Here is a 144,179-nt window from a genome sequence, read left to right as displayed (position 1 = left end):
GCCCCCCCATCATACTGTAAATTCAGGGAAGGGAATAACCTTGTCTGCCATTGTATCTTCAGGCCTAGCAATGCCTGGCACATAGTAGCCACTCAACAAAATTTGTTGAATAAGCAAATAAATAAAGTGTTTTAGATTAAAAAAAAAAAAGATGAGAAACAACTCAATGTTCAGCATTACAGGACTGGCTGAATTAATGATTTACTGTGTGTTAAAAATCACTAAAAAAATTTTTTTTAATGTTATGTATATCTTCATAATAAAACATTTTTCTGCATGGTTTTATTATCAGTTTTATATCCATTTATGTTGCTGTATTTCCTTTGCTTTCCATTTTGAGGTTTGCTATTTTTATTTTTGTTTATTTATTTACTTATTTATTTATTTTGCTTTTCATTTATTTTTGAACACATAAAACACATGAAACAAGGGCTGGCCTGTGGCTCACTCGGGAGAGTGCGGTGCTGATAACACCAAGGCCGCGGGTTCGGATCCCATATAGGGATGGCTGGTTTGCTCACTGGGTGAGCATGGTGCTGACAACACCAAGTCAAGGGTTAAGATCCCCTTACTGGTCATCTTTAAAAAAATTAAAAATAAAAATAAATAAATAAAACACATGAAACAAAATCCAAACTACAATCCTGTACCATTTTGAAATGACATTTTGAAATGACATTTCGGTCAAAATGGGCCACATATACGATGGTAGCCCCATAAGAAGGACATTACTTGGTAATCCATATAATTCTACATTTTTTCACTTTTAGTATGTTTCTTCTACCATGGCTCAGTATCTGGACTGAGGAACACATGATTACAAACTTATCTATTACTTTAGGTATCCTTGCAGACAGATTCTACTGCAAAGGCTATTGCTATTCAGTTGTACTCATTAGATTCCCATGCTGGAGTAGTTTTAGATAACGGAATTGCTCTTAATTATTTGCTGGCTGAACAAGGAGGTGTCTGTGTGCCACACATCCACACTGTCTTGCCCCATGAGGTCAGAAATATTTGCTTTCTCCATTATTTTATCTCAAGTGCCTAATGCTACATTCTATACCTAAATAAATTCTTCTGGAGAAGTTGAGACCTAATTACATAAAATAAGAGAACAGGCCACATGGTGTGAAAGTTGTCAGAATCAAAATGGAGTCACTTGTGTTAAACAAACAAACAAACAAACAAAAAACCCTGACAAATAGAAAATAGAACCAGGAACAGCCATGAAGAGAGGATTTTCATGCATGTATGCCTGAAAACAAAGGACTCTGCAAAACCACAACCTTGCACAGAAACCACTGCAACCTTAACAAAAAGTACTTCTGCAAGGATATCTGCCCAACAATTATTGGTCCAACCTCGAACTGATGTCACCCTTGTTATTGATCTTTGTTACCAAGGATAACTATCCCAGAACAATGTTTAATAAACTTCTCATTTTGAAATAAATTTAGGCATCAAGAAATGTTATAAAAATAGCAAAGTGTGTTCTGTATATCCTTCACCCAACTTCCCCTAAAGCTAACATCTTAGGCAACCATGCTATAATTATTAAAACCTTGATATTAACATTGATCAAATGCTATCATCTACAGACCTTATTCAAATTCCACATTTTCTTTCTTTTTTTTAATTCCACATTTTCGTATTGTCCTTTATCTCAGTCAGGATACAATTCAGAATCCTACATTGCATTAATCTTCATATTTTAAAAGTCTAAACTAACAATACTCATTTAATGAAAGCAATTAGCCCATTTATGTAATTATTGATTCATTTAGATTTAATTCAGTCCTCTTATTTTTGTTTTTTTGGCAGCTGGCTGGTAAGGGGATCTGAACACTTGACCCTGGTGTTCTCAGCACCACACTCTCCCAAGCTAGCTAACTGGCCAGCCCTTGTCATTTTATGCTTCCCATTTGTCTAATATTTTTCATTCTTTGAGTTGATAATATTTCCTCATTACCTTAATTTTCCTCATGATGCCTGAAATTTACTTACTCCATTACATAAAACATGTCGTTTTAAAAGTTTTAATTAATATCTTCCATATAAAGCATCCAAAGAATTTTGAACATAGTCATTCCCGCCACCCAGTTCCTGACCAGCACACTGGCTAAGAGACTTATAAATTGATCCAGAATCACACAAGGTGAAACAGTCCTAAGCCCACAAACCTGTGGACACAGCCACTAGCATGCAGGCTGATACATAGGCACATAAGATGAACAGGACCAGCCCCGAAAAACAACATTAAAACTCAAAGAATATTGTGATAGGTGAGGAATGGCTATAAATTCTTTTTAGTTCTTCTTATTGAGGTAAAGACGCTTCTTTCTTCTTCTATTGCCATCTGGTCTTGTGATTTTTTTTTTTTTTTTGAGAATGTATTTTGAAAAAATCGAAACAGACCAAATGGAATGAATAATAAAATGGCAGAATGGTAAAACTTAATGCAAATATATAAAAAAATTAAATGTAAATGATCTAAATATACCAATTAATTAATAGGATGGGTAATAAGCATGACCCACTTACATACTGCCTACAAGAATGCATGTAAAAGGATGCAAAAGTACATACCATGGACACATTAATGAATAAAAAACTGGAGAGGCTCTATTGAACCTCATTCAAAATAGACTTCAGAATAAAAATCACCACAGGAAAAAAAAAATGGCATAACAGAGTGCCAATAATATAGCATAATTCACTGAGAAGACATAAGTATCTAAATTGTGCATGCAACAAACCTTCAAAATACATGAGGGAAAAAGTGACATAACTGAAAGAAAATGGACATAGCTCAATTGGTTAGAGCATGGTGCTGATAACACCAAGGTCAAGGCCTGTACTGGCCAGCTGCCAATACGAATATGCAAAAAGTTCTTTGAAAAATTCGTGTTATCTTTTAATTTTATTTTTCCACAAACTTTTTGAAGTACCTCCTATTGTGTTTATGGTTCAAAGGATTTGGCATGGTAAAGCTATTAATTCTCATCAAATTGATCTATAAGTTAAAAGCATTCCAATGAAAACTGAGCAGGATTTCATGAAAACACAGAAGGATCAAGAAACTAAGTAGATATAAATGAGCTGATTCTAAAATTTACATTAAAAGGTAAAAGATGTAGAATAGTCAAAATAATTTTGAAAAGAAGAATGCAGTTGGAAGAATCACATATCCTGATTCAAGATTTTCCATGGGAAAGAACACAGAGTCCACAGATAGACCCACACAAATAGGACTAATTGATTTTTTAAACAAAGTTGCAAATGCAACACAATGGAGAAAGGACAGTATTTTCAACAAATTGTGTTGGAATCAGTAGATATTGATATGTAAAAAGTGAATCTACACTAAACCCTTGCATGTTGTATAAAAATTAACTCAAAATAGATTGTAGGTCTACATTAGTAGATAACATGACCTTGTATGTAGAAAATCCTAAAGAGACTACTAAAATACTACAAAAACTAATGAATGAGTTTAGCAAGGTTCCAGGATTACAAGACCAATATAGGAAAACCAATTGTATTTCTATATACTAGCGTTGCAGTTTCCAAAAATATAATTAACAATTCCATTTATAATAGCATTTAAAAGAGTAAAATACTTAAAAGTATATTTAACAAAAGATGTGTAAAATTTGCTTACTAAAACCACAAAACATTATTGATAAAGAAGATCTGGAGAAAAAACGGAAAGACCCCATGTTCTAGATTATAAAACTTAATATTGTTGAGATGGCAATACTTTGCAAATTGCTCTGTAGTATAAATACAGTGCCTATCAAAATCCCAGCTGGCTTGTTGGCGGAAATGGCCAAGCTACTTCTAACAATCATAGAAAATGGAGGAACAGGAAATAACGAAAACAATCTTGAGAAGGAGGTATATAGTTGAAGGACTCACACTTGAGGATTTTGAAACTTATCGTTACAGCAAACAAAACCACGTACTACTGGCTAAGGATAGACACACTGATTAATGAAATAGAATTGAGAGTCCAGAAAGAAGGCCTCATACATACATGGCCAATTGATTTCCATCAAGGGTACCAAGTAGAATTCAATGGGGAAAAGAAAAGAATATTTTCAACAAATGGTGCTGGGACAACTGGATATCCACATGCAAAAAAATGAATTTGGATTGTTACCTTATACCATATATAAAAATTACTCAAAATGGATCAAAGATGTACACATAAGTCCTAAAACTAAAATTCTAAGATGAAAAATAGCGGAAATACTTCATAACATTGGATTTGGCCATGGTTTCTTAGATGTGATACCAAAAGCACTTTGCAACCAAAGAAAAAATACATAAATTGGACTTAATGAAAATTAAAACCTTTTGTACTTCAAAGGACACTCATGAACATTAAGTACTTTTATAGGCCAAAGGATACTATCAAAAGTGAATGAACACATGGAATGGAGAAATTATTTACAAGTCATATTTGTGATAAGGCACTTGCATACACAGTATATGAAGAACACTTAAAACTCAACAGTAAAGAGAAACAATCCAATACTAAAAAAAGACAAAGAATTTGAACAGACATTTCCCAAAAGAATGCATCAATTGGCTAACAAGCACATGAAAAGAGGCTCAATATCACTAGTTATTAGGAAATACAAATGTAAATAACATCACTTCATAGCATTAGGATGGCGAAAATGAAAAAGACAGGAAATAAGTGTTAGCCAGGACATGGAGAAATTGGAACCTTCAAATATTTCTGATGGTAATGTGCCATGGTACAGCCCCTGGATAAAACAGTCTGATAGTTCTTCAAAGTGTAGTTACTCATTGCCCAACAATTCATCTCCTCAGTACACATCCAAGAGAAACAAAAACCTGTATACACAAAAAGATATGTGAATAATCACAGCAGTATTACCTATAATAACTCAAAAGTGGAGGCAACCCAATGTCCTTCACCTGATGAACAGATACATATAATGTAGTACATCCTTACAAGGGAGTATAATTCAGCAATGAAATGGAGTATGTGCCACAACACAGATGAACCTTGAAGAAACATGCCATGTGAAAGAAGCTGTTCTCAAAAGACTGCATGATTTCATTTATAGGAAATGTCTACAAAAGGCAAATATATAAAGACCAAAAGATTTCTAGTTGCCTGGAGGTTAAGGAAGGAGGGAAATGGGAGCTATGATAGAAAAAAGTTCTTATAGAATGATGAAAAGTTTCTAAAATTTTGAAGATTTTAGAAAAGATTAAATTGTATAGTTTCAAATGGATTAACTGTATGATATGCCAATTATACCTCAATAAAGCTGTTCCAAAGAGCAAACAAAAGAGAAAATTATGACAATACCAACATCATCTAGACAGCGAAAAATGTCATGTCTACAAAGCATGTAGAGTAGTAAGAGGCAAGAACATATTAGCTACCATTCTATTTTTACTACTAAATATTAAAACTTGAACAATAAAGAGAAACAATCCAATACTAAAAAAGACGAAGAATTTGAACTAGATATAAAATCATTGCACTCAAAGGAGTATGATACTGATATTGGCATAAATAAATATATTATGGCACAGAAGGATCGAGAAACTAAGTGAATAATGCTTGGTATCAGTGCTATTTTACAACGTAGTATGGGAGGCCCTAGATCATCTGGTAAGACGTCAAAGATAAAAACAGAAATATGTATTTGAAAAAGAAAAATTAAACATTTCTAAAAAACATGACACTGAAAACTCAAAGAAATCGACCTGTAGAGTTTAGCATGGTGTCCCCAAAATAAAAAGAGGAAAGAGGAAATAAACAGCTAAAGATTGGACTGATTGAGTGGAGGAGATAGGCCATTTCATGGCAGGTTATTCAACAGGTGAGAATCACTACAAGGGCTCTAGGAATGTGGGTGGAAGCTGCCAGAAACGCTTTCGGGGTTCATCCGAGGGGGTGAGCTTGCACCCCGAGTCTTGCCCTTCTGGTCTATCCCACCGCAAGCTGCTCCTGGCCCCGTCTCCGTCCCCGCCCCCGCACGTAGCCCCGCCCCCAATATGTCTCTAACCTCTATCCTGTCTCTCGGCCTACTTTTGCCTCCAGCCCCCACCCTGAGCCTAGCCGGAGCCCATCAGCACCCACCCTGGAGGAAAACTAGAATTTGTCTGCCTGAAAGGGTCTGTCGTGCCTGAGGCCCCAGCCCCGGAGCCCCGCCCGGCCTGCGGCTGGAAGCGGAAGTGGACGTCAGCTGTGCGCCGCCGTCTCCGAGGACGCTAACTCGGCGCGTCCCGGGTCCTCATCACCCTCCGGCTGTGGCGAGCCCTTTGTGAAGGGGGCACCCGGAGACGGAGGGGGCTCGTTAAAGGACGGGCGTGACCCAGGTCGCGAGGGCCTGGCCCGCTCCGCTCGCGTCCGCCTGGGCTGCGGGTCCTCCTAGGGCCGAAAGGCCGCTCGGGCCGTCAGTCTCCCGCCTGGAGACGGTCGAGAAGTGCCTTAAGGGCGCGTCCGCGGGGTCTTTACATATTGTGTGCCCTCCTCTTCAAAAGCCTCCGTAGCAGCCTTCGTGAATTACTTTTCCAGAAGGAAGAGAATTTCCTCCGTTTGAGTCAGGTTGACTCCGGCCCCGAGCAGCTCACAGATCCGGAGAAACCGGCGCTTTTTGGTGAGCACTGGGTGGAAGTTGGCTCGAGGGGCCTCTTCCTCCTTTTCTTATGCAGAAGAATGTTTCATCTGAGAATGTGGCTGTTTCTTTGCGCATCATGTAATTATTGATAGATGACTTTCAGGCAGAAAGATAAAGGTATTTCTTAGGTGTGTAGGGTGTGCGTGTTTCTGTATGTGAATATAAATATTTGTAGACTCCAAGTCTTTTTTTTTTTTTTTTTTTTCTGTACAAACCTAAGAATACTCAGATGTTCTCTTTATATGAACTTCCCAGGGCCGTACAACACCACAGAGCTTCACAACCGGGGCCTCCAGGAAGAAAGGATGGAGGCTTTCTTACATTGGTACTAGAATAATTTAATTCACAGTTAACAGGATGGTTGGATTAAGTATAATTTTCCCCACATGTTTCTCTCCAAAAGTCTTAAACATACCTACTGGTCATTTGAACATCCAATACAATGAATACCCATCGTAGTAGATTCACATACTTTTAGTGTTTTTCTTGTTTCGTCTGTCCTCATATAGATAAGTACATTTTGTGGTGAACTATTTGAGATTAAGTTGAACATAAATTGTAGACGCGGTACTTTACCTTTAAATACGTGGTAATGCGTCTTCTAAAGATAAGCACATTGACCCACTAAAACCACGACAGTATTATTTTAATCAAGAAAATGAGAAACAATATCCTCTGATATCTATTCTGTGTAAAAAGCTAAAATTCTCCACATTGTTCCAAAATAAGTATTTTATGTTTTTGGATCTAGGATCCTTTAAAGGTTTCTGTATTGCCTTTGCCTACGTCTTTTGGTCTCTCTGGACCTAGATTAGTCCCTGTTGGAGACATCATATTGACTTTTTGAAGAGAGCCATACACTCTTTTAGACAGTCATTTGGATAGTTATGATTGTCTTCCCATGGAAATGAGAAGTATGTAAATTAGCCCATTTTTTTTTGTATTTCCTGTAACTGATAATTGGGTTCATAGCTGAGATTGGCAAGCTTTTTGTCTTTTTATAAAGGGCGAGATTGTAAGTACTTGATGCTTTGGTGGCCATAATGCTTCCAGCTAATGAGGTGTGTCTTTGTGGTGGTCATGCAGCCACTTAGTGTAGTAAATAGGTAGGCATGGCTTTGTTCCAGTAAAACCAAATGAACGAAAACAGACCAATGAGCCGTAGTTTGCCAACTCCGTGTTTAGAGAATTCAAGAGATAATTTGCAAAATGTTTTGCAGGTGATGTTATATACTTCCAATTGTATTTTATCAGGTAGACATACATATATATTGTCCCACTGTTAGTGATGCTAAGTTTGATACTTGCTTAAGGTAGTGATCATCACAACCCTTTTTTTCTTTCTCTTTTCAGCAATTTTTTTTAAAGATAGACTTTCCCTTTTGAATAAGAAAGTAATTTGTGGGTTGATATTTTGACACTCAGTATATCTTGTTCCCCAGCAACCTTTGTTCCCAATTCTTTAAGCATCCGTGACCATCTATGAGTAACTTGTACTGAGTAAATTCTAAATGTTTTTTTCCATATGTGGAGGTACATTGCCAGTGTAAGCTTTTAAGGCTGGATGTGTAGGTCAAAGGGAAAATGTACATTTAATTTTGCTGTACGTTATATTTTTTCTCTTCTGCAGATTTTGTACCATTTGGCAGTTTCTGAGTCAACTTTTTAAAAACTTGTTTAAAAATTATTCTGGGGAAAAATGAGAAACAGATTTTAGTTTTAACTGCCAGGCACTTGTTTTGAAAAAGTCAGTCAACATCCTGCTTATTTTCATCATGAGTAAGAATACTCAAATGTATTTTTGGAAGTATTGTGTTTTGGTTTATTTAGTATTGCAGACAGACATTTTATATGAGTCTTATTTAATTTTTGCATTGTAATTCGATTTTTGTATGCCTTCTGTTTGTGCTTAGCTATACTTTAACTTTTTTAAAAAATTAAATCATAGTTGATTATACATATTTTTGGGATTCAACGTTGACATATGTTGATCAAATCAATATTACTAGTATATATATTGTTACAAATTACACTTATTCTTTATGCTTCTTGTCAAATCTCTCCCTATCCCCCTCACCCTCCCACCGCCCACCACTGATAACCCTAGATTTCTTCTCTCCCTCTGAAAGAGTAATGGTTACTCTGTTGATTTGTTGCCTAGATGATCTGTCCAATGCTGAGAGGTGTGTTTGGGTCCCCCAATATTATCATAGAGCAGATGCTTCTTCTGTCACTTTGGAATGGGCTTTGTGGAGAAAGATATCCTCTTCTTTTCTTTGGTCTCTGCTGGTGACTCTCTTTGTGTCAATGCACTCCAGTGGCTGCTGGACCATCTGTGTGATGGTTGTGACATCTAACCACTTTTGGGGCAGCTGTGGTTACTGTGGTGTCTGTGGTGGGCCACACACATGGACTTGATGTTTTTCTCATGCTCCTTGGTGCTGGCTGGCGGTGTGCCTGGTTGTGGATGGGGCTCTGGTCCCGGATCCATGCACAGGCCCCCAGGTGGGCCCCAAGGCCCTGGTGGTGTGCCTGGTAGGGGGGTGGTTCTGGTCCCCTGGCGGCCTCAGGCGCTGGTGGTGTGCCTGCGCTGGAACTAATTTTTTCTTCTTTGCTTACTTCTGAAACAAGGGAACTTCCTGTGGGAACCGGTACTTGAGCTATGTTGTTGAGCTAAATTGCTGCTTTGCTGCTGTTTCCTTAGGGAATGATTTTTGTGCAGCCCAGGGTTTAATGGCTGACCTTATAGGTACTTCCAGCTCTCCAGAGACCCGGTTCACCTGGGTCGTATAGAATCTCTGATCTGGGCCTGAGTCTTTTCATCAAACTGCACCCCATGCAATTCTGTCCCAGTGTTCTCCCAGTGGGCCTGTCTCCCCCACTGCCCGTGTTCCAAACGCTTCCCATGGGATGGGCCCTGCGCTGGTCCCTTGTGATGACTCACTGGCCTCTAAATGGCTCCTTTTTTCAGTTGTTGTGTCTCCTCGCTACTTTGTGTGTCCACGGGAACCCTTGCTGTCCTGGGGGCCGCCAAGGCCCTCTTCTCCCCTGCCGCCTCCAAGCAACTCCATCCGAAGGGCACAGCTGCAGCTTCTGCTGGCTCCTGCTCCATGCGCTCAGCAGCTCCAGCCTTAAAGTGGTCGCGGCCCAAAATGCTCCAAGCAGTTTTTTCTTTCTCTCATTGTGGTTTCTCCCGCCTCCATGAACTCTGTAGGTCTCTCCTCCTCTTCCCCTGAGCTCTTGGCTGTTGTTACATTTTTATAGTTGTAAATTGGTTGATTTGTGGGGGAGAGTGACGCTGGGGACTGTCTATTCCACCATCTTGACCGGAACTCCTACTTTAACATTTTTTGTGTGGGGAATGGCAGTTGTCTGGCAACCACAAGTGATCATTGAATTTTTTTTAACAAACTAGGCTCTCTGCCAGCAACAGGGAAACAATGACCATCAAGTCAGATATCGTACTGATACCATGGAACTTACAATATACTAGGGAAGACATTTAAATGAATACTGGCAAGTATGTTCTATGGACTTAATGCACTGATAAGAGGAGGGAGGACATAGTGGGGAGGATTGATATTTAAGTTGAGAACAAAGCATGATTTAGCTAGTCAAGTCTTTAAGCTAGGATGAGGAGGTGTGGAGTAAGTGAGAATATTTCAGAAGTAGGAAATGTAGTGAGCAAAATTCCAGAGCAGTTGAGAACCTCGTATATTTGTTGTACTAAGGAGAGGGGGTTGGTTGAAGCAAAGGAGAGGAATGGGAGGTAGAAGGCAGAGCAGGGTTAGGACCAGAGGAATGTCAGTCTGAATTATATTCTAAGACCATGGGAGCTTGTGAAATCTTTTAAGCAGGAGAGTGATTTAAATCTAATTTGAATCTAAATTTCACATGTTTAGTGTAGAAGATGAATGCTTAAGGAATCTAGTCCATTGTTCCACAGGACATGTTGAAGCTGAAATCAATAAATTGATAACAGTCATAGTCAAGAGTTTGGGTCCTCAACATCCCTATGCACCCTTGTACACACATTTGAATTCTCTTACACGAATGAAACAACTGTATATTTTTACCTAACAGTATACAAAGGAAGAAGTTCTCACCCTTGCCCACAGTGACAAAGTGCACTGTTTCCCATCAGAGGCCTATTAATTTATCCTGAAATTTAGTGACACTCTCACTGAATATTCTGTTACTTAAACACTACATTGTAAATTTAACCTCTAATAAGTTGTATATGAAATAAGAATGTGAAGGAGATAGAAGTTAATGTTTAGTTTATATCAATGAACACTTGCATATAAACAGACACACAAAGATTTATATGAACAGGGTTTGATTTGACTGTTTTGAACCAAGACCCTGTTGCGGCTGCCCGTTACTTGCAGTGTATTCTGAGTTTCTTGTGCAAACCTTATCAATTCTTTTTGTGATTTTTTTTTTGGCTATATGTGATATAGCCAGTGGTTATTTCCCTTTTCTGCCATCATCTTGCCCCAGAATCAATTCAGGCTATTTGTGTTTCCAGGGGTGTGTGTGTGTGTGTGAGTGTGTGTGTGTGTGTGTGTGTGTGTCTGTGTGTGTGTGTGTGTGTGTGAGTGTGTGTGTGTGTGTGTGTGTGTGTGTGTGTGTGTGTAGGACACTCTGTATTTTTCACTTGCTTGATTTTTTTCCAGAGCACTTATTAACTGATATTTGAAATTTATTGCTTATCTTCTCCCATAGGATCTTGGGTCTTTAAGGCATGTGACATTTTCTCTGTAATTCTCTGCTCTCTGGTTAGTGCTTAGGACAGGGAGAAAACTTTCTCTTTTTTTTTTTTGGATAAGAAGGTGACATTTAATTTCTTTTTGTTGTTTGTTTGTTTTTCAACCCTCTCACTTTTTTAATAGATCTGGTATTTCCTTTGTGGGTAGCATAAAGAAATAATGCCCTGAGTCTAGCAGATAATAACAAAGTGCAGTTTAGGAAAACAAACCTTAAAAGAGTAAATTTCTACTACATGACCTTAACTTTTCTTTTTCCCTAATTTTATTTTGTCGATATACAATGTGGTTGATTATTGTGGCCCATTACCGAAACCCCCCTCCCCCCTCCCTCTCCCCCCTCCCATCCAACAATGTCCTTTCTGTTTGCTTGTTGTATCAACTTCAAGGAATTGTAGTTGTTATGTCTTCTCCCCCCCCCCCCCCCCCGCTGGCTTTTTTTGTGTGTGTGTGAATTTATTTATTTATTTTTAGCTCCCACCAATAAGTGAGAACGTGGTATTTCTCTTTCTGTGCCTGACTTGTTTCACTTAATATAATTCTCTCAAGGTCCATCCATGTTGTCGCAAATGGCAGTATTTCATTTGTTTTTATAGCTGAGTAGTATTCCATTGTGTAGATATACCACATTTTCCGTATCCACTCATCTGATGATGGACATTTGGGCTGGTTCCAACTCTTGGCTATTATAAAGAGTGCTGCGATGAACATTGGGGAACAGGTATACCTTCGACTTGATGATTTCCATTCCTCTGGGTATATTCCCAGCAGTGGGATAGCTGGGTCATATGGCAGTTCTATCTGCAATTGTTTGAGGAACCTCCATACCATTTTCCATAGAGGCTGCACCATTTTGCAGTCCCACCAACAATGTATGAGAGTTCCTTTTTCTCTGCAACCTCGCCAGCATTTATTGTTCAGAGTCTTTTGGATTTTAGCCATCCTAACTGGGGTGAGATGGTATCTCAGTGTAGTTTCGATTTGCATTTCCCGGATGCTGAGTGATGTTGAGCATTTTTTCATTTTTTCAATGTCTGTTGGCCATTTGTATATCTTCCTTAGAGAAATGCCTACTTAGCTCTTTTGCCCATTTTTTAATTGGGTTGCTTGTTTTTGTCTTGTAAAGTTGTTTGAGTTCCTTGTATATTCTGGATATTAATCCTTTGTCAGACATATATTTTGCAAATATTTTCAGAGAGAAAACTTTCTAATTGTCTGAAAGAGTCAAGTAATAAGCCAAAGCTGAAAAATCCAAAGGAGGTACAGAGCTCCAAGTTACTCCAGGCTCTAACAAGGGAAGCTCAAGTGTGTTAAGCCAATGAAAGTTCGTTAATCCGCTCTTCCTAATGCCCAGCTGCAATCTAGACCAGTGCTGTCCAGTAGAAATACAATGTGCTGGTCATATATATAAATTAAAAAGTTTCAGTATCCACAGTAACCTAAAAACAGGGCTGACTGGGCACCTCAGTTGGTTAGACCATGGTGCTGGTAACACCAAGGTCAAGGGTTTGGAGCCGTGCACCAGCCAACCACCAAAAAAGAGAAAGAAAAAGGAAAAGAAACGAGTATTTGTAGCAATTTATTTTACCCCATATAGCAAAACTATTAGTATGGAGACGTTTACATTCTTTTTGTTCATACTAAGTCTTTGAAATTCACTGGACACTAAATTTTAGTCAGATGTCCTTGATTTTTCTGTATATCTCATAAAATTAGCAGTTGAAAAAAGTATCTAAGTTGTTGCAAACATTTAAGGAATTTTCAAATAACAAAATCAAATATTTTTAATTTGAAGTTAATTTATTAAAATTAAGTAAAACAAAAAGTTCTGTACTTCAGCCATACTTAATTTTTATGAAATGATAACACCTATGGCTAGTGACTGTCATACAGCGCAGGTCTATACCGGCTTCTGGTTATGTGGTGTATAACAACACTGCACAAGATCAAACATTAGGGATCAACTTACCTGCATTGAAGTCCTGGCTTATCACTTCCTAACTAGATGACATTTGAATAATTACTTGTGTCGTCTGAATCTAGTTTTTTTTTTTCAGCACTAAATAGGGGTAATATTGTTTACTGTGAAGAGTTGGTAGGGTAATTAAGCGAGCTTATAAATATAATTCTGCTACTGCGAATTCAGATGTATTAGTCCTCAGTAAATGGCAATTGGTGTTAGGAATACTCATGTTAGAGACTACACCATTTCCCATATATCATCTGCAGAGTGAGCTAATGTATGATGACTGATGATGAAGTAATGGTTGTTGATTAATGACTGATAACAACTGGACTCTAAATAACCCTGAATATGGAGGAATGGAGATCACTATCTATTTAGAATCTAAAGCTATCCTGGAGTGTTCTTGGCATCTAGAAAAAGAGCATGAGGGCACATTTTACCCTACAGGCTTACAAAATGGCAGCCATTGATTTGGCCCATGGCCAGTCTTTGTTGATGCTTACTCTTAGAGAATCTGCTTTAGGCCTCCCCTATATAATATGAAGTCCTGTGGTCTGGGCCTAAGCATTTATTCTACCCTGCTGCTTCATCTTGGAGGCACTAAAGTGGGCTGGCTAGAGAATGATGTTTTGTAAGTCATTTCCCTAGTATGCATGCTTTGAAGAGACGTGCTGCTTAATCTTCTTAATGAGATTTGTCACCATGGGCAAATAGAGAGTTACTTTTCTCTGGGCTTAAGTTTCCTTACCTGTAAAATGAGACTATTACAGTTTGATGGGCAGCATGGCTCACCATCCCTTTTTCTGGCTTTAGGTGAGACAGAACTGCTGTGGCACTGTATGGCTTAGTGTGTATGTGTATGAGTTTTCTTGAGTGTGCAGCATTATATGGGAATTTCCTACTACGATGGAATAACATCTGCTCAACATGCCATTCCAAAGATTCCTCATCAGGGATGTTAGGCAACTTTTGAGTTCTATACCCAAGTCCTGGGAGAGTTTGTCCGTCATAAGTTGTCTCATCTTACTGGGTATTGTCTTGGCCAAGGGTTCAGGTCTGATAGGGGTGGTATTGTCCCTCATTGTCTTCAGCAGAGGTGATGTTGTCTGAGGGGTTATCATTTCCCACGATCACTTCTAGGGGTGGGTGATGTTGTCTGAGGCATTGTCATCTCTGGTGGGGTGACTGGGTGGCCTTCCCAGGTAGCAACCAAATATGGGAAGGTAGGGTCTTAAAGGTGTAGTGTGGCCTGAGATATTTGTGAGGCCCTGAGCAGAGTTTGTTTACATCGTTAAGGCTGATCACTAGAATCACAGATTATAAGAAATTGCTGGGGGTCCTGGGGCGCACTGTGCAAAGATTTGGGTGGCACTTTTTTCTGGAGTAGGATGTTACTATCCATAGATAGTATAAATTGGAAGCACGTGCATGATCTTGGGCCAGACAGAGCTTAGTGACTTGTTCTCAGCAATCTTACCTCGGGTGATGATGAATGGGTCAGAGGTGCACAGCATGAGCAGTTGGGTTAAAATTTGAGTAGTTAGCTGGCCATCGTCCTGAAGTTAGAATCTCTGGGACGGTTTGTTGAGGTTGGGTCAGTGTTAAACATTAGTGCCTTTGGTTCCATTTAACGTAAAGGACTGTAATTGGGTTGTCTGTATCCACACCAGATGGCACTTTGGGTGCAGTCCCTCCGGGACTGCCTTCCAACAAGAACACTTTCCCCATCCTGGGGTACAGTTGTGCACCAGGGATGTTTGGTTCCAACAGCTCTCCAATGTGGCCTGACTGGGGTCTAAAAGGAGCCCCAAAACTCAAACGGCCCAACAGGTGTACAGTAATGCCAGCAACAGTGAATATCCACATTTTAGTATTCTGTGCTTACCTGTGAGCTGCCCCACGTGAACACTTACCATAGGGCCATTTTAGAGCTTTTCTTTCATTGGTGATCCACCTGAGGTCAGAATGCGGATATGCTTATCATGTTGGGGATCTGTTCCTGGGATCATGATGGGGGCCATGACCAGGTTGTCATCTCCTGATGTTGCTGATATTTACCAATTTTAGTGCTTGCTCCCCTCTTTTGGAAATCCATAACATGCCTTCCGTGTGCCCTGATGCAATTATTTCTACCTCTTGTGGGGAGTTTTGATTAGGAGAAATAAGCCATCCTTTGAAGCTAGTATACATACCTAGGAATTGCAGCAGATATTAGTAACTCAAGCGGATAGGTGTGATTCCAGAGCAACATTGTGGATTTGTTCTCAGGAAAGTCTTGGGCTCTCTGTTACCAGGGGATCATACCTTACCACCTATCCCTAAGCAGGTCTCCAATGGGTATTAGAAGGGGAGATGATTGATATTTTAAATCTATAGGAGTCGTTGGGGGATTATATATATTGTTATATCTCAACAAGAAGGAATCCAATTCCACTAAACTTACCAGTACTGACTATGTGGCCATATGTACCCAATTATGTTCAGGGGAATGATAACCATAAGGCCTGAAATTTAGTATGGTTAACACCTGAGGTAAAAGGGCTGTCCACTTGGGTTTCCATTTGCCTTGCTGTAATTTAAGCAGCAAGAATTTTAGCACCACTTGCTTGATAAGGCCAGAAGCTTGTGGATGGTAGGCCAATTGGAAGTTCCATTGTATGTGCTGTTTGAGGGCCCACTGTTGGGGTGTGTGGGCTGTGAAGTGGGATCTTTGATGCAACTCTGCCACCTCAGGGTGTCCAAACAGGAAGGGTACATTTGGTAAAATAATTTTTCCATCACAGTGTTTCTCGTTGGGGACACAGACCAAGACTGGTATGTGTATCAATGGCAGTTATAGGGAAAGGGGAAGTGCCCGCCTAAGGAGGAAGCGGGCCAATGAAATCAACCTGCCATCTGGTAAAGGGGTATTCCTCTCAAGAAACCGAGGCATAACAAAGCAATTTCCAATGTTTGGTCAGGGAGCACAACTTACAATTGAGGACAGTTCACTTGGCCAGGGTTGTTGTGAAGGGAATGCTTGGGCGGTGGGCCCACATTATTGTATTGTGTCTGTGGTGCCTCCATGGGCCACCAACATATGGGCCCACTTGGCCATGGAGAAGGGTGTATGAAATTGGTGACCGAGGAAGGCTGGAACAGAGAGATTCTAGACTGAGATACAAGGGGAAAGTTGTGGGGAGGGCTTAGGTGGTCATAAGGGGAATCTTGGCAGAGCGGTAGATGTGGTTAGACCAGAGCAGGTGGTGACTGGTATACACGGGAAGGAATCAGCCTTGAGGTTAAGCGTTGCTCCAGGAGTGGTGGCACTGGTGTGGGCCAAAATATATGTGACCTTCATGTGGCTTAGAGCCTTGGCTGTTTCTTTCTAAATGGAGGCAGCCCACAGGGGGTGGCCTTGAATAGGGAACATTGGCCTGACCAAAGAGCTATCCCATTTGCAACCACCCAGGAGTCAGCAAAAATGTGGACCTGCCTTCAGTCCCCTGAGGAGCTGGGTCAGGAAGTGCCCTAAGGGCTGGTCCTTGGGGTGCCACTTTGGAGCCCCTTCCAAAGCCTCCAAAGCAACCCTTCTGAATTATTTCACAGAAGGAAAAGAATTTCTGCCAATCGTGGCACATTGACTTCAGCCTTCTTTCCTTATGCCTCTGGACCTGGCGATTATGGCGTGTTCAGGTGAGCACTGGGAGAAAGTTGGTTCAGGAGGGCCTCTACTTCCATTTCTTTAAAAAAAAATGATGTCTCTGAGAATTTGCCTTTGTCTTTCATGTCCTTTATTTATTTTTGACACATTACATTTGCCTAGAAAGATAAGATAGGTTTTCAGGTGTCTGCAGTGTGCATATTTCTATGTATGAACATATGTAGACTACCAGTTTTTCTACTAAAGAAAAATAAGAATTCTCAGCTATTCTCTTCATCTGAAATTCTGAGGCTTGTACATTCCCACAGCGCTTCAAAACAGGGGCTTCCAGGAAGAAAGGATGGAGTCTTTATCACACTGGTACTAGAATAATTGAATTTATTATTAACAGCATGTTTGGACTAAGTGTATTTTTTCCCACATTTTTCTTTTGAAAAATCTGAATCTAATAAATTTGAATATCTAGTACAAGGAGGTACCCATTATAGTAGATTTACTCATTTTCAGCATTGTTAATGTTTGCTCTCTTCTCAGATAATAAACACATTTTATGGGGAATTATTATTTGAATGTAAGTTGAGAATAAAATTGCATACATGATACTTGACCCTTAAATGCTTGGTAATTCATCTCCCAAAGATACAGACATTGCCGTACTATTATTTCACCTACGAAATTTTAAAAAATTTGTCATCTAATGTCTCCTTCATATAATAACTAGGATTTTCCACAGCGTTTCAACATATAATGTTGGGTGTTTGGGGATCTAAGATCCATTCAAGGTTTATAAATTTCAATTGTTTGTCTTTTCATTTAGAGCTGTCACTATTGTTTCTCTGTTATATTGATTTTTGAAAGTCACACTTTCTCTTAGAGAGTCACAGAATTAGATATTTCTGATTGTATTCTCATGGTGTGTTTAAATATTCCTCCATTACTTGCTATTTCCTATAAACCTGAAACTGGGTCCAGAGGATAAGTTGACAAATTTTGTTTGATAAGGGCTGACAGTAACTACAGTTTTGTGCTGCATAATAACGTTTCTGGCAGTGAGGGACCACATATATGACAGTGGTCCCATAATATTATACTGAAGCTGAAAAATTGCTATTGCCTATTGACTTTGTAGCCATTGTAACTTTTTAGCGCAACATATTACCTTTTCTGTTTAGATATTTACCATGGTGTCTTCATTATTCAGTACAGTAACATGCTGTAGAGCTTTGTAGCCTAGGAGTAACAGGCTATATCATATAGCATAGGTGTATAGTAGGGTATACTATCTAGGTTTGTGCAAGTATACTCTGATGTTTAAACAATGATGAAATTGCATAATGATGCATTTCTCAGAATGTTTCACCACCCTTAAGTGACACATGACTGTACTTTATGCTTTATGCCATATTTAAAAGATTCTGTCTGTCGCCCCACCATACGCTTTTAGTCATCATTACTGCTGTATTCACAAAGAGCATCCTTCACGTGGGCCCTCACTGCAAAGACTTCAGTTGTCACTTCATCAGAATCAGCCATACGTAATAGGATGATTAATGTAATGCGATGAATGTCTTTCCCATTGTCAAGAACCTTAACTCTTTGATCAGCCACAAAGGCTTGACCAACCCAATCCCTATATCTCTTCATTACAGATTCATTTTGTAGGATCATTGTCTGTCTCAATTACATATAAGCCTGGGTCCAGTGAAGAGACAGAAATCACTCGATTGCTTGTTTTAAACAGGAAAAGTATAATATAAAGATGAAAAGAAAACTAAACAGAGTACCTGAGGAAGGTCAAACTCTGTTGGGGGGCATCTTTCCAAGACTTGGCTTCAGACCTTGTTGGAGAAAGTCATTGCAGCCTATTGGCTAGTGAAGAAATTTACTGAGTTGCCTGCGCTGGAAGTGGTCAACAGTCATTTGGGAAGCATTGTACAACCCTCTGGAACGCGAACTAGTTGTCTTGGTAGGCAGATGTGCAGAAGGATAAATACTATGAAAAGGGTGGTTTTCTGAAAAGACCCATAAAATTGACAAGTATTGGGCACAGTTTAATTTTGTGCCATCATCTTGCCCAAGAACCAATTCACAATATTTGGGCTTTCAGAGTGGGGAGAGGATTGACAGTATTTTCTCACCTGCTTGATTTTTTTTTTAAAGATGGCCGGTAAGGGGATCTTAACCCAAGTGAGCTAACCGGCCATCCCTATATAGGGATCCGAACCCACGGTCTTGGTGTTATCAGCACCACACTCTCCAAAGTGAGCTACGGGCTGACCCACCTGCTTGATTTTTTTTTTTCCCATAGTACCAATGAATTGACGCATCAATTGCTAGGTCATTGCTTATCGATTTGCATGGGAATGTTGGATCTGTGAGGCCTGGGACATTTTTGTATATATCACGGCTTTGTACTCAGTGCCTTGTACAGGAGCAGAACTTCTTAATTATTTGTTGAAAGTATAAAGCAATAAGCCAGAGCTGAAACCTTCAAAGGAGACACAGAGCTCTACACTGCTCCAAGCTCCATCATGGGACACTCAAGGGAGTCAACCGATAAAATATTTCAATTTTCTCTTCTTCATCCTGCCCAACAGCTCTCTAGACCATTGCTGCCTAATAGAAACATAATGTGTAGGTCATATATTTAACTTAAAATTTTTCAATACCCACAAGAAACAAAGCAAAACCAAGTGAAATATATTTCTAATAATATTCCGTATATCCAAAATATTATTTCTGTATGTAGTCAGTATAAAAAATTGCAGTTTTTTATTCTTCATGCTAAGTTTTCAGAATTCATTAAAGACTAAGTTTTAATCAGATGTACATGATTTATACTTAGACCTGATCAAAATAACAGTTAAAAAGGTGGATTCTAGTGACCAAGTTTCCAAACATAAATTTAAGTTCTTCAATAAGTGAATCAAGTATCAATTTTTAAATTTTAACTAACTTAAATAGTAAAGTCTGCTTTTCAGTTATACTAGCTCATAATAGCACACGTGCTAGTGCTTACTGTATTGTGCAGTGCAATTCTGTATATGCTTTTGATCATATTGGGGAGTCACAAGAAACTCAAAAGTTCAGGCTTGAGACAAGGTAACCTGCATTCAGGTCCTGGTTCATCACTTCTAAAGTGTGTGAAATTGGACCAGTTAGCATTTTCTGAATGTAGAGGGTTTTTTTAGCTATTAAATTGGGGTAATATCTATTGTGAAGGGTTGATATGAAGAGTGGTATCTTGTGAAGAACTGAAGTGAGCTTATATATGTAAGGCTCCTGCTGAGACTTCTGACACATACTGCTTCTGATAAATGACAATCAATGTTACTAATATTCAGGGAGTATACCAGTTTTAGTGGTTTTCACATATATCCTCTGTAGAGAGAAATCTAATGTATAGTCTTAAAGACTGACAAGTAATGTTTGTTGATTAACAATTGATATGAAATAGGTCTCCAGATATCTCTGTAGCAGGACAGATGGAGATCGTGCTATCCATTTAGATTCACAAGTTGCCTTGAAATTGTCTTGGCATCATGGAAAGGACTGTTCAGGCACATTTCATTGTCATCCTCACAGGATGGCAGCCATTGGTTTGTCCTGTAGTAAACCCTGTTGATGCTCTTTTTCTGAGACTGCTTTTAGGTGTTCCTACACAGTAAAGAGTTCTGTGGTCTGGGCCTGAATGGTTATACTTTCGGTTTATTTCGGAGATGCTGAAGTGGGCCACAGTATGATGTTTTGTAATTCAGTCCCTGGTACATGTGCTTTGGGAGGGGGCTGTCATCACCATAGGCAAATAAAGAAATGTGTCTCAGGGCTTATGTTTCCTGATCCATAAAATGAGTCTATTACCCTTTATCCAATGTGTGGCGTGGGCCACTTTCCCTTTTCTGACTCTAGGTGAGACACACTGCTCTGGTAGTATGTGGCAGTCTAGTGTGTATGTGTGTGTTGTCTTGAGTGTGCAGGATTTTATGGGAATTTCATACTAGGATGTAATGACTTTTAGGCATATGAATGTGGGAATTATGGTCACCTCTGGGTTCTCTTGTTTCCTTTTCTTGCAGGAGGTCTTCTTTCTAAGAACCCGATCTGCCTTCATAAAGAAAAGATATAGGCAGCAAGGATGGTGGCTGACTATCTGATAAATTGTAATCAGGTATGCTACAAGTATATTTTTCTAAAAAATTACGTACAGTCAGCCAGCCCTCTGTATCTGTGTATTTCATATCTGCAGAGTCAACCAACCTTGAAAATATTCAGTCAATTGAAAATGTTTAAAAAAAAAACAACCCAATAAAAATAATACCAATAAAAACCCAATACAGTATAACAACTATTTACATTGTACTGAGTAGTATAAGTAATTCAGAGAAGATTTTAAGTATACGGTGTGATGTTTGTAGGTTATATGCAGATACTATGTCATTTTATATAAGGGACTTGAGCATCTGCAGATTTTGGTATCTTCAGGGGGTTCCTGAAACTAATCCCCAGTGGATAATGAGGGATGACTGTACTTGCATCCATAAGGTTGACACATTTTCCTCTAGGTGGACATATCTTCAGTTCCTGAAAGCAAATAAAGCCACACTCGTGGACAGAGTTTCTAGTTGAATGTTTTCAGGGAGTGGACCCTCTACATTGGTTAGGTACTGTTTTGAGAATCATCACAGTATTTCAGTAATTACATTATTTTGACCCTCATGGTGCCAAGTGCATGTTTCTTATTTAGCTTAGTTCTCTAACACATGATCAGGAAGATGAAAGTGCTTCTTTCCTCAAGGAGTTTATTCATACATTACAGTTTATGAAATATTTTAATGTGCTCAAGAATGTGCTGTCATAAAGGAAAATAAGACGAGAAGAGCTCCCAGTCCAGTTGTGGTGAGATAAGTTCATGTGTAAGAAGTACCATTAAAGCCATATGACTGAAAAAAAAAAAAAAGCCGTATACACTGGAGGAGATCGACAGTGAGTGAGTGTTGATAGGGAAGAATGCCTAAGAACATTGAACTTTTGGGGTAGACAATGGCTCAACCCAGCATGTGTATGATGATTTAGGACCCAGTGACCTTTGATGATGTGGCTGTGGACTTCAGTCGAGAAGAGTGGGTTTTATTGGATCAAACTCAGAGAAACCTATACAGAGATGTGATGCTGGAGAATTACAAGAACCTGGCCTTAGTTGGTAAGACTGCCACCAATTGTAGCCTCCTATGAAACAGGTACATATTATGTACTTATTGTGTCACAGGATTGATGATGTCAAATCTGAATAGATGGGAAATAACAGAGACATAGTTACTGCACTAGTGGGTTTTAATCTAGTGTAATAGTTTGCAAATGTGGTCCCAGGATCAGTAGCATCACTGTCACTCTATTTGAAGTGCACATTCTCACATTCCTATATTGACATACTGAGTTAAAAAGTCTGCTCTTGAGGCCTTGTCATTTGTGCTTTAACAAGCCCTGCAGATGAATCTGATTCACTCTAAAGTTGAGAATTACTGGGTAGTAGTTTCCCATGAGAATGAAGATTTGTTATTATACTTCAATTATTTCCTATTTGAATAAAACTCTTAGTGGTTTTTAAATGTGTAGTTAAGCCTAGATATACATACCAGGGTCAGAGATAACTCATCTTTCTGCCCCCAAAAGACATTGGTTATTTACATTTTGAAATTTTTTGAAATAATTTCACAGTTTTTTTCAGAAATGTAATTCCTGTTTCCAGGGTACATTTGTCTTGTCGTCCATAAGCCTCTTCCACTGATGTGTCTTTCCCTATGTACAGGATACCAGCTGTTCAAACCCAGCCTGATCTCTTGGCTGGAGGAAGAAAAAGAGTTGAGGACAGTGCAGAAGAGAGTTCTCCAAGGTCAGTGTTGGTGAAGACCATTTCTGGTCAGTTATAAGTTTAGTATGTTTGGAAGTATCTTAGTGCGTTTTGTGTTGCTATAACGATATACCTGAAACCGGAAACTACCCAATTTATAAACAATAGAAGTTTACTTGGCTTATAGTTCTGGAGGCCAGAAAGCCCAAGAGCTTTGCTGCCAGCATGTGATGTAGGCCTTTGTGCTGCATCATCCCATGGTGGAAGGGGGAAGGGCCAGACAGTTAGTGAGCAAGAGAGGGCAGAAATTGCTTTTATAACAACCAGCTCCCTTGATAAACACATTCCTCTGTTTATGATAGTGGAGTTCTTACAGCTTAATCACCACTTGATGGTCCCACCTCTTAATACTATGATAATGGCAATTAACTTTCAATGTGAATTTTAGAGTGGACATTTAAACCATGAGAGGAAGTATAATGAGGAAACTTTTTAATATGTACTTTGTCACAGAAGATGACACCCTTAGACTCAGAAGTTTTAGAATATCTTCAACTTTCCATATTTCATCTACCGAGACTTTTTTCTGTGATTGCATTAAACTGTAATGCCCTTTGTGCAGAATATTCCTACTTCCCTTTCCTAAGAATAGTGATTTTTTTGTTCATCATCACATTTAATTTGTATAGAATAAACTGTTAAAAAAAAATTAGAAAATTTAGAACCAATGTTGTTGTGATTCCCAAATTCTAGACATAGCCAAAGTGCCCAAAATTATCTTTGATTTATTTTTTAACATATTTAATATGAAAACAAACACAAATGAACTTTATCATTTTTAAGTTACTTAACCTTTTGTTGTGCAAACCTTTATTTTTTTTCTGTTTTACTTCAGAATGGCAACTTAAAAACAAAGGGTCAGCACTTCGGCAGGATATTATTCGGTTAAAAACAACAAATGGGATACAATTGGTAAGCTTAACAAGGGAGATTTCTTATTGACCACACTCAGAAAATACTGGGGAATTCCATTATGGAAAATCAGCACCTATGAGATTTGAGAGTAGTGTTTACCCAAGAAGGAGGAATGTCTCCAGAGGGATATTCTGAATATGATGAATTTAGGGATAAACTAACCTATGTAACTAGGTATTAAGGTCTTTTTAAACTGTTGAAAATATGGAAGAAACTTAAAGTTAGAGCAGATGGCACAGGATTCTTACTGTAGGGTTTCTTTATTCATCTTAAAAAGAAATCCACAGAGCAGGAACTGTATGCATACAATGACAATGGAAAAAGTCATAAACATTGTAATAATGTTTCTGTCTTCAAATGGGGGAATCTATTAAAAACTCTAAAAAATGCTGTAATCATCATCTATGCCTTCGTCAACAGGCAGGAAGCCACCATGGAGGGGAACTCTATGACTGTAAGCAATGTGGAGAAACCGCCAGTGAACACTCATGCCTTAAGACACACACGAGAACTCAAAATACAAGGAATACTTGTGACTGTAACCAGTATGGAAAAGACTTTCCTAATCTGCACAAGAAAACCTCTGTGGGAGAAAAACTTTCCATGTTGAATCACTGTGAAAAAACCTTTAGCCTTACTCCAGATGTTGTTTCCCAGAGCACGTACATGCCTGACAAATCCTTTGAATGCAGTGACTTTGGGAAAGCGTTCCTTAACAAGTCACACCTTCAGGCACATAGGACAACTCAAAGTGGGGAAAAACTATACAAATGGAAGCAATGTGGGAGGGCTTTTTCACACACCACAAGCCATTCTGTGCCTGCTCTAATAAGTACTGTAAAAAAGCCCTATGAATGTAAGGAATGTGGGAAAGTCTTTAGATATTCCTCACACCTAAATAATCACGTGCGAACCCACACTGGGGAGAAACCCTATGAATGTCAGGAATGTGGGAAGTCCTTCACTATTTCTTCAAGCCTAACTGAACATATAAGAATCCATACTGGAGAGAAACCCTATGAATGTAAGGAATGTGGAAGAGCATTCACTCGGTGCTCAGGCCTTTCTAAACATGTACGAACACACACTGGAGATAAACCCTTTGAGTGTAAGAAATGTGGAAAAGCCTTTATTGACCACTCAAATCTTACTAAACATGTACAAACACACATGGGAGAGAAGCCCTATGAATATAAGGAACGTGGGAATGCTTTCACTGAGCACTCAAATCTTACTAAACGTGTGCAAACATATGCTAGAGAGAAGCCCTATGAATGTAAGGAATGCGGGAAAGCCTGCACTACGTTTTATCTACTAACTGTACATCTAAAAACTCACACATGGGAGCCTTTTGAATGTAAGGTGTGCAGAAAATCTTTTAAATATTCATCGTACCTTAATAATCACTTTCTAATTCACACTGGAATAAAACCATATAAATGTAAGGACTGTGGGAAAGCCTTCCTTTTTTCCTCAACTCTACGTACTCATGTAAGGATTCACACTGGAGAGAAACCCTATGAATGTAAGGAATGTGGGAAAGCCTTCTCATTTTCTTCAAACCTAACTATACACGTAAGAACTCACACTGGAGAGAAACCCTATGCGTGTGAGGAATGTGGGAAGTCCTTCACTCAGTCCTCAGGTCTTGCTAAACATGCACGAACTCACAGTGGTGAGAAGCCCTATGAATGTAAAGAATGTGGAAAAACCTTTACTACAAACTTTGGTCTTATTGAGCATATAAGAACTCACACTGGAGAGAAGCCCTTTGAGTGTAAGATGTGTGGGAAAGCATTTACATATTTTTCAAACCTTTCTGTACATCAGAGAACTCACACTGGACAGAAGCCCTTAGAGTGTGAGATATGTGGGAAAGTATTTACACAGTTCTCAAGTCTTAATAATCACATACAAACTCACAGTATTCAAAAACCATAGGTATGTAAAGAATGTGGGACGTCCTTTATAACACATTCCTTAATATTCCCATGTGGTCCTGCACTGGAGAAAAACTATATGAGTGGAAACAATGTGCCTAAGCCTTCACTTATTCCAGTTCACTTCAAGTACAGGAAAGAAGTTACACTGGAGAGAAACCACACCTGTGTTACAAACATGCAGCCTCCAGGTATTCCTATGAAGTCCTATGAACATAGAAAATGTAGAAAATCCCTTAGTTGTCCCAGTTCACTTCAAATACATCAATGAACTCATACTAGAGAGAAATCCTATGAAAGTCAGGAATGTGGGAACACCCTCGCTAAATATTTCAGGTGTTTATGGACAAGTAAGTTATTTACAATGGTGAAATCCCTGTTAGTAAGGAATGTGGAGAAGACTACTGGATCCTCAAGACTTCCTTTATTCATCATAACTCACTAGAGTGAATGTAAAGAAAATGAGAAGACCTTCCTTCATTCCACAAACATTATATGTCTCTGTGAACTCACAGTCAAGAGAGACCTCTGACTTAAATGGCATTGCCTGGATGATGTCCCCCCTGAATTTTCACTTTGAACACCTAACCCCTAGTACCACAAAATGTAACCCTGTTTGTACAGAAGGTTTTTAAAGGGGCAGTTGAATTATGCATGGAAAGCTGTTATTATTTCAGGTGTTGCTAAATAAGTAACATCTTGCAGTACAGAGAAACCCTATTAATGAAAGTTACATCGGAAAATTGTAGTTCTGCTCAATAAAGTTCATTTGCAAACTAAGAGTGAAGAAATCTTTATGAACGTAAGTAAATGTTGACAATCATTTTTTCCATTTGATTGTCCTTTATCTGTAATCAATATAGCTTAACTCAAGTATGAATGTAGAGAATATGGGAAGTGCGTCCCTGAGTTCTGAAATCCTATGATGTTCTTTCGGAGACATGGTTGTATAGATCTTTTTTGAATATTTTGGAGTTTGCTCTGGCCATTCCTGGTTACATTGTGTCTTTCCCATAATAGCCAAGCCAGTTCACTCAAGTTGCTATACCTTTTAAGTTGCAACCTAGCCAAACATTAGCCTAATAGATTCAGATTTTGTTTTACTTTAGCCACCTGGATTCTCCAGTTGCATTGACCTGGTCGTTGTGAAGACCATAACCTGTTGACTGCATATACTGCTCACCAAGTCTACCTATGGTGGGTCAACAACAGGTTAGGGGAGTGGATATAATACATTTCTTTAAATATTTTTGAAGGATTTGTTTAATTGGAGCAGTTTTAGCTTTGTAGCCAAATAGAGAAGGAAGATGCAGAGATATATAATCTCTGCCCCACATATACTATTTAGCCTTCCCCATTATCAACACCACCCACCGATTTATACATCTGTTGTAATTGATGAATCAATATCAATACATCATTGTCACCCAAAGTCCATCGTTTATGTTAAGGTTCACTCGTAGTGTTGTTCATTCTGTTGTTTTGGAGAAATGTATACTGGCCTGTACTCACCAATATAGTATCATGCATCGTGTTTTCATTGATCTAAAAATTCATCCCTCTCTGTATCGTAACTCTGGGCAACCACTGACCTTTACTGTCTCCATGCTTTTACCTTTTCCAGAATGCCATGTACTTGGAATTACACAATATTTTGCCTTTTTAGATTGACTTCTTTCCTTCAGTAATATGCATTTAACTTCCCTCCATATCTTTCCATGGCATGATAGCCTATTTTCTTTTTAGAGCTGTTTTAATGTTTTATTGTCTGGATATATCACACTTTATAGCCATTCATTTATTAAAGCACATCTTGATTTCTTCCAAGTTTTGGCAGTTGTGAGTAATTCTGATAAAAATACCTGTGTACAGGTTTTTGTGGGCACTTTACTTCTTTGGGTAAATAACATGGAGTGATGTATTAGTTCATTTCTGTTGCTTATAACACAATACCTGGAACTGGGTGATTTATGAGCAAATGAAATTGACTGCTTACAGTTTCTGAGACTGGGAAGTCCAAAGTCCAGGGAACACATCTGGTGAGAGTTTACTTTGGTGGTAGCTTTACATCAATGCAGAGGTCTCACATGGCAGAAAATGGCAGATCAGAGAGAGAGACTCGTGCTCTCCTTTTAAAGTCCTCAGAACCATGCCCATGACCACCTTTATTAACCGATTCACTATGGCATTGCTGTACACTCCAATCACCTCTTCAAGGCCCCACCTTTCAATTACCATAATAGAATTTCCCACCCTCAACAGTTAACAGTTGGAATAAGCTTCTAATTTATGGACTTTGGAGGATACAATTCAGTCAATCCACAGCAAATGCAATCTCTAGAGACTGGTAATACATTTGCTTATGTAAGAAATTGCCAAACTGTCTTCCAGAGAAGTAAGCTTTACCATTTTGCATTCCCACCAGCAGTAAGTGAGAGTTTCTCTTATTCCAAATCTTCAACAGCGTTTGGTGTTATCAGTTTTCTGGATTTGGCCATTGCAATAGGTGAGAAGTGGTATATCACTGTTGTTTTGATTTCTGTTTTCTGGATGATATATGATGTGGGTCATGTTTTCATGTGCTTATTTGCCATCTATATGTCCTTCATAGTAAGATGCCTGTCTTTTACCCTTTTTAATCATGTTGTACATTTTCTTATTATTGAATTTTTAAGAGTTCTTTGTGTGTTTTGGCTGACAGGCCATCATCAAATATCTTTTGCAAATATTTTCTCCTAGTGCGTGGCAAGTCTTTTCATTCTCTTGATGGTATCTTTCACAGAGCAGAAATTTTTAATTTTAATGACTTTCAGTTCATGTTGTATCTAAAAAGTTATCACCATATCCAAAGTCTTCCAGGTTTTCTTTTATGTTCTTGGGTTTTTATATTGTTCATTACATGTAGGTCTGTGAAGCAGTTTGAATTAATTTTTGGGATCAGTGTAAGGCATTTGTCAATATTTATTATTTTGCATTTGTTTATCCAGTTGTTCCAGTACCATTTGTTAAAAGAGCCATATTTGTTTATTGTATTGGCTTACTCCTTTCTCAAAGATAAGTTGATTAAAAAAAAAAAAAAGGTTGATTTCATTTGTGTAAATCTATTTCTGGCCTCTCTATTCTGTTCCATTTATCTATTTGTTCTTTTGCCAATGTCACACTGTCTCCATTACTGTAGCTTTATAATAAGTCATGGAGTCAGGAGCTGTCAGTCCTCCAAGTGTGTTGTTCTCCTTTAACATTATGTTTACTGTTCTGGGTGTTTTGCTTCTCCACCTGAACTTTAAAATCAAGTTGTTGGTATCCAAAAAATAACTTGTTGGGGTTTTGATGGGGATTGCATGAATGTAGAGACCCAGTTGGAAGAACTGACATCCTTCTATACATGAACATGGAATATCTCTTCATTTATTTACTTCTATCCTTGATTTCTTGATTTTGTTAATCAGATTTGCAGTTATTCTCTTATAGTTCTTTTATATATTGTTGGATTTATACCTAAATATTTCATTTTGAGTGATGTCAGTATAACTGTTATTGTATTCTTTTTTTCAAATTTCACTTTTTCATTTCTGGTATATATGAAAGCTGTTAACTTTTGTATTATAATCTCGAATTCTCTAACCTTGCTGTAATCACTTGTTAGTTTCAAGATTTTTTTGATGGTTCTTTTGAATTTTCTGCATAGACAATCATGTAATCTGCACACAAACACAGTTCTTCTTTCCCATTCCACATACCACTTCTTTTCATTTTTTTTTTTTTTGTCTTATTGTATTTGCTAAGATTCCAGTAGGATGCTGAGAAGCTGTGGTGAGAGGGGACATCCTTGCTTTGTTCTTGATGTTAATGGGGAAGCTTGGAGTTTGTCGCTGTTAAGTATAGTTTTTTTGTAGATATTCTTTCTGAAGTTGAAGTATACTTCAGTTCCTAATTTCCTGAAAGTTTTCATCATTAATGAGTTTCTGTTTTATCAAATGCTTTTTCTCCATCTATTGATATGATCATGTGATTTTTCTTCTTTAGTATGTTATGTGATGGATTACATTATTGATTTTCAAATATTAAGCCAGCTTTTATACCTTGGATAAAACCCATTTGGTGGTGGTGTACAATTCTCTTTATACATTGTTCATTTTGATTAGCTTATTTTGTTGAGAATGATTGCATCTTAAGTTCATGAGAGACATTGTTCTGTACTTTTCCTTTCTGGCATTGTGATTTGAACCTGTTTCCAACTTAAATTGAACCCACCAACTCCTAGTTTGAGAATGGAGTTCAGGGAAGTTGAGAGTGATGGCATGGGGCCAAGATAGAAGCTTACAGTGATTAAGCTTTTTTGTGTGTGTGTGACCAGCAAGGGGATCGCAACCCTTGGCTTGGTGTTGCCCACACTGTGCTCAGCCAGTGAGCACACCGGCCATCCCTATATAGGATCCGAACCTGCGGCGGTGGTGCCACTGCACTCCCAGCGCCGCACTCTCCCGAGTGAGCCACGGGGTCGACCCTACAGTGATTAAGTTTTTAAGGAGATTAGGTAACCTAGACTTAGATCAGTATCATAGAATAGAAGATGAATGAAGCAATTCAAGAGTTCTGAAGATGGTAAAATGGAGAGAATAAAGTAATTCCCTCATGTCTTCATTTACTAGAGGATATAGTGCACTTAGTGCTTGAGTGGTTGATTAAGGCATAGTGAAAAAATTTAAACAAAGGGTATTCTTAGGGAACTTATAAGGTAATGGAGCAGACTGTCATCTAGCCAACTGATAAGGGATTGAATTGTGTCCCCAAGTTTTATGTATTAGAAGCTTGATCCCCACTGTGACTGTTAAGAGACTGGGAAATCCTATTGTGGTAATTGAATGGTGGGGCCTTGAAGAGGTGTTAAGATTCTGAGGATCATGCCCTAATGAATGGATTGATAATGGTGGTCATGGGCATGCCTCTGAGGGCTTTAAAAGGAGAGCACATGAGAGTTTCTCTCTCTCTCTCTCTCTGCTTCTACCATCTTACAATGTGATACCCTGTGTCGCTAAAGCCACCGCCAGGGAAGGCCTTCACCAGATGTGTTCCCTGAACTTTGGACTTGCCAGCCTCAGAAACTGTAAGCAATAAATTTTGTTTTATTTATAAATCACCCCAATTTCAGGAATTTATGTTATAAGCAACAGAAACAGACTAATACACCAACCAAATAAGTGTATTATTATGAATTGATGAGGGTCTGGAAGTCAAGTAGAGGACAGTTTTCTCTTATCTTTATATGGCAGTAATGAAAGGTAAGAAAAAAGCTGATTTTTCAAGCTGAGACCAAAAAGAGAAGATGTAAGAGTTAGCCACGTTGAAAGGGAAGGGGGTGGAAGGTGGGGAAAGGGATTTATGAATTGGCTGAGTACATTTCTAGGGGAGGTGGGAGTGCTTCAAGAGCTTCCCCTAGGTTTCACACTGGACTTATTTTCTATGGCTGGGAAAAAAGCTGAAGGAAGAATCTATTCTTCAGTATGAAGCTGTCAGGAAACATAAGTGATAATGTCCTCAATTGATGTAAATCAAGGGAAAATAGGAAGAGGCATGTATGTTTTTTAACTTCATGAATAATGAATTCAAGGAATTAATCACAACCAGTGGCTAAGCATTGGGAAATAAGTTTTTTATAAATGTTCTCTCTCTCCACGGGCCGGCCCGTAGCTCACTCGAGAGAGTGCGGTGCTGATAACACCAAGGCCACGGGTTTGGATCTCATATAGGGATGGCCAGTTAGCTCACTTGGTGCTGACAACACCGAGTCAAGGGTTAAGATCCCCTTACCAGTCATCTTTATTAAAAAAATAAAAAATAAATAAATGTTCTCTTATGTTAATTATCAATCTTAGCAAATTTGGTTTTTTTTGTTTGTTTGTTTGTTTTTGGCAGCAGTCGAGTACAGGGATCTGAATCCTTGACCCTGGTGTTACAACACCATGGTCTAACCACCTGAGCTAACCAGCCAGCCCTTAGCAAATGTTTGTGCCCCTAACAGAGAGTCAGAACCACTTTGATTGGTTTTGTGGTCAACTGGGGTTCTTTCTCCCACCCAAACTCTGCCTCCCTGAGGGAATGTTCAGAGTAGCCATTCCTGTGAGACTTTTTTTAGACACACAGCTAAGGGGTTGGACTCTTCTATAGGTAAATGACTAGAAAACTCCTTTCAATGTGGGCTGCCAGAAAGCTCTGAAGTGGCCAGGTTTCTTGGACATATCCAAGTAATCTTTATTTGCCACTTAGGGGTCCTAATGAAAGAGCTGGAGATAGTAAAATAATTGATGAGATTTCTGAAGATAAATTTGGTAAGGATGTGTACATACTGTTGGTTGGGGAATTTGTTGGGATAATTGTCTTTAAAACCATTGGCAGTATCTACTAAATATATGCATATGTAGGCTCTATAACACATTTGCATGCACATGCCTATCAAGATGAAAGTAAATACGTTTTATACCAGTATTGTTTGAAAAATCCCTAAATTAGAAACAACCCAAATCTGCATCATCAGAAGAATAGATAAATTACGGTGTACTTATGCTACTGGAATAGTCTGTACCAAATAGAAGGAATAAATCAAATGAACGTGCAGCAGTGTTGATTAACTTCACAAAATTTCAAGTGAAAGCAGCCAGACAGAAAAGAAAGCCTACCCCTTCCCAGGAAGGAATTCAGACATCATTAGAGAGTATGTGTGTATTTGTTATCTACTCCTGCCTAAAAGATTATGACAAGTGTGGCTTAAAACAATACACTTATCTCACAGGGTCAGGAGCCCAGATACGGCTTATGTATAGGCTCTCTGCTCAGGGTTTCACCAAGTGCAGTCATGGTGTTTGTATTCTCATCTTGCTTTACTAGGCACGCATAAGGAGGGAAGAATCTGTTTCCACACTTACATAATTGCTAAAATTTAATTATAGGACTTAAACTGCTCTCTGTCAGCTGTAACTCACAGCTCCTAGAGGTTACCTGCAGTTCTTGCCCCATCGCCACGTTCTTCATTCATCCAGCTGTCAGTGTCTGAACCTCAGGGAAGGCCTAGTGCTCTTAAAACACTTTCACCTGATTAAGTCAAGATCACTAAAATATTTTCCCCATTGATGAATTCAGAACCAAGTGATTTGGGGCCTAAATTACATTTGCAAAATCCCTTCATATTTGCCATATTCTGTTGTCTAGAAACAAAGCAGAGGTCTTGCATACATTCGGGGGGAGGTCATTATTCAGGAGCATGAATACCAGAAGGTGGAGATCACTGGAGTCATGTTAGGGTCTGTCGGCCACAGTTTTAGCCCACTGGAAGGTGGTGAAGTTTGCAGGGTTACTCTGGGCCTGACCTGGTCTACAGCCAGCAGTCAAGCACAAAGCAATGCTCAGAGATACGGGGGAGTGCAGTTGGTGGGCAGCATGCAGAAGCTGGGGCAGCGCTGAAAACTGGAAGCCTTGAATTCATAGTGTCTGCTTTGGGAGAGTTGTGACAAAAACACCTCCAAGGCACAAGGGAACTGAAGATGGTGGGTAGATACACAATGGCATTTTGGGTACCACTGCAGTTGCATGGCCTGGTACTCACTATCTACATCTGGAGGGCTGTGGGGAAGAAACCTCTGAGGCACAGGCTTATTGTAGGTGGGTGCACGGAGGGAGTTGGGCCAACATGCAGCAAATGTCCTAGAGTGCACAGTGTCTGTGTCATGAGGGACGCAGGAAACAAAGTGTCAAGCTGGTTGGTACATGTGCTGAAGGTCCCTCTCCTAATGGGAGTCCTTTGAGCACTAGATGTGTATGTCATGGATGCCTGGGCCAGAGCTTCAAGATCACCTAAGGACTCGGTGTTCTGGGTCCATGGTATGGGCAAAACACCACAAGATGTCCTTACCCCCATCACTCATACACCAGCTGGATCCAGCAAGAGAAGTTGCCTTCCTTTTGCAGTGTCCCTCCAGTGCCCCTTTTACTGACTAAGCTTAACATGTTTAGTGTGAAAGATAAATGCTTAAAGAATCCAATTCATTATTTAATGCAGGTGTTGAAGGTGAATTTGAAGCTGAGATGAATAAATTGATAACTGGCACAGTCCACAGTTTGGTTATTCAATATCCATATGCACCTGTGCACACATTTGCAATCCCTTATGCTAATAAAACAACTATATATTTCTACCTAAGAGAAAAAAAAAAAAAGATACAAGGGAGGAAGGTGTCACCCTTCCCCAAAGTGAGAAGAGGCACAGTCCCTCATTGCAGGCCATATTAATATCTGCTCATTTAATCACATCCTCACTTAATATTCTGTTACTTAAAACCTACATTATAAATTTAACTGCTAAGAATTCGTATATAAAATACGAATGGGAAGCAGATGGAAGTGAGTGTGGGTTCATATAAATGAACACATGCATGTAAGCAAACACAAAAAGCAATGAGAAAATATGTGAAGCAGCAATCGTTCCTGTTTCTTAATGGGTCTCAAGGTTGTACTTGGTATCTACAGTAGACTACTTTCATGACTAATTCCATATTTCCCTTGCCCTCAGCCAGAACCTCAGCAGCTCTGGGTTTGTACCCAGTGGAGTGTCCGTTTTCTGTTGCTTATAACTGAATACCCAAGACTAAATAATTTGTAAAGAAAAGAAATTTTCTTACACTTCTAGACGCTGGGAAATCAAAGGTCAAGGGGCCACATCTGGTGAGGGCCTTCTTGCTGGTGAGAACTCTGCAGAGTCCAGAGGCGGCACAGAGGATCACATGGCAAGGGGGCTCATGAGAGACACCTAAAGAGGCTTTTATAGCAGACCCGCTCATGATAACTAACCCACTCCCTCAAGAACCCATTAGCCCATAATCTATAATTGATCCATTCAGGAGGGCAGGGCCCTCATGATCCAATCAACTCTTAATGGTCCTACCTCTTAATACTGTTGCTTTGGGGATTACGTTTCAATATGAATTTCTGAAGGGACAAACTTTGAAACCATGGCATGGAGTGACTCAAACCTTAATTCCCAAAGGTTCCAGGTCTTCCTTTGGCCTGCCTTTTTCAATTGTAATTTTCATTAACCCTTTTTGTGGAGCATGGAAGTACTAGTAAGTTCTAAACTTTGTCCTTGTTGCCTCAACTGTATAGCAGTACTCCAGATTCCCTTTGGTAATTGGGATTTATCAGTCTGGCTAATAGATTAACTCCCTGCTCCCCTTTTTTTGCCTCTAGTTTTGTGGTGTAAGAAGTCCAATTGGACAGGTGGCTATTTCATCTTCTAATATATTAGAATCATAATTGTACCCCCTCGGAGAAGCATTTCCCATTTATGGCCTAAGATCTCCAAACCTGCAGTGCTCTAAATTGTTGGGATTGGAAGCAAAAATTCTATCAGTGGAGCAATATCCATCTTCATCCATCAGTATCTGGGCCCCTGTGTTCTGGCTGTGGAGACACAGTAAACATGTGAGACCTTCTGAATCAAACCACTATGTTCTATGTGAGAGGACTCCATCCTGTCCTAGCGTCTCCCAACTGGCTGTGTAACTGAGTTTTCAGGAAGGCATTCCACTTTTCATGTAGATAGCTACTTCTGAGTTACAAGGGGGTGTATGATAAGACCAGTTGGTTGCGGGGATGTGCTTCTATTAAGATTCTTTGCACTGAAATGGGTTCCTTGATGAAACACTGGTGATGCCATTACTGGGGATAAAGCATTTTGTGAGTGCATGGATGGTGTAGCCAGCAGGAGCATAACTCGCAGAAAGGCAACTCCACATCCAGAATGAGTCTATTCCAGGTGGCTGGCTGGTCCATCTAGGGAATGGTGCCATTTGGAGACTTAGTGTTGGTTTCTGCTTTTAGTGGATTAGGCATACAGCAGGAGTGTTAGCTGGGCCAGCCTTTGGTAAGGGTAAGTTTATATCGTTGAACCCATGTAAAGCCTTTATCCCTGCCACTGTGGCCTTTCTTTTTTTTTTTTTTTTTTTATTGTGGCTGGCCAGTGTGGGGATCTGAACTCTTGACCTTGGTGTTATCAACACTGCACTCCAACCAGCTGAGCTAACTGGCCAGCCCTTAGTGTGGCCTTTTTATTCATGGACCCATTCAGCAAGCACTGGGGTGGCTGGGGAAAGTAAAGGACATCTACACAAGTGTGTTACTTTGTCCATGTTAAAAACAGTCTAATTTCTAGTGGTTCACCTTTGGTGGTCATTCATCAGAGACACAAGTACCTTCACAGCCTGTGGCCTTTCAGATAGGTCCAACCACATGCTTGACCATTCAGTAAAACCACTGGCAACTGTGTATGCATACTTACAGCCATCTGTCACCACAGATGTAGTAGACAGCCAAATATACTGCTTAAAGTTCTCCCACCAGGAAGATTTTCTTTATACTATAGTCTTTCATGGTCACCCTTCAGTGGGACTATAGTGCTTCAGCTCTCCACTTGCAGGTTGTACTAGCATCATGCAGACGTCTGTACACTAGGCTTTGTCTCAGTCAGGTGGGCATAAAGAGTTCCCCAGGAAGCCATAGACATGGATGAAGGGAGAGGAGGTAGTGCCACTGGTGTTTGTTGAAAGTGTCTTGGCCACCTGCTCATTCAGTTTCCTAGTTCTCTCTGACACTGTCTGAGCTCGGTATCACTTATGCCATTTCCATTTGATGATAGATTGCTGCTGCATGTGCCCAAACTTATTGCTGGTGGGCAGACAATATCCAGTTTATAATGGGAAGCTCAGACCATTTGGCCACTTTATGTCCCATTATTAGTTGTTCAGTCTCTGTTGTGTACTGATTTTAAGCTGCTTCTCAAAAGTGGAATAGTTTACTGCAGAAGAGGGCATATATTTGCTGAAAAGTACTAGAGGTCTGAGCTGAGTCTCCTACTGGTGCTTGTTAGAGATTCCAATAACATCCTATTTACCATGGACATTTTCAGTATCACTGTGTCTGATGGATCATTCGGACTAAGCCTGAGAAGCTTGTATTGCAGCCTGAACTCGGTGCACAGCACTCTTGCTGTTGTCCCAACTGAAACTAGAAGCCTTAAAGGAGCCTCTGTAGATAGGTTAAAGCACATTCAAATGTGGTATATGCTCTCTACAAAATCGAAAAGGTCTCTACAAAATCTAAAAGGTCCCCATACCAGCCTGTTGCCAAAAACAACAATGTAACAAAAAAAACTAAAAGCTCTACAAAAAAGGTGCATCATTTTTTGCAACAAGTGGCATGAGGTACGGTAACTAGGAGTGACACCTTGGAGGGGATATCTCATGATTTAGACCACCGAACCCCCAGAAACTTTGTTGAATTAGCTGGCCCCTGAATCTCCATCCTCTGTTTTGTGTATGTCTTATAAAAGTATTTGGTACTTCCTGCTCATGGGATCCTTTCCACATTATATTATCGATATAGTAGACCAGTGCGATGATTTGTCTGATGTGAAGACCACTGAAGACCATATTTTAGCAGTGAACAAGAGAATTTGTACATGATAGTCTATAGTAATTCTCCATGTTCCATTTTTCTTTTGCACAAGCCCAAGTGGTGAGTTACCTCGGTCTGAAAATTGGGTGAGAGGCCGTGATTCTCCACTGTGGCGATTCACATCAGGTTTTTGTCCACCAGACTTGAGACTTTTTATTACATAGATCAAGCAATATTCTAGTACACAGTTTGGCAAACTGATCTGTGGTACACATCAGGGCCTAAACCTGTTCTTGTAAATAAAGTTTTACTGGAACACAACCATGTTTCTTTCTTTATCCATTGTCTATGTCTTCTTTCATACTACAAGGGCAGAATCGAGCCTTTGCAGAGACCATATGGCCCTCAAAGCCTGACATTTACTATATGTCCATTTAGAGCAAGGTTTGTTGGTGCCTGTTCTAGGTGGCTGCTTATCTATTTCATCCCTAGGGGCACTGTGATCATTTTGCCACCACCAATCATCTCTGCAGGCCAAACCATTCTGATTACTGGTAAGTACCATGTTTCTTTGATAGTTGATGTGGCCTCATTGTCTTTGATGGTTGAATGATGCCCACCTGATTTTTGAAACTGGGTTCTTGGGCTGAGCCCGTGGCGCACTCAGGAGAGTGCGGCACTGGGAGCGCAGCGACGCTCCCGTCGCGCGGGTTCGGATCCTATATAGGAGTGGCCGGTGTGCTCACTGGCTAAGTACCGGTCACAAAAAAGACAAAAAAAATAAAAATAAAATAAATAAAATTAAAAAATGAAACTGGGTTCTTGCCATCCCCGTTGAAATCGAGGAACTCATGTCAATGATGGTATCCACAATACTCATACCTGTCATATAATGGAGAATAATTGTAGAGTTTTCATGGAGGGATGTACTCCTTTCACTCTTCTATTTTTGAATATCTTTGTAAAGAGAGTGTCTTCTCAGTCATCAGTATAGGTTAGGGAAGGGGGACTGTATAGATCACATTGGAATTTCTGTGCAACATTCCTATGTCTTTAAGATTCCTTCCTTTACATTATGCTAGGAGCTCTGGCATATCTACCTCATTAACATCATCATCATCAACCTCATTATCATCATTGAGTCCAAGTTCTAGTCATCCAACAAATTTAGCTGTTAGTGTCATATGCAGTTCCATGATCTAATACTGTGCATGAAATCTGGAATGTCTAGTAAGTGCCCCCATACCAATTAATTTGGCCCTATCTAGTGTTACATTCCACCCTCCTTAGTCTTGGCATCCTTAGAATCCATTCCCACATGTTCCTTGGTTTTGATAGATACTACAAGAATAGAAGTTATTTTGTTGCAAGAGTTTTTTTCTCTTGCACTATGTTGTATACCTGGGCCCCTGGATTTTGCACTAGTGAAGACTCTTAGTGGTAACAGCAGGTGCTTGTAGTGGGTCTTGAGAAGAATGTGCATTCCCTTCCAAGATATCTGCCCCATGTGAGATTGTCATAGGGTTTTCAAGCAGAGGAAGTCTTTTCTTAAAAAGCAAAGGACAATACCTCCCAGGTAAGGAAGGCTCAGAGTGTCTTGGCAGTTTAATATTGTGAGTTTCAACTGGGTCCAACTATATGTCCCCATTCCAAGTTTCATGCTTTCATTCTTCCATGGCTGTGTTGTAAATTTTAAAAATTTTGAATTTTCTTGATTTTACAACATCCCTACAAGCAGTCTATGAGCACCCTGCTCAGGCGACCAGATGCACCAGTACGATAAGGTTGGCTCCTGCTACAAGTTCTCTTTCTTGCCCTCCTCGACTATGACCTGGTCATGTTCAAATGAATCACCAATGAATTCTTATGCTTTTTGCTTTTGTACTCCACACAGATCCCCAATAAGAGCACTTGCTGTGTTAGTCCATTTTCTGTTACTGTAACAATACGACAAATTAGGTAATTTATAAACAAAAGACATTTAGCTTATGGTTCTGGAGGGTGGGAAGTCCCAGTGCCTTGTGTCAGCTTCTGGCAAGGGCTTTTGTACTGGGTCATAAATGGCAGAAAAACTGAAGGCCAAGCAAGTGTGTGTGAAAGAGACCGAAAGAGCCAGTCGAGCTCAATGTTCTCATGAGAACTAACTCCCTACTCCTAACTAATTTACTCCAAAGAGAGGCAACTTCATTCCTGGATGATGGCATTAATTCAATCATGTGGTCTCTGTCTTTATGTCCCAATCACCTCTTAAATGCCGCACCTCACAGTGCTGTTACATTGGCAATTAAATTTCCAACACATGAACTTTTGGGGGATACACTGAAACCATACACTTGCCCATGGGTCCTCACTCTCCGCTCCCTATGTACTTGGTGGCGTATTTAGCCTTGGTCTGCTTCCACTGCAGTGGCCCTGCACTTCATGGTGTGCTTCTCTCTCTAGAACTTATAAGTATAATCAATCCTTTAATTTCATTTTAATTCTTTAATTTCTGAGTGTAATTTCTTTGACCATGTTGGAGTGACCCTGAAAGATCCCACAAGGGGGACTTACTGCCCCATTTACAACACGATTGGCAACCACATGCCATTTGATTGCCATGGCTTAACAATGGGCTAATCCCACTTAAGTCATTTGGGAAGGTTCCCTATTGTGCTGTTCATGCTTGCTGCCATGCCCCACTTTGTCTTGACCATTCTGAGTGCAGCCAAGACTCTTCAGCCTAAGGTTCCTATCCTGTGCCAATCCCAATAATGCACTGCAGGATACTGCTTACCAGTCATGATGCTGGTGAGTGGTTGATAATGATTCTATCATTCCTCAGGCTCCGGAGCCTCTTGGGAGGACAAAATCATTCATGCTTCCCCCTCTTTGCATCAGGGGTCCCCCTTTCTTGGAGAGTCCCCCATGGTGCCTGTTATGGGTTGATGCTGCCACAGTAGTGGCCCCTTCTCTGCTACATCCTGGCCTCATAAAATGAACTAATAAGTTTACCCTCCTCTTCAAGCTTTTGGAAGAGTTTGAGAAGGACTGATATTAACTCTTGAAATGTTTGGTAGCATTTACCATTGAAGCAATCTGGACCTATACTTTTCTTGGTTTGGAAATTTAATCTCCTTACCATTATTGATTGGTTCAGATTTTCTGTCTCTTCATGATTCAGTCTTGATAGGTTGTATATTTCCAGGAATTTATCCAATTTTTCAAGGTTACCCACTGATGGAGTTTGGATGTGTTGTCCCCTCCAAAAGCCATGTGGAAATTTGATCCCCAGTGTGGCAGTGTTGGAAACTGATTGAGTCATGAGGGCAGATCCCTCATGAATGGATTAATGCTCGCCCTGGCGGAGGAGGGGTAGTGAGTGAGTTCTCACTCTATTAGTTCCCACGAGAGCTGGTTGTTTAAAAGACCCTGGCACCTCCTCTCTCTCTCTTGCTTCCTCTTGCCATGTGATCTGCTTGTACCTGCTGGCTGCCTGCTGCTTTCTGCCATGAACAGAAGCAGCCTGAGGCCCATGCCAGATGCAGCTGTCGCAGAATCGTAAGCCAAATAAACCTCCGTTTTTTATAAAATTACCTAGTCTTCACAAAATGGACTAATAAACCCACAGACCTGTGGACAAAGCCACTAGCACATAAGCTGATTAAAAGGCACAGATGAGGAATAGGATCAGCCCCTAGATACAGACATTGAAACTCAGGGACATATTGTGGTAGATGAAGAATGGCTCTGAATTGTTTCCCATTGAGGAGATGTCTGTTTCCTCTCCCTTTGTTTCTTGCTGGTCTTGTGATTTTCTTAAACAAAATATTTTGGAAAACCATTTGGCATTTTCCACTGAATTTAAACATAGATATGGCCTATACAACAAAATGCATGCCCATCAAGACAAATATAAAAGATTATTCATAGGAACTTGATTTAAAATACCCTCTACTGAGGAAAAAAAAAAAAAAACCCAGACTGATTGAAGGAAAAGATATTTTAAAGTAACACCAAGGAAGCAGTAAATATACCAATTTTTTCCCTTCCAGTATCACTTGGCCTCAATTCAGTGCAGCTAAAACCCCAGGCCCAGTACAGGAAGGGGGCAACTGTGCTTGCTATCAGTCTCCTGAAGGACAACTACTGGTCAGAGTCAAAATGGCTAAGCTAGTCAAGGTCCCAATTTGTGTTCTAAAGTTCTGGGACAGGAAAGGAGCAATCCCACCTTGAAGCTGAGACTATTGGGCATTGGCCAGGTGTTTGGTGACACTGGCACATGAGAGTTTGGAGACTGTTAGACCACTGTGCCGGGGTATTGTTATGTAGGTGTATATAGAATATACTGTATAACTAAATTAAAACAAATTTCTGTAATTTAATCCCTTTGGAGATCCAAAATTTACATGCTAAATTTAGGTATAATACGAAAGAATGTACCCTCTCCAACAAGGTCTAGATTTCAGCCTTGGGGAAAGGAAAGTATGTGCTGGGGGAGGCTTTTCCTTGGGCTCTCTGTCTCAGCCCTAGGGGTTTTGATTTCCTCTTATATCTGTTACTCCTGTATTCTTTAGAATTTCTCTTTACTTCCTACTAGCCAATCCTTCATTACCACAATCCTCTGTTACAGTTAATTCTTTTTTTTTCCCCAGTGACTGGCTGAGAGGGGATCCGAATGTTATAATTCTTTATATTAAACTTTCCTGTTCAATTTTTTTCCCCCCAGCTGTCAGGTATGTTGATCTGAACCCTTGACCTTGGTATTATAACGCCACGCTATAACCAACTGACGTATCTGGCCAGCCCCCTCCTGTTCAAATTTCCTTAAAAAAGAATGTATATAACAAGACTTTAAAAAAGGGCACTTATTGGCTTTTATGCCTCTACAGCATCGGTTCTAACTTAACTGTAACAATTGGAAAATGCACCAACTGACAAAAAAATTCACTTACTCAATTAATACTTGGCTCAAATTATAGTTATACCTTCATATCCCACTAAATTCAAACATCATATCCTGTCATCTTAAGAGGGTAGCTAAATATAAAACAGACAAGCAATGGGTATGCCTCACTTAGTTGATCCTTGCCTAAATTTCCCACAGTAATAGTACGCATTGCCCTAAAACATTCCATATTGGGCACAGATGCTCCAACATAATGAATAATAAATTAAAAGTACAAATTGACTTACAAATTGCCTTGATTTAATGAAATACCACAATCGCCCCTTTAAAACCATTAATATGACCCAATGTAATTTAAAGCAAGGCCTTCAAGGATTGAAACTTATTATAGACATGCAACTTAATTGATAACAGGTTGATTATCCCCACTATTCTCCATTTGACAGCACCATTTTGCTTGTTCTTAAATCTAAAAAAGAAAGTGATAAATGACCCCTCACGATGGGTTAGTACAACCTTCGCTCTGTGGTCCCATCCATCAAGGCCCCCACACCTAATACCCAATATTGTTAAAATTACTGATTCTATTCAATCAACAACGGTTAAATAATTTGCTCTTATAGATTAGCCAACATGTTCTGTTTAGTGCCTGTTTCAACAGCTTCTTGGCCATTGTTTGGTTCCAGTTCTGAAGGGACATAATAAGCTTTTCCAGGCTATCCATGGGGTGCCTCAATAGCTTTGTCATCACACAATCTTTATAGACAAGATCTTTTTCTTTTTTGGTGGCTAGCCAGTAAGGAATCCAGACTCTTGACCCTGGTGTTATCAGTACCACACACTCTAGCCAAACGAGCTAAATGGCCAGCCCACAGGCAAGATCTTGACAACATGTACTTTTCTCTAGGAATACAGGTATGACATTACATGAATAACATCTTCCTCCAAGGAGATTCATTTTACACACTCATTAAGGACAATATCTTTTTGTATTTTTTGGATTCTGGTAGGTAGCAACAAATTCCTCATTTACAAATTTTACTTGTAAATTAAACTCAACAGTCAACTCCTCTTAGTGCATTCAAAAGAACTCCTTCATGGTAAAGACTTTGGCAACCTTTTCATGCCTCCTGGAGTCTCTGGACCACTTATGGTAGCCATTAGTTACCCCAGGGCTTCTAATGCAAAAGACTGCACATCTTGGCTTGGTATTATACACCATTCAAACAATGAATGACTGGCTTCCTACTAGACTCTCCTGAACACAGAGGCTCTCACAGACTCTGAGCTGGTAACATTCTATACCCAGCTGACCATTATGCTTTGGGTCACGGAAGCAACATGCCACAAGCTTTGCACAGCTACTGACTTCTCCTTAAGACAGGATGAAGCCAAACCTGGGCCCTCTGATAAATTCCACCTACAAGAGGGGGTGGCTTCCCCTTTCCTCAGTCCCTTGCCAGATGCTGCAGTGCTGGAGGAGGTCATGTCTCCCCCAGACTTTAGACTACCTGGAAAGCCCCTTGGGACTTGCGGAGTGAACAGTCATGGGAGTTTGTAGACTATGCGAATGGCACTGCTAATCATCCCATGTGATGGAGCTTAGGGTTGCTGCTTTCCATCCCTTAGTAAGGATGTCCCTAATAAAGGACAAGACCCAGGAAATAACACACTTAATAAAACTTCAGGCAGTTGTCTTAGCACTCTGCCCTGGTCAACAAATGGCCCCATCTACATGTTTACTGAAAACCACTGAGCCCATTAAGTAAAAATTGTCCCTTTGAGGTTAAAAATTCTGGGAATCTCTTGCCTCACAGGCACCCAAAAGTATAAATCAAAATAACACATTGCTACATAAGCTAAGGTCACAATATCAGGCCTTGCCAGAACACTCCTTACTCCCTCCAGAGCATCAGGCATTACTGGTAGTAACCAACACACATCACTTCTTAAAATGCAAAATGCTAGGCTCTTGGAAAAGGTATTCAATATAACACTCATGTCCCTGTCAGGTCCTAAACAGCCAGTTTAAGTGAGAGACATAATGCAGTCCTAAAACAACTCCTTTTCAAATTCCAGTCCAACAAATAAACCCTAAGTAAATTTCTATTTTTGGAGAAGGGAACCGGACTCCCCTCCCACAACCAGGTACACTGCCAGCATCTCAGGGCTCCACCCAGGGGCCTGGGGCATGGAGCTAGGGACCAGACCCCCCTCTCACAACCAGGCACACCATGCCAGCACAAAGGAGCATGCCAAAAACATCACCTCCATGTGGGTGGCCCACCACTACCGTGAAAACAGCTAGACACCACAACCACCACGCAGATGGTCCACCAGCCACTGGAGTACATTGACACAAGGAGAGTCACCAGCACAGATAAAGAAAAGAAGAGGATGTCTCTCTCCACAAAGCCCATTTCAGAGTGACAGAAGAAGAATTGCTCTATGATAATATTGGGGACCTGATCACACCTCTCAGCATTGGACAGATCATCTAGGCAACAAATCAACAGAGTAACCATTATTCTTTCAGGAGAGAAGAAATCTAGGGTCATTAGAAACGGGGGGACTGAGAGGGTGATGGGGAGAGAATGGACAAGGGGCACAAAGAATAATTATGATTCGTAACAATACATATGCTAGTAATGATTTGATCAACATATCTCAATGTTGAACCCCCAAAATACGTATAATCAATTTTGATTCAATAAAAATTTTTTTAAAAAAAGAAAAAAAAATTTCTATTTTGCCCCAGCTCTTAACTAGTCTTTACAAAATTTCAATTTTGCCCCCATCTCACAAGAGCTGAAGGCAGATCGAGGGCATATACTCTCCTGGGACTCATTAGCTACAGACTGAACCATAGGCCAGGCAGCAGCTCATCTGATAGAGGACCCATTTAAAACTAAACTTTCACCCAAAGATAAAAACCCTGTGAGGTCCAGCTGCAGAACATTCTGTTGACTATTGGTCTTATTACTATCAGTTTGGATACTTCAATTGGTTTACAACCCAGAGGCCCACATCAGCTCAAGTGGGTACTCACTTGAAAGGATATCCCAGTTCCACATCCCAGATGACATTATCCTGGGCCAAAATTTCACCTGCCAAGATGACACTGCTTCAGAATACATTGCGCCAACCCAAGAATTTGCCATTAGAGATGAATTTGCCCCACATGCTAGATACTACCTCACCCCTTACACTAAAACCTCCACCCAGAGATGTGCAGGAGCTGCCTTCCCTTGTGTCAGAGGTGAGAGCTGGGTACCTCCAGTCAGCCAACTTAAACTACTTCCCCCACCACTGACTTCTTTTCTAAGGCACAATATGAACGCAGAACATTTTTTCTTTTAGTCCTGAACTCACTGTCTGCTTAGCCCATGATCCTGGATATTCCAAACTCCATGCTAAATATATACTAAAACTACTTACATGCCTAGAGAAAAATCTGGTAGAAGCTACTAAAATTAATAAAGATCATGCTTTCCCCAGTGTTTTTTAGCACTGGCTTCTTGGCAGGCATTGACAAACTAATCCTAAAGTTCATAAAAAAATGGAAAGAACACCAAATGGTCATATCAATCTTGAAAAAGAGGAACAGAGTTGAAGGAGTCACACTTCTGGATTTCAAAACTTACTACAGGGCTGGCCCGTGGCTCACTTGGGAGAGCGTGGTGCTGACAACACCAAGTCAAGGGTTAAGATCCCCTTACTGGTCATCTTTAAAAAAAAATATACTACAAATTGCAGAAATAAAAACAACGTCATACTGGCTTAAGGACAGAAATGTAGATGAATGGAATGGAATTGAGAGTCCAGAAATGACTCTCACATATGTGGTCAGTTGATTTCCTAAAAGGGTGCCAGGGTAATTCAATGGGGAATGAAAAAAGTTTTCCACAAATGGTGCTAGGAGAAATGGATACCTCATGCAAAAGAATAGGCTTGTGCCCTTACCTTACACCATATACAAAAATTCATTCAAAATGTATCAAAGACCTGAATGTAAGACCTAAATCAATAAAATTCCTACAAGAAAATATAGAGGAAAGCTACGTGACATTGGATTTAACAATGGCTTCTTAGATGTGATACCAAAAGCACATAGCAACCAGGAAAAACTAAATTAGTTGGTCTTTATCAGTATCAAAAACGTTTGTACTTCAAAAGACACCCATCGGGCCGGCCCGTGGCTCACTCGGGAGAGTGTGGTGCTGATAACACCAAGGCCACGGGTTCGGATCCTATATAGGGATGGCTGGTTTGCTTACTGGCTGAGGGTGGTGCTGACAAGACCAAGTCAAGGGTTAAGATCCCCTTACCGGTCATCTTTTTTTAAAAAAGCAAAAAAAACAAAAGACACCCATCAATGTTAAATATTTTTGTACTCTGAAGAACACCATCAAGAAAATGAAAAAACCTACGGAATGAGAGAAAATATTTGCAGATATCATGTAAATGATAAGGGATTGGTATACAGAATATATAAAGAACTCTTACAACTCAACAATGAAAATATAAACAATTCAATTTTAAAATGAACAAAGAATTTGAATAGACATTTCTCCAAAGAAGACATAGAGATGGGCAACAAGCACATGAAAAGATGCCCAACATCACTGATCAGTAAAGAAATGCAAATCAAAATCACAATGATCACAAAAAAATCAAATCACAAAATCACAAACACTTCACACTATTAGGATGACTAAAATAAAAAAGAAACTATAGCAATTATTAACAAAGATGTGGAGATAATGGAACCCTCATACATTTCTGGTAGAAATGTAAAATGATGCAGTCACTTTGGAAAACAGTCTGCTAGTTCTTCATATTTTAAAACATATTTTAGAGTGCAGTGCTGATAACACCAAGATCCGGGGTTCGATCCCTGTACCGACCAGCCACCAAAAAAAAAAAAAAAAAACCCCACAAAAAACCAAAAAAGATTTTTTAAAAAACCCCAAAAAACTCAAAAGATATAGTTACAATATGACCCAGCAATTTCACTTCTAGGTATATACCTAAGAGAAATGAAAACCTATACCCGACAAAAACATATACGTGAATTTTCATAGCAGCATTACTCCTGATGCCCCCAAAGTAGAAACTTGTCAATGAACTGCTGAATAGATTAAAAAAAAAAAAAATGTGGTATATCCCTACAGTAGGATATCATTCGATGGATTCTACCACATGTGAGTTTATTAGGTATTAATTAAAAAAAAAAAAAAAAGGATGCCACAGCACAGATCCACCTTGAAAAACATCCTAGTCAAAGAAACTATTCATAAAACATTATATGATTTCATTCACATGAAACGTATATGAAAGGTAAATATAAAGAGATAGGAAGTCAATTTGTGGTTGCCTAGAGGATAAGCAAGAAAGGAAATACAGGGCGTGAAAGCCAAAGTTTCTTTCGGGGTGATATAATGGTTCTAAAATTGTGATTTTGTTGCTCAATGCTATGAGTGTACTAAAAAACACTGCATTATACAGTTTTCGATAGGTGAATTCTGTGGTATGTGAATTATATCTCAATAAAACTGTTCCAAAATACAAACAAAAGAGAAAATTATGATTGTCGTACGTCACTGGGAGTATTAAAAACAATGCCTGTGAAGCAGCTAGAGCTGTAAGATATTAGTATATTTTTATCGCTGTGTATTAAAATCTGTCTTAAAAGTACTTAAATCAAAAAAGTATAATACTGATAACAGTATCGACATAAGAGAGTCCAGAAGAAAATGCAGGTATATTAGGAATGTATTCTTTAATCAATATGGAATTTCAAATTTGTAGGTCAGGACAGTTTACAAATAAGCTGTACTGCAATAATTGGCCATCTTTCTGGAGGAAAATAAAATTAGATCCACTACCCCACACTACGTGCCAAAATACAACTCATGAGGATCAAGGATTTGAATATTTTTAAAAGTAATACATTTCAGAAGAAAATTAAGAAATCTGGATGTAATCTAAAGTTTAAGAAGACTTTTTAAAGCAAGGCAGGAAACCCAGATGTTATTTTAAAAAACAAACTCCCTTGAGTCTGCTACATAAGAATGAAATATTTTGTACAGCAAAAGATGAAAATTCAACCATAACAAATTAATTATCTTTTTCTCTTTTTTTTCTGGTGGCTGACGAGTTCGGGATCCGAACTTTGATCTTGGTGTAACAACACCGCGCTCTAACCAAGTGAACAACCGGCCAGCTCCGCAAAATAGTTATCAATTCAGTAGATTCATAAAACAAGTTGGATAATAATGTACGTGAACAACTCTTGGTAAAATGTGTTAGTAAATCAGTGATCAAAATAACTTTATTGGCTCCACAAAGGCCACCCAGTGAAAACCACAGCAAACATGATTATCAGAGAAACTTTAGAACCCAAACTGCACACATGAAGAATGGCTATTATCAGTGCTATTTTGCAACATGGTATGGAAGGCTCTGGGTCACAGAGTAAGCTCCAAGAAATAAAAAGTAAAAGACACATTCGTAGAAAAAAAAAAAAAAGAAAAATTCAAGATTTACAAAAAATATCCGTACATCGAAAACATAACAGATTCAATCATTAGAGTTTAGCACGGTGTCCATGCACATAAAAAGTTGAAATAATGGCCTAAAGACGGTAGTGACTGAATGCAGGAGAGAGGCCATTTCAGATTTATCAACGTGGGCTCCAGGAACGTGGGGAGAGGTAGGCAGAAACGCTTTCGCTGACCGCCCTGTAGGATCATCCTGTGTGGGGCGAATCCCACTTCCGCTGTATTCCGCCCTCTACACGGCCCCGCCCCCGCCTATAGCCCCGCCCACAGGCTGGGTTCCACCCTCGACCTCTTCTCTGGGCGCGTTTCTGCCTCCATTCCCCGCGAGTCGACCCCGGGGCCCATCCGCACCGACCCGAGAGGAGACTAGACTTTCCCGGCCGAAGTGTACAACGTGGCTGAGGTCCGAGTGCCGGAGCCAACTCAAACCAGACACCGGAAGCAGAAGTGACGTCAGCGGCGCGCCGCCATCTTCCCAGGCTTTGCTTGCGCGAGCACTCGGGAGACGTTCCTGTTTGGTTGTCGTTGTCAACTCGGCTCTGGCGAGTCCGGGTGAAGGGGATAGGCAGGAGGTGAAGGTTCAAGCTTGGCCTGGGCCACCGAGGGGCCTCCCGAGAGAGGCCCGGCCCGCTCTGCTCGCGTCCGCCGGGGCCGCGGGTCTTTCCGGCGCTGTCAGGGCCGAGACGCCGCTCGGGCTGTCGGTCCCCGCCGGGTGCCGGGTCGGGAAGCGTCTGAAGGGCGCGTCCCTGGAGTGTTGTCATCCACCGTGCGCCTCCCTTCAAAAACCTCCAAAGCAACCTCTGTGGATTTTTTTCCAGTAGGAAAATAATTTCCCGCGTTGGAGAGATTCCGGAGCGTTCCGGTGAGCACTGGGAGAAAGTTGGCTCAAGGAGCCGCCGCCTCCTTTTTTTTTCTTACAGAAAAGAATGTTTCATCTGAGAATTTCGATGTTTTTGCGCGTCGTAGATTTGCTTTTCCCCCCCCCCCCTCTCTTTTTCCGGAAGAGACCAGCAGTTGACATGATTGCTGGTCTTTATATATTATATTCAGGTAGAAAGAGAAAAATAGTTTCTTGGGTGGCTGGGGTAGGGGGGTACATATTTCTGTATGTAAATATAAACGTATGTAGACTGCAAACAGGTCTTTTTGTTGAAGAAAAACAGTAATTTAGTTGCAAGTTCTAAGGCAAAGAAAGAAAAAAAAAAAAACCCCAAGAATACTGTGCTTGAACTGTAGGCCTGTACCTCCGCACAGACCTTAAAAACGGGGCCCTCCATGAGGGTAGGATGGAGGCTTTGTTACAATACTACTACTAATTGAATTTACCATTTGTTTTCTCCCCACAAAAAGAAAACATATTTTATAGTGAACTATGTGGAAGTAAGTACGTTGAAAATTGCAGGCGTGATACATGGCTTTTAAAGAGTTGGTAATACATCTCCTAAAGTTAAGGACATTGTTCTAGTAAAACCACAATACTATTATTGGAACCAAGACAATTAAAAATAAAGTCATCTAATATGTACTTGGTGTAAAAAACAAAAATGTTCGCATAGCAGTTGGATGTTTTTGGATCGTCGATCCATTCAGTGTTTCTGTATTTAAATTGTTTATGTCTTTTAGTATCTTTGAACCTAGAGTCATCACTGTGTTTCTCTGTTATATTAACTTTTTGGAGGATCACACATTCTTTCAGAAAGTCACACATTTTGATATTTCTGATTGTATTCTGATGGTGTGTTGAAATGTTTCAGTATTTCCTCTAAACTGGTGAATGCTTTAATGGTTGATTAAGGCATAATGAAAACATTCAACCTATGTCTTTTGTTAGGGAACTTGTAAACTAGTGGAGGGTCAAACAGCTAACCAGGCAAATAAAGAAAGGTGTTATAAACTGATGAGAGTTTTGGAAGTAAAGTAGAGGATAGTGTTTTCTTTATGCATGTATGGGAACAGGTGAAAGTAAGGATAGTGAGTTCTGTTTAAGCTGAGACCAAAAAAGACAGGCTATAGGAGTTAACCATGTTGAAAGGGAGGGGAGTTGGGGGTAAGGAAATCATTGATGAACTGACTGATTACACTTCTGTGGTGAGAGGCAGATGCATCAAGGGTTACTCCTAGCTTTGACAATGGTATTGTGAAATACTTATTTGGTCTTCATCCCTATTTCCTGGCATACAATTCCTAAAATCCTTGGGCTCCAAAGTAGTGAGTGTCTTTCTGTACACTAATGAGTTGACTGATGGCTGGTAGCCCCTATGTAGCTTCAGGAAGGGGGCTGGTCAGCAGAAAGACCAGTGCAGCATTAGGGGGTCTGGTCTTTCAGCTCCATCTGCAAACCTCCAGGGAGGGGAGAAAGGCTGAAGGTTAAGTTGATTACCCATGGTCAATGATTTAATCAATCAAGCATATGTAATGAAGCTTCCATAAAAAATCCAAAAGGACTGGGTTCAGAGAGCCTCTGATAACTGAGTAGGTGGACGTTCCTAGAGGGTGGCACACCTGGGGAGGACATGGAAAAAGCTCCTGGCTTCCCCCATACCTCCCCCATCTCTCTTCATATCCTTTGTAATATCCTTTACAATAAACCAGTAAATGTGTTTCCCTGAGTTCTGTGAGCTACCCTAGCAAATTAGTCAATCCCAAAGAGGGGTTGTAGGAACCCCAGTTTATAGCCAGTTCAGAAGCATAGGCAGAATAACCTGGAGCTTGTGAAAGGCATCTGAAGAGGGGCTCAGTCTTGTGGGACTGAGTCCTCAACCTGTGAGATCTGATGCTATCTCCAGGAAAATAGTGCCAGAATTGGATTGGAGGACACCCAACTGTTATCTGCTGCAGCACTGCTTTCTTGGTGTGTGTGGTGAAAACCCCCACACATTGGGTCCCAGAAGTCTTCTGTGCTGATTGTAGTGTGAGAATACGGGAGAAACAGTGTCTTTTTTCTACTTAGGCTGTTATTTTCATTGGTTGGGGAAAAAAGTGAGGGACAAATCTAATCTTCAACGTGTAACTGACAGGAAACCTAAGTGATATTTGATCAAATGATGTAAACGTAGAGAAAGTAGGAGAAAACATAAATATGTCTTATTTTCATGAGTAGGAAATTATTTTTTTGTTGTTTGGCTGGCCAGCAACCCTGGACCGATGGCACCCTGGACCTTGGGTTTATTAGCACCATGCTCAAACTGACCTAAAGGGCCAGCCCAAGGAAATTCTTTAAAAATTTTTTTAATTTAAAAGATTTTTTTTTTTTTAAAATAATGATGACCCGTAAGGGGATCTTGATCCTTGACTTGGTGTTGTCAGCACCATGCTCTCCTAAGTGAGCTAACGGGCTATCCCTATATAGGGATCCGAACCCAAGGCCTTGGTGTTATAAGCACCACACTCCCCCAAGTGAGCCATGGGCCGGCTCTTAATTTAAAAGATTTTTAATGACTCATAATAAGTGTACATATTTATTAAATTTTTAATTTTTTTCCTTTTTAAAAATCGTATGTATTTATAAGGTACTGTGTAATATTTTGATACATATATACAATGCGTAATGATCAAATAAGATTAATTAACATGTCCATCACCAGAAACATTTGTCCTTTCTTTGTGTTGGGAATATTCAAAATCTTCTCCTCTAGAAAGTTGAAACTATACCATAAATTATTAAATGTAGTCAACCTACAGTGCTGTGGAACACTAGATCTTTTTTTTTTTTTAAATTTTTATTGGATCATAATTGATTATACATATTTTTGGGGTTCAATGTTGACATACGCTGAACAAATCAATATTACTAGTATATATATTGTTACAAATTGTACTTATTCTTTATGCCCCTTGTCCAATCTCTCCCTATCCCTCTCTTCCCCCCCCCCACTAATAACCCTAGATTTCTTCTCACCCTCTCAAAGAGTAATGGTTACTCTGTTGATTTGTCACCTAGATGATCTGTCCAATGCTGAGAGGTGGGTTCAGGTCCCCCAATATTATCATAGAGCAGATGCTTCTGTCACTCTGGAATGGGCTTTGTGGAGAGAGACATCCTCTTCTTTTCTTGGTCTCTGCTGGTGACTCTCCTTGTGTTAATGTACTCCAGTGGCTGGTAGACCATCTGTGTGGTGGTTGTAACATCTAGCCACTTTCGTGGCAGCTTTGGTGGCTGTGGTAGGCCACCCATATGGAGGTGATGTTTTTGGCATTCTCCTTGGTGCTGGTGGTGTGCCTGGTTGTGCGAGGGGGAGTAGAACCCTAGATCTTATTCCTCCTATTGAGATGTGATTTTTTTTTTTTTTTTTTTTTTTAAAGATGACCGGTAAGGGGATCTTAACCCTTGACTTGGTGTGGTCAGCACCACGCTCACCCAGTGAGCGAACCGGCCATCCGTATATGGGATCCGAACCCGGGGCCTTGGTGTTATCAGCACCGCACTCTCCCGAGTGAGCCACGGGCCGGCCCCGAGATGTGATTTTTTGTTCCTTAATTGATCTCTCACTATTCCTCTCCCTTTCATTTACAGCCTCTGGTAACCACTATTCTACACTCTACTTCCCCCCCCCCCCACTACTATGCAATCAACTTTCTTAGCTTCCATATATGAGTGAGAGCATGTGGTATTTTTCTTTCTGTTTCTGACTTATTTAAGTTAACATAATGTCCTCCAAACTCATCCATGTTGCTGCAAATGACAGGATTTCATGCTTTTTAATGGATGAGTAGTATTCCATTGTGTACATATATTACATTTTCCCTGCTCATTTATCTGTGGCTTAGCTTAATTCCATATCTTGGCTATTGTGAATTGTTCTGCAGTAAACATGGGAGTGTGAATATCTCTTTGACATAGCAATTCCTTACCTTTGGATATATACCCAGTATTGAGATTCCTGGGTGCTGTGGGTTGATTGAATTCTGTCCCCCAAAGTCCATATATTAGAAGCTTAATTCCACTGTAACTGTTGAGAGTGGGAAATCCTATTATGGTATTTGAAAGGTGGGGCCTTGAAGAGGTGATTAGATTGTAGGACCATGCCATAGTGAACGGACTAATAATGGTGGTTGGGGCTTGGTTCTGAGGGTTTTTAAGGGAGAGTGAATGAGGAGGTAGGTTGGTTTCTCACTGTCTGCTCTGCCATTTTATGCCAAATGAGACCCCTGGGTTACTGTTGCCACTACCAAGGCCTTTACCAGCCATGTTCCCTGGACTTTGGACTTCCCATCTTCTGAAACTGTAAGCAATGTTTCATTTTCTTTATAAATCACCCAGTCTCAGGTATTTTGTTATAAGCAACAGAAACAAATTAATATACTGGGTCATATGGTAGTCCTGTTTTTCGTTTTTTAATGTACCTCCATATGGGTTTCCATTATGGCTTTACTAATTTACAAAGAGTTCCCCTTTCTCTGTATCCTTGCCAGCATTTGGGTTTTTTTGTTTTTGTTTGTTTTGTCTTTTTGATCACAGCCATTGGAACTGGAGTGTGATAATATCTCATTGTGGTTTTGATTTGCATTTCGCTGATGATTAGTGATATTGAGTATTTTTTCATATGCCTGTTGAACAGTTGTATTTCTTTTTTTGAGAAATGTCTATTCAACTCGTTTGCCCATTTTTCCATCTGATTATTTGTGGGTTTTGTTGTTGAGTTGGTTCAGTTCCTTGTATATTTGGGTTATTAATCCCTTGTCAGGTGAATAGTTTGCAAGTATTGTCTCCTGTTCTGCAGGTTGTGTCTTCACTCTGTTGACCGTTTTCTTTGCTGTGCAAAAGCTTTTTTAGTTTGATGTAATCCCATTTGTCTATTTATGCTTTTGTTGCCTGTGCTTTTGAGGTCTTCTCCATAAAGTCTTTGCCCAGACCAATGTCCTGAAAGGTTTCCCTTATATTTTCTTCTAGTAGTTTTGTAATTTCAGATCTTCTATGTTTTTAATCCATTTTGAGTTGATTTTTGTATATGATGAGGGATGGCCTAATTTCTTACTTCTGCACGTGAATATCCAGTTTTCCCAGCACTGCTTATTGGAGAGGCTGACCTTTCCTCAGTGTATGTTCTTGGCACCTTGTCAGAAATCAGTTGGCTTTAAATAAGCGGCTGGGTTCTCTCTTCTATTCCATTTGGTCTATGTATCTGTTTTTATATGAGTACCATGCTGTTTGGGTTACTATAGCTTTGTAGTATATTTTATTTTTTATTTTTTTTCTGATTGTCAAATGACCCTTTATTAAAATATTTTCTTTTGTACTTACTAACTAGCTGGGGATTCCACTGCACCACTGTTGATGTCATCTATGATGTCATGAGGGTGGTGACCATCAACACTGCCACCCACCAACCAGGCAGTTACCAGGATCTCTTTAATGGTTCCAGAGTTCTCTGGCTAAAGATCTGTGCCATATCTGTTTGGCAATGTTAACAAACTCATCAAAAGTGATGTTTCCACTGTGTTTAATGTTTTTCTGTTTTTTTCTGTCTTTTGGTGGTTCTTTGAGGTCTTTCATGATCAAGGCAGAGGCAGAAGGTACTGCTTCAATCTGGACCTGTCTGTTCCGAATTGTCGGTTTTATTATAATCTTCAGACCCTTCCAGTCACAAAATCTCAATTTTACTAACATTAAACAAATAGATTCTATTCTTTGGTCATACTAGGTACATATGAAGTGATCAATAACTCTTGTGGCTAGTGACTAATGAATTTTACACCGTGGGTCTAGACTGTATGGTCATGTTAGTAAGTAACAACCACCACAGGAGCTCAGGCCTTAGGGGCAAACTTAACTGTGTCCATGTCCTGATTTACCAATTCCAAACTGGATGATATTGGACCAATTACTAGTGTTGTCTGAATGTAGTTTTCTTTCCCCCCAGTATAAATAGGGGTAATTATATCTACTGTGAAGGATGATTATGATAATTAAGTGAGCTTATATATATAAAGATACTACAGCTACTTCTGACAAATACTGGTCTTCAGTATATGTTAGTTGGTTTTTGTAATACTATTGTTATTGAGTAGACAGTTTTCAATGGCTTTCAAATATATCAGTTGCAGAGAGAGCAAATGTGTGATATGTGATGACTGATATTTGATGCTTGTTGATTAATGATTGATAAGAACAGGACTCCAAAAAGCCCTGTATAAAGAGGAATGGAGATTAGCTCTATCCACTTAGATTCATAAGCTGCCCCGAAATGATCTTGGCATTCAGGAAGGGAGTGTTCAGGCACATTTTTCCATTAGCCTCACAGTATGGCGGCCATTGATTTGTCCCATGGTAAGTCTTTCTTGATGCTCTTTTTCAGATACTCTGCTTTAGGTCCTCTCTACACAATACAGTCCTGGGGGCTGTCCTTGAGCAGTTATGCTGCTGTTTCATTTAGTAGGAGCTGAAGTGGGACACAGAATGCTGTTTTATAATTCAGTCCCCTGATTTATTTGCTTTGGGAGGTGGTGCTTCTTAATCTTTGATTCTATCACTGTGGGCAAATAAAGAGTCAAGATTTTCAGTGCTTAAGTTTTCTTACATGTAAAATGAGACTATATTACCCTTTTCACTACAGGCAGCATGGCTAATAGTCTGCTTTTCTGGCCCTAGGTGAGATAGGACTACAGTTGCATTTTTGACAGTACTGTGTATTTGTTTTAGTTTTCTTGAGTATGCAGGATTATAAAGGAATTTCAAACTAGGGTGGAAGGACTTCCAGATATGTGAATGTGGGAATTATGGGCAGCTCTGAATTGTAATACCTCTTTCTTTTTCAGGAGGTCGTCATTCCAAGGAAACCAATCTGCTTTCCTGAAGAAGAGACAAAGGTAGAAAAGATGGTGGCTGACCGCTTGATAAATTCTCAGGTAAAAAGAAAGTGTATTCTTCTACAAAATGATAACCTTGCATCCACCAGGTACTCGCATTTCCTTCTAGATAGGCTTGTCTCCAGAGGTTCTTAAAGCAAATAAAGCCTTACTCAAGAACTGAGTCCCTACTTGAACTTCCACCAGGGAGTGGAGCCTCTCACATAGGTGAGGTGTTCACTTGAAAATCATCCCGGTACTTCTGTAATTACTAATTAATCTTGACCCTCAATGGTGCCAACTGCATGGTTCTTATTTTGCTGGGTGCTCTGGCAGATGGTAAGGGAGTTGAGAGTGTCCTTTTCTCATAGTATTTATTCATTTGTCAGCATTTATCACATGGCTGCATTGTGCTGGGAGTGTCCTGCAATAGGAAAGGAAGAGCTCCTAAGTAGGTCATGCTGAGATAAACTCATGTTTAAGAAGTGCTGTTAATGGCATAATATTGTGGGCCAGCCCCGTGGCTCACTTGGGAGAGTGTGGCGCTGGGAGCGCCAAGGCCGCGGGTTCAGATCCTATATAGGGATGGCCGGTGCACTCACTGGCTGAGCGTGGTGCGGACGACACCGAGCCAAGGGTTACAATCCTTACCGGTCAAAAAAAAAAAAAAAAGGCATAATATTGTAGGAGAGCAACGGTAAGTAAGTTTAGAGAGAAGAGTTCTAGGGCCAATGAATTCTGGGTGTGGATCATGGGAGATTTCAGAATCATGTATAAGTATTAGGTCTCCCTTCCTGATTCTCCAGTGGACATTAATGGAAATGTTAATTGGCTCAAACCAGCATGTGTGTGACGGTTTAGCATTCAGTGACCTTTTATGATGTGGCTGTGGAATTCACCCCAGAAGAGTGGAATTTACTGGACACAACTCAGAGATACCTTTACAAAGATGTGATGCTGGAGAACTACAAGAACTTGGCCTTTGTAGGTAAGACTAGCATCATTACTTTTAATGTCTTAGGAAACAACTGTGCCACATGTTTACTGTGTTGCAGAAGTGGTCATGTCGATTGTGAACACAGTAGGAAATAACAGAGGCATAGTTCCTGCTGTAATACGTTTTGTTCTACTGTGGTGGTTCTCAAAATGTTGCAGCGACAGTAGCCTCAGTCTGTTAGAAATGGGTATTTTTCTTGTTCACCTTTAGCATGCTAAATTGTAAACTCTGATTGGGACTCAGTCATCTGTTTTAAGAAACCCTCAGGATGAATCTAATGTACTATAATATTTGAGAACCAATGGGAATGTTAAAAGTCTTTGTGCTTTGTAAATGTGTACATCAGCCTGAATTTGGATTTCAGGGATTAGAGATAACCAATCTTTTGGGGGCATAGAAACAGGGATATTTGCATTTTTTAGCCCTTTTGAAATAATTACATTGTTTTCATTAGAATTACGGTTCCTGAATCATAGGAAGTTTTGTCATCTCTTCTTGAGTGTCTTTTATTAATGTATCTTTCTATCTGCCCAGGATGTCAGCTCTTCATACCCAGACTGATATCTTGGTTAAAACAAGAAGAGCTGAGGACAGTGGAGAGTGGAGTTTTCAAACGTGAGTGTTTGTGAAGAACTCTGTTTTTGCAACATAGTGAGAAAATTTTTAAAGATGCGCTTAGCCTCCGAAGGTTGAAGCAGTTTTTCTCAGAATTTCAGACATCTTTATCTTCTCATATCTGCTCACTTTCCATCTACTCAAACATTCCTATGATCTTGCAAAACTACCTATTCTGTTTTTTCTTCAAGTTTATTGTTTTATTGTATGCCTTTTTGCCACATCTTTTCTACTTTCCTTTCCAGATCATCTTCTTTTCTGTTCATCATCAGTTTTAATTTTCATATAGTCATTTTGTAACAAACTTTCTAAAATGTTGACCCCATACCCTTATTGCCAAATTTTTGACATACCAAAATTCTCTAATTTCTCTGTGCTTTTATTTTCTTACCATGTTTATTTTGAAAACAAGTACAAATGACTCATCATTTTATTTTATTTATTTATTTATTTTAAAAGATGACCAGTAAGGGGATCTTAACCCTTGACTTGGTGTTGTCAGCACCACGCTCTCCCAAGTGAGCTAACCGGCCATCCCTATATAGGGATCTGAACCCACAGCCTTGGTGTTATCAGCACCACTCTCTCCCATGTGAGCCACAGCTGGCCCTATGACTCATCATTTTAAACAACTTCTGTATACCGTTTCTGTCTCCAAACCCTTATACTTCTTTTTCTGTTTAACTTTAGAGTGTGAAATACGACATAGAAGCAAACAGTCAGCACTTCAGCAGGAATTTTTTAGGAAACAGACATCCGATGGGATACCAACGGTAAGATTCACAAGGTATATTTTTTATTTTCCACTCTCAGAAAAGATTGGGAGTGATGAATTTTGTGATGCTCCAAACCCATTGTGAACTTTGTTGCTTCATTATTCCCATTTAGAACACACATTTAGGTACACATTTACCGCGTGTGTGTAGACATTGAGGTTTCATGAAAATCTACAAAATCTTATAATATATAAAATATTAGGGCTGGCCCGTGGCTCACTCGGGAGAGTGCGGTGCTGATAACACCAAGGCCGCGGGTTCGGATCCTATATAGGGATGGCCGGTTAGCTCACTGGCTGAGCGTGGTGCTGACAACACCAAGTCAAGGGTTAAGATCCCCTTACCGGTCATCTTTTAAAAAATAAATAAATAAATAAATAAAATATTTATTTTATACTTAGAGTAGATGGCACAGGATTTTGTCAAAAGATTCCATCATTCCATTTGAAGAAAATCAAGAGGTTGGGAAATGAATACATGTAATAAATTGTAAAAATCGTAATTATCAACATAATATTCCTATCTTCAGATGGGTGAAATATATTAATATGTCTGAAAAATCCTTTAATCATTTATCTCTTCCTCCGCAGGCAAGTAGCTGCGGTGGAGGAGAACTCTGTGACTGTAAGCAATGTGGAGAAGTCTTCCGTGAACACTCACCCTTTAAGACACACGTGAAGACTCAAAATCAAGGGAACACTTCTGAGTGTAATCACAATGGAAAAGACATCATTACTCTCCACAAGAAAACCTCTATTGGACAGAGACTTTCTGAGTTTGATCAGTCTAGAAAAGTCCTCAGTCCAACTCCAAGCCTTGCTGTGCTTCTTCAAATTCTCAATGCAAGAAAACCCTACAAATGTAAGGAATGTGGAAAAGGCTTTAAATACCTTGCATGCCTCGAAAATCACTTGCAAACCCACAGTGGACAGAAACCTTATGAATGTAAGGAGTGTGGGAAAGCCTTCACTAGATTCTCCGGCCTTATTCGACATATAAGAACTCACACAGGAGAGAAGTCTTTTGAATGTACTGAGTGTGGGAAAGCCTTCCTCTCTTCCTCTCATTGTGCTAAACATCTGAAAACTCACAGTGGAGAAAAGCTCTTCGTGTGTGAGATATGTGGGAAAGCATTTATATGTTCCTCATCCCTTAACATTCACATTCGAGCTCATACTGGGGAGAAACCCTTTGTGTGTGAGCACTGTGGGAAAGCATTTGCTGTTTCCTCAAGCCTAAGTAAACATACAAGAATTCACACTGGGGAATAACCCTGTGCATATAAGGGTATGAGTATTATTTAGCCCATCTGTTGCTGCCTTTTAATTATTGGCATGGATGTCAAAGATCACCAGATTAGTCTTAATTGCCTTGTGTGGGTTATAACAGTCATAGACTTTACTTAGATCTCATCCTGATTCTGTGAAATAAGACCCACAGTTCCCGCCTGGAAATTGCTTACAGTTGCCTGAGTCTGGAGCACTTCTGTCCTCTGTATGGGCAGGTTGGCCTCAGCCTGGTGCTTGGACTCCTAGTGATGGTACATGAGATAAATCAAACAGGTTTGGTCCTAACTTCTGTTAGTGGCTGCCAGTGTGGCATACTCATGTGAAAATTCATCAGAAATCGACATGATGTAGGACCTGAAATGGATTGTTGGGAGATGCTTCTCCAAGCTTATCTTCTGTTCCCACTGATCCTGTTGAGCATGCCAAGAATGAAAACATCTTTTTTTTCAGCTGGCTAGTTTGGAGATCTAGACTCTTAACCTTGGTGTTATTAGCACCATGCTCTACTGATTGAGCTAACTGGCCAGCCCCTGAAACCGTGTTTCTTACCTGTTCTATACTGCTAGTGCATTTTCTTTTTTTTAAAATTATGAATATTCATGAGATACAAAGCTAATCATCACCCCTTGTGCCCATGATGTGAGGGTCAGATTCATACTGGGAGCATACCCATTACCAGAAATTACTTTTGTACCCCGTGTCCCCCACCAATTATGCCCCAACCTCCCTCCCCCTCACCTGTTCCCCCCCCACTCCACTTTGTAGCCCTAGGAATGTTCCCTCACTCTGTAAGACCAATGCACTGCTATGGTCTTTCTTTCCTTCTTTCTTAGCTCCTACATATGAGTGAGCACATGCTATATTTATCCTTCTGTGCTTTGCTTATTTCACTCAACATAAGTTTATCCAGGATCATCCATGTTGCAAATGGAAGTATTTCATTCTTTTTTATGGCAGAGTAGTATTCCATGGTGTATATATAGCACAGTTTCCTTATCCAGTCATCAGTCAATGGACATTTAGGTTGGTTCCATATCTTGGTTATTGTAAACAGATCTGCAATGAACATGGGAGTGCAGGTATCCCTTTGACATGATGATTTCCATTTCCTCTGGGTATATACCCAGAAGAGGGATTGCTGGCTTGTATGGAAGATCTATCTGTAGTTGTTTGAGAAACCTCCATACTGTTTCCCATAGTGGTTGTACTAATTTACAGTCCCACCAACAGTGTAGGAGTGTTCCCTTCTTGCCACATCCTCGTCAGCATTTGTTATTCACCATCTTTTTGATTATAGCCAGTCTAACAGGGGTAAGAGGGTATCTCAATGTAGTTTTTTTTTTTTTAAAGACGACCAGTAAGGGTATCTTAACACTTGACTTGGTGGTGTCAGCACCATGCTCTCCCAAGTGTGCCATGGGCTGGCCCCTTCAATGTAGTTTTAATTTGCATTTCCCTGATGACTAGTGACGTTGAGCATTTTTTCATGTACGTGTTGTCCATTTGTATGTCTTCCTTTGAAAAATGTCTATTCAGCTCCTTTGCCCATTTTTTAATTGGGTTGTTTGGTTTTTTACTGTATAATTGCTTGAGTTCTATGCATATTCTGGATATTAATCCCTTGTCGGAGCATAGTTAGCAAAAATTTTCTACCACTCTGTAGATTGTTGTTTCACTCTTGATTTTTTCCTTTGCTGTGCAGAAGCTTTTTAGTTTGATATAGTCCCATTTATTTATTTTTTCTTTTGCTGCTTGTGCTTTCAGGCTCATGTTCATAAAGCCTTTGCCCAGATCTAGTTGCTGAAGTGTTTAACCTATATTTTCCCTTAATAATGTTATAGTTTCAGGTCTTTAATCCATTTTGAGTTGATTTTAGTGTGTGGTGAGAGATGCATATCTAGCTTCATTCTTCTGCATGTGGATATCCGGTTTTCCCGGCACCACTTGTTGAAGAGGCAATCTGATGGAGTTTGGATGTGTTGTCCCCTCCAAAACTCATGTGGAAATTTGATCTCCAATGTGGCAGTGTTGGAAACTGAGTTATGGGGGTGGATCCCTCATGAATGGATTAATGCCCTCCCTGGGGGAGGGGGTATTAATGAGTGAGTTCTCACTCCAGTAGTTCCCGCGAGAGCTTGTTGCTTAAAAAGACCCTGGCGCCTTCTCTCTCTCTCTCTTGCTTCCTCTTGCCATGTGATCTGCTTGTACGCGCCGGCTGCCTGCCACTTTCTGCCATGAGTAGAAGCAGTCTGAGGCCCATGCCAGATGCAGCTGTCCCAGAATCGTAAGCCAAATAAACCTCTTTTCTTTATAAATTACCCAGTCTCAGGTAGTTCTGTTATAGCAACACAGAAAGGACTAAAACACAATCTTTTCCCCAGTGTAGATATTTGTTGCCTATATCCAATATCAGATGGCTGTAAGCCTGAGGGGTGATTTCTGTGTTCTCGATTCTACTCCACTGGTCTGAATGTCTATTTTTATACCAGTATCATGCTGTTTTGGTTACAATAGCTTTGTAATATAATTTGAAGTCGGCTAGTATTATGCCTCTGGCTTTATTTGCCCAGGATTGCTTTGGCTATTCAGGGTCTTTTGTTGTGCCATATGGAAAGTAAGATTGTTTTTTCCATTTCTGTGAAGAATGTCATTGGTGTTTTGATGGGGATTGCATTTAATCTGTAGATCGCTTTGGGTAGTATAGACAATGTTAATTCTCCCAATCCAAGAGTATGGAATATCTTTCCATGGTCTTTTTGTCTTCTTATTTCTTTCAAAAGTCGTTTGTAGTTCCCATTGTAGAGGTCTCTCACCTCCTTGGTTAAATTGATCCACAGGTATTTTATTTTTTTCATGACAATTGTAAATGGGCTTACTTTTTAAATTTCTCTTTCTGTTAGTTTCACAGCTGATTCTCTCTGTGTTCCCTTCTTGTAAAATCCAAGGTGTCCAACAGGCTTACCCATTCTTTCCTACCTTCTGTGTCTATTTTAAATCTCAGTGGCAGCAACCAGGCACACCATCACCCTGAGGCATGGACCCAGGAACTGGACCCTCCTCCCATAACCAGGCACACTGCCAGCACCACGGGGCCTGCCTGGCGCCCTGAGGCATGGACCCAGGGACTGAACCCTCCTCCCACAACCAGGCACACTGCCATTTCCACAGGGCCTGCCTGGGATCCTGAAGTTTGGAACTGGGAGCCACCAGCAACTAGGTAAGGAGCATGCCAGAAACATTACCTCCATGTCCACGGTCCACGACAGCCAGCACAGTAACCATGGCTGCCACAAAAGTGGTCATGCCACAACCACTGTGCTGATGGTCCATCAGCCACTAGAATGCATTGACATAAAGAGTCACCAGCAGACACCAAAGAAAGGAAGAGGATGTTTCCACAAAGCCCATTCCAGAGAAACAGAAGAAGCATCTGCCTTATGATGATATTGGCGGACCTGAACACACCTCTCAGCATTTCACAGGTCATCTAGGCAACAAATCAACAGAGTAACCATTACTCGTTCAGAAGGAGAGAAGAAGTCTAGGGTTATCAGAGGTGGGAGGGGAGAAGGTGAGGAGAATGGGAAGAGACTGGACAAGGGGCATAAAGAATAAGTACAATTTGTAACAATATATATGTAAGTAATAGTGATTTGATCAACATATGTCAACATTGAACCCCCAAAATATGTAAATATGTGTAATCAATTATGATTCAATAAAAATTTTAAAAATCTCAGTGGCAGTGTCTCTGCTAGTGTAATCCAGTCTCTTCCTCACTGCTGTTGAGATAGCTGATACAGCTGAGGAGTCCCACCCATGATCGCTTTATGAAATGGTTGTTTAGCCATACCTTTAGATTCTCTTCAGTATAAGCTTTCTCAATTTTTTGCAATATGGATAGACTGAGAATTTTCCAAATCTCCAAACTCCTGTTTCTTTTTGCTGAATAATTCCTTCTGCAACTCAACTCTCCTCTTTTTGCATTTTACTATAAATTGGAGGAACAAATTATCCTTATTTGAGCATCACATATTGCACAGAAGTATTGATATTCAACTCTGTACTCCACAGATATGTACAATCAACTATGTTACAATAAATAAAGGATTCTTTTCTCTGTTTTCCAGTGATGTTCCTCATTCCCTAGAAACACCCCAACAGAATTACCCTTCTTATTTCTACCTTGCATTTTAAAACTTTTCCAGCCTCTACCTGTTACTCAATTTCAAAGCTATTTTTACCTTTTTAGGTATTTTTTACTGCAGCACCCCACTTCTTGATACCAAAATCCAGATGAAGTGGCTTAAAAATTCATTTAATTTTAAAGAAAGGAATGTGAAAATATACAGAAATTTATTTCCTTACAATTCTGGAGGCTGGAAATCTGAGATCAGATACCCTGCATGGTTGACTTCTGATGAGAGCTGTCTTCCTGGCGTGCAAATTCCTACATCCTCACTGTACCTCCCATGATGAAGACCTAGGAAGAGGTCCCTTTCTCTTCTGATAAGGTCACAGCCCTCTTGGATTGGGCCCTGACATTTGTTACCTCATTTAACCATAATTACTTCCTAGAGGCCCTATTTTCAAATATATTCACCTTGGGATTTAGAGCTTTAATGTAAAGAATTTTGGAGGTCATCATTCAGTCCAGGTCACTTATATGCGGATTTTTGTTTTCCACACAGGCAATCATCTGTAAATAATGATTATTTTACCACTTCAATCATTACATCATATGTATTTTTTTCTTTTTTCCTTTTTTAATGTATTTTTTCTTGTACTGGACAATACAACTTCCAGCATAATACTAAGAATACAAGCAGCTTACTTGTCTTCACGATTCAAATGAGGTATGCTCTCTGTTTTATTGATTTGTTTGTTGTTTTCCTTTTAAATACTCGGTTTTTACATGGTTAAAGACTTCCCAATGTTTCATAATTTGTAAGGTTGAATTTTTCTTGAATTATTTAATGCTTTCTCTGTGACGATCCTGTTCATTCACTGATAAAACTTAATTACCTAGAACTGTACCTGGCCCAGGATGGTACTAATAAATACTTGAATGAGTTAATGAATAAAAAGACTCTTCTGAAATAAATATGGCGATTATGCTTATTTATTTTCTAATGATAAAACAATCGTGCATTCCTGGATAAACACAACTTGGGTGTAATGGATTGACTTTTTAAAAATATTAGCTTGATTACGTTTACTAATAGAGAAACATTTTGGAGCTATGTTTGAGTAACATCGGTGTGTAATTTTTTGGTTATATGTTGTGCCTAAGTGGTATACAGATGTAAATTGTGACAGTGTCATATACTGTACTAGGGTGTACTGCCACCTTTTCTAAATTCTTAATCTGTCTTCATGAAATAAGAATTGTCTGTCTTTTTTATTTTGAAAGCTAGAATTCACTAGTGAAATTATCTGGATCTAGAGTAATTTTTATTGTTTTTTCAGGTAACTTTTTTCTACAGTGCTTCAATTTTTTTTTCATGATTATAAGATAACTAAGGTTTCTAATTTCAACTTAAGTATTTTGGGTATTTTCTAGGCACATTTCATTTTCATCTGTAGCAAAATTTTATACTTTTTTCTTATATTTTTATTGTTTGGTGGTTGTACAGGTAAACTCCTTTTGGGTCCCCTTTTGCATTCTACAATGATTTTTTTCCCTACACTCTTTTCCTTTGTGTTAATCTTGGTGAAAAGTATTTGGTTTTGGGATTTCTTGCAAAGAATATTCGGCTTGAAACATCTAAACTATTTATTGGTATGTTTTCTATTCCATTTATTCTGTTTATATAGCTGTATTAGTTTGCCTTTCTTTTATTTCTTAGTCTTTCTGTATACTTTTTATTGTACTTTATTTATTTTGGCAGCTGGCTGGTATGGGGATATAAACCCTTGACCTTGGTGTTATAACACTCTGCTCTAACCAGCTGGGCTAACAGGCCAGCCACCCTCCTTATTTGAAGATCAGCTGTTTAGCCACCTTAATTCCCCTCTCCCTTGTGACAGAACATACTGTTTTTGGGGTACCTGAAATTTGATTTAATCGGGTATGGTAAGACACACAGACATGAAAATGACTGTCATGAAGGATGGAGTTCATCATACGGCTTCACAGAAACAGCACAGCATGGCATTCAGTGAGGGCCACTTGGGGAGGCACCAGGAACAAAAGGGAAATGTGGGCAAGAGTCTTTATTGTGGTTTCCATGGGAAGGAACAGCCAAGGTGGAGTAAGAAGGTTAGACTTGCTGGTTTAACCTCATCTGGCTCTGGGAAGTAGGGGCTTTACCTGGTTTTGTGCTATTTAGCCCCAGGGTGACAAGGGCAGGTTGATAGTAGCCCAAAGTGTGAGAGCCCAATGCAGGAGGTAGTTGGGGATATGGGATATGGATTGATTTGTGTGAATGTGAAAGGTGAATTTCTGGGAGAGTTGGCTAACCTTGGGAGAGGCAGTCCCTGAAGGGTCAGCAAGGCCCTCAAGATGTTAAAGCATCAGAAAGCAGAAAATTAAAGACATGGTTAATACACATGGTTCCAGGTGATAGGACATAGATATCTTTTGGAGGCCATTTTTCTGCCTGCCTCACATTTATATTATGTGATTTCTTAATGCTTTTATTGTCAGCCTGTCTGTTTTTAGTTATTTCAATTTTGAACAACATTTTTAAAAGATTTAAAAGACCTATTTAAAATGCCAGCTATAGTTTAAAGTATTATATATTTGTTCTGATTACCAATGTGGTGTTATTTATTTCTACTGCATATTTTATTGTCCTTTTCTGTGATTTTGTCCCATTCTTAAATTTATTCTTAAGTAAATGGACCTCAAAATGGTTCTCTATCTTATTTCAAGGCTTAACCTATCTACAAATTTTTCATCTTTCTACCTTCCCAGAGAGGCTGGAAGCCAGAATGAAGGTGCATACTTTCCTGGAATGAGATGACCACAAAATAATGATGAAAAATTTTCTAAATTTTGTGAAAGACATAAATCCACACATTCTAGAAGTTCAAGAGAATACAGAGCATGATAAACCTAAAGAAAACCAAGCCAAAATGTAGCATAATGAAACTGATGAAAGAAAAAGACAAAGAGAAAATCTAGAAAGGAGGTTGAGAAAAATGACACATTATAATGTAATTCACTGAATGTGGATTTCTTATCAGAAATCAGAAGAGTGTGAAGGAAATGAATGTAAGAACATTTTAATTTTTATTTATTTATTACGAATATTCATGAGATACAAACCTGATTGTCCCCCCTCCTGCCCAGGGGGGCCAGATTCATACTGGGGCATATCCATTACCAGAAATTACTCTTGTACCCTTTGTCCCCTCCCAATTATCCCCCAACCTTCCTTCCCTTCCTCTTCTCCCCTCAACTCCAATTTGTAGCCCTAGAAATGTTCCCTCCCTCTGTTGAATCACAGCACTACTGTGGTCATTCTTGCCTTCCTTTCTCTCTTAGTTCCCACATATGAGTGAGCACATGCGGTATTTATCCCTCTGTGCTTTGTTTCACTCAACATAAGTTTCTCCACGTTCATCCATGTTGTTGCAAATGAGAGTATTTCATTCGTTTTTATGGCAGAGTAGTATTCCATAGTGTATATATACCACAGTTTCCTTATCCAATCATCCACTGATGGACATTTAGGTTGGTTCCATTCTTGGCTATTGTAGACAGAGCTGCAATAAACATGGGAGTGCAGGTATCTCTTCGACATGATGATTTCCGTTCCTCTGGATATATACCCAGAAGACGGATTGCTGGATTTTATAGAAGATCTATCTGTAGTTGTTTGAGAAACCTCCACATTATTCTCCAAAGTGTTTGTACTAATTTACATTCCCACCAACAATGCGGTAGTGTTCCCTTCTCCCCACACCCTCGCTAGCATTTGTTATTCACCATCTTTTTGATTATAGCCAGTCTAACTGGAGTGAGGTGGTATCTCAATGTGGTTTTAATTTGCATTTCCCTGATGACTAGTGATGTTGAACATCTTTTCATGTATCCGTTGGCCATTTGTATGTCTTCCTTTGAAAAATGCCTATTCATCTCCTTTGCCCATTTTTTAATTGGGTCATTTATTTTTTTACTGTATAATTGCTTGAATTCTATGTATATTCTGGATATTAGTCCCTTCTCGGATGCATAGTTGGCAAAAATTTTCTCCCACTCTTTGAGTTGTCTTTTCACTCTGTTTGTTGTTTCTTTTGCTGTGCAGAAACTTTTTAGTTTGATATAGTCCCATTTGTTTATTTTTTCTTTTGCTGCTCATACTTTCAGGCTCATGTTCATAAAGCCTGTGCCCAGACCTAACTGCTGAAGTGTTTCACCTATATTTTCCCTTAGTAATTTTACAGTTTTAGGTCTTATACATAGGTCTTTAATCCATTTTGAGTTGATTTTAGTGTATGGTGAGAGATGTGTATCTAGTTTCATTCTTCTGCATATGGATATCCAGTTTTCCCAGCACCACTTGTTGAAGAGGCAGTCTTTTCCCCAATGTAGATTTTTGTTGCTTTTGTGTAACATCAGATGGCTGTAAGCCCGAGGAGTAGTTTCTAGGTTTTCCATTCTACTCCACTGGTCTGAATGTCTGTTTTTATCCCAGTACCATGCTGTTTTAGTTACAACAGCTTTGTAGTATAATTTGAAGTCAGGCAGAGTTATACCTCCAGCTTTGTTTTTCTTTGCTCAGGATCGCTTTGGCTATTCATGGTCTTTTGTTTTTCCATATGAAAAGTAAGATTGTTTTTTCCATTTCTGTGAAGAATGTCATTGGTATTTTGATGGGGATTGCATTGAATCTGTAGATCACTTTGGGTAGTATAGATATTTTCACAATGTTAATTCTTCCAATCCAAGAGCATGGAATATGTGTCTTCTTTAATTTCTTTCAGAGGTGGTTTGTAATTCTCATTATAGAGGTCTTTCACCTCCTTGATTAAATTGATCCCTAGGTATTGTATTTTTTAGTGACAATTGTAAACAGGCTTACTTTGTTTATTTCTCTTTCTGTTAATTCATTATTTGAGTATATAAATGCTACTGACTTCTGGGCATTTATTTTGTATCCTGCAATGTTACTGAAGTTATTAACCAGCTCTATGAGTTTTTTGATAGAGTCTTTAGGTTTTTCTATATATAGTATCATGTCATTTGCAAATAGGGAAAGTTTGACTTCATCTTTTTCAATCTGGATTCCTTTTGTTTCTTTCTCTTGCCTGATTGCTCTTTCTAGTACCTCCAGTAATATGTCGAATAGAAGTGGTGAGAATGGACATCTTTGTCTTGTTCCTGTCCTTAAGGGGAAGGCCTTCAGTTTTTTCCTGTTCAGAATAATACTGGCGGTGTGCTTGTCATAAATGGCTTTTATTGTGTTGAGAATTCTGTATATACAACATTTCATTGTAAATACAACAGGTCTCTTACCACTTTTGACCACCATGCAGACACTTCTCATTAATGAAGATCCCTAGGGCTCCGTTTTCCAGAGGATGCATGCCAGGTGCATTGTTCCCAGAAGAGAAAAAAGCATTCAGACTAAACCTAAAATAGGAAGAAACAAAAGCACCCAACCACTGAAGTCAAACCCAAGCCATGTATGAAAGTATGGTCCTGTGTATGTGCTCTTGAGTGTGGATGCATTGTATTAAAATCAACAGAGTCAGCTGTTAAAAAATACTGTTGGTTGATTTGATGTATAATATTCACAGCTTATATAAATCAAATTGCCCTACATGTATTAAATGGAACATTTAAGAATTGAAAATAAATGTTTACATTGTCCGTGACATGAAAAGTGTCAGTATCATTAATGCTTAGAGATGTTAAGTAAAGACAAAAAAATCATTGTTGACCAACTCAGCCTGAGAAGGGGAGTAAGAGGCCTCTCTGAAATAGGAATATGTGAGCTGTTAATCAGGGGAAGCAAGGAAAGAATAAGCATTCTAGGATGAGAGAACTGAATGCACAGTTGCCCTGGGGGTCAGTGAACTTGGTAATGTAGGGATTGGAGAGGCCAGTGTTGTGGGAGCAGAGAATGTAGAGTCAGTAGAGACAGAGGGTGTGAAGACCACAAATAAAGCATCCTGCACTCTTCCTCGATGTGTCTCTCACATTGGAAATTTTGTGTCTGTGAATCAGAGGTTGTGACTGTTTTGTCTCATCTTTGGCTTTCCAGGAACTGACATGGTTAGTTAGCACCATAGCAGGTGCTCAACATATACAAATTGTTGGATGCATAAAAAAGACTGAGACCACACGTGTCAACTGTGACACCAAAAAGAAATCATCCAGTTTATCATATGCTCAAATGTAAACACAAAATTGAAAGTAAAGCTAAATAAAATGCATTCATATCTATTGTAAAATAATAATATCACATGCACAATACTTCTTCTAGAAATGGAAAACTGGTTTAACATTAAGATGTTTGTTAACTTAGTTCATCACAAAAGTAGGTCCATGAAGAGAAATCATAACCATAATCACAAAAGAAAAAATGCACTGAGAAAATTTATCAGCCATTACTGTGGTTAGCAGCCAGGGCAAGCCTGTTGGAAAACAAGGAAACAAAAGACAATTTCTTACCCCAATAAGGAATGGTTTTTGAAACCACAGCCAACAGGATATTCTACATTAAAACACTAAACTATGTGTTTTAAATTCCTGGCAGGCCAAGTCAGTCTATTCCAACTCCAATCATTTCATATTCTCCCCAATGATTAAAGAGATTGGTAAGATGAAAAAAGGAAATTGGCCTAAGTATCAAATATATAAATAATTACATTATTTGTAGATGGTATTGTGAATGCTACGGTGTAACAACAACAACAGAATAGAACGAATAAGTGCAATCAGCAAGTCAAATATGCTAATGAAAACAGGGAATATGATAGAAAAATCCAATCGAATTAGGAAAATACCTCGTGCATGATAGATCTTCTGTGAATAGCCAACCAATAAATGGTTTGATGCAGGAAATTTTACAGGAGCCAACAGTCTACAGAAAAGAATGGAGAAGAGCCGGAGACTCTCCAGAAAATAACTCTTAATGGAGAGAGCCTCTTAATGGAGGCTCTAGATTCCGAAGAGGGAGAGAAGGAAATAGATCAAGAGCTAGAAAAGACTAGTTTCACTGGATACTAAAGTGCCTTCCCAGTGCAGTGAAATAAGAAGGAATAGAAGAGAGAAAATGGTTTGTGGGATTTACCTTTATAGACTGAATAAATATGGGACTGTCCAACTCTCATCATTCCAGAGGTAAAGCCAAGTACTCACTTTTTCTCCTCTGATCCTTCCTATCCCTCCAGCCCTCACTGGAAAACATTGACGCTCTTTGATGGTTATTGCTGAAGTTTTCTCTTTTCTGTGATCTGTTCCTGTTAAACCTGCTGGAGTTTTCACAGAGGCTGGGGTCAGAGAATTACAGGTGAGGGGCAAGAAGGGCCTTTTAAAGTTTCCAGCTTCTCAAAGGTTGAATTCCATGAGCTCTTCATTAAATAAATGGTGCTCTTTCCACCCCCACCCCCCCACTCTCCAAACAATTCCGTGCCCTTCGGGTACAAAAAAGATATCAGAATGAAAATTTTCAGTCAATTTTGTGTCCATGTAGGCAGTGGTAGCAGAGGATGGATTTATTTCCTCCAAGGAGATACTTTTTTTTCCTTTGGTCTGATTTAAAAGTTACAATTTGTCCCCTAAGGAAAGTCTGATTTCAACAAGGAACTAAATCCAGGAACTAATTTTCTTTTATGTGCTCTATTTGAGAGTCTTTGGAAGTTTTCTGGATCACTTGGTGTCTGCAATTTTATGGAAGTAGTAGCTTGTGCTTTGGGGCTCATGTTCATCAAGTTTGTGCCCAGGCAGAGTTCCTGAAGTGTTTCACCTATATTTTCCCTTAGTAATTTTAAAATTTCAGGTCTTCTACTTAAGTCCTTAATCCATTTTGAGTTGATTTTAGTATATGGTGAGAGGTGCATGTCTAGTTTCATTCTTCTACATATGGATATCCTAGTTTCCCAGCACCATGTATTGAAGAGGCAGTCTTTTCCCCAACGTATGTTTTTATTCCCTTTGTCAAATATCAGATTGCTGTAAGTCTGAGAGGTGATTTCTGGGTTCTCTATTCTGCTGCACAGGTCCTAGTCTCTATTTTTATGCCAGTACCATACTGGTTTGGTTACTATGGCTTTGTAGTATAATTTGAAGTTGGGCAGTTTTATGCCTCCTCCGGCTTTATGTTTTTTGCTCAGGATTGCTTTGGCTATTCAGGATCTTTTGTTGTTCCATATGAATGTTGAGATTGTTTTTTCTATTTCTGTGAAGAATGTCGTTGGTATTTTGATGGGGATTGCAGTGAATCTGTAGATGACTTTGGGAAGTATAGACATTTTCACAATGTTAATTCTTCCAATGCAAAAGCACAGAATGTCTTTCCAGCATTTTGTGTCTACTTAATTTCTTTCAGTAGTGGTTTGTAGTTCTCATTGTAGAGATCTTTCACCTCGTTGGTTAAATTGATTCCTAGGTATTTCATTTTCTTTTTGTGTGACTGTTGTAAATCGGCTTTCTTTCTTGATTTCTCTTTCTGTTAGGTCATTATTGGAGAACATAAATGCAACCGTTTTGGGAGCATTTATTTTGTATCCTGCAATATTACTGAAATTATTAACAAGCTGTAGGAGTTTTTTGATGGAGTCTTTAGGTGTTTCTATATATAATATCATTTCATTGGCAAATAGGGACAGATTGACTTCATGTGTTCCAATGTGGATGCCCTTTATTTTTTTCTCTTGCCTGATTGCTCTGGCTAGTACCTCCAGTACTGTGTTAAATAGAAGTGGTGAAAGTGGGCATCCTTGTCTGGTTCCTGTTCTTAAAGGAAAAGCCTTCAGTTTTTCCCTATTCAGAATGATACTGGTGTTGGGCTTGTCAAGGAGGAAAAATAAACAAATGGGATTATATCAAACGAAAAATTCTTCTGCACAGCAAAGGAAGCAATCAACAGAGTGAAACAACAATGTACAGAGTGGGAGAAAATTTTTGCTAACTATGCATCTGACAAGGGATTAATACCCATAATATACAAGGAACTCAAGCAATTATACAGCAAAAAAACCCAAATAACCCAATTAAAAAATGGGCAAAGGATCTGAATAGACATTTTTCAAAGAAAGACATACAAATGGACAACAGGTACATAAAAAATGCTCAACATCACTAGCCATCAAGGAAATGCAAATTAAAACTACAATGAGATACTACCTCACTCCAGTTAGACTGGCTATAAAAAAAAAAAAAGATGGTGAATAACAAATGCTGGAAGGATGTGGAGAGAAGGGAACACTCCTACAATATTGGTGGGACTGTAAATAAGTGCAACCACTATGGAAAACAGTATGGAGTTTTCTCAAACAACTACAGATAGATCTTCCATATGATCCAGCAGTCCCACTTCTGGGTATATTCACAGAAGAATGGAAATCATCATGTCGAAGGGATAACTGCACTCTAATGTTCATCGCAGCTCTGCTTCCAATAGTCAAGATATGGAACCAACCTAAATGTCCATCAATGAATGATTGGATAAGGAAACTCTACCATAAAACAGAATGAAATTCTCCCATTTGCAACAACACGGATGAGCTTGGAGAAACTTATGTTGAGTGAAACAAGCAAAGCACAGAGGGATTAATACCATATGTATCCTCTCATAAGTGGGAGGTAAGAGACAAAGAAGAAAGGAAAGAAAGACCACAGTGGTGCATTGGACTTGCAGAGGGAGAGAACAAACCTTGGGATACAAGTGAGAGTGTGGAAAGGGGGATTGGGAGGGAGGTTGGGGATAATTGAGCGGATAATTGGGTGGGGATGTGGGGTATAATCACAAGTTGTGGTAATAGACATGCTGCCAGTATGGATCTCACCATCACATCTTAGGCATGAGTGGTGGCAATTTGCTTTGTACCCCACGAATATCCATAACCAGTAAAAAATAAAAATAAAAATAAATATTATGGATGTAAGGAGGTCTTATCTCTGTAAAATTACTTTTCTCAATTTTTAATGAATTTATTAAGAGAAGATTGACATGTCAAACACTGTACATATTTAATTTATACAACTTGCTGAATATATGAATATACTTGATAAATATACATCTGTGAAACCATCACTGCCATCAAGGCAATAGACATACCCATACCCAAAGTTTCCTTTCACCCCCTTCTTATTTTCGTGTGTGTGGTAAAAACATGAGATCGAGTCTCTTAATTTTATGTACACAAAGCAGTACTGTTAATTAGAGGCATTATGATGCATACTAGATCTCCAGAAGTTATTTTCTTGCATAACTGAAACTTTCTACCTTTTGACCATCATCTTCCATTTCTCCCCTCCTTCAAGCCTCTCACAACCACCATCGTACTCCAAAGAGGTCCTTTCTGAAGAAAAGTAAATTGATTCACAGTTTTGTTTCTGTTGAAAGGACTGACAAGAAGAGGACTGATACATGTTCCTTGACATTTGCTGGTGACATGGAGGCTTTTGTGTATGTTCAGAAGGTGTCCATTTATTACCTCCAAATAGAGGGGTAGGAGCAGAAATAGTCCAGGTGGAGAGGACTGAAGAGTGAGTCTTGAGGAAATACAGGTGGCAAATATACACCAACTATAGAGTTTGTTGGGGAAGGGGAAGAGAGAACTCTTAAATTGACTTTGAGCTTTCAAGAATACAATATATTGTTATTAACCATTCTCACCACGTTGTACAATAGATCTCTTGAACTTACTTCTTTTATCTAATTGAAACTCTGTATCCTTTGTTCAATATCCCCCCAATTCCCAACTCCCAGCCTCAGGTAACCACAATTTTATTCACTATTTGATGACTTCAAATGATTACATTCCACATATGTAAGTGAGATCATGAGGTATTTTTCTTCCCGTGCCTGGCTTAGATTACTTAACATAATGTCCTCTAGGTTCGTCCACCATATCAAAGATGACAGTATTGTCTTCCATTTTGTGGATGAATATTATACCATTGTGTGTGTGTGTTTGTGTGTGTATATATATTCCATATTTTTGTTATCAATTCATCCATTGACAGATACTTAGGTTGATCTCATATCTTGGCTATTGTGAATACTGCTGCATTGAACATGGGAGTGCAGATACCTCTTCAACATACTGATTTTATTTTCTTTGAATATACGCCCAGAAGGGAGGGTGTGGAATCACCTCATAGTTCTATTTTTAACTTTTTGAGGGACCTCCACGCTGTTCTCCATAACGGCTCTACAAACTTGCATTCCCAACAACAGTGTGCAGGTTCCCTTTTCTTTACATTCTCTTCCATAGGAGTTATCCTTTGTCTTTTTGATAATGGCCATTCTAACAGGTGTGTGGTGCTATCTCATTGTGGATTTAATTTGAATTTCTCTGATGATTAGTGATGATGAGCATTTATCATATACCTATTGCCTATTTGCATTTCTTCTTCTGAGTAATGTCTATTCAGATTCTTGGTACTTTTTTAAAAATCAGGTTGGTTTTTTACTTTTGAGTTGTTTGAGTTCCTTACGTATTTTGGATATTAACACCTTATCAGATATGTTGTTTGCAAATACTTTCTGTCATTCTATTGGCTGCTAAAATCAATTTTCAATGAGTTTCTTGCAGAGGTTACACCTGAGAAGTCTTCTCAAGTCAGAAGGGATTGATGTACATACTGTTCTTTGGTGAACAGAAAATGTTCCTAAGTGTGTTTCATTTTAATGACTATCAGTTATTATTGTGATCATGGTGTTTCTTTTTTTTAAGTGGGAGCAAATTATTTTTATTTAAAAAGACACACTAAGTCTTTTATTCTGGATTTTATATGTCATCCCCTTCCCAGAGAATCTCTTATTGTCTAAAGTAATTCTGTCCAACAGAAATATTATATAAAACATATACGTAATGTTAAGTTTTCTGGTAGCCACATTAAAAACATAAGGAAAAACAAATGAAATTAATTTTAATTGTGTATATTATTCAAGCCAAACCATCCAATATACAGTAGGTCCACTTTTTATATCCATGGGCTCCACAGGGCCAACTGTGGGGCTGCATCCATGGATTTTGGTATCCACTGGGGGTCCTGAAAACAATCCCCCATGGATACCAACATTTTTTAACATGTAAGCAGTATAACAATTTTTATGCTGTTTCAGCTTTACCATTCACATTTATATTAATTAGAATTATAAAATTAACATTCAGTATCTCAGTTGCATTACCACATTTCGAGTGCTCAATAGCCACATGTACCTGCATATAAAACAGTGCAGATCTAGAATGAGGGACCCCACAGATAGCAATTAGGTAGAAATCAATTCATTAATTTAAGGGACTGTATTGTTTGATATTTTTTAGAGGGAGTGCAATTTAATAATAACAGATGTAGAACAATAGTATATTGTGGAGAGGACTCTCCCCTAAAGGAAAAAGAAAATATTGAACTCATTGCCACCATCAAAAGAAACACACGGAATCACTATGTACTGGGGAATCTTGGTTTTTACAAGGGAGAGGTCCATTTCACCCCCAAGGTGAGCATGGTGAAGTGATAATGGAGGTTCCTTCTTTCAGCAGATAAACAGTCAGCACCACCACTCGAGGACAGCTTCCCAGCACATCGTCTTTGGAGAGTCCATGCATTCAAAATATGACTGTGATTATGATACAAACTTATATTTCTTCAACACATCATATGACTGGCTCCTTTTCACATTCAAGTCTCATCTTACATTTTTAATGACTGATCTTTCTAAAGCAGCGTCTTCACACCCATCTCCACTACATAACACTATGATTTTCCCCACAGCATATGAACACGTAACTGAGCTTCCATCCACTTAAGAATTTTAAATTACCAACCGTGGTTTACATTACCTTTAACGACTTATCCAAGCACTAGGAGGGCATGACTCAAATTTATGAAATGGCACCAAAGCACAGGCTTTTCCATGTCCAACAGGTTATTTTCTCTACTCGGTAGAGCTTCATTCTGTATAATCAATTTCTTCAGAAACTTGTATTGAATAGTACATTATTTCTGGACTCATACAGGGTGTTAGCTGTGGCATCAAGTTTACATACATGTTTTGGTCCATCTCCGGACTCCATTCTGGCCCACTGTTCCCCTTTTCTATTCCTGAGACAATTCACATCCTCTGAAATCAAATAGTTTTATAATAACACTTGATGCCTCTTAGGGCAAAACCCTCTATTTCACTGTACGGTCACTGTTGTTCCAGACATATTTTGGAACCTCTTTGCCAAATGCCACAAAATCTTATTGGGGAATTGGCTGTAATTTCATTGGAGAATAGGTTAAGTTGGGAAAAGGTGACATTCTTAGAATGTTAGGTTTTTCTATTCCTAGACATGGTATAACCCAATTATTTACATCATTTTTAATGTTTTCCAATTAAACCAATGAGGGTACTTCAAAAAGTTCATGGAGAGATTTGTATTATCTTTTCATTCATTTTCCCACAAAGTTTTCTAAGTACCCTCATATAACTTTAGTAAAAGTAGTTTGTTAAATTTTGGTGTCTGTTGTAAGTGGTGCCTTAAAATTAAATTATAATTCTGCTTTTAGTGTACAGAAATAGATTTTATTTTTGTGTAAAAACCATGCAAACATCTTCATATACTCTATTATTAAACCTAATGATTTGTCTATAAAGTATTCTGTTCCTTATCCTCAATAATATCATCTTAGAATGTCTACAATTTCATTTCTCCTATTCTGGTCTTTACACTTCATGTCTTCATTTCCTGCCACCACCCTACCTCCGACTGCAAAACTCAGAAGTAAATATGGTAAACATTCTTGTTTTTTACCCTTGAAAGTGTAATGCTTCTAATGTTCTTTTATTAATTGTAATTGCTAAAGAGTTTTGCTGCATTTTTTTAATCAACATAAAGCATGTTTCTTCTAGTCTTAATATTCTCCAAGGTCTTTAATTTTTTTAAATTATTTTTTAATTGAAACAATTGATTGTACATATTTGTGGTGTAAAGAGCTGACTGTCAATATTTGTATGCAGTATGTGAGGCTCAGATTGGGATAATTAGCATATTGATAATTACAAAATGCAATAGAGAGAACAGAACTGTGATTACTAATGGTGGGAAAGGGGGAGGAGGGTTAGCAAGAAACAGTTTAATGGACACAAAAATGGATTCTATTATTGAATGTTGAAATTTATCATAGTTTTGTATATAATGAAATAATCATATAATCTCTTGTTTAATGTGTCAAGGCAGTGAAGTACCCTCCTAATTCTCCTACTATTTTTAAGTATTCTTACCTCCCAGTTACTCATTAGTGTGCCATGGCATGTCTTCAGTTTCGGTATCAGGTTCCAATTAAATTCATAAAATGGACATTCCCTCTTTCTCTGTTCCTTGTAAAAATTTATACAAGATTGGAAGGATCTGCTTTTTTTTTCTTTTAACATTAGATTTATTTTTTCTAATTAATTAATTAATTTATATTATTACTTTTTTTACATTCTTAGGTGTTGCAGCGCAGTTGAGGTGGAGGGGGAGAGGGTAAGGGGGAGTGAAACAGGGTGGGATGAGGAGGAAGGAGGGAGCTCTGGTCATGGCCTGTGGTATCCCCGCCCATTTTTGGTAGGAGAAACCAGGACCTTCCTGAAGCGGCTGGGTGGTCCTTGCTGGGCTGGTTATGGATGTGGGGTGGGGGCGTGGCTGATGCCCCAGGCCCCTTCACAGCCAGGAAGGATCTGTACTTTAAATGACTGGTGAAATTTCACATAAAAACATTTTATTCTAGTGTGTGTATTTTTAAGCACTGAGTGACATGCTTTATGCATGAAAGAACTATAGATGGTTAGTTATTAAAGGTTGGCTTATAATATCTTCTTGAACCAGTCACAATTGTTTATAATTTTCTAAGAATAGATCCATTTCATTTATGTTGTAAACATTAACATGTTCATAACATTCCCTTGTTTTCTATCCTACTCTATACTTATGTGCCAGTTTTCTTTTACAGTATTTGCTGCATCTTTTCTTATTCTCTTGCAAAAGAGAATGAGTTTTGTGAACCCTCTCTAGAAATCAAATTTTGGACACATTAATGCTTGCTACTGTAGTTTTTTTGTATTACAATACTATTTGTCCTTATATTCATTATTTTCTTCTACCTTTTTGGATTGGTTATGGTGTCATTTTTCTCACTTTTTAGATTTCATGGTTGGTTAATTACTTTTAAGCCTTTTTTCTAAAGAAAAACAATGCTATAACTTATAGATATTTCATGAGATAAAATTTTGATATATGAATACATTAGTTGCATTGTATTAGCTATATATACACAGAATAATATATGTCTATATATATGTGTTTGTGCATGTGGGAGTATACATTTAATTACATATATATATATTATGAGACATTGGGTCATTATCAAAAAATTGTGAAAAATCATCTGTTCTGACATGTCCTCTCCCATCTTTTCCATGGTAATTCTATGTCCAGTAGGAAAGTCCTAGTAAATAACTATTTATTCAAACTAAACATTCACAGTGCCCACTTAAATCTCAAAATACCTCATTTTGGAGAGAAAATTAGTCACCATACCTGCTCACAAATCTACTCAAAATCATTAAGGAGGAAGAGTTAAGTAGATGTCTTGGTCCTACAAGTAGAGTTTTAGATCCTCCTAACAAATAGAAAAAAATAATAGGAAAAGTATAGAGATAAGAAATAAAAAGAATGAAAGAGGTCTGATTGTTTTGCAGTGGTAGAAAACAAGACTGCTCATGGCTACAAGACCCGAGTAATGGAAAAGGAAAGTGAGACAGATGTACTGAGGTACTATGTATAATCCGGGAGTGACTGTCACTTAAGTGGAAGATCCAACTTATTCTAACAGAAACAATTGTGCAAACAAATCAGAGTCATGTGGGTGCATATACACAAGGGCACATTCAGGTTTCCTTGTTGCCCATGGTTGATTTTTCTGCCTTTTCTAGTCCTATGAATCAAAATGGAGAGCACAGGTATTGAGATTAGGCGGTTCTGTTAATAATCCTCCACAGGGCCCGTTTGATGTCCCTGTTCCTCAGGTTATAGATGAAGGGGTTCAGCATGGGGGTGACCACGGTGTACATCACTGAGGCCACCACACTCTTCTTGGGAGAATGAACAACTGAACTGAGGTATACGCCAAGGCCAGTTCCATAAAATAAGCAAACAACTGACAGGTGAGAGCCACAGGTGGAGAAGGCTTTATATTTCCCACCTGCTGATGAGACTCTCAGGATGGAGGAAACAATTCTAGCATAAGAATAAAGGATCCCTGAGACTGGAACACCACCAAAGATGGCAGCAATAAAATACATTAATATGTAATTAGTGGAGGTGTCAGAACAGGCAAAGTGGAGGAGTTGAGGAGGGTCACAGGAGAAATGAGGAATTTCCACATCTGAGCAGAAGGTAAGTTGTGACACTATCATGCGGTGCATCTGGGAGTTAAAAAGACTGATGAGAAAAGACACCAGGACCAACAAGCCACAGAGGCAGGGGCTCATGATGACTGGGTATTGCAGTGGGTAACAAATGGCCACCAACCTGTCATAGGCCATCACAGCAAGAATTAGATTGTCCAAACATCCAAAAAGATAAAAAAAGGACACTTGAGTGAGGCAGCCTGCATAGCTGATGGATTTGCTGTGTGTCTGTATGTTCATCAGCATCTTGGGGATTGTAGTGCTGCTGAAACCCACATCAGCCAAGGACAGGTTGGAGAGGAAGAAGTACATGGGGGTGTGGAGGTGGGAGTCAGAGCTGATGGCCAGGATGATGAGTAAATTCCCAACCACTGTGACCAGGTACATGTGCAGGAACAGACCAAAGAGGATGGGCTGCAGTTCAAGATCATCTGAAAGTCCCAGGAGAAGGAATTCGGAGACTGTTGTTAGATTCTGTGGTTTCATGTTGCTGGGACACCTTATGACAAAGAAGAGAGTGTTGGGACACACAAAAGTATAGAGGCACCTAACTAAGCAATTTACAAGGAAAGTATTCACACTTGAGGACCACACATCTTGGTAATTTTAGCAATATTTCTCAGGTGCAAACTCTTCCTAAAACTCTTTTTGTAAATGTGTTCACTCATTTTTAACTGACATATAATAATTCTACATAAATATGGGGTCGTAGAAAGTAGAGTAGTGGGTACCAGAGTCTGGGAAGGGGAGGAAGAGAGTAGGATGGGGAGAGGTCAGTCAACAGGTACAAAATCGCAGGTAGGAGGAATAAGTCCTAGTGTTCCATTACACAGTAGGGTGACTATAGTTAATAATATACTGTACATTTCAAAATAGCAAGAATGGAGGCTTTCCAATTTTCTCACCACAACGAAAAGATAGATGGCTGAGAATTATTTCTTTATTAGTGTCTGTGCTGTTCACATGCTCCTATATACACCCAGTTTGGAGAGACTGAGCCCAGAAAGGCAGAGGAAGAAGGACAATTTGAGGTAAGAAGTTCATTAACACAGTAGAGTATCAGGCCCCTAGTTTTGAAGAGAATATATGAAATACAAAATATGCTTCTCTCTTCAAGAAAAATAATTATTTTTATTACAGGGCACTGAGATGCAGTGTAGAGCTAGGGCTAGGGTCTGGGGCTCACAGACCCCTCGAGCCCATTCACAAACCCTTCACACACAGATCTATGTGTTAGGTAACTGGAAAAATGTCCTTGGTGCCTTACTTGAAGGAATAGCCTTTATTCAGCACACACAACACTATCATCCAAGCAGTCCACAGAGAAATTCAGAAACTCAACTGCAACTGGCAAAGTCCAAAGAAAAACTCAACAGCTGCCAGCAGAGTAAACCTGTTCTATTTTTAGATGCAAGCTCTCTGCCATCCAGCCCTTTTCACAAACTGATGAACATACAATAGCAATGAAACTAAAAAGATACATTGGAGCATATGCGCACTAACTCCATCCACACAACTTGTTTACAAAGAATTAAGAATGTGCTGCTTGACCCCAACCAGAACTGAGCCAAGGGAGCCTGACTAAATTATCCTATTTTCCCCACATGCAGTCAGTAGCACTTTATCTTACATAAATTCAGTATAAGAAATCCCTTTGATTTGAGTGATGAGGAAGAGATGGAGGAAGGGAGGGATGAATTGGTGGAGCACAGAGGATTTGGGGGAGTAGCTATACTATTCCGTATGATTCAGTAATAGTGAATACATGACATTATGCATTTGTCCAAACTCATAGAACTGTGCAATACAAAGAGGAAATCCTAGTGTGAAATTAATAATATATCAAAATTGATTTGTAATTATAGCAAATGGACCACACTAATGTAAGACACCAATAATAGGAGAAACTTTATATGTGGGTTGATGGAGGGTATGGGAATTATCTGTACTTTCTGTTCTATGTAAAACTAAAATGCTATAAAAAGAAAGAAAAAAAGAAACAAACAGGTTAAAAAAGAAAGAAATTCCCTTGATTTGGAATGTTTTCCTAGAAGAACTAAAACTACATGAACTAGTTTCTAAACCAAAATCAGATGTTCACATATCACTTTTTATGCCAGTCATCTTCATGAGTTTTTACCATTATTCAATTTTACGCCACCCCCCTTCCATGGAGATAAGTGCTCACTCAAACGTGTGGGCTGTCTGGTAAAAGTCTTTTCATACGTAATTCAAATATCTAAATATTTGTTCTTGGTGGACCAGTGTTTCCAAAGTGGGTGTATATAGACTTCACATTGTGATGAATTTGTTTTTCTTAAATGCACAAAATCATAATGGCAACAGTGATTCTGAAGATGGTATTAATTTATAATGCACCAATGATTAAACAATAATTAGTGATTAATGAATACTGTGTACCTATTTTTTTTGAAGGGTTATTTTCTGTTAATTCTACATAATCTCAGCGAAATATCAGAAGCTGGGTTTGATTTTTGTTTATTGTGGTGTGGTAAAATTTCTCAAAAATATTTCTAATTCTAAACATTTGTGAAGTGTTCTCTCTTCCAATCCACAGTTCCCATGTACAATTGAGAAATGTAGGACCAACGCAAGGTCCAAAACCTTAAATTGGCCTTTTTATCCCAGCTTAAGAGCTTTGCAAGTCAATTCGTTCTTATAAAGGGATTGCATTTCTCCGTAATTTACCTACTAAGTGAAGGTAACGCAGGTTCAATTCTCACAGCAGGTCAAAACATGAGATAATCTGGGAAAAGCTCAAAAGGAAAAAGGACAGAAAATAATATTACAAATACCCAGGTAGATTTTTTTTTTTTTTTTTGGTGGCTGGCCAGTATGGGAATCCAAATTCTTGACCTTGGTGTTATATGCTCATCTTTAAAATGGGTATATTAAACTGACCTATTGTATAAGATTGCTTTTTGAAATTAAATTAAGTAATAATTTTAAGGGGCTTAGACAGTGGTTCTCAATGCTGATTGATCATTATAACTACCTGTCAATGTTACAAAATTTACTGGTGCTTTGACCACATTCTAGAAAGATTTAAACCAGAATCACCACATGTAAGTCCTTTGGTAATACTAACATACCAGCTAGAGTGGAGAACAATTGACAGGCACTCTGTAAATGTTCCGTTTATGTTACCTATTATTATTACTACCATTATTTCCCACTCTCATATTGGAATATCAATATTTAGTAATACTTGCTTCTGAATTCATATTTCTTACCAATAAAAAAAGGCTTTTGCTATCCCTTCCTGATCCCATTCCTTAGCACTTGAGGTGCCCAGAAGCAAATACTGTTGTGAATTCATTGGATGTAGTTTCCTTTTCAATGTTTCCATACTATTAAAATTGATTTGTTTATCTATAAACAGTTTTCTTTATTACTTATCTAAATGCTATCACACCACACATATTGTTTTCTTAGAAATTCTCGTTTACCGCAAAACTGTGTTTTAAGTCTCTCTGTGACATCCATACATCCATTTCAAACACTTTAAATGATGCATAATATTACCTGGGGATGAACTTCAAATTATTTTTCAATTTTTTATTACAAAAATGCTCAGACAATTTTTGTGCCTCCCTCCATGTCACACAATTGAAAATTTCTGTAAGGTATATTCATAAAAGATAGTGGTTTGCATTGTAAAAATTAATACATGTTACATTTTAATATTAATTACCTACATTTGTTTTTCCAATAGAAAATTGGGCACAATTTAAAAATGCTCTTATTTTTAAGACACAGAATCAGAAAGATCCCTGAACTCTGTCTGTGATAAGGTCCCTGTAAACCACCTGACTCATTCCCGTAATTCACAGATAAACTTGCCAAATCCTATGAGAAGAATTGGATGTTTCTTTCAATTAACATAATTTTTTTCTAAGTCCATCCATGTTGCTGTGAATGGTAATATTTCATTCATTTTTATAACGGAGTAGAATTCCATTGTACAGAAAGAAAAATACCACATTTTCTCACTTATTTGTGGGAGCTATAAACAAACAAACAAACAAACAAACAAACAAATGGGGGCGTGGGATACACAACAATCACAATTCCTTGAACTTGTTAAGAGAAGTGAACAGATATGATGTTGATGGGTGGGAGGGGGGAGGGGGGAGGAAGGAATCCGTAAAGGGACATGAAAATCAACTACATTGTATATTGATAAAGTTAAATAAGTTAAAAAAAAAAAAAAGAAAAGGATGTTTCTACCTCCTTTTGCTCATCTGGGACTAAAACAGGTTTGAAAGGAAAACAATCGTTATGTTTGTAGAGGGGATATAGCCCTGGGGTAAGAGTCAGGAGTCCTTTGTCTGAGTCCATATCCCTTACTCACTAGACGTAGAGTGTGTGTAACTCTCTCAACCTGTCTGGGCTGGTAGCCCTTACCTGAAAATGAGAGAGTAACATCTACCTTTAGGATGTGTGTGTGTCACTTAATAGAGGTTTGCCACTTAATATTCAGTTGATATTTTTTAAATTAGAAGTGGAATCACCTTTGGAGCAGCAGGTTTCTAGAGGAAATACAATCTCGGGAATGGTTTAAAGGGCTTTTGTTCTATTATTAGGCAGAGAAATAGAAGCCTGTCACATCCAAGGGAACTTGTTCATGGAATGAAAGAAAATCCTAAAATGTGTCTCAATCCACACAACAAGATTTACTTCCTTTCCTCTCTCCCCCTTTCTATTTTCTTTCCATTTTTAATAAAACTCTATAATTTATTTTATAATTGATTATTGTAGATTCCATTAAATGGGAAATGATAAGTCCCATAGGAAATCCATGGCATAGGCTGGCCAGTTAGCTCTGTTGGTTAGAGCAAAGCCTTGCAATGCTAAGGTCACGGGTTCGGATTCTTGCACTGGCCACCCACAAAAAAAATAAAGAAAATCCGTGACACACATACACAAAAGCCGTGTTTTGTCTTGGTCTAGTTCTAGAGACGGAACTGGAAGTAATGATAACACAAACAGGAGTCCACCCAGTGTGTGGAAGGCCTGTTGCCCGTGCTCTGTTTTTGTGAACTGAGGAAGGGTCTATTCAATATTCGAGGGAGATTGTTGTTTCTGTAGTCTGCTCTGTGCCAAGAATGTACAGGCTCTGGCGAATCAGAAATGTGTGAGACTCAGCTGTGTGATAACCAAGAATGGAACTCAAGACACTTACTTAATGTCTTCCCTAGAGATCAAGAGGGGATAAACTACAAAAATGAAGGAGGAAGTGAACAGATGAGGCAAACTCTAGGAGCAGAAGCAAGAGAGAGATTGGCCCTGAATTATGATGTACCAACCCTTTCTGTGATTCCCCCCTGTGACCACAGCTGTTCTCCCTGTAGCTGATCCTGCACTGGGTCTAGGTGCCCAGCGAATAGAGTCTCACCATCTGAATTCAGACCTGACTTCACTCCCTTTCTACCCTAGGATCTAGTAAAAATTACATTAAAATACTGTGCTCTTATCCTCAGATGTAAAATCACAATCTGCGTTGCTTTTTTTGGAGGTGTCATGGTAGTCATGCAGATGAAAGGCAATAAGCAACGTAAAAAGCTAAGTCTCATTTGTCATCACAGGAAGTTAGTAATAGGGTCTAAAATTGGCAAATCCAGAAATATCAATATAAAATGTTTTGCAGAAATGTAGAAATACATGCCAGAAAAAATAGTTAAAAGAACAGAAAGATATTGCTTTTGGAGTGTGAAGGGTGGAAAAAGGGGTCCAGGGAAAGAGACCACTGTGTGTCATCATAAGATTATAAGTGGTGCTGAATTTTAGGTTAAGTATGGGTTTGTGTCACCTTGATAAAAATTAAAATTAATTTTTTAAGTGTTAAAAAAAATCTTATAGACTGGCACTCGGAAACCCTAGCTGTAGGTTCCTCATATTGAGGCTACTCTTGTTATTTCCATTATTAGGGGATGGTTTAAAGAAACTGATTTCCTAGTTTTGTGGGACAGATGGCTACAGAAGCTAGAATCAGTGTGGGAAGAAAGCAAAATTGGGCAAATTTCTCCAGTCTCTTTTGCATGCAGTGTCTCCCCAGCACTTACTGGACTGCACTGTCTCTCTGCCAGGACACAACCACGGAGCATGGATCGACATCCCCTTCCCTGCTTGGTGTGTGATGATGGCTCAGGCGCCGTCCTCAGGAATGACAAGAAGACAGAGTCAGACATGAGCCTCCTGACGCAGATGATGAATCTAGGAGGAGGAGACACAGGTATCTGAAGGACTGGAAGACATGGGTGGATATTTATAATTGTATGAGTTTGGGAGCTCAATGCACAGAGCTCATAATTAATCAAATTGGTCCATGTGATTCCAATCTCCGAAGACTTGTTAATACTAATAGAGAAGGAAAAGAAGAAAAGTAAATGTACTGAAAAGGGTCTGGGGTTTTCCTCTCGTCAGGAAAAGCCTTCCCTGTGCTCACCTTTTTAGTTGTTGTTGTTAACATTTACTTGTACAAATTTGAGGGATACAATGTGTTGTTTCGACACACGCATGTACTGCACAATGATTCACGCATATACTGCACAATGATTCACTTGAGTAGATAGCATAGTACCTGTTAGTCCATGATTTCTCGCCCCCTCCCACCACTTCTCCCCTCTGGTAACGATTATCCTAATCTCTGTTTCATGAGAACCACTTTTTGTTTTTACTTCTCATTTCTGACTTCCACATTTCAGGTATGTTATAAAATTCAGATACATGTGTTTTTTAATTAAACAAAGCAATGTGTGAATTTTGTATCTGCCAGTCCACAGAATTATTATTTAATTTGTGGACAATTAGGTCTTATAAATGAAGACTCTTATACAATATCTATTTTCTCAGTTAAGGCTCATGTCTCTAAGGAGAACTTCCATTTTTCTCTCTATAGTACTGTTGGGGGTTTTGGACTTTAAAGTGTTGTAGATGTATGTTTTCTGCTGTTTTGATGTATATTTGTATATTGATTATATTTTGATGTATATTTGTTTTCTTTTTTTATTTATTTTTATTTTTTATTTTCTTTTAATTTAATTTTATTTTGTCAATATACAACGTGGTTGATTATTGTGCCCCTTCACCGAAACCTCCCTCCGTCTTCCCTCTCCCCCCTCCCTCCCAACAATGTCCTTTCTGTTCCCTTGTCATATCAACTTCAAGGAATTGTAATTGTTGTGTCTTCTTCCCTCCTCCCCTCCCAGTTTATTTGTGTATTTATTTATTTTTAGCTCCCAAAAGTAAGTGAGAACATGTGGTATTTCTCTTTCTGTGCCTGACTCGTTTCACTTAATATAATTCTCTCAAGGTCCATCCATGTCATTGCAAATGGCAGTATTTCATTCGTTCTTATAGCTGAGTGGTATTCCATTGTGTAGATGTACCACATTTTCCATATACACTCATCTGATGATGGACATTTGGGCTGGTTCCAATTCTTGGCTATTGTAAAGAGTGCTGCAATGAACACTGGGGAACAGGTATACCTTCAACTTGATGATTTCCATTCCTCTGGGTATATTCCCAGCAGTAGGATAGCTGGGTCGTATGGTAGATCTATCTGCAATTGTTTGAGGAAGCTCCATACCATTTTCCATAGAGGCTGCACCATTTTGCAGTCCCACGAACAGTGTATGCGAGTTCCTTTTTCTCCGCAACCTCGCCAGCATTTATCATTCACAGTTTTTTGGATATTATCCATCCTAAATGGAGTGAGATGGTATCTCAGTGTGGTTTTGATTTGCATTTCCCTAATGCTGAGTGATGTTGAGCATTTTTTCATGTGTCTGTTGGCCATTTGTATATCTTCCTTAGAGAAATGCCTACTTAGCTCTTTTGCCCATTTTAAAATTGGGTTGCTTGTTTTTTCTTGTAAAGTTGTTTGAGTTCCTTGTATATTCTGGATATTAATCCTTTGTCAGATGTATATTTTGCGAATATTTTCTCCCACTCTGTTGGTTGTCTTTTAACTCTGTTATTTGTTTCTTTTGCTTTGCAGAAGCTTTTTAGTTAGATATAATCCCATTTACTTATTTTTCCTTTGGTTGCCCGTGCTTTTGGGGTCATATTCATGAAGTCTGTGCCCAGCCCTACTTCCCGAAGTATTTTTCCTGTTTTCATTAAGAAGTTTTATTGTTTTAGGGTGTATATTTAATTTGTTAATCCATTTTGAGTTGATTTTAGTATATGGTGAGATGTATGGGTCTAGTTTCATTCTCCTGCATATTGATATCCAGTTATCCCAGCACCATTTGCTGAAGAGGCAGTGTCTTCCCCAGTGTACAGGCTTGGTGCCTTTGTCAAAAATCAGATGGCTGTAGGTGTGTGGGTTGATTTCTGGATTCTCTATTCTATTCCACTGATCAGTGTGTCTGTTTTTATGCCAGTACCATGCTGTTTTGTTTATTATAGCTTTGTAGTATAGTTTAAAGTCAGGTAGTGTTATGTGACAAGCAAACAGATATGAGGTTGTTGGGAGGGAGGGGGAAGAAGGAGGAAGGAGGGAAGTTTCGGTAATTGACCGCAATAATCAACCACATTGTATACTGACAAAAAAAAAGTTTTAAAAAATGAAAAAAAAAAATAAATAAAACAGAGAGAGTTGTGCATTGCTCCAGGATGCCTGTGTTATAGCTGACAGATACAGAAAATTCCATAGGTGTTATGGGATTCAACTATGCAGTGCGCCTGATGTATATATAATCCCACAATATTCCTTCCATCCCATTAAAGATGTTCCAAATGCAGCAACATTCATATAAGAAAAATCAAAAGGGATAAAAACCATGAGAGCTACAAGTATTATGTGACCAAAGAGTCTTACTTTCCATTTCCAGATGTTTGGTTTTGCAATCTTTTCTGGTCCACAGGCTAAAAATACAAACTGGCCCAGCTATTGAGATTAAGCAGTTCTGCTTAGGGACCTCCAAAAAGCCCTCTTGATGTCCCTGATCCTCAGGCTGTAAATAAAGGGGCTGAGCATGAGGTGGCCACCACAGTGTACACCCCTGAAGCCACCACGCCCTTCTTGCGGAAGTGACAGACAGACAAATTGAGGTACATCCCAAGGCCTGATACATAAAATATGAAAACAACTGACAGGTGAGACCCACAGGTGGAGGAGGCTTTATGCTTCCCTCCTCTTGATGGGACTCTCAAAATTGCGGCAACAGTTTGAGGATAAGAGAAAATGATCCCTGAGAGTGGAACACCTCCAAAGATGGCACCATAAAAATACATTAATATGTTTTTGGTAGAGGTACCATCTCAGACAGGCTTGAGGAGTTGCAGAGGGTCTCAGAAGAAATGAGAAAATTTCACGTGTACAGAAAGTACATTGTGACCTGATTAAGCAGGGTAGCTAGGACTCCAAAGGACTGATGAAAAAAGATGCCAACAGCCACAGAAGCAAGGGTTCATGATAACCACATGATGCAGGGGGTGACAGATGACCACAAACTGGTCATAGACCATCCATGCATCCACAAAGGATCAAAAAAGATATCTGAGTCAGGCAGCTCTCATAGGAGATGACTCTGATGTGAGTTTGGACATACACAATCATCTTGGGGACCGTGATAGAAATGAAACAGATGTCATTCAAGGACAGGTTGGAGAGGAAGAAGTACATAGGGCTGTGGAGTTGGGAGTCAAAGCGGATGGCCAGGAGAATGAGCAGGTTCCCGAGCACCATGACCAGGTATGGGAACAGGAGCAGCCTAGAGAGAAGGGGATGTATTTCTGGATCCTCAGAGAGCCCCAGGAGGAGGAATTCCATAACACCTGTTAGTCTCTGGTTCCACATGGCAGAGACACCAACAAGCATTGGTGTACAGGAAACATTCAGGCACCCGTCACTGCTTTTATATTGTGTATTCAAGCAATTCATAAAAAAGTATTCACATCAGAGGACCTTTAGCGCTGGTATTCAGTTGTAGCAAACGCATTTTTCTTAGAACTCTTTCTTTCTTTCTTTCTTTCTTTTTTTTTTTTTGTTGGTGTCTGCACTTTTTATTATTTATTTGTTTGTTTCTTTGTTGTGAATATTCATGAGATACAAAGCTAATTGTCACCCCTTGTGCCCATGATGTGAGTGCCAGATTCATAATGGGGGCATACCCATTACCAGAGATTCCTTTTGTACCCCGTACTCCCACTCAATTATCCCCCAACCTCCTTCCATCTCCCCCTCTCCCCCCAGTCTACTTTGTAGTCCTAGGGATGTTCCCTCCCTCTGTAAGATCAATGCACTACTGTGGTCTTTCTTTCCTTCCTTCTTTCTCTCTTAGCTCCCACATATGATTTAGCACATGTGGTATTTATCCCTCTGTGCTTTGCTTATTTCACTCAGCATGTTTCTCCAGGTTCATCCATGTTGTTGCAAATGGGAGTATTTCACTCTTTTTTATGGCAGAGTAGTATTCCACAGTGTATATATACCACAGTTTCCTTATCCAATCATCCATCGATGGACATTTAGATTGGTTCCACATCTTGCCTATTGTAAACAGAGCTGCGATGAACATGGGAGTGCAGGTATCCCTTCGACATGATGATTTCCATTCCTCCAGGTATATGCCCAGAAGTGGGATTGCTGGATCATATGGAAGATCTATCTGTAGTTGTACTTGTTTGAGAAACGTCCATACTGTTTTCCATAGTGGTTGTACTAAGGTACAGTCCCACCAACAGTGTATTAGTGTTCCCTTCTCTCCTCACCCTCACCAGCATTTGTTATTCACCGTCTTTTTGATTATAGCCAGTCTAACTGGGGGGAGGCAGTATCTCAATATATCAAACTAAAAAGTTTCTGCACAGCAAAGGAAACAATCAACAGAGTGAAAAGACAACCTACAGAGTGGGAGAAAATTTTTGCCAACTATGCATCCGACAAGGACTAATATCCAGAATATGCATAGAACTCAAGCAGTTATACAGTAAAAAAACAAACAACCCAGTTAAAAATGGGCAAAGGAGCTGAACAGACATTTTTCAAAGGAAGACATACAAATGGCCAACAGACACATCAAGAAATGCTCAACAACACCAGGGAATTGCAAATTAGAACTCTTTCTTGATTACTTTCTGTTCCATTCACCTGTTTCTATAGGCATCCACTTTAGAAACACTGGGCCCAGCAATTTATAGATGCAAGAATACTTAGAAATTTTTAAAAATCTTTTTTAAAAATGAGCTTAGAGAAAATTATGTTAAGTGAAATAAACCAGGCACAGAAAAAGAAATGCTGCAAGTCCTCACTCATAAGTGGGAGCTGAGAGAGAGAGAGAGAGAGAGAGAGGGAGGGAGGGAGGGAAGGAAGGAAAGAAAAGACAAGAGCACAATAAAGAATTGAACTTGCAGGAGAGAACAGACCTATAGGTTCTAGAGCTGGGAAAGGCAGAGGGGTGGGGGATTAGGGAGTAACTGGGTTAGGGACAGAAAGAGTAATTACAATTTGTAATGATGAACATGCTAATAATATTGATTTGATCATCACATACAGTACACAAATACTGATAGTCAACTCTGTACTCCATAAATATGTATAATCAATAATGTTTCAATTCAAAAAATAAATTAAAAATAAAATAAAAATTCACTCTTTAAAAATATAAAAGTAAAAAATCCATGAACACACTAAATTGACTCCGTTCCTTTGAAGGCAACATAAGAAATAAGAAATATCTTTTTCCCTTGAATAAAAAAATTGTCCCAACTGAAAGATGCTAATAAGCAGTCAAGTGTTCTTTATTTTATCCAAATGCAATGCATTAAATTCCCTCACGGTGAACTATTTACAAAGACCCTATAAGAGCCATGTAAAAAGGGTCTAAATCCATTTTTCTGGATGTTTGAATACTCATAACTTTAAAGCCTCACGCCTCCCTTTTCTCCTTCTGCCCAATGCCTTGGCAAGTTGATAAGAAACTCATTGCTCCCTCTTCTGGCACCAGCAGGAGATTCAAATCACACAAGCCATGCCCACATGCAGGACCTCTCACACTAAACCCACTCCCTGACCATAATAAAAACCTCAAGCCAGCCACTTTCCCTGTCCTCTCATGCCACTTCAGACCAGCTTAGGAGCCGTGCTATGCAGTCCCTAGACAAGAAGTTCCTCATACTAGGAATAAAACTTTTTATACTTTCCTGAGTGTGTGGCATTATCAGCCTTTGCATTCAGAGCAAATTCTGGGTGGGAGTCCATCCTGTCTCTGCAGAGTGTCCACAATCCTTGATGCAGCAAGTGCGGCACTCAGACTATGACCCCACCACCGGGGTCTTCCTTCTCTTGCTTTGGGGGCTAGCTGGTGCTGCTGCCTGGTGGCTGCCCTGCACTTTGAGCTGCTGGCTCTGGTCAGCTTGTTCTTTGGGCTGTGCCAAGTAGTGATAGAAAATTCTAAATGAGGTCAGTTATCAACATATTATTAAATATATTATAAATAACAGTTATTAAATGAGGTCAGTTAACATAGCATAGAAGAGAGCCAGAAGGACCCAACAAATGCAGCCCAGCACAGCACCGCCCAGCCCAAGTCACAAGCTGGCCAGAGCCAGCAGCTCAAAGTGCAGGGCAGCCAGTAGGCAGCAGCACCAGTAAGCAGCCAAAGCAAGACAAAAAAAAGATCTCGGTGGTGGGGGTCATTGTCTAAGTGTCCTGCTTCTTGCATCAAGAGTTGTGGACATTCTGCAGAAAAATGCTGGACTCACACCCAGAATTTAGTTTGGATGCCCACGTTGATAATGCCACACACTCAACAGAGTATAAAACATTTTATTCCCTATATAAGGAACTTCCTGTCCGAGGACAGCATAGCGCAGCTTCTAACCAGGTCTGAAGTGGCATGAAAGTGGTTGGCTTGAAGTTTTCATTGTATTTAGGGAGTAGGTTTGGCAGGAGAGGTCCTGCATGTGGGCACAGGCTTGTGTGGTTTGCATCTCCTGCTGGTGCCAGAAGAGGGAACCCTGAGTTTCTTATCAACTTGCCAAGGCATTGGGCAGAAGGAGAAAGGGAAGCATGAAGCTTAAAAGCTGCCAGTATTCAAACACTGAGAAAAATGTAGTTAGACCCTTTATTACATGGCTCTTATAGGGTCTTTGAAATGCTTCATGATTAGGGAATTTAATGCATTGCATTTGGATAAAGTAAAGGACACTTGACTGCTTATTAGTATCTTTCAATGGAACATTTTTGTTTTCTTTAAGGGAGAAGACTATTTCTAATTTCTTATGTTTCCTTCCAAGGAGGGAACTAATAGTTTAGTGTGTTTAGGAAATTTTTAAATCTCTATCTATCCTTGCTCCTGTAAATTCTTAGTCCACATGTTTCCAAAGGGGTCATCTGCAGAAACAGGTGAATGGAGCAAACTAAGAAGGAGAGAGTTCTAAGAAAAATGTGTTTGCCACAACTGAAAAGCAGTGCTACAGGTCCTCACATGTGAGTGCTTTACTTATGAACTGCTTGAATACACAATACAGACACACTGATGGGTGCCTGAATGTTTCCTATGTACCAACCCTTGTTTATTTTCCAGAAGGTGTCTCTACCATTTGGAATCACAGAATATAACAGGAGCTACGGAATTCCTACCCCTGGGGCTTTCTGAGGATCCAGAACTTCAGCCCTTCCTCTTTGGGCTGTTCCTGTCCACGTACCTGGTCACGGTGCTCAGGAACCTGCTCATCGTTCTGGCCGTCAGTTCTGACTCCACCTCCACTCCCCCAGTTACTCTTCCTCTCTAACCTGTCCTTGGCTGACATCTGTTTCATTTCCACCGTGGTCCCCAAGATGATCGTGGACATCCAAACTCACAGCAGAGTCATCTCCTAGGTGTGCTGCTGACCCAGATGTCTTTTAAAAACCTTGTTGCATGCTTGGACAGTGCACACCTGACTGTGATGGGCTGCGATTGGTTTGTAGCTACCTGTTATCACCTGCACTATGTGGTCATAGAGACACTCTGCTTCTGTGGCTTGTTGGTCCTGTTGTCTTTCTTCATCAGTTTTCAAGACTCCAAGCCTCACTGCTTAATCACGTGACAACATACTTTCTGTACAAATGTGGAAATTTCTCATTTCTTCTGAGACCCTCCTCAGCTCCTCAAGCTGGCCTGTGACAATATCTCTCCCAACAACATATTAATGTATTTTATTGGTGCCATCTTTGGTGGGGTTCCACTTTGAGGGATCATTTTCTCTTACACTCAAGTCGTATCCACAATTTTGAGAGTCCTGTCAACAGGTGGGATGTATAAAGCCTTCTCCACCACTGGGCCTCACTGTCAGGTGTTTTCTCATTTTATGGAGCATGCCTTGGGGCTGTACCTCGATTCAAGTGTCTGATATTCCCCCAAGAAGAGTGTGGTGGCCTCAGTGGTATACACTGTGGTGACCACCTCATGCGGAAGCTCGTTATCTACAGCCTGAGGACCAGGGACATCAAGACGGCTTTTTGGAGGTCCCTCAGCAGAACAGCCTGATCTCAATACCTGGGCTGGTTTTTTTTTTTTTTTTTTTTTGTGGTCTGTGGAATAGATAAGATTGCAAAAGCAAACATCTCATCTAGTTTTAGAAAATATGCCCCTTTGGTCACATAATATTTGTAGCTCTCATGGTTCTTATCCCTTTTGGTTTTTCATATCTGAATGTTGCTTCACTTGGAACATCTTTTATGGGACGGAAGGAATATTGTGGGATTCTACATGTGTCAAAACCACTGCACAATTGAATCCTATAACACCTATGCAATCTTCTGTATTTGTCACCTATAACACAGGCATCCTGGAGAAATGCACAACTCTCTCTCTTTTAATATACATGCAATTCTTAAACCTTTCCACAGTCATCCATTGTCCACAAAATTTTAATACCGATCACATCTATTAATGCAGGTTATGGGACAGAATGCATGTCCCTGTCCCTCAATCTTGGCTTCATATTGGATGGGAGTTTGGCATGAGCATGAAGATGTTGAAAAGTACCCCAGGTGAGTCTACCGTGCAGCCAAAGTGGAGAAGTATTGATCCTTGCCAGATCTTTCGTTCAAAGATGACTGATATGTTTCGGGTTCCTTGCTGTCCACGAGCAAATGCTAAAAACCTTAAAGTGATCAGAGGTCATAAAGGAGAAAATGTGAAAGCGATTGCCCTCACAACAGGCAGTGTGGTTTTTCTCATGAGTGAACATGCTAGTGTACATCCTCATGAGTGAGCTTAGAGCAAGATCCTCTTCCAATCACTCCTTGAAGTGACTGTGGCCCTGGTTGACATTTTGAAGGCAGACACTTGTGAGAACCCCTGAAGTATTTAAGCAAACCATTAAGTTTCCAGATAAGTGTGTCCAAATAAATCATGGTCTAATATTACCAACATACGTCCATTGGACAGAATTAGAATGTCATTCAAAATAGCAAAAAAAAAAAAAATACACCTCCAACACACAAAATCCAAAACCCTCAAACAGGACTGTAGAAAGAAAAATTGAAGTTCCCTTAGAGACCTAAATCTTTTTTTTTTTTTTTTTTTTGTCTTTTTGTCACCGGTAAGGGGATCGCAACCCTTGGCGTGGTGTCGCCTGCACCTCGCTCAGCCAGTGAGTGCACCGGCCATTCCTATATAGGATCCGAACCCGCGGCGGGAGCACCGCTGCGCTCCCAAGCGCTGCACTCTCCCGAGTGCGCCACGGGCCGGCCCTAGAGACCTAAATCTTAACTGAGAAAATTGATATTGTATCAGGTCTTCATTTATAAGACCTAATTCTCCATAAATTACGTGAATAATTCTGCAGATTGGCAGATATAAAAGGCATATATTGCTGTGTTTAATTACAAAAATTTATCTGAATTTTATAAGATTCCTGAAACTCAGAAGTCAGAAATGAGGAGTACAAAGAAAAAGTGGTTTTCACAGAAATAGAGAGTAGAATAATGGTTACCAGATGGGGGAAGGGGTGGGAGGGGGAGAAGTGGGGACTAATGGGCATGAAACGGTGCTGTGTACCCTAAGTGGAGCATCGTGCAGTGTGCACATTTATTGAAACAACACATTGTACCCCACATATATGTACAAGACAATTTAAAAGAAAAACAAAAACAAGTGAGGAGTAGAGGCAAGCCTCTTGCAGACCAGAGGGAAAGCCCAAACTCCTCCCTGTACATCGACTGTTCTTTTTTTTTTTCTTTCTCTATTGACATATTTATTTTTTGAATTATTTTCTCATTCTGTGCTACAGGTATGTCCTGCTTTGCCCACTGGTATGAAGAGCAATTTTTAATAAAAGTTTTATTTTATTTTATTTTACTTCTCAAAACACATTGTACTTGCTTTTCATGTCCCTTTACCCGTTCTTCTCCCCCCTCCCCTCCCCTTCACACATCTTATCTGTGCACTTGGTTTAAATACTTCAAGGAATTTTGGGGGTTACTCTGTCTTCTTCCCCCTACCTTTTATTTGTTTGTGTGTTTACTTGTTTGTTTATTTTTAGCTGCCACAAATAAGTGAGAATATGTGGTGTTTCTCTTTCTGTGCCTGACTTGTTTCACTTAATATAATTTTCTCTGAGTCCATCCATGTTGCTGTGAATGGCAGTATTTCATTCTTTTTTTATAGCAGAGTAGTATTCCATTTTGTAGATGTACCACAGTTTCCTTATCCACTCATCAGATGATGGACATTTGGGCTGGTTCGAGCTCTTGGCTATTGTATATAGAGCTGCAATAAACATTGGAGTACAGGTATCCCTTCAGCATGATGATTTCCATTCCTCTGGGTATATTCTGAGCAGTGTAATCACTGAGTCATATGGTAGATCTATCTGTAATTGTTGAGGAACCTCCATATCATTTTCCATGAAGGCTGCACCATTTTGCAGCCCCACCAACAGTGCATGAGAGTTCCTTTTTCTCTGCAACCTCTCCAGCACTTATCGTTCAGTCTTTGGGATGTTAGCCATCCTAAATGACGTGAGGTGGTATCTCAGTGTGGTTTTAATTTGCATTTCCCAGATGTTGAGTGATATCGAGCACTTTTTCATGTGTGATGTCTTGCTTAGATCCTGAAGGGATTGCTCCTTCTGGACAGCAGAAACTATCCTGGATAGGAAGTCCTACCCCACCTGCCTTCACCGACTCATCTGGCTCAAGTCTTGAGAGCACAGAGCCTCTCTGGTCACTCACAGAGTTGGGTCGGCCTGGGCCAAAAGTCCCACCCTGCCTGCCTTCACCAGCTCATCTGGCTCGGGGTTTGGGAGACCAGAGCCTCTCAGGTCACTCACAGAGATGAGCAGCCTGCACTGCATGTCCTGCCCTGCCTGGTTTCACCGGCTCCTCTGCCTCAGGGCTTGGGAGCCTGGAGCCTCTCAGGTCACTCACAGAGATGGGATGGCCGGCACCGGAAGTCTCACCCTGGCCCCGCCTGCCTTTTCTGGCTGGCAGGGTTGGGGCAAGTGGGCCCAGAAGGTCTAAAGACTCTCTATGAAATGGGGAGGAACCTGAACTGGGGTCCCACAGCAGGTGGCTCCCGTCTGTTCCAGCACAGTTTTGGGGTCCTCTCTTGCTGCTCCTCAAAAGCTGCAAATTGGTCGCTCTGTGGGAGAGAACGACACCAGGAACCAACTACTCTGCCATCTTGACCAGAACTGAAGAGCAATTTAGAAGTAAGATTTGTATTGAGCCTTCCGTAGCCACTGATAGAGGAATAGGTATATTAAAGCTATTCATTTAGTTTCTAGAATTAAGTAACTGAAGAATTCAGTTTCCAGTTTACCACTGTCTCATATTTAAGGGTTAAGGATTAAGGGTTGAATATTTTGCAAGGGATCAAGAAGATATATGAGCAGGAAGATAAAAATTCTGCATAAAACAAAGATCTTAAATGATTATAAACTATATCCATTCCCATCTTCATTCAAAATTTTATGTTCAGAAGTTAGTTTTAATGAATGCAACATATAGTATCAATGGAAACATAATTAGAGAACATCAATTACATGAAGGGCCTAGACTGACGTAACATTAAAAATCTGAAAATTACTCGATGTGTTTATGATTCACAATCAATAAAAATCTGTCTCTCGATATTATCCTTCACTTTTTAAAATTGATTTATAATAGACTATATATTTTTGGAGTACCACGTTGACTGCCATCACCTGTGTACAACCTGTGATGATCAAATCAATATTATTAGCATATATATTATTATAAATCATAATTATTCTTTGTTCTCAATACCCGATATTTTCCCAACCACACCCTACCCTTCCCCTTCCACTTGTAGCTAATATTAACAAGTCTTTGGAGATTAGAATCATGTGGACCAATTTGATTAATTATGCGCTCTGTGCATTGCACCCCCAAACTCATATGGTTATAAATATCCACTTGTGCCTTCCAGCCCTTCGGTTTTCAAGCTCCAGTCCAGCAGGCTTCATACCTGTGTCTCCTCCCAGGTTCATCATCTGCATCAGGAGGCTCATGTCTGACTCTGTCTTCCTTCCAGTCCTGAGGATGGCACCTGAGCCATCGTCAGGGGGAAGTGGATCCACACTCTGTGGTTGTGCCCTGGCAGAGACACGGTGCAGCCCCGTAAGTGCTGGGGGAGACACTGAGTGCAAAGGGACTGGAGGAATTTGCTTGCTCGTCGCCGGGAGCAGCGGGACAATTTGGGATGACCAGATATAGGAGGGCTCCAATATGTAAAGCTTCTACTCAGATGCCTGTGATGTTAATTTTTTGTTTCTAGCACTTGTACAAGAGCTCTCATTCACAACTCTCAATAATCACACAGTGATTCAAACTGAAGAGAAAGTCAGTATGTGGAATATTAGAATTGCATTGTGTCCTGAAATCTTGTCTGCTGACAGGATTTCACCCAGTTAACCTGGACTTTCCTGTGAAGATGTCTGTGCACTGGTGCTCCTAAGCCTCAAATTTGGCAGAAAACATCTTTGCTTTTATTTGATGTTTCTGATTCTGTTACATGCCTCAGCTTGCTGTCAGCTTAGCCCATGATCTTGTTAAATGTCAACTAAAACAGCTCTACACTACATGCCTATAGCAAAATCTGATAGAAGTTGCTACTATCTATGTTATTCTGAAAATCGATAAAAAATTTTTTTGGCTTCTGCAGAAGGCACCTGAGCTTTCTCCCACTGCCTTCTCCTTCTTCCCACTATAGCTTTCCGTCTTGACCTCTTTACTCCTCCTTGTGTTCACAGGATGCCACTTTACATATGTTTTACTAACTTATCAGTTTATACCCTCGAACAATATAATTGCAGATCTACCTTGATCATAATCAAAATCATACTTACAGCCTACTTTATAACCCCACAGATAATACTGACCTCCCAGTATTTCAAATGTATTTTCTTGAGTAATGGCATATTTAATGGAAAAGTTGTTTATGGGCATGACTGCAACTTCTGCTTGTGCTTCTACGTGTATTTCTTCCTGCTGCTCATAATAATACTGTTTTAGTGTTGTTTAAGGTAACTTATGCCCTCCTGTCTGTAAATCTCTACTGTCCTCATCCCAGAGGTCCTTAGTGATATCAGACTTTAGTCATATCAGAGGACCACTTGTATTAATTATGTTTACTGGTCCCTATATATTGTGATGCTTTCACATTTTTTCACATTCGTTCACTGGGGAAGAGACTGCCCTTCCCAGGACAAGGTAATTCCTAAAGATAGTGAAAAATCTGTTTGGGAGCACACACTTCATATGCAAACCAACCAATCCAAGTCTTACATCCCCTACCACTTCCCTTATCCAGCTCTGACACACTAAGCAAATATTTCCCCCTTACTTATGTCAGCCCAGGGCAAGGCATAGATAACTCGGGACAGCTATGCCCATGAGCCTGTCATTATTCATACTAGCCAGTCCTAAACATTTTATTCTGCCCTGCTTTGACTTTCCAGTGGAAATCGCAGTAAAGACCATGGCCTGTGCTTTCTGCTGGATCTTGCTTCATTATTCTGACTGACTATTTCCTTCCCTTGGTACTATGAATAATAAACTCTTCTTTCAATGGCATGAACCCATTCCACTTCTGCTGTCCTAAATGAGCCAGTAGCATGACTGCTGAGGGCCAGACCATGGGACTATATATTGTGTAGTGGGGACCTGTTGTAGAGTAGTGAAAAAGCATCAGCACGACTTACCATGGGAGAAATCAATGACACCATCCTATGAGACTGATGGTGAAATGTTCCCAAATGCTTTCTCTGTAGATGCCAAGATCATTTGAGGGCAGCATATGAATCTAAGTAGATACAGGCAATCTCCATTCCTCTTTATACAGGGTTATTTGAATCCTACTCATATCATTTGTTAACCATCAATAATTAAAAATCATCAGACATATATTAGCTCTCTACATATGATTTGTATATTATAAGTGATGTCATGTATTTCCAATTACATTTTTATCAAGAAGACATACATATGTAATGACATTCTTTTAGTGAAGCTGTGTTTGATACTTGCTTAAGGTGGTGATTATCGGAGCACTCTGTTGTACTCTTTTGAATAAGAAAGTAGTCTGGGTTTATTTTTTTTGCCTTGCCTCTTTAGGTTGAAAAGGCTATTTTGTTAATTCTGGGATGTTAGCATTCCAAAGGGTTTTATATCTCCAAGGGACAGATACCCAGGAATCAAACCTGGGCTTCCTGGGTGAAAATACATAATATTAACCATCAAACTACAAGCTGAAGTTGATATTTGTCTACTCAGAACATCTTATTCTCCAGCAACTTTTCAATTATTTAAGCATTCATGCTTAAAGTTTAGTGAATAAAATTCTGTGGGGTTTTTTTGGGGGAGGGGGTGAAGATGTATTTTCATGGTGAACTTTTAAGGTTGGATGTCTAGGTCAAAGGGCAAAAGGACATCTAATTTTGCTGTACATCAGATTTTTTTTTTCCCCTTTACAGGTGTTGTACATTTAGCAGTTTCTAAATATACTTCATATTTATTTATTCATTTATTTTTTGGTGGCTGTCCAGTGCAGGAATCTGAACCCAGAACCTTGGTGTTCCTAACACCATGCTCTAACCACCTAAGTTAACCATCTAGCACTGCTTCTGCTTTCTGAAAACTTATTTTAAAAGTATTCTGAAGGAAAATGAGAAACAAATTTTAGTTTTAACTGCAAGATACTCATTTACAAAAAGAAAATATCCTGGCCAATCTTTTTTTTTAAATGTGAGTCAAAATTATATTTCATAAATCAAAGAAAACATACAATTTAAAAATAATAGGAAAACAGAAGGCGTTTACACCTACTTTAGAGATCTAAGGTAATATGAGGCAAACGGTGAAGATATCTGAAGCAAAGTTTCATTGCCTGTTATCCTCCACCTCCTTTTTTTAAGGTGTGGAAAATTCCAATACAAAAAACCAAAGTATCACATGGTAATAGGACAGTTGTAGAATTAAGGATAGTTCTAAAGCTTATCCAATAGCTTCACTATAGTGTGATTTATTAATTAACCTAGAGTTAAGACAAGAGCTGAAGTTTTCCAAATTCTCATTCCTTAAATGAGTAGCTCACTCATCATTATTTCTGTCTGATCTTTCATGTCTTTGTGAAAAGATTATGTGAAGGTTATTATTTTCCACTTATCTACTTTTTTCTGGTTCAGACAATTTATATTTGTCATACACGAAAGTATTCTTTATTTCACAAATATTGACCCACTTATAATCTAAGCATCACATTCTGCAAATTATAAGAAGATACAGAGGACAACTTAAACAGTCTGTTGTGTATGCGGAGGGGTGGGGAATAAAGCATATGGAGATATTTAAGTAAATGTTTTTAAAAGCCTAATAGATAATTTTCTCTGTGTTTTTCATGCTACCAATACCTGGCCAACCAGTCCAGAATTTCTTTGATTAAGTCAGCAGTAATGATGGCACCTTCCCTGAAACTCCCCAGTAGCTCCTGCTCATGCTTAATTTCAGCTCACCAGCCATAAAGAGCATAAACTGGAAACACTGCACACCAATCTTGTATGAGAAGGCCAAATAGCAATTTTTTTTCCCACTTCCTTTGCAGATTCCCTAATCTGCATTAGGTTTTCCATTTTCTTTCTAAGAGGTACTAATTTCAAATCAAGAAAATGTACCGAAACAACAACAGGACTTAAAATGGAAAGATTACTTTCTTCATGCATACTCAATAGCTTCTGGGTTTCTTGAAAATCAGGTCATAACATTCACCCAAGCAGAATTGTAGCATTGCTTTGAGATGATTTGCTGAAGATTTCTGCCAGCATAGCACAGAGCTCCAGATGAGACTTTTACATGATGGAATTCATTTTTTAGCACTCTCTCAAGGAGATGACCTACATGTTCTACATCTTCTTTCATGTCCATAAGTACACAAATTTCTTGTGAAATTCTCTCCTTAATAATTGATTCAGCTGCATACAGATCTGGTTCGTAGATTGCCTTCCAGTAGTCAAGTGATCCTTCTACGAGTTTGGCTTTAATGTGACGGTATTTTAGAGCCAACTGCAAACACTCAGTTTGAAATTCCAAGTGATAGTCACTTCACTGCCAATATACTTCGTAGATCACATCAAATAGAAAGGCCTGTGGCATTTCACTTGCTCTGTGTCTGCCACGTTGTCGTGAATGGTCTAAACAGCTATCAACAGATGGACTGATGACGGTAGACACAAGAGGTCGAATCGCTACTGCTGCCTCATGCTCCTCAACAGCTGTGACAGCAGTAAGGAGGACGTCTTCCTCACCAGATGGTCTCACAGCATCGTGGGTGATCACTTCTGGCTTAGAGAGCAGAGACTCGGGCTGATTCCTCCGCAGTGCTTTTAGTCCATTGAAAATTGAGCAGTGGCGGTCGACTACAGCTTCAGCTATGAGATGCCTTTGTGCTGGTACCTCTCAATAATACTTCTCATGGTTTCCGTGTTTCTTCCAGTTACCACCACAACGTCCTTTATCCAACCTACTGTATCCAGAGCCTGCAGGCTGTAGCTGATGAGCACCTTCTCCAGGACAGAACAGAACTGCCTTGGGGTGGGAAGGCCCATCCTCTCCTTGCAGCCCCCTGCCGGCAGCACAGCCCCTACAGTGAGCGCTGCTCACTCAGGCAAGGTCCCCGCTCTGCGGGCTCTGCTTGCCCAGGACCGAAGCGCCCCAGGCTGCTCCTGTCCTTGGCCCGGGTCTCCTGGCCAATATCATGTTGAGTAAGAATACTCAAATGTCTGATTTGTGGCCAAACTTGCATTTGCAACATCTCTTCGTTTTTGCCATATTCTGTTATCTAGAAACAAATCAGAGGACTTGCATACACTCAAGTGGAGGTTATGAAACAATTTTGTGAATATCAGAAGGTGGATGTCATTGAGAACATATTATAGTTCGTCAGTTACAGTGTCACTGTGTCCCACTGGACGGTGGAGAAGTTGCTGGGTTCCTCTGGGTCTCAGCTGGACCACAGTCAGCAGTCAAGCGCAAAGCAATGTTTAAAAGCAAGGGGTACAGCAGGTGGTGGGCGTTTGGCAGAGGGAATTGGGACACTGCAGTAAGCAGGAAGGCTGGATGTATGGTGTCTGTTTTGGGAGAAGTGTGACAAACACACTTCCAAGTCATGTACTAACTAGGGCTGGTGGACAGGTAGGCAAAGGCAATTTATGTGTCACTATGGTTGCAAGGCCTGGGATGCTCTGTCCACATCTGGAGGGCTGTGGGGAACAAACCTCTTGGGCACAGGCTCATTGTTGCTGGGTGCACAGAGGGAGCTGGACCCAAATTCTGGAAGCATCTGGAATGAACAGTGTCTGTCATGAGGGACAGAAGAAATAAGTTGGCTGGTGCATGTTGTGAGGGTCCCTCTCGTAGTGGAAGTCCTTTGATTATTAGACGACAATGTTAGGAGCGTCATGGGGAGGGGTTTGCCTGGACTTCATTTTAGACTAGTGAGCCCATGGCATGGCAGAGCATCCCAAGAAGTTTTTTATCCCCACGTCACTGATGCAGCTGGTGTACTGTGGATCAGAGACGTTGCCTTTCCTTTGGCAATGTCCCTCCAGTGCCCCACTGTACTGACTAAGCTTAACGTGTTTAGTGTAAAAATAAATGCTTAAGGATTGTAGTCCATTATTCCATAGTAGGTGTTGTACTTTAATTACTTTAATTTGAGGATGAGATGAATACATTGATGACTGACACAGTCAATTCTTCGGCTACTCAATATCCATATGTATCTTTCTATACACATTTGAATTTTCTTACAATAATTAAACAATTCTGTATTTCTACTTAGTGAGATACAAGGGAAGAAGTTCTTACCCTTCCCTAAAGTGAGAAGTTGCAGTCTCCCGTCACAGGTCATAATTATATCTCCATAAATTTAGGGACATTTTCACCGAATACAGACATACATCAGCAATATCAGTGGTTTGAGTCCAGACCACTGCAAAAAGTGAATATCACTATAATGTGAGTCACATGAATTTTTTGGTATCCTAGTGCATATGAAAGTTATATATATACTATAGTCTATTAAGTGTGCAATAACATTAGGCCTAGAAAAATGTCCATACATTAATTTAAAAACACTTGACAGCTTAAAATGCCAGCGATCCTCTGAACCTTCTGGGAGTTGTGATCTTTTTGCTGGTGCAGGGTCTTGCCTCGATGTTGACAGCTGCTCACCGTTTGGGGTGGTAGTTGCTGAAGGGTGGGGTTGTTGTGGCATTTTCTTAAAATAAGGCAACAGTGAAGTTTGACACATCAACTCTTGTTTCACAAAAGATTTCTCTGTAACCTGCAATGCTGTTTGATAGTATATGAGGGGTGGGGTGGGCAGGTGTTCAGTACAGGGATCTGAACCCTTGACCTTGATGTTATAACACTGAGCTGTAACCAACTGAGCCACAGCTTGTCTCTACACCCGAGGCTAGTTTCCCACGACCTCCTGATGTGGACACCCAGTGCAACAACATTCCACTGAGCTCCATCTGGAGTAGTGGTTAGCGGCGCCTTTCATACAGTGATGAATTCCCATCGTGTTCACCAAGTTAGTCACAAAGGGCTCTTCAGGTTGTCAAGGGCTCTGGAGGAGGAATTACCTACTCCAATGCCCTGGCATTGTCAAGTCACTGAGGACAGAGCAAGCCACCCTCACCTGCAGGTGGAATATACTAGAGGGCCCAGATTTGGTTCCATTCTGTCTTTAGAAGGCCTAGGTCATCAAGCCCTCACTTGTGGTGTGTTGTTTCCATGAGGTAGAGGATAATGAGCAGCTGGGATTGTAGCGTTACAGGCTCAGGGTCTCAAGATCTTTTATGTCCATGGCAGTGCAGTAGGTAGCTAGTCTTTGTTTTATTATTGTTTGCTTTTGTTTTTTTCTGTGGCAGCTGGCTGGTATGGGGATCCAAACCCTTGACCTTGGTGTTATAACACTGCTCTAAACACTTAGCTAACTGGCCAGCCTAGTCTTTCTTGTTTTAATGATGCATAGGACAAGGCTGAGAGGTGCAATGTTTTGGATGGAAAACCTTAGCAACTATCATAGATGGTTCAGAGACTACAGAAGACATAAGAAGAGATTGCCTAAGCCTCTACATTGAGGGAATTTCTGAGAGTACTATCGGGAGTGCTTGTTGATTTTAAATCTTGAGTAAAATTTGTAAATGAGGCATATGTTCCCATCAGAACTCAAAAAGCACTAAAAGATATTGGATTTATGTGTCATTTATAAGTGAGTCAAATGAATCTCACTGAAGGAGAACGTTAACAATGTAATGTCGAATCTGTGGTCCTGAGGAAAGGTGAATGTTGTCAAGATTCTACCTGTAAAGACTGTGTGATAATGAAGCTGTTGAGTAGGGAAGGTGTATTGTATCCCTTCAGGCACAATAAAGAGCAAAATATTTACAAGTTGTTGAGGAGAATCAGTTATTTTAAGGGCTGGCCGGTTAGCTCAGTTGTTCAGAGAGCCGTGTTATAACACCACAGTCCAGGGTTCAGATCCCTATACTGGCCAGCCACACACACACAAAAAGACTCAGTCCCTTTAATAATTCACGTATGGGGGACCCTTGATGGATTAGGAGCATAACAGGAAGCTTGTAGTAATCCATCGTAGGGACTCATTCATTTATTTCATTCAGTCATTTATTTATTTATTTTTTCAGATTTAGGAATAGGGTTTAATTTTTAAAGGCCCTATTCTTTTTTTTTTTTTTACTTTGTTTTTAAAGGTCCTATTCTAATTTACTTTTTTCCATATTATTTATTTCAACGAGAGCTCATAGAGTTGCAGATATCAAGTGAAGTTGTAAATACCAAAATCGTACTTTCATTTTAATTTATTATTTATCTGATCAGAGCATTTATTCCCAATATGGAATATTTTAGGGCAATCAATATCGTGACATAGGGAAGATTAGGCAGCCTACAGTTAAAATGAGGCACACCCACTTTTCCTCCATTTTATATTAGGTACCTTTTAAAGATTGCAGGCTGCCTAAACAAAGTACTTTAATAAATGTTTCTCCAAAGATGACATTGAAATGGCCAGCAAGCACACGAGAACATGCTCAACGTCAGCAGTCCTGGTTAGAGTGCGGTGCTGATAATACCGAGGTCCAGGGATTGATCCCTGTACCAGCCAGGCATCAAAAAAGAAAAAAAAAAAAAAAATCAGTAGCCATTCAGGAAATGGAAATTAAAACCACAATGAGATACTACTTTAGGTCCATTAGGATGGCTATTATCCAAAAATGAAAAATAATAAATGTTGGCAAACATGTGGAGTGATTGGCACCCTGGTACATTGCTCCTGGGAATGCAAAATGCTGCAGACTCTGTGGAAAACTGGTGATTCCTCAAAAAGCTGAAAATAGAGTTACCATATGACCCAACAATTCCAGTCATTGGTATCTGCTCAAAGTAACTGAAAGCAGAGACTTGAACACATACTTGTATGCCAATGTTTGTTGCAACAGTATTCACAATAGGCAAGAGGTAGAAGCAACCCAAATGTCCATCTGTGGATGAATAGGTAAATAAAATGTGGTATATACATAGAATGGAGTATTCTTCAGCTTTAATAAAGAAGGAAATTCTATCACATGGAACTGCAAAAATGAAACTTGAGAACATTATGCTGAGTAAAACAAACCAGTTGCGCGCGCGCGCGCGCGCACACACACACACACACACACACACACACACACACACACACACACACACTGCATAATTTCACACATATGAGACATTTAAAATTGTGAAACTTGAAAGAGCAGAAAGTAAAATGGAAGTAGCCAGGGACAGGGGGAAGAGGAAATGGGGAGTTGTTCAATGGGTATAGAGTTTCGGTCCTGCAAAATAAGAAAGTTCCAGAGATCTTTAAGAAAAGGGGCAGATAGTTAACAATAAGTGTACTTGGAAATTGTTACAGGTCAATTTTATGTTATGTGCTTTTTACCACAGTAAAAAGTTATTTAGGGCTGGCTGGTTAGCTCAGTTGGTTAGAGTGTGATGTTGTTAACACCAAGGTCAGGGCTGGCTGGTTAGCTCAGTTCGTTAGAGTGTGGTGTTATAGCACCAAGGTCAAGGGTTCAGATCCCTGTACCAGCCAGCCACCAAAAAATAAAAAATAAAAAAAATAAACCAAAAGTTTGGATCAGTTCTTGCCCCCCCCTCCACTTTTCACTCTGGGCTGTTTTGAAATCCCCCAGCTAAATTGCAGTGCTAGTACCAGAGTGGCCAATAACCCTGCCTTAATGGGAAATGAAGGGGAACTGGTCATGGGTGTTTACAGTGTGCCTTTCATGGGATGCTTTTATCTGGCAGATGGCCTAATGCCTAGTTTTCTGACCCGTGACAAGAAGATCTCTCACTTGGGAAACTTGTTTGTACTGGCAGATGCCTTTGTTGCTGTTGTCCGACCTGTGTTTAGTTTATGCCTGTCTGACCATCACTCTGGCACTGGAGGATAGACCTTGTATTCTTCAGTCCTGGGGAAATCCTGGCCTAGAGTAACCCAGGATGTTCAGGTGCAAGGTGAAAATTCGGTACACCAACACGATAGAAAATAAGTTCAAAGATTTACTCACAGATCCTGGGCAGGGAGGGCACAATGAGTCATGAGGGCAGTCCTTCACCCCTAGGTCACATGATGAAAGAATGAAGACTGTATTAATCCATTTCTGTGTTTATAACAGAATACCTGAAACTGGGTAATTTATAAAGAAATGAAATTTATTTCTTACAGTTTGGAGGCTGGGAAGTCCAAGGTCCAGGGAAAACATCTGGTGAGGTCCTTCTTTGTGGTGACTCTCTACAGCAATGCAAAGTGTCCCACGGGCTGAGCAACCTTCTCACTCACTCTCCTTATGAAGCCATCAGAACCACGCCCATTACTCCATGAAAGGATCAATCCATTCACAAGGGCACAGTCCTCACAATCCAGTTACCTCCTAAAGGCCCCACCTTTCAATTACCTAATTGGATTCCCCACCCTCTTAACACTGTTACAATGGAAATCAAGTTTCCAATACACGAACTTTTAGGGGACACATTTGACTCATAGCAAAGATTAAGGTGGGGGGAAGGGAGAGGAGGCAGCAACTAGCAGCATATATAAGAGAACTGGGTGTGGGTCACTTCGAGAATTCAATTTTTATTTACAGTTCTTGTTTTTAGCTTGTTAGTTAATGTCAGTTGCCATAGGATGGGAGGTGGGGGAATGAGAGATGTTGGTCAAAGGAAACAAATATTCAGTTATAAGATAAATATGTTCTGGAGGTTTAATGTACAGCATGGTGACTTTAGTTTACAATACTATATATAATACAGGGAAAAAAGGTAACTGTGAGGTGATGAATGTGTTCATTAGCTTGATAATGGTAATCATTTGACAATATATGTATCAAATCATCACATTGTACACCTTGAGTATATACATTTTTTCATCAATCACATGTCAATAATGCTGGGAGTGGGGATAACTGGTGCTGGGAATATGGGATATCTATGTGCAAAAGGATGGAGTTGTATCCTTACCTTCTATCATATAAAAAATTAACTCAAAATGGATCAAAAACCTTAATGAAGGAGGTAAAACTATGAAACTCTAAGAAGAAAACATAGGGGTAAAAGCTTGACATTTGACCAGAAAAAGACTTCTTGGATATGATATCAAACACATAGGCAACAAAAAGATAAGTTGAACTGTATCAAGATAACAAATTTTGTGCATGAAAGGATAATAAGAAGAGAGTGATACAACAAACTACACAATGGGAGAAACAAATCATATATCTGATGAGGGATTAGTATCCAGATTATAAAGAACTTTGACAACTCAGCAACAAAAAACCAACAGAATTCAAAAATGAGAAAAGCACTTGAATAGACATTTTTTCCAAGAACATATTTAGCCATTCAATAAATACATCAAAAAATGCTCACCATTACTAAACATTAGGGAAATGCAAATCAAAACCACACTGAGATACCATCTCACCCCAGTTAGGATGGCTAATATCCAAAAGACTGTGAATGATAAATGCTGGCGAGGTTGCAGAGAAAAAGGAACTCTCATACATTGTTGGTGGGACTGCAAAATGGTGCAGCCTCTATGGAAAATGGTATGGAGGTGCCTCAAACAATTGCAGATAGATCTACCATATGACCCAGCTATCCCACTGCTGGGAATATACCCAGAGGAATGGAAATCATCAAGTTGAAGGTATACCTGTTCTCCAATGTTCATTGCAGCACTATTTACAATGTCCATCATCAGATGAGTGGATACAGAAAATGTAGTACATCTACACAATGGAATACTACTCTGCTATAAAAAAGAATGAAATACTGCCATTTGCAACAACATGGATGGACCTAGAGAGAACTATAGTAAGTGAAACGGGTCAGGCACACAAAGAGAAATATCACATGTTCTCACTTATTTGTGGGAGCCTAAAATAAATAAATACACAAATAAACTGGGGGGGCGGTGAGGGAAGAAGACACAACAATTACAATTCCTTGAAGCTGATACAACAAGCGAACAGATATGAAGTTGTTGGGAGGGGAAGGGGAGAGGGAGGCAGGAGGGAGGTTTCGGTAATGGGCCACAATAATCAACCACATTGTATATTGACAAAATAAAATAAAATAAAATAAAATCAAAACCAAAATGAGATATCACTTCACGCATATTAGGATGAGTATTAACCCCCCCCCAAAACCCAGAAAATACAAGTGTTGATGAGGATATGGAAAAATTAGAACCTTGTGCATTACTGTTGGTAATGTAAAAATGGTTCAGTCACTGGGGAAAACAGTATGGTGGTTACTCAGATATTAAAGAGAATTACCATATGGTTCAGCAATTCCTATTCTGAGTATATGTCCAGGAGAACTGAATCAGGGACTCAGTGGGATATCTGTACACCAATATTCATAGTGCCATTTTCCACAATAACTCATCATTGCCAAACTCAAAATTTGACACCCCCGAGTATTTGGGACACAGCCCAAACAAGTATGTTTTTAGCCATTTGGAGTGTGTCTGATTTGAATACTCCATGAAATTGTGCCCAACATCTGGTAGCCATAGATCAGCTAAATCTTGGGGCTATAAACACCCCAAACACCTGCTCTCCTTCAGAGCTTTCTGACCCAAAGATTCCTTGCCAAGCTGCTGAGCAGCATCTCCTAGTAACACAGGGCCCCTCTCTGATCCCCCTTTCCTCTGGGAGATCTCTCCCCCTCCACCATTTCTGAGTAGAGACCCCCACGCCCAAGCCTCCGGCTATTTACAAGCTGTGAGGGACTTGCCCACGTGCACACCAGTCAAAGCCTGTCAAAGTGAAGCTTTTGTGTGATACTGCCCCCTCGTGGTCACATCTTTTTCCTTGATCAGCCGAGAAGTCTCTTGAACACTCGATATCACAGGGTACTTTAAGAAGTTTGTGGAGAAATAGAATGAAAAGATAATATGAATCTTTCCATGAACTTTTTGGGGTTTTTTTGTTTTTGTTTTTTCCATGAACGTTTTGAAGTATCTTCTTAGTGTATGATTTCTATTTTCACATTTACATCCCTGGTCCATTTGAAGTTCTTTTGTGGAAATCGTGGAGGTATAGATGGAACTTCATCGTATCCCACATGGCTAACCTGTTTTTTGGGACACTTTTCATTAAATATTCCCCTTTCGGGCCAGCCCGTGGCTCACTCGGGAGAGTGAGGTTCTGATAACACCAAGGCCACGGGTTCGGATCCTATATAGGGATAGCCGATTAGCTAACTTGGGAGAGCGTGGTGCTGACAACACCAAGTCAAGGGTTAAGATCCCCTTACTAGTCATCTTAAAAAAAAAAAAAAAAATTCCCCTTTAGCCCCAGTGATCCAAAATACGACCTCCTTGAATTATGTTTTGATATGTTCTTGAGTGTATTTCTTTTCTTTTCTTTTTGGTGGCTGACCAATGAGGGGTTTCTGATATATTTCTAGATATTCTACATTATTTTGTTTGTCTGTTTCCTGTTCAAGTGCCGATACCACAGTTTTATAGATAGAGGCTTTATAGTATCTTTTAATGTCCTCAGGGCATCATCACTTTGGTTTCTCAGTGTTTTACGGATCATCAGATGTTTGTTCTTCTGTATGAACGTTGGTACGTATGAACCAGATACGTATGATACATATGAACATATCTGTTTGCCTAACTCCTTAAGAAATTTGTTGATATTTTTATTGAGATGATGTTGCATTTATTTTTATTTATTTATTTTTTTACTATGTTTCATTTCTGGATTAACCTAGGGAGAATGCCTGGTATCAGTGCTATTTTACAATGTAGAATAATAGGTTGTCTGGCCCGTATGGTAAGATCAGGAAAATAAAAACAAAAATACGTATTTGAAGATGAAAAAAATTCAAGGATAAGAGAAAATATTAGTACATTAAAAATGCAAAGGAATCAAGTGCTAAGAGTTTAGCATCGTGTCCAGATGAATGAAAAGGAATATGGTTGTAAATAAACGCCTACAGATGGGATTGATTGAATGGAACGGATAGATCCTTTCATGGATTGGCAAAATTGTCAATATGGAAGAATCACTGTAAGGGCTCTAGGAACGTGGACAGAGGCTGGTAGAAAAGTTTTTTTGTTTTTGTTTTTCTAAAGATGACCGGTAAGGGGATGTTAACCCTTGACTTGGTGTTGTCAGCACCACGCTCTCCCAAGTGAGCTAACCGGCCATCCCTATATGGGATCCGAACCCGTGGCCTCGATGTTATCAGCACCACACTCTCTCGAGTGAGCCACGGGCCGGCCCAACCAGCTGTAGTTTAATAGCATCATTTTCTGCCAGTGGAGCAAGAACTTCAAAAACCATTCCTCTCTTATGTTCTATTTGTGTCTTGAAGAGTTTTACCAGTTCTTCAGCAAGGCTTGTACTGGCAAACTGTTGTTTACTTGACTCAAATTCTGCTAAATTACCAAATTCAACAAGATACATTTCTGTAAGAGCTGCATTTTGGCAGTGGATGCCCAGTAATTTCACTAAGGTGGGAATAACACCCATATTGATACGTTGAGCTTGAAGGGACTCTACATTTCAATTTCCGTGGTTCCAATTTCTTCAGGTCACACTCCTGGAAACTCCAGCGAGGGGAGATGGCTATTGTAACATGTTTCCTAGAGCCCTGCCCGTTTGAAGCAGTATTTCCTGCTTTTTGCTATTTAGCAGCTGCACCAGTGGTGAAATCAATCCATCATCCAAACATGGAATTCGCATAAATTCATTTTTGGCTACTTCTGCTACGACGTTAGCTATTTTGGCTGTGCAGGAAGACTGTAGAGTCAACAGACTTGCAAAGGGTCGAAGTATTCCACTTCCATGCGTTTTGTCACTTGCTTCTGTATCCACGTTCCCACCAGAGTGTGAAGAGCCAGCCGGGTGATGCGAAGGTCTACGGTGCGGGCGGCGCGGCTCTGTGTCCTCCCTCTACCTCTGTCGCTCTCGCAGCCTGGGAGAGACGCGCGGGGGTCGGCCGCCGGGGAGGATCAGCTGCTGCTGTTGCTGCAGGAGACGCGGCCGCGGCGGGCCCACTTGGACCATTTCAACTTGTTTTTTAGCTCCCACCTACGAGGGAGAACATGCGGTATTTATCTTTCTGTGCCTGACTTATTTCACGTAACATACCGTCTTCCAGGATTCTCCATGTTGCTGCAAACGACAGGACTAAATGTTGACATTCCCGTAGCAAAAGAGTTATGGGTACCAAATGCAAAACACATTGGCCCCGCCCCCTGCCCGTAGCCCCGCCCAGAAGCCTAGTTCTAACTTCCGTCTTGCCCTGGAGTCTGTTTCCAATAGCGGCACCTGGGCGGGAGGAGAGTAGAATTTCTCCACCTGGAGAGTGTCACGTGACTGAGGCTCCAGTTCCGGAACCGCGCTCGGCCCGCCAGGGAAGCGGAAGTGACGTCACCGCGCCGCCCTGCCTGCTGTAGCTGGCTGCGCGCGCCCAGAAGCTTTTGCTCCTTCTTGGTTGCAGGAAGGTCCCGACTCTAGTGAGTTCTGCTTAAAGGGGATGACTGGGAAGAGAAGGGGGCGTTTAGGGTCGGGTGTGGCCCGCCGAGGGGCCTCCGTAGAGAGGCCTGGGTCGCTCCGCTCCCGTCCGCCGGGGTCGCGGGTCTTCCCGGCGCGGCCTGGGCCGAAAGGCTGCTCGGGCCTTCGTCCCTACCGGGAGCCGGGTCCGACGTGACAGTGGCACGTCCGCCGGGTGTTTTTATGCTCTGTGCTTTCCTCTTCAAAAGTCTCCAGAGTAACTGTTAGGTTCGGCGAGACGGAGAAGAGAAAGAGACCCGAGCCAGGCGCAATTTCAGCCAGATCAGTTCTCCCGAACTAAGGAAAGCAGGGAGTTTATAAGACTTTTAGGGAGGGTTCAGAATAATGGGCAATTTTGAAACCAGTGGTATGCAAGGTGACACAGCTCTTGGGGTCCGATAACAGCTGGTAGGTTAAGTCATAGGCTCCGGATTAGCCACTGACTGCCTCAGTACAAAGCCTGCCCAAAGCGTGCTAGACACAGCCCACAAGACGTTCCCTTGATGATAACAGTAATGTTTACCCCTTCCCGGGAGAGGAATCTCAGTTCCCGGAGAAGAAAGGAAGAAGGCTGGGGGTGGAGGGAAGGCTCAACATGGCTGCGCTGAAGCTAGCCAGCCGTGAGACCCAGTAGTAACCGTTGTGATTTTATTTCCGGAAGAAATACGACTTGCCGCCGTTCGTCTCGTTGACTCTGTCCCCAGCGTCCTCCGGCCTCACAGACCTGGTGATTCCAGCGCTTCCCGGTAAGCCCTGTGTGAGAGTTGGTTCAAGGGAACCTCTTCCTAACTTTTCTTATGCAAACGGATGTTTCTAATGGGAATTCGGATTTGGGCGTCCTGTTTTATTTTTGACAAGTACTTTCATGTACAAATGTAAAGATACTTTCTTAGGTGTCTAGGACGTGCATAGTCTTGTATGTGGATATAAACGTTCGTAGATCTCAGAACTCTATTAAAGAAAACTGAGAATATTTAGATGTTCTTTTCATCTGAAGTTTCTAGGCCTGTGCATCCCCACAGCCCATAAGTCAAGGACCCTCCAGGAAGAAAGGATGGAGGCTTTATAACAGTAGTCCTAGAATAATCGAATTTACCACTACCAGGAATGTTGGACTAAGTGTGTTTTCCCCCACATCTCTCTTTTGAAAAATCTTCAACGTACTGTTAATTTGAATATCTAATACCCATTGTAGTAGATTCCCCCAGTTTTACCACTTTGCATGTTTACTCTCTCTCCAGATAGATAAATACATTTTATAGTGGATTATTTGATAGTAAGTAAATTAAAAATAGATAGTAGATATGAGACTTGACCTTTAAATGCTTGCTAATGCATTTTCTAAAGGTAAAGATATTGTCTTACTAAATGCAAATTACTATTATTTCAACCAAGAAAATGAGAAACAGTAAAGTAATGTGATATCTTCTCTCTTAGAAAAGAAAATTCTCCACATTGTTTTAAAATAGGCTTTTGGGTGTTTTTGGATCTAAGATTCATTCAAGGTTTCTGTATTACATTTGTTTACCTGTTTCAGTCTCTGAACCAAGCATACTCGCGGTTTATTGAATTTTTGCAGAGCTACATATTCTCTTAGAAACTCCAACATTCTACTATTATTTTATTTTTTAATTTTGTTTTGTTTTGTTTTGGCATCTGGCCGGTGTGGGTATCCAAATGGTTGACTTTGGTGTTACCAGCACCAAACTCTAACCAATTGAGCTAACCAGTCAGCCCTCAGCATTCTACTATTTTGATTATATATTCACGGTGTGTTTAAATTATTCCTCCATTGTCTGTGTTTCCTTTAAACTGCTAATTATGTTCCGGAGCAGAGGTTGATGAATGTTTTATCTGAAAAGGGACAAATAGAAAGTACTTTGCTTTGTGGGCCATGAGGTCTGGAATTAATCAGCTCTGTCTTTGTAGTGGGCAAGCAGTCACATAGTGTACTAAACAGATGGGCATGGCTTTGTTCGGATGAAACCATATTTACAAAAACATATCTGTGAGCCATAGTTTCCTGTTACCTAGTCGAGGCTTCAAAAGATCGTTTGTAAAATATTTTGTAGGTGGTGTTGTGTACTTCCAATTGCATTTTATCAGGAAGACATTTATATTGTCCTTCTGTTAGTGGTACTAAGTTTAACACTTGTTGAAGGTAGTGTTCTTTTTTAAAAGTAGACTTTTCCTTTGTCTTTTTTTCTTTTCCTTTCTTTTTAATTTCTTTTCCTTTTTTTTTTTGACTTTTTATTTTGAATAAGGAAGTAATTTGTGGGTTGATATTTTGACACATAATATCTTGTCCCTTAGCAACTTTTCTATCCAGTTGTAGCATCTGTGATTAATCTGTGGTGAATAAACTTCTCTGTATCAGTTTTTCACATGTGGAGGAACATTTTCAGCATAGGCTTTTAAGGTTGCCATACATTAAATTGTTTGACTTCTCCTGATCTTGTACCATTTGGCAGTTTCTGAATCAACTTTTGTTAACCTTGTTTAGAAATTGTTCTGGAGAAAAATAAGGAACACATTTTAGTTTTAAGTGCAAGGCATTTGTTTTCAAGAGGAGTGTCAGTATCTTGTCCACATATATGGTGAATAAGAATACTCAAATATACTTCCAGAAGTACAATGTTTTGGTTTATGTTGCAGTGTGGGGAGACACTTTATGAGTCTTTTTTTTTTTTTTTTTTTTTTTTTTTTTTTAGTATATGAGTCTTACTTAATTTCTGCTTTGTAATTCTGTTTCTGTGTGCCTTCTATTTGTGGGGGTTTTTTGTTTGTTGGTTTTTTGGCAGCTGGCCTGTAAGGGTATCTGAATCCTTGCTCTTGGTTTTATCAACACCATGTTCTAAACCACCTGAGCTAACCTGCCAGGCCTGTGCCCTCTATTTGCATTTAGCTATACTGTAACATTTTTGTAGGGAATGACTGTTGTCTAACAAACCACAAATGATCATTGAATTCCCTAAATTCAATGTCTCACTGCCAGGCTCTCTTCCAGGAATGGAGAAACAGTAACCATTCGAATGGATATAGTACTCCCACCATGAGACTACAGTGTGTCTAGGAAGAATGATTTTATTTATTTTTTGTTGAAACATAATTGATTGTACATATCTGTGGGGTACAGTGTTGAATATCAACACCTGTGTGCATTATGTAATGCTCAAATCAGGATAATTAGTGTATTCAGCATTATACAATGTAATCATTTTTTGTGGCCTTTTAACAATTTCTCACTAAGCCCCCCACGCCTCTCCCTTTCCCATCTCTGGTGGCCTCAGTTATGAAGACAGATTTCAAATAAATACTGGCAAGTTTGTTATATGGAATGTCTGCCCTCCCCAAGGAAGGGATTGAGACCTCCTTAGAGAAAATGTGTTTGTTATCTATTGCTTTCTAACAGATTACAAACGTTTAGTGACAATGCAATACACTGCTATTATCTCACACTTTCTTTAGATCAGGAGTTCAGACATGGCTTAGGTAGGTGCTCTGCTCAGGTTCTCACCAGGCTGCAGTCAAGGCATTGGTTAGGTTGTGTTTTCATCCGGCTTTCTAGGGATGCTTAATTAGGGAAGAATCTGTCTCTACACTCAGGTAACTGCAAAATCCATCTCCTTGCTGCTGTAAGACTTGTTATTTGCCGACAGCTTCTAGAGGCTACCTGCAGTTCTTGCCACATGGCACTTCCATTAAGCAAGTTAGAGTAGAGCCAGAACCTCAGGGAAGGCCTAGATTATCTCTTTAAAAAGACTGCCACCTGATAAGTCAGTTTTCCAGGATAACTCTGTATTGATGAACTCAAAACCAACTGATTTGGGTCCTTAATTACATCTGCAGAATTCATATTTGTCATATTGTAAAGGCTTGAAACAAGTCAAAGGTCTTGTGTACACTCAAGGAAAGGGAATTATTCAAGGGTATGAATACCTGAAGATGGAGATCACTGGGTCCATAGTAGGGCCTGTTGGCCACAGTGTACTTGTAGCCCACTGGAGGGTGGAGATGTTGCTGGGTTACTCCTGGTTTGAGGTGGTCTACCGTCACGAGTCAAACATGCTGCAAGAAATTGGTGTGTTCATGTGCAGAGGGCGTTGGGACTCCACTGTCAGCACAAAATCTCAAATTCCTGGCGTCTGTCTCATGAGAGATGTGACAAACACACCTTAGGGCACATGTGAACCAAAGCTGGTGGGCAGGCTCCCATGCTCAGGGAAATTGGGTACCACTGTGGTCCAGAGGCCTCCAGTGTCCACATCTGGAGGTCTGTGGTGAACAAACCTCTGGGGTATGTGCTTATTTTGGGTGGGTGCACAGAGGGAGTAACACAATAGAATACACAGTGTCTCTGTCCTGAGGGAGGAAGGAAAGAAACCATTAAACTGGTTGGTCATGTGTTGCTTGGGAAGACAGATTTTAAATGATAATGACAGGTTTGTTGTATGGAATACTTGTCCCTCCGGCCACGGCTTGTCTCTACACCAGAGACTAGTTTCCCATGTTCCAATGTGGATACTCAGTGCAACAGCATTCCACTGAGCTCCATCAGGTGTAGGTCAGCAGCGCCATTTGTATAGGGATGAACTTTCATCATTGCTTACTTAGTTAATCCCAAGGTGCTCTTCAGGGAATCAGAGTCTGGGGACAGGGACAGGGAAGCCACACTCTCCTACATGTGGAATATACTAGAGGGCCCATGTTTGGTTCCATCCTGCCTAGGCCTAGGTGCTTGTGTGACACTTATGGATGGTATTTTCATAACCTGGAGCATAATGAGCAGCTGGGTATGGACGGTCACTGGCTCACGATCTGTGAGAGCCACTTTACCAGGATAGTGCAGTAGGTAGCCAGTCATGTGTTTTAATGATGGATAGCACAAGTTTGGAAGGTTGCAGTTTCTTGGATGGGAAACCTGGGCAACTAATAGCCATCACTGTGGTTCAGAGACTCCAGGAGGCATGAGAAGAGGTTGTCGAAGTCTCTATATTTGAAGGAGTTTCTGAGAACACTAACAGGCTTGCCTGTTGAGTTTAAATTTTGAGTAAACTCGTAAATAAGAAATATGTTCCCACCAGAATCCAGAAGGACTAAAAGATGTTGGGCTTACGTGTCATTAATTAGTCTGTCCAATGTATCTCCCTAGAGGAGAATGTTAACAATGTAATGTCATATCTGTGGTCCTGAGGAAAAGTAGATGTCATCAACATTCTATCTGAAAAATTGTCTGTGATGACAAAGCTGTTGAGTAGCCTGGAAAATGTGTATTGTGGCCCTTCAGACACAATATAGAGCAAAATATTTACCAGTTTTTGAGTAGAATCAACAATTTTCATAATTTCAGGTATGGGGACATTGATAGATGAAAGTTGTAGTCATCCATCATGGGAATTTATCCATTCGTTTCATTCAGTCAGTCATTTGTTCACGTTCACATTTATGGACAGGTTTTAAAGCTTGGAGACCCTATTTTAATTAACTTTTGACCATATTAATTATTTAACCGGGGCTTGTGGGGTTCTATGCATCAAACCATGTTATATATCCTAAAACCTTACTCTAATTTTAATTTATTGTTCATTGTACCAGAGTATTTATTCCCAATATGGAATACTTTAGGACAGTGTGTACTGTAACATTGGGAAATTTAGGCAATCCTACAGTTACAGTGATGCATACCCATTTTTCCCTCCATTTAATTTAAGTAACTTTTTAAGACTGTAGGGAGCACAGTGTTTAAATTTGGTGGGATCTCCAGATATAATTTTTTTATTTTTATTTTTTTATTTAAAAGATGACCAGTAAGGGCCATTCCGTGGCTCACTTGGGAGAGTGCGGTGCTGATAATACCAAGCCCATGGGTTCGTATCTTATATAGGGATGGCTGGTTTGCTCACTGGCTGAGCGTGGTGCTGACAACACCAAGCCAAGGGTTAAGATCCCCTTACCGGTCATCTTTAAAAAAAAAAAATAAATAAAATGAAATAAAAGATGACCGGTAAGGGGATCTTAACCCTTGACACCACACTCTCCAAGTGAGCTAACTGGCCAACCCTATATAGGGATCCGAACCCTTGGCATTGGTGTTATCAGCACCATACTATCCCAAGTGAGCCATGGGCCGGCCTGCCAGATATAATTTTAATTTGAGCGCATTTATGATGAAATCCAAGAAGTTTTTGCAATTGCTGTATTTCACAAATGTTTAAGTTATAGCCTATGTGGTACAGAAACAAAAGCCTATCATTGTCCTTTTTGTCTTCTGTTATATATAAATTTCGGATTTTCAATTGTGTTAATTAGGGAATTATGTTTTAATTTAGTTATTGATTTAGTTTAATTTAGTTTAATTTTATTTAATTTAGTAACATACCTATAGACAGTTTATTATGTATTTTATATTAAAATATTGTATACATATATGTATATATAATCTATTTAATTACCTTGGGTTTTTCCCCCTATACCTAGGGGTTTGTTTTTAAATCGTTAAGTCATCTATTTATTTATTTATTACAAATATACGTGAGATACAAAGCTGATTGTCCCCCCTCCTGCCCATGATGTGGGGCCCAGATTCATACTGGGGGCATATCCATTACCAGAAATTACTTTTGTACCCTTTGTCCCCTCTCAATTATCCCCCAACCTCCCTCCCCTGCCCCCTCGCCCCTCAACTCCAATTTGTAGCCCTGGGAATGTTCCCTTATTGCCTGGAAGTCCTGTCCCATACTGAGAGAGGGGTGTTCCGATCACCCACTATTAATGTCCTATCTTTCTTTAGGTCTAAGAGTGTTTGCTTAATATATCTGGGTGCTCTGGTATTGGGTGCATACATGTTTATGATTGTTATGTCTTCTAGCTGTGTATTTCCCTTTATCATTATATAATGGCCTTCTTTGTCTTTTTTAATGTTTTTTGGTTTAAAGTCTATTTTGTCTGATATAAGAATAGCTACCTCTGCTCGTTTTTGGTTTCCATTTGCATGGTATATCTTTTTCCATCCCTTTTTTAGTCTATGAGTGTCTTTACAGGTGAGATGGGTCCCTTGAAGACAGCATATACTTGGGTCTAGCTTTTTAATCCAGTCAGTTAGTCTGTATCTTTTGAATGGGTAGTTTAGTCCATTCACATTCAGAGTAGTTATTGAGAAGTGTTATTTAATTCCTGTCATTTAATTGCTACTTGTTTAGGTGTTTTAAATATCTTTTGATCATTATTTTCCCTTTTCTCTTCCTCAGTGTGAATTGGGAATTTAAGGTGGAATGATTTAGCTCTTTCACTTTCTTGCTGGCATTTTTGTTTTAACTGTGTGTTTTGCTCTTACTTGTGTATTTGTGATGATGGTCACCATTATTCAGATTCCAGATGAATGAGTCCCTTGAGAATTTCTTGCAGGTCTGGTCGTGTGGTGGTGAACTCCTAGAACTTTTGTTTATCTGGGAAATACACTATTTCTCCCTCGTTTCTGAAGGAGAGCCTTGCTGGGTAAAGAATTCTTGGCTGGCAGTTTTTTCTTTTAGTATTTTGAATATATCATTCTACTTTCTTCTGGCCTGTAGGGTTTCGGTTGAGAAGTCTGTTATTAGTTTGATGGGGGTTCCCCTATAAGTGACCTGATGCTTTTGTCTTGCTGCTTGTAGAATTCTCTCTTTATCTTTGAGCTTTGTGAATTTAACTATAATACGTCTTAGGGAGGATCTTTTTTGGTTGAATCTATTTGGAGACCTTTGAGCTTCCTGGACCTGAAGGTCTGTATCTCGCCCTACACCTGGGAAGTTTTCTGTTACTTTTTCCTTGAGGTTTTCGATACCTTTTCCTTTCTCCTGCCCTTCAGAGAATACCCACAATTCGGATGTTAGAGCACTTGAGGTTGTCTGCTATCTCTCTTAGGTTTTCCTCATCATTTTAAATTCTTTTTCTTTTTTTTGTCTGCCTGACTTATTTCAAAAAGACCATCTTCAAGCTCTGAAAATCTTTCTTCTGCTTGCTCTACCCTGCTGCTCAAGCTCTCAGTCGTGTTTTTTATTTCATCAAGTGAGTCTTTCATTTCTAGAAGTTCTCCTACACTCTTTTTTATGGTATTAATCTCTTTGTAGATTTCCTCCTTCATATTCTGGATGTTTTTTCTTGTTTCATTGTGTTTTCTAGTTGAGTCTTCCTTTATTTCTTCAAGTTCTCTTAAGATCATTGCTCGAAATTCTTTTTCAGTCATTTCAAGGATTCCCTGTTCCATGGAGTCTGACTTTGGGGCATTACTGTATCCTTTCATTGGTGTCATTTCTTCTTGATTGTTTGTGCTTCTAGTGTTTTTTTGCTGATGCTTGGTCATTTGGTAGGGGGTTTGCTTCTTCTTTTACACTGAGGTTGGCTATGGCGTGGCCTTGGTTGCTACTGGGGGGGGGTGAATTGTCTTTGCTTGACAGTAGGTGCGGTGGTGGTTATGTTAAACCACCTTGGTTCCCGTTCGAGACTCTGTAGTTGTAGAATGACCCTCTAGTGCATGGAGTTCTGCTGGGCCAAACTTGGTGGGTCGGAACTGTAGGCTGGTGCTTCCCCCTGGGTCTGAGGCAGGATGAGGGGCCGTGTGGAGCCATGTGGTTCCACCGGCTGGTGTTGCTGCCAGCCACCACAGGTGGGCTTACCTGTGTGGTGCCAGTTCAGGGCACAGGGGTGGGGCCTGGAGCTCCCCCCCTGCCTGGGTCCAAGGTGCTGGGGTGAGGGGCCCACATGGAGCCATGCAGTTCTGCTGGCTGGTACTGGTGGGCTCACCTGCGTGGTGCCAGTTCAGGGCGTGAGGGCAGGTCCTGGAGCTCCCTACCTGCCTGGGTCCAAGACGGAGGGGTGAGGGAGCTGCTTGGAGCCGTGCAGTCCTGCTGGCTGGTACTGGCAGGCTCACCTACGCGCTCAGTCGTTAAGTAATCTATGCCTGCCTTCGTGTGAGCTTCACCTGGCATTACCTCAGTACACATGGTTTATAGTTTGTTTTTTCTCTTGAGTTCTTAGCCAATTATGGTGGCAGTGTTTATGCTCTTTATTTTTCATTGTTTATTTGTTTTATGCTTAGCCATCTACAGGCTAATCTTTATTTTCTGTTTCTGGCTAAGAGGAAAAGATGGTGGGGGAAGGGCTCAGGTTGCTCTTGGCAACCTCTCCCTGGAATGGCTGTTTTGTACAGAATAATCAGCCCCCTTCCCTTTTAGTATTACTTTATGAAAAATCTTTTTAAATGGCGTATATCTCTAAGTGGCTATAGTTTTTTTCTTCTCTCATTGGATGTTTAACTGAGAAGCTCCTGGTTGTTCTGAGTGGCTTGCTGTGGGCTCCCTTTCTAAAAGGTTGAAATCAACTTCAGAGGAGCTGGGTTCTGCATCCAGGAAAGCAGTAGTGGCCTCAATTTTGTCATTTAAGTTATTTAATTTGTAACAATTTAATTTTAAAAGGACACTCTCAGCATGGTGATAGGCAGCAACAGTTACGAGTGCCCAAGTACATTGATCAGCAGATTTGTAATTTCAAATGGCAGAGAAACTGGTCTCCAAGGGTATGTGCCCACATAGCTCCTGAGTCTGGATACAAAGAGCAAAAAAAGTAAGTTGAGAAAACAGGAGCCAACAGCCACACAACCCTATATTTTCCAAGGTGTCATATTCTACAGACGAGGTTCCCCCACGGTAGGTCTACATACCACGTGGAACATCCAGGTGATACATGGGGCAATCTCCAGCAGCTATACTATATCAGGTTACAAGGAATTACAGTTTGCCTGAGATATGCCTTGTTGATTGCAAGCACTACCAGCTCATGAGGTTTTTCTTTTTTTTCTTTCTTTCTTTCTTTTTTTTTTTTGAGGTTCATTCTATTTCAAGAGGTGTAGTATTTCTGCTCCACTCCCTCCAAGATCCTTTTGAGAATGAGGCAGACAATGTGGACTTCTTACCCATGGGTGCTTAGGCATCAGCAATGGGGAGAGCTTAGGCAGTGGAAACTTTGGAGGACTCAGATTTCAAATTCCACAGTTTAGTATGGGAAATGATGGCAATCTTGAAACAAATATCACACAGTGGCACAATCAAGGGGCATTTCCCCAAGTAACCAGCAATGACTTCCAGGCTACCTCTTTAGTTCGGGGAATCCAGTTAGTAGGCCAAGAGCAGTCTAGTGGCGTCCTTCTCTTTTCTGGGGCAAAACCACCCTACTCACTGTGCATTTATTTATTTAACCTTTTTTCTTTTTTTATTTTTGTGCCACTTATTTTAATTATAATAGCTGAGGTGAGGTATGCTGAAGACAGATCTAGATCAAGAGAGGAAATGGAAACAGTTTTACAGTTTCTTTATACTCACAGTTCCCTGGCGAAAACCCAGCATGACAATCAGGGACATTTGGGAAACACCAGGGGTGCTTATGAGGCAGAGGGCGGGAGCCAAACTGTGGGCAAGTGCCTTAATTGTGACTTCCATGAGAAGCATGTGCAAGGCAGAGGATACGACTTTCTGAATTTTTAGATATATTTGAAAGATATTCCCTACTAAAATTATTTTCAGTGAGTCTGTTAATGCATATAGTTTGGTGCTATCTAGTCTACTGATGTTTTCGGTGAGCCATGGTTTGCTTGGGAATAGCAAAAAGCCCTGGGCCATTCTGATAATGTTAAAGCATCAGTATACAGATAAATTAAATGTGTGGTCAATACATGTTAGCATAAGAATAGACATAAGAATCCACTGGGATAGAACTGAGAGGTCAAAATATGCCCAGACATCTTTGGCCAATTGATTTTTGACAACTGTGCCAAGTACATTCAGTGAGGAGAGAATAATCTCCTCAAGAGATGGTGCAGAGACAACTGACTTTCCACATGGAAAAGAATGAAGATAGATACCTACCTCACACCATATACAGAAAATAAATTAATGAGGTAAATAAAAGAGGTAAGTTCATAAAACGCTTAAGGAGAAAACAGGGATAAATCATTATGACTTTGTATTTGCAATGGATTCCTAGATATGACATAACAGGACTAGAAACAAAATAAAAAAATAGATAAGCTAGACATCATCAAAATTAAAAACTTTTGTGAACCAAAGGGCAAGAGCAAGAAAGTATAAAGACAACCCACAGAGTGGGAGTAATATTTGCAAATCGTATATCTAAGGCATGAATGTTCAAAATATGTAAACTCATATGATTCAACCACAAAAAGACAACCAAGTTAAAAAATGGGCAAAGTACTTTAATAGATATTTCTTCAAAGAAGATACAGAAATGGCCCATGAGTACATGAGAACATGGTCAACATCAGTAGTCATGTGGGAAATGCAAATCAAAACCATTACGAGATACCACTTTAGGCCCCTTAGGACAACTATTACGCAAAAACAGAAAATAATAAGTTTGGCAAGGATGTGGAGAAGTTGAAACCCCAGTTAATTGCTGCTGGGAATGTGAGATATTGAAACTGCTATGGAAACTGTCTGATGGTTCCTCAAAGCTAAACCTAGCATTACCTTATCATCCAGCAATTCCATTCATAGGTATATACTCAAAGGAATTGAAAGTGGAACTCGACAGATACTGTATGCCAATATTCAAAGCAATGCTATTCACAATAGGCAAGAGGTGGAAGCAACCCAAATGTCCATACACAGATGAATGGATAAATAAAATGTTGTATATACATACAGTGAAATATCCTTCCCTTATTGTCTTTTTGGTGGCTGGCTGGTATGGGATTATGAACCCTTGACCTTGGTGTTAAAACGCTGCGCTCTAACAAACTAAGCTAAATGGCCAGCCCCTTGGTGGAGTATTTTTCAGTTTTAATAAAGAAGGAAGTCCTATCACATGGCCCTACAAGAATGAAACTTAAGGACGTTATGCTAAGTGAAAACAGTCACAGAAAGACAAATACAGCGTAATTCCACATGTACGAATTATTTAAGGTTGTCAAACCCATTGCAGCAGAAGATGAAATGATGGTGGCCAGGGGTTAGGGGTTAGGGGGAGTGGGGAGTTGTTCTGTGGGTATAGCCTTTCATTCACGCAAGATAAAGAAGATCTTAGATATTTATTGTAGAAAAATGTGAATATGGTTAGCAATACTGTACTTAAAAATTGTTATAGATCAATTTTATGTTACATGCTAGGGACAAATGGTGCTGGATAAATGGATATCTACATGCAGAAGAATGGAGCAGGCCCTTTCATTTTTCTGTATGTAAAAATAATCTCAAAATGGATCAGAAACCTAAGTGTAACAGCTAAAGTTATAAAACTCTTAAAAGAATACAAGGGGAAATAGCTTCATGACTTTGGAATTGGAAAGGATTTCTTGGTTATTACATCAACCTCACAGGCAAGTTTAAAAAAATAAAGATGAAATAGACCTTATTAATATTACAAATTTTATGCATCAAAGGAGAATATAAGACAGTAAAAAGACAACCCACAGAATGGTAGGAAAAAAAATTTTTTTTTTTTTAAAGATGACCGGTTTTCCCCCTACACACACACACACATACAGAGTGTCCTGTGAAAAAATACTGATCTAAGAATTTACAGAATTTTTTTTTTTTAAAGATGACCGGTAAGGGGATCTTAATCCTTGGCTTGGTGTTGTCAGCACCACGCTGAGCCAGTGAGTGAACCAGCCATCTCTATATATAGGATCCGAACCCATGGCCTTGGTGTTATCAGCACCACACTCTCCCAAGTGAGCCACGGGCTGGCCCTAAAATATTTCTTTTTTTTATTTTTAAAAGATGACCGGTAAGGGGATCTTAACCCTTGACTTGGTGTTGTCAGCACCACGCTCAGCCAGTGAGCGAACCGGCCATCCCTATATGGGATCCGAACCCGGGGCCTTGGTGTTATCAGCACCACACTCTCCCGAGTGAGCCACGGGCCGGCCCGGCCCTAAAATATTTCTAAATCATACATCTGATTAGGGATTAACATTTCGAGTTTATAAGGAACTTCAGTTCTGGAATATTAAAAAAAAAATCATATACGGAAAAAGGACTTGAATAATTTCACCAAAAAAGATATACAGATGGCCAATAAGTACATGAGAAGATGTTCAACATCACTAAACACTAGGAAAGTGAAAATCATAACCACAAAGATATCACTTTACCCCTATGGTGACAGTAAGTATTGACAAGGGTGTGGTAAAATTGGAACATTTCTGCATTACTAGTGGGAATGTAAAAGGTGCAGCTGCTCTGGAACACAGTATGGTGGTTCCTCAAAAAATTAAACAATTGCCACAGAAGCTAGCCATTCCACTTTTGCATGTATACAAAAGTACTGAGAGCAAAGATTTAAATAGATATTTGTACACCAGTGTTCATAGCACAATTATTTACAGTAGCCCACCAGTGGAAAACTCAAATTTAAACACATTCTGTTGCTTGAAATGTAGCCCTAACAAGCATATTTTTAACCATTTAGAGTGTCCCTGCTTTGTGTATTTTGTAAAATTATGTACAACATCTGCTGACCATAGATAAGATAAACGCTGGAGCTACAAAAACCCCAAGCCCCTGCTGTCCTTCAGAGCTTTTTGACCCAGGGACACCTGCCAGGGTGCTGCGCAACATCACTCAGTCACTTAGGACCCCCACCTTATCCCCATCTCTGGTAATTCTCTTCCTCTCCACCCTTTCTGAGTAGTGACTCTCCAGTCGAAGTCTGTGGACTGTGGATACTCTCGTGCTCTGTGGGACTCTCCCACCCCCTTCACTGTTAACTTGTCAAAGCACTGTCCCCCAGAAACTTATGCACTGTTCCCACATCCTAGTCGTATACTTTAGCAAAGAAATCACTTGAACCCCTCACGTATATGTATATTTTTATTTTTTGCATTTAGATTCCTTATCACTTGAATTTTATTCTTGTATGTGGTGTGAGATACAGGTTTCATTTTATTCTTTCCCAGATGGCTAACCAGTTGTCTTGGCACATTTTATTACATACTATAGTTTTGCTTCATTGATTTGAAATACACTTAGGAACCAACTTTCCTTATGTTCTTAGGTGCATTTCTAGATATTCCATTTGTCTGTTCCTGTTCCTGTGCCAGTACAACACAGTTTTAATTATGGTGGCTTCACAGTATGTTTCAACACCTGTAGATCATCATCACTTTTGTGTATTAGTATTTTTTGATTATTTTCAGATCTTTGTTCTTCCCTATGAAGTTTAATATCAATGTGCCACTTCCTAAAGAAAACTTTAGGTATTTTTATTATGATTCTGATACATTTCTAAATAAAACTCTGGAGAATTCTTGGTATCAGTGCTGTTTTACAACTTAATATATAAGTGGTCCTGGCTGAATAGTAAGATCAGAAAAATAACAATAGAAGTACATATTTGATGGAGAAAAAATATTAAGATTTACAGAAAATATTACATTGAAAACACAAAGGAATCAACTACTCCACTTTAGCATTATGCTCCGATAAATAAATAATGGGAATAAATGTCCACAGAGAGATTGAATGGAAGTGATATAGCATGCCGTACGTCTGCAGGCTTATCAATATGGAAGATGATTGAAAGGGCACCAGAACATGGGTTGAGGCATATAGAAAAGCTGTTGATGGGCATCGTTTGGAATGTATCCTCACCCCAGCCTTGCCCTTCCAGTGTATTTGGCCTATCTACAACACACCCTGAGCCTGTTCCCACCTCTGTCCCCTTTTCCTGGGTATGCTTCCCACTGGCAGTCCTTAGCCTTACCCAGGGGTGCTATGGACCTGTTTCTGCCTCCAGCCTGCAAGCAGAATCGATCCTAGGGTCCATCAGCACTGTCTCTCAAGGAAACTAGAGTTTGCATGGCCAACAAGGTCCAGCATATCTGAGGCCCAAGCTGTGGAACCCGTCCAGGCCCATCCGAGGCTTTAATCGGAAGTAACGTAGGTGGTTCCTTTTAGTCATTTCCAGTCCTGGCTCCACACATCTGAGAGCCATTTTACCTCCTGGTGTTGGGGTCCCAGGAATGTTGTCTGACTTCTGGTTTAATAGGGGAGGGGTAGGGAGTTCCAGGAGCCCACACTTAGCTTTCCCTCTCATAAAAGGCTTTGCTTTATAGGCCAGAGAGCCTACTTAGGGGATTTTTCCAGTTCCAAGATTGTCTCTATTCAAGTTATATCTTTGGGAACAGTGGGTGGGTGTGTTGTTCAGCTGGGCCCTCCGTGAGTTCACCTGAGTTATGATTTGTTAAAAGGCAAACTGAGGCACAACAAAAATTTAGCTCTGTGTGTATGGGGTGGGCTGGTATGAGCACATAAACCTTTGACCTTGCTTTTATAACACCATTCTCTAACCAACTGTAGTAACCGGCCAGCCTTGCATCATAAAAATTAAACCAGTTTCTTTGTCCAAACTAATTCATGAATTGGGAAACTCCATAAGGGAAGTGGTTTGGGGGCTCCTGAGACAATGCAAGCAGAGAGCTGTGATAGGGTGAACACAGCTGCCCAGTATTTTAGGTGTATTCTAAGTTTTGTAAAAACCTTTGTTATTCTTTCTCTAATTATTTTGGTTCAAAGATGGAATAGTCAATGGTTATTTCCCTTTCTGCTATCATCTTGCTCAAGAACCAGTTCACAATATTTGTGCTTTCAGTGAGTGTGTGCCTTTGTCTCTATGACAGTATTTATTTTCTGACCTTCTTCATTATTATACCCCTTAAGAACTGATATATCAATTACACTTCATTGCTTATCTTTCATAGGAATGTTGGATCTCTGAGGCCTAGGATGTTTTCTGTATATTTCACTGCTCTCTGCTCAGAGCCTGACACAGGGTCAGAACTTCTTAAGTATTTGTTAAAAGAATGAAGCAGTAAGCCAGAGCTGAAACTTTCGTAGGTGGCACAGACTCCAGTCTGCTCCAAGCTCCGTCATGGGAAGCTCAAGGGTGTTAACCACATAAAACCTTTCAGTTTTCTAGTCTTCATTGTGCCAAGAAGCCAACTATAGCAGTGCTAATAGAAATGTAATGTGTAGGTCATGCACATAACTTAAAAATATTCAGTACCTGCAATAAACAAAACAAGTAATACGTATTTCCAGTAATTTGAGTTATGTGAATCTAAGGGTTTTTTAAACCATGAATTGGAGGTGATATCTATTTTGAAGGATTTTTGTGATAATTAAGTGAGCTTATATATGTAAGGCTCCTACTGAGACTTCTGACACATACTGCTCCTTGTAAATGACAACTGATAATAATACTCATGGAGTATGTTGGTGTTAATGGCTTTCACCTATATTATCTGTAGAGAGAGCACTAATTTATGATACTTGATGACTGATAAGTAATGTTTGTTGACAAAGGATTGATATGAAACAGGACTCGAGATAACCCTGTGGCAAGACAGAGAGAGATTGTGCAGTCCTTGTAGATTCATCACCTGCTTTGAAGTGGTCTTGGCATCACAGAGAGGACCGTTCAGGCAAATTTCACCATCAGCCTCACATTGGCAGCCATTGATTTGTCCCGTGGTAAGTCCTGTTGATGCTCTTTTTCAGAGATTCTGCTTTAAGTCCCCCCCCTAAGCAATATAGACCCACAGAGCTGTAATGCTCCTGGTTCATTTTGGAGGTGCTGAAGGTGGCCGGAGAATGTAGTTTTGTAAGTCAGCTCTTGGTATGAGTGCTGTGTGAACAGGTGCTACCTGATATTCTCTATGAGTATTAACACTATAGGCAATACTCATTTGTAAGGGCTTAAATTTCCTTACCTGTAAAATGAGAGTTACCTTTTTCCCTATGGGCAGCGTAGCTCACCTTCTCTTTTTCAGGTGAGACAGCCTGCTGTGCCAGGGTATGCAGCAGTGTGTATGTGTGTGTGTGTTCAAGAGTGTGCAGAATTATATTGGGGTTTTTTACTATGATGGAATGACTTCCAGGCACACGAGTGAGTAAATTATTATGATCAGCTGCAGCTTCTCATTCTTTTTTTTCCCCCAGGTTGTGGTCCTTCTGGGGACCTGATCTACCTTCACCAAGAAAAGATACCAGGAGCAAGGATGCTTGCTGACTCTTTGATACATTGTAAACAGGTATGCTGCACATGTGTTTTTCTAAAAAGAAATGACATCTTCCATCCATCAGGTAGACACGTTTCCTTCTAGATAGACTTCACAGTTTCTTAAAGCAAATAAAGCCTCACTCAAGGATGGAGTCTCTAGGTGAATTTTTCAGGGAGTGGATCCTCTGTTTTGGTTAGTTAGTACCTTAAAAATCATCACAGGTATTTCTGTAATTACTTGTTATTTTGACCCTCATGGTGCCAAGTGCATGTTTCTTATTTTGCTGAGTGCTCTAACACATGGTAAGGAAGATGAAAGGTACTTTTGTCAGTGAATTTATTCATATGTTACCATTTGTCAAGTGTTTGTAATATGCTCAGGAATGTGCTGCAATAAAAGGAAATAAGATGAGAAGAGCTGCCAGTCTAGTGGTGGTGAGATAAGTTCAGGTGTAAGAGGTGCCATTAAAGCCATGTGATTTGAGTAGATTGACCATGATTGCGTGTGGTAGGAGAAAGTCCTCCATTATTTCATGAATGTATGTGGACATATTACATGACTCGAACCAGTGTATCTGTGATGATTTAGGACCCAGTGACTTTTGAGGATGTAGCTGTGGACTTTACCCAAAAAGAGTGGATTTTATTGGATCAAACTCAGAGAAACCTATACAGAGATGTGATGCTGGAGAACTACAAGAACCTGGCTTCAGTAGGTAAGACTGGATCATTTATTGTAGTCTCCTATGGAAGATATATAAATTATGTACTTACTGTCTTCCAGGGTCAGTGATGATTAAACAGAATACAATAGAAAATAACAAAGACCTAGTCCCTGAACAAATGGGTTTTAATCTAGTTGTGGTCGTTTTCAAAACGTGGTCCAGGATTCAGTTTCATCACCATCAGTATTGGAAATGCATATTCTCTGACTCCACCACTGACATAGTGAATAAGAAAATCTGCTGTTGGGGTCCTGTCAGTTTCAACATGCCCTTCAGATGGCTCTGATTCACATTATAGTTGAGAGAGACTGGTGTAGTTTCTCATGAGAAAGAAGATCTCTTTTTGTGCTTAACGTTATTTACTATGTGAATAAAAGTCTTAGTGGTGCTTAAATGTGTATTTAAGTGTGAGTGTGATTAATGATAAGCAATCTCTTTGGGGCACAGAAAGATGAGGATATTTGCATTTTTTTTTTTAAAGAAAATGTAATTTTATTAATATTTTTTACATTCTAGGATGTTGTTGCAGAGCAGTTGGGAGGGAGGGGGAGAGAGGAAAGGGGAAGGAAATGGGAAGGAGGAAGGAGGAGGGGTGGGATTGAGGACTGTGGCACCCCCCTCATTCCCACAGGGTAGATCTGGGGGCTTCCAGTAGTAGCTTGGTGCCAGGCTGGGCGCAGATGTCAGGAGGGTGTGGCAAGAGCCCTCACCATCCTCAGCCCCCCCACCCCTGCTCAGGAGAGCCTGGGGCACTTCCTGCAGCGGCTCGGTGGTCACTGCTGGGCTGGCTGCAGTGGGGGGGGGGCGTGGCTGAGGTTCGAGGCCTCCCACTGCCCCAGGTTGGGAGAGCCTGGAGCGCTTCCTGCAGCAGTTCAGTGGTCACCTGCTGGGCTGGCTGTGGGTGTGGGGGGTGTGTGTGTGTGCCTGAGGCGATATTTGCATTTTGAGCTGTTTGATATAATTTCATTGCTTTGTTTATAAATGTAGTTTCTTTTTTAATGGTAGGTTTGTCATCTCTTGCATGAGCCTCTTCTACTAATGTGTCTTTTTCTGTGTGCAGGATACCAGCTGTTCAAACCCAGGCTGATCTCTTGGCTGGAGGAAGAAGATTTGAGGACATTGCAGAGAAGAGTTCTCCAAAGTAAGTGTGAAGAACATACCTGGTCAATGTATGTTTGGAACTGTAATGAGGAAACATTTCAAGATTTACTTTGTCACAGAATGTGAGGCCATTAGACTCAAGTTTTGGGATATCTTCAGCTTCCCATAAAGCTTTATTTTTGTCTACCCAGACTTTTCTGTGATCTCACAAACATGCTGTTTTTGTAAATTGAATTTGTTTTAATATATGTACTTTTTCTAGATCTTTCTCAGTTTTTTCCCTGTAATACTCTTTCTGTTCACCATTAAATCTAATTTTTTTTTTTTTTTTTGTGACTGGTAAGGGGATCGTAACCCTTGGCTTGGGGTCGTCTGCACTGCACTCAGCCAGTGAGCGCACCGGCCATCCCTATATAGGATCCGAACCCGCGGTCTCGGTGCTCCCAGCGCCGCTGCGCTCCCAGCGCTGCATCCCCCGAGTGAGCCACGGGGTCGGCCCAAGTCTAATTTTCATAGAAAACTTGTTTTAAAAGTACTAAATTTGACCCCAAGTTTTTACGTTTACTTCATTTTGTTAACATGTTTAATATGAAAACAAATGAAAGAAAAAAGAAAACAAATACAAATGAGCTATATAATTTTTAACTTATTTAACCTAGCATTTCATTCTTCGAACTCTTCTATTCTGTTTTACTTCAGAGTGGCGACTTAAAACCAAAAGGTCAGCACATCAGCAGGATGTTTGTTGGTTAAAAACATCAAATGGGATACAAATGGTAAGATTAACAAGGGAGATTCTTCATTTACCACACTCAGACAAGAATGGGAATTCCATTATAGGACATCAGTACAAATGAGAGATTTGAGAAAAGTAGCATTCACCTAAGCAGGAGGAATGTCTTTAGAGAGATATTCTGAATATGGTGAATTTTCTGGATACCCTAATCCTAGCTTGAAACTAGTTCCCAAAAGTACTCCTTACCACCTATGTTACTAGTTATTGAGATTTTTTTAAAAATTTCATGAAAATATACAGGAATGTTTTCATGGTTAGGGCAGATAACACAGTTCTTACTGTAGGGTTTCTTTATTCGACTTGAATGAAATCCACAGGGCAGGAACTATATGCATGTAATAAAAATGGCAAAAATCATAATGATTAGCATAATATTTCTGTTTTCAGGTGGGTGGAATCTGTTAATAAATCAGAAAGATCCTTTAATCATCCCTTTTTCATCAGGCTGTAAGCTGCAATGGACCACAACCCTGGGACGGTAAGCAACGTGGAGAAATCTCTGGTGAACACTCGTGCCTTAAGACACACATGAGAACTCAGAATTCAAGGGACACTTCTAACTGTAATCACCATGGAAAAGCCGTTTTTATTTTGCACAAGAACATCTCTGCTGGAGAGAAACTTTCTGTATTGAATCAGTGTGAAACAGCCTGTAGCCTGATTCCAAATGTTGCTTCCCAGAGCACATGCGTGAGAGGCGAATCCTTTGAATCCAGTGACTGTGGGAAAGTGATCCTTAATCAGTCACACCTTCAGGCAAATAAGACAACTCACAATGGAGAAAAACTCTACGAATGGAAGGCGTGTGGGAGAGCTGTCACTGACCCCACAAGCCATCCTGCGTCTGTTCAAAAGCACACTGTAAAACAACCCTACAAATGTAAGGAATGTGGAAAAACCTTTAGGTATGTTTACCATCTTAATTGCCACATGGAAACCCACACTGGGGAGAAACCCTATAAATGTGAGGAATGTGGAAAAGCCTTCACTGAGCACTCAGGACTTACTAATCACAAACAAAAACACACTGGAGAGAAGCCCTATGAATGTAAGGAATGTGGGAGAGGCTTTACTAGGTTTTCCCAACTAGGTCAACATTTAAATACTCACACTGGAGAGAAGCCCTATAAATGTAAGGACTGTGAGAAATCCTTTACTAGAGCCTCACATCTTAATTCTCATATAAAAACTCACACTGGAGAGAGCGACAAACTCTATAAATGTAAGGACTGTGAGAGAACCTTCACTGGGCGCTCTAGACTTACTGATCATGAACGAACACACACTGGAGAGAAGCCCTATAAATGTAAGCAATGTGGGAAAGCCTTCAGTCGGTACTCAGGCCTTAATAACCATGTAGTAATACACACTGGAGAGAAGCCCCACGAATGTAAGGAATGTGGGAAAGGCTTTACTAGGTTTTACCGACTAAGAGAACATTTAAATACTCACACAGGGGAGAAGCCCTTTGGATGCAAGGTATGTGGAAAATCCTTTAGTCATTCCTCCAACCTTCAAATTCACTGTCGAAGTCACACTGGAATAAAACCCTACAAATGTAAGCACTGTGGCAAAGCCTTCACTGGGCATTCCAACCTTACTAAACATGTAAGAACTCACACTGGGGAGAAGCCCTATAAATGTAAGGACTGTGGGAAATCCTTTGCTAGAGCCTCACATCTTAATTCTCATATGAAAACTCACACTGGAGAGAAACCTTTTAAGTGTAAGGACTGTGGGAAAACCTTCACTTGGGCTGTTGCCCTTTCTAAACACGTACGAACTCACACTGGAGAGAAGCCCTACGTATGTAAGGAATGTGGGAGACCCTTCGCTGCTTTGTCACACCGTACTGCACATATGAGAACTCACACTGGAGAGAAACCCTATGAATGTAAACAATGTGGAAAAGCCTTTTCTCAGAAATCAGCTCTTAATCAACACATAAGAATACATACTGGAGAGAAGCCTTATGACTGTAAGGAATGTGGAAAAGCCTTCAGGTATGCCCATTTACTTCAAAGACATAAAACAACACACTCTGACAATGCCCCATGAATTTAAGGAATGTGAGAGAGCCAATGGAATCTGATCACAATCCAGCTTGTAAAAACTCACCCTGAAGCCATATAAGGAAGAAGCACAGAAAGTCTTCACCATTTCCATGGATCTTACTGAATTTGTGAGATCTTGCAATGGAGAGAAACCCTATTGATTGAATATATGTGGAAAATTTGTAATTCTGCTAAATACTTTGTTTACTTATCTCACAGAGGAGAAAACCTTTATGAAGGTAAGAAATGTTGGAAAGTCATCTTTTTTACATGATATTTCCCAGCTTTTCATAAACGTGATTAACACAAGAGAAACAATAAAAGGAATATGGGGATTGCTTTCTTATGTCTGGTCTGCTGACAGAGGTATGGCTTTTTCATTCTGTAGAATTTGAACGTTTGTTATTCTGGCCTGGTCATTCCTAGAGTGATATATCTTTGTCACCTTTCAGGTTGCAAACATGGCCAAATTGAGCCTCCAATTTTCAGACTTAAGCCTAGTTTCACAGTGTATATTCTCTGGTTGGTTTTTATTTAATTTTAGTTGTTAAAACTGAAATTTAAAAATATGCATAATTTAGTTATTTGAAAACTTCAGTATGTTTGGAACAACTTAGATGTTTAAATCTATTTTTTAAACTGTTACCTTTACTAGATATAAACACAATTCACGTACATCTGATCACAATTCAGTGTCTATTGACTTTTGAAGACTTAGTATAAGGAAAAGGATATAAATAAGTCAGTCTTAAAATTGGTTTACATACTCAATATTTTTGGTATATGCAGTAAAATAAAACATTATTACAAATAATCTTGCCTGTTTTTATGTCGTTTATTGTGGATACTGTAAGTCTTACACATTATGTTCCTATTGGAAGTCCTAGTCTAGACTACTGATAGATGTGATAAATAGGAAAATAAAATTGTTATTCAGCTGACACCTTGGGGTTTCCTTGATAGGGCTTGGAACAGCTTGGAGGTCTGTGCCTTATTTTAATATTTGAGCTCTAACTTGTTTGTTCATTCTTTCAGGAAATAGTTAAGAGCTCCTGTCCCTGTGCTAGGCACTGAGCAGAGCAGCAAAGTACATGGAAAGTGTCCTCTGCCTTAAAGATCCAACATTCCTGTGGAAGAAGATAAGCAATGAACTTCATAGTTCAGAAGTGCTATGGAGGGGCTGGCCCGTTGGCTCGGTTGGTTAGAGCATGGTGCTGACAACGCAAAGGTCCAAGGTTTGATCCCTGTACCAGCCAGCTGCCCAAAAAAGCAGGGGACTATGGAGAAAAATCAAGCAGGTGGGAAAGTAGAGTGTTCTACATACATACACCTGTGCACACTATGACAGCACAAATATTCTGAATTGGTTCTTGGACATGATGATGCCAGAAAAGGAGAATAACCATTGGCTATTCCACCTTTGATCCTAAAAGATTAGAAAAGGAATTGACAAGGTTTTTACATGAAATTCAGAATACATTGCAAGTACTCAACACCATCTTGGTTGGAAACATTCACATCTTTTTTTTTTTTTTTTTTTTTTTTGAAACAGTCAAATCTAATATATTTGTCCTCTTCCCCTCACATTGGCAGAAGGACAATACCAAGTCAGATGTACCCAACACTTGCCTATCCTGTGGGTTTTCTCAGAGAACCATATTTTTATAGTAGTTATCAGTTCTGCTTATTTTCAGTGAGTTTTTCCTTTATTTTTATTTGTTTATTTTTCTAACCACATATAGTTTAAAGGTAAACTCTTTTTGTTAAAAATTAGTGACATGGGTGGCTGGTTAGCTCACTTGGTTAGAGCATGGTGCTGATAACACTAAAGTCAAGGGTTTGGACCCCCTTACCAGCCAGCCACTGTAAAAAAGAAAAAAAAAAAAAATGACAATCAAACTCAAAAAAGCAGCCCAGTTGGTAATCAACAGAATAGTATTTGAATGCTGACATGCTCAAAGTGCCAGAGTTCATTATCCATAAGCCAAGTTCACCCTCTCAAATACTCTACAGGCCTTGTTCTATGCATGAGGAGATTAAAACCCTGAAGTCACACTGGGTTAGAAAAATCACCTGTCTAAACTCCTGGAATACACTGTACTTTAACCACCTATCACAAACTTGAAGTCCATGGACTGAACAGGTCCACAAACTATGTCCAGTTTGGTGTCACCTGCACAGAATATTTGACTTTTTTAAAAAAATTGAGATAACATTAAAGTACAGTCACATGCACACATCTTAAGTATTCAGTGGATGAGTTCTGACAATCGAACAGTCTTGCAATCACCAGCCTAAACAAGGTATAGAACTTAGTCATCTCCCCAGAAGTCCCTCTAGCCCCTTCCAGTCCATTCTCTCACCCTCACCTGCAGACAAGCAGTTTGTGATTATTCTGTTTATGAACTCTCGGCGCACTGCTTACCTTTTTCACATGTATATCCTAATTTATTTTTTCACTACTGTTTAGAGAAGCAGTATGGGAGATATGTTAACATCTCTCACTGGAATTGTGACTTGTCTGTTTCTTCAGGAATGTAATATTCATTATACATTTGGCAGACATTCCTGGGTGAATATACTTTTTAAAGTTTAATGTTTTTTGCAGAAACAAAATCTTTTATCATAAAGAACTTTTTGTCTCTCTAGAAATGCTTTTTGACAATGTTTGTGACAAGGGGATCTGCTTCCCCTTGGAGAGCTGTTGCTTCTAATGGGTGGCACTAAATCTCCTTTGGATGCCAGTGTTCCTCAGTACCTGGCACAGAGTCTGGCTCACCTAAGGCATCCGGTGACTTGTCAGACAACCAAGATCCTTTTTATCATTGTCAACATATACCAAGATTATAGCTAAGTAACTGTAACATGATACAAAACGGAGTTTTCAGGCAGTGTATTGAATTCAGAATACAAAGGTGAGAAGAAAACTGTCTTTTGTACTCTGACCTACCAGCCATGGCTTCCCTGCACGATGGAGACTAGTTTCCCATGGCTTCCTAATGTGGACACTCAGTGAAACAAAATTGCACTAAGCTCTATCAGGTGTAGTGGTCAGCAGGGCCATTTGTATAGCTGAGGAACTCCCATTGTTGTCCACTTAGTCACGAGGCGGATCCTCCAGTACCCTGGCATCTGTCAAGGAGACGGGAAGCCACTCTTCTGCAGTAAAATTTACTATCAAAGGACCCATAATGATTTCATACTGTCTTAGGAAGGCCTCAGCAGCCATGCCAGGCTTGTGGGGTATCCATGACCCACAGCATAAAGGGCAGCTGTGTATGGAGGGTCATAGGCTCAGGATCTGTAGGAGTCTATTTCCAGAACAGCTCAGGAAATTCCAGTTATTTATCTAAATGACATATAGCACAAGGCTGGAGGGGCATAATATCTTGCAATCAGAAGCTCGGGCAACTAGTGGCTTTCATAAATGATCCAGAAACACTCTGAAGCATGAGAAGAGGTTGCCAAAGCCTCTTCAGTGATGGAGTTTCTGAGAGCACTAATGAGAGTTCCTGTTCATTTTTAATTGGGGGGGCAAGTGAGGGGGTTGGACCCATTTGTAATATGTAAATAAGATTTGTAAATGAGGACTGTATTCACAATAGAAGTCAAAAAAGAATGAAAGATGTTGCACTTACAGTTTTTTTTGTTTTAGGTTTTTAGCTACTAGAGGCCTAGGTCTTTAATGTCTTTGGCTGATAGGAGAAAAGAGGGAGGGGCAGGGGTTGGGCATCTCTTGGCAAACTCTGCTTGAAGTGGTCGCTGTCCCCAGGATAATCAGTCCTTTCATCCTCTTCGTATTCTCTTATGCAAAATATTTTAAACTGGTTTGTACCTCTAGGCAGCTGAAACTTTTCCCTCTCTTTGGATGTTTAACTGACAGGCTCTTCTTGGTCCTCAGTGGGCCCAAATTGATCCCTGTCTACAGAGCCCCCAAACCATCCAGAAGATCTGAAGTCTACATCCAGAAGAGCAATAGTGGCCTCAGTTTTGTCTCTTAAATGTTTTATTTTGTGACAATTTACTAGACACTTATCATGATAATAGGTAGCAGCACTTAGTGCCTGAGCACACTGACTAGGAGATTTATAATCTCAAAAGAGCTGAGAAATGTCCTCAGGTATTTTATGGGAAGAGGGGTCAAAGTGCTCCAGGCTTCATCCTTAGTTTATGTCCTTCAGCTACCAGTCTCGACAGCTTCTGCAACATGCCATGAGGTTCATGGACAGAGAGCAATGGCAGTGTCTGAGTCCACCTGAGACTGGATCATTTAAAAAGAACAGAAATTTATTTCTCACAGTTCTGCAGGGTGGGAAGTTCAAGATGAAAGCCCCCGCAGATTTTGTGTCTGATAAGGGCTGCTCTCTGCTTCCAAGATGGGGGCTCTGGCTGCATCATCACATGGCAGAAGGGACGAGAAAGGATGAGTGCTGAGACCTCACATTGTGGAAGAGATGGAAGGAGTGAAAAGGACAAAGAATGTATCCTCAAATGGCAGAAGAGGTAAAAGGGCCAGGTGGGTTTCTGAATGTAAGCAAATAATCTAAGTGATTCATTTTCAGAAATGACTTATCTGAGGGTGTTTTACTGAGATGGTAATTCGTTCCTAGCCCCTTTTGTTTTCTTCATTTTCCTGGAGGGTCTCTGAACAGATAGGCTCCCCTTGAGATGGTAATTAGTTCCTAGCCCCCATTGTTTTCTTCAGTCCCTGGTGTTTCTCCCTTCACATGGCTTAGGTGGGCCTTTTTCAGGGGCTTGTCCTGAGCCCCCAGACAAAAGAGTTCCTTGCAAGGGGGTAATAAATTTTAGCCATCGATTCAGGAAGATTGTGCACCCTGTGGTACTCAGCCAATGAGGAAGCCAGGGGAGGGACTTGCATACCAGGAAACAAATTGCTTGCTACAGCCCTTTTCCATGTGCCTGCCCTTCAGACACCCAAACCTTATAAGGCTGTCATTAGACTCTTGCTTACCTATACCTCGTGTCTCTGTCCATCCTTTGGCATTGGATGGGTGAGGGCATTTCTCACACTGAAGTCTCTTATAACAGCATTAATTCTATTTGAGATAGTGCAGCCCTTATTACTTAATCACTTTCCCAAAGGCCCCACCTCTTAATACCACCAGATGGAGATTAAGTTCCAACACGAATTTCAGAGGGACACAAACATTCAAAACATAGCAAGTAGCAAGGAATGGACCTACAGGAGGTGCCGTAGAGGACTACAAGTAGGTGAGACACCCTTATGTCGAGAGAGAGAGAAGAGTAAATTATCTCTTTCTCCCAAATGCCATTCAGTGGGACATTAGACAATACAGGCAGGGTCACAAAAGGTACTGTAGCCCACTGGGCCCCCAGTTTTCCGTGCTTCCTTAAAGTAATATGCCCTCATGCAACTCTGATAGAACTTCACTTCTATTTGGCAGCACTCGGAAGGGTGAACACAAAGCAGGACAGAGCAGCAAGCATCAACACCAATTAGACAGAGAACCTCTTCAGACGGTAGAGCCCAAGTGGGATAGCCAATTGGTAAGCCACAGGCCGTCAGAGGGTATCTCTGAGGGACTTCTGTCCTTGCCAGTTGTGTTGTGAATGGGGCAGTAAGTCCCCCTTCTGGGATCTTTCAGGATCACTCCAACATGATCAGAGAAATTATATTCAGAGGCATATGAAATTAAGAATTTATTATAAGTCCTAGAGAGTGAGGCACAGAATGACACACAGGGAGCCACACTGCACTGGAAGATGACAAAGGAGCAGACTTCACCAAGTAGGTAGGGAGCTGGGACACTTAGGACCCCTGGGCAAGTGCTCTTATTGGGGGTCTGCATTGAGTTCAAAATCAAAAGGTATGAGACTTCATTGATAATTCCTTTGAATGTTTCTTAGTCCATTTTCTGCTATGATAACAATACCTGAGACTGGGTAATTTATAAATAAAGGAAATTTCTCTCTCACAATTCTGGAGGCTGGAAAGTCCAAGATCAAAGGGCCTACATCTGGCAAGGGCCTTCCTGCTGCAAAGATGGAAAAGTAACTGAGCACATGAGACAGACAGGAAGGGGCTGAACTTAACCTTTATCAGGAGCCCACTCCTGTGATACCAAACCCATTCCCATAACAGCATGAATCCATTCATTAGGGCAAAGCCTTAATGACCTAATCATGTCTTGAGGTTCAACCTCTCAACACTGTTACAATGATAAACTTCAACATGAGTTTTGGAGGGAACATTCAAACCACAGCAGAATGTCACTAGATCACAGTGAGAGGAGGGTAAGAGAGAGTTTGTAGCAGGGACCAGCCTTATACTGGTGCACCTGGTTACCTGAACAAGGTGTTCACAGCCTGTTTTTTTCTCAGTGAGAAAACTGTAAGCAGTATATTTGACTGTGCACTGCATCTGCAGTGACACGTTGATTCATAATTAGTTGCCATTGATTTGGCTGGATAATCAAGGATATGGAAGGAACAAGACTGATGACGAGGAAGTCTGGGAGAAGTTATATGGATGGATCTCTCTGAAAGGACACAGGCTGTGAAAGTCCAGATAAATGCCCGGGAAAGTTGAACCACTAGAAATAAGATTATTAATATGCAGACGAACACAATAACCCACTCTGTAGATGTTCATTCCTTTCCCCAGTCATCTCAGTGATTGCTCAGTGGGCCCATGAATGGAAGAAAAGGCACGATGGAAGGGATAAAGGCTATGCATGGACTCGAAAATATAAACTCATCCTTGCCAAAGGTGGCCCAGCTAACACTACTGCTGTGTCTAACCTGCTAAAGCCAAAACCAACACTGAGTCTCCAAATGGCACCATTCTTCAGAGTGACCAGACAGCCACCTGGTGATAGGTTGATTATACCGAACCTCTACTATCATGGATGTGACAGATTCATCCTCACTGGAATAGACTCATGTTCTGGATGTGGAGTTGCCTTTCTGTGAGTTATGCTTCTGCTGGCCATGCCATCTGTGCACTCACAAAGTGCTTTATCTGTAGTCATGGAATTCATGCAGCACTGTTTCTAACCAAGTAACCCATTTCAGTGCAAGAACATGTCCCTGCAATCGACTGATCTTCTCACACACCCCCATCCCTCAGAAGTAGCTGATCTACATGAATGGTGAAAGAAAACTCAGTTACAGGGCCAGATGGCAGACCACTCTACGAAAGGATAAAATTCTGTCTAACAGTACATGCTTTGAGTCAGAGATCCTTACATGGTACAGTCTCCCCATGGCCAGAATATACAGGCTGAGGACATGACAAGTGATGGTGGAAATAACTCCACTGACATTTTTGTTTTCAATCCCAGCAACTTAAACTGATGTCGGTTTAGAAATCTTTGTCCCTTGGGCCAGCTGGTTAGCTTAGTTGGTTAGAGCACAGCCTTGTAACACCGAGATCTAGGGTTTGGATCCCCAAAACTGCCAGCACCCAAAGTAAACAAACAGATATGTAGAAATAAAAAAAAAAAAAAGAAATCTTTGTCCCTAATGGGAAATGCTTTCACTGTTTTATGGTGTCATAACATAAAGGATTTTTTATTGTTTTAGAAATCATTTTTAACTTTAAAGTCTTAAATATGTTCTATACAATATTTATAGTATTTCAAATTCATGTGCTTAATTTATTTGGAGTTGATTTTTGTTGATGGTATCTATGTCTAATTAACTTAAAGAAGTTTATTTTTTTAATTGGAAACTTAAAAAGCTTTTATTCAAGTAGAAAGTAAAGTTAAGTGCAAATGAAAAAGATGTTTGTCCTCATGGGCAAACAGTTCCCCCCTTGGCTCTCAAACATTATAGTATATTAGATTCATCTGGAGGACTTGGCCCCAATTCCAGAGTTTCTGATCCGGTATGTCAAAGGATAAAGAATGGAAATTAATATTTCTAAGAGTGACGCTGGTGCTGTTGACGTTTTGAGAATCACCGCAGTCAGTTAAACATTACAGCAGGAATTATGTGTTTGTTATGTCTTACTGCTTTCATAGTTGATGTGACCAATTCTGCAACGCAGTCAGCACATGATATATGTTTGTTCCATAAGAGGTAACAAGAAA

At 39.9% G+C, this 144,179-nt stretch overlaps 4 protein-coding genes and 3 pseudogenes across 6 annotated transcripts; 4 read left to right on the top strand and 3 right to left on the bottom strand.

Annotated features, from left to right (window-relative positions):
• The first annotated feature begins 6,322 nt into the window (after positions 1-6,322).
• On the top strand, positions 6,323-26,544 carry LOC134387218 (zinc finger protein 121-like). Its single transcript, XM_063109623.1, has 6 exons — positions 6,323-6,653; positions 21,129-21,220; positions 22,126-22,252; positions 22,859-22,942; positions 23,796-23,872; positions 24,296-26,544. The coding sequence occupies exons 2-6, from the start codon at positions 21,188-21,190 to the stop codon at positions 25,814-25,816; spliced, it is 1,842 nt and encodes a 613-aa protein (XP_062965693.1). The 5' UTR covers positions 6,323-6,653; positions 21,129-21,187; the 3' UTR covers positions 25,817-26,544.
• Positions 26,545-49,204: 22,660 nt separating this feature from the next.
• LOC134387220 (zinc finger protein 426-like) lies at positions 49,205-64,511 on the top strand. 2 transcript variants are annotated; one of them, XM_063109627.1, is made up of 6 exons: positions 49,205-49,570; positions 56,464-56,553; positions 57,355-57,481; positions 58,025-58,105; positions 58,796-58,878; positions 59,472-64,511. In XM_063109627.1, the coding sequence occupies exons 2-6, from the start codon at positions 56,524-56,526 to the stop codon at positions 60,150-60,152; spliced, it is 1,002 nt and encodes a 333-aa protein (XP_062965697.1). In that variant the 5' UTR covers positions 49,205-49,570; positions 56,464-56,523; the 3' UTR covers positions 60,153-64,511. The 2 variants fall into 2 exon arrangements, with proteins under 2 accessions (XP_062965697.1, XP_062965698.1); XM_063109628.1 differs by lacking the exon at positions 49,205-49,570 and having other exon boundaries at positions 56,465-56,553; positions 57,336-57,481; positions 59,472-64,510.
• Positions 64,512-80,299: 15,788 nt separating this feature from the next.
• Positions 80,300-82,759, bottom strand: LOC134388577 (olfactory receptor 7E178-like). The gene is made up of 2 exons (XM_063111727.1): positions 82,737-82,759; positions 80,300-81,251 (listed from the first exon to the last, which is right to left on the bottom strand). Exon 2 carries the CDS (start codon positions 81,224-81,226, stop codon positions 80,300-80,302), a length of 927 nt encoding a protein of 308 aa, XP_062967797.1. The 5' UTR covers positions 81,227-81,251; positions 82,737-82,759.
• A 6,910-nt stretch (positions 82,760-89,669) lies between these two features.
• LOC134387581 (olfactory receptor 7E178-like) lies at positions 89,670-90,461 on the bottom strand (annotated as a pseudogene).
• Positions 90,460-95,194, top strand: LOC134387580 (putative gustatory receptor clone PTE01; annotated as a pseudogene).
• Positions 95,195-102,471: 7,277 nt separating this feature from the next.
• Positions 102,472-113,887, bottom strand: LOC134387578 (D-ribitol-5-phosphate cytidylyltransferase-like; annotated as a pseudogene).
• Positions 113,888-114,267: 380 nt separating this feature from the next.
• Positions 114,268-137,528, top strand: LOC134387215 (zinc finger protein 266-like). Of its 2 annotated transcripts, XR_010024579.1 has the most exons (9): positions 114,268-114,339; positions 115,038-115,122; positions 130,732-130,899; positions 131,368-131,459; positions 132,018-132,144; positions 133,214-133,294; positions 133,954-134,030; positions 134,495-136,343; positions 137,140-137,528. XR_010024579.1 is itself a non-coding variant. In XM_063109622.1 (8 exons), exons 4-8 carry the CDS (start codon positions 131,427-131,429, stop codon positions 136,106-136,108), a joined length of 1,932 nt encoding a protein of 643 aa, XP_062965692.1. In that variant the 5' UTR covers positions 114,268-114,339; positions 115,038-115,122; positions 130,732-130,899; positions 131,368-131,426; the 3' UTR covers positions 136,109-136,662. The 2 variants fall into 2 exon arrangements, 1 of the variants encoding a protein (XP_062965692.1); XM_063109622.1 differs by lacking the exon at positions 137,140-137,528 and having other exon boundaries at positions 134,495-136,662.
• The last annotated feature ends 6,651 nt before the right edge of the window (positions 137,529-144,179 follow it).

Source organism: Cynocephalus volans, chromosome 10 (assembly GCF_027409185.1).
Source record: "Cynocephalus volans isolate mCynVol1 chromosome 10, mCynVol1.pri, whole genome shotgun sequence".
Classification (NCBI taxonomy): Eukaryota; Metazoa; Chordata; class Mammalia; order Dermoptera; family Cynocephalidae; genus Cynocephalus; species Cynocephalus volans.
The sequence above is the reverse complement of the archived record's forward strand: the minus strand, read 5'-3'. Positions and strand labels throughout refer to the sequence as shown.

Coding starts and splice junctions, on each gene's coding strand:
- LOC134387218 (XM_063109623.1), top strand. CDS start 21,188: ATGGTGGCTGACTATCTGATAAATTGTAATCAG. Junction 21,221..22,125: donor ATCTGATAAATTGTAATCAG/GTATGCTACAAG, acceptor ATGATGATTTAG/GACCCAGTGACCTTTGATGA. Junction 22,253..22,858: donor CAAGAACCTGGCCTTAGTTG/GTAAGACTGCCA, acceptor CCCTATGTACAG/GATACCAGCTGTTCAAACCC.
- LOC134387220 (XM_063109627.1), top strand. CDS start 56,524: ATGGTGGCTGACCGCTTGATAAATTCTCAG. Junction 56,554..57,354: donor ACCGCTTGATAAATTCTCAG/GTAAAAAGAAAG, acceptor GTGACGGTTTAG/CATTCAGTGACCTTTTATGA. Junction 57,482..58,024: donor CAAGAACTTGGCCTTTGTAG/GTAAGACTAGCA, acceptor CTATCTGCCCAG/GATGTCAGCTCTTCATACCC.
- LOC134388577 (XM_063111727.1), bottom strand. CDS start 81,226: ATGAAACCACAGAATCTAACAACAGTCTCCGAATTCCTTCTCCTGGGA.
- LOC134387215 (XM_063109622.1), top strand. CDS start 131,427: ATGCTTGCTGACTCTTTGATACATTGTAAACAG. Junction 131,460..132,017: donor CTTTGATACATTGTAAACAG/GTATGCTGCACA, acceptor GTGATGATTTAG/GACCCAGTGACTTTTGAGGA. Junction 133,295..133,953: donor GCAGAGAAGAGTTCTCCAAA/GTAAGTGTGAAG, acceptor GTTTTACTTCAG/AGTGGCGACTTAAAACCAAA.